The sequence below is a fragment of the Erythrolamprus reginae genome, chromosome Z, assembly GCF_031021105.1.
Source record: "Erythrolamprus reginae isolate rEryReg1 chromosome Z, rEryReg1.hap1, whole genome shotgun sequence".
NCBI classification, from domain to species: domain Eukaryota; kingdom Metazoa; phylum Chordata; class Lepidosauria; order Squamata; family Dipsadidae; genus Erythrolamprus; species Erythrolamprus reginae.
The window spans coordinates 104570008-104686152 of record NC_091963.1 but is presented as its reverse complement, the minus strand read 5'-3'; the positions used below and the strand labels follow the sequence as shown (position 1 = coordinate 104686152).

At 39.5% G+C, this 116145-nt stretch overlaps 2 protein-coding genes across 5 annotated transcripts; both read right to left on the bottom strand.

The window, feature by feature from the left end:
* Positions 1-17692: 17692 nt before the first annotated feature.
* LOC139153753 (retinol dehydrogenase 8-like) lies at positions 17693-35387 on the bottom strand. The gene is made up of 7 exons (XM_070728101.1): positions 35291-35387; positions 29834-29995; positions 27067-27246; positions 21992-22085; positions 21078-21261; positions 19293-19866; positions 17693-19091 (listed from the first exon to the last, which is right to left on the bottom strand). Exons 1-6 carry the CDS (start codon positions 35385-35387, stop codon positions 19627-19629), a joined length of 957 nt encoding a protein of 318 aa, XP_070584202.1. The 3' UTR covers positions 17693-19091; positions 19293-19626.
* Positions 35388-36138: 751 nt separating this feature from the next.
* Positions 36139-114924, bottom strand: GRB7 (growth factor receptor bound protein 7). Of its 4 annotated transcripts, none has more exons than XM_070728098.1 (15): positions 114797-114924; positions 71390-71567; positions 68109-68250; positions 57335-57491; positions 52721-52842; positions 51151-51231; positions 48952-49089; positions 46234-46344; positions 45017-45115; positions 43467-43547; positions 41563-41679; positions 40775-40835; positions 39056-39143; positions 38459-38552; positions 36139-37407 (listed from the first exon to the last, which is right to left on the bottom strand). In XM_070728098.1, exons 2-15 carry the CDS (start codon positions 71557-71559, stop codon positions 37261-37263), a joined length of 1608 nt encoding a protein of 535 aa, XP_070584199.1. In that variant the 5' UTR covers positions 71560-71567; positions 114797-114924; the 3' UTR covers positions 36139-37260. The 4 variants fall into 4 exon arrangements, with proteins under 4 accessions (XP_070584199.1, XP_070584200.1, XP_070584198.1 ...); XM_070728099.1 differs by having other exon boundaries at positions 71463-71567; positions 114797-114843; XM_070728097.1 differs by lacking the exon at positions 114797-114924 and adding an exon at positions 85615-85653.
* Positions 114925-116145: the final 1221 nt, after the last annotated feature.

Sequence of the window (116145 nt, the reverse complement as noted above, 5' to 3'; positions counted from 1 at the left end):
CATGGTGTCTCTTAAGGGTTTGTTATCTGCACTTCATATCTCCAGCTCTGTGTTGTGTGCTATTGTTCAGTGCAAAAAACCCCACTCCCTGAGGCAAAAAAAAAAAAAGCATGTTCCCGGGTATCATGGGCCACCCTGGCATCGCTATGCATCCCCCAGGGAAGCCCGCCCCACTATTTGAGAAGCACGGGGTTAGTCTGAGAAAGAAAGACTGGCCCAAAGCTGCCACCCAAATGCCTTTCATGGTTATGGAAAGGTTAGAATCCACAGCCTCCTGGTTATTAGCACAGCACTTTAGCGTCAGATTAAACTGCGTCAGGTTCCTCCTCCTCCTCTATCACAAATGTTTTTAGGACCATAGCTGTTCCCCATGACTTATTCATAAGTCAGCTGGCTTTAGCAAGCTGGAAGGTAGGAGGGCTCCAGTGAAGGGCTATCAAAAATTTTACTACCACACTGTGGGCGTGGCTTATGCAGGATGCCCTGTGTTTTCTTTCAACATCTTTCAGTGCAAGTTGGGCGCTCTGGGGTGGAGCTCCATTTTCGCTACCCCACTGGATTACCCCCCCCCCCCAATCCGGGCAGTAGCCTACCCTTGGAGGGCTCTGATATAGCAGTTGGCTGCCATCAAAGAACTTGGAATGCAAGGAAGATCTCTAATGGGATGAATGGTGCTACTCGGGCATCTGACACAGTAAAGTAGAAGCAGATCAGATAAAAGAAGGACTGATGCAACGGGTCCCAGAGGTGGGATTACACCTTATCATTAGCTTAAATGTTACAAGTTGCAATTCATTTCTCCTAGCTTCACCTGGTTCCAGTGGCGGGGAGCAGCCAGTGCCCCCAGGTGCACAGCTCTGGTGTAGGTCTTGTGCACCCAAGTGTGCAGCTCCTGTAGGCCTGGAGCCATGTACACATGCAATTGGTGAGATACCGGCGATTTTGGTTGGGTTTTTTGCTTCCGCACATGAACGGAAGCAAACAAATAGAAGAAAATCACCCAAATCTCACGTCCAGAGCAGTAATGCATCCACACACATCCTGACCCTTTTCCTTGACTCACTTCCTTCCCCCCCACCCCGCGGCCCCTACTGGGCAGTGTTGAACCCATTGTACTAAAAAGAATGAGGTTGACCCCCTCTTACCTCTGTGACAGTCCCTCAAATATTGGAAAACTGCTATCATGTCCAAGGGTGAGTTCTAACTTGCCTCACTGCCATTTCGCTTCCTCCTGCGCCACATGGCTGTGCCACATGGGCATGTGCGCATATGTGCAGTGCTGGGGGGGGACCCTAAAAAACCCCCAAAACAAGATGGCAAAGCATGCACAATGATGGAAATTCAGCTTTTGTGCATGGTCAAAAAAAAAAATTTTAAATAGCAAAAGATTCAAAAGAAATTCAAAAAAAGGATGGCAATGCCCAGGGACTGACACCGATTGAACCGGTTCCATGACATCATTGTGACATCACCAGCGGGTCACTATCAGTTTGGGTGAATCAATCCGAACTGGGAGGAACCCACCTCTGATCATGTCCCCCCTGGTCCTTCTCTTTGTTAGACTACACCAGTGTTTCCCAACCTTGGCAACTTGAAGATATCTGGACTTTAACTCCCAGAATTCCTCAGCCAGAGAATGCCTGGACTAGATATGGTAAAGCTACCAGTCCCCTAATCATCCTTATTGTTCTCCTTTGCACTCTTTCTAATGTGTTGGCATATTAATGTATTAATGTATTGGTGTATTGATGTATTGATGTATTGATTTATTGATTTATTGATTTATTGATTTATTGATTTATTGATTTATTGATTTATTGATTTATTGATTTATTGATTTATTGATTTATTGATTTAACAATTTAACAATTTAACAATTTAACAATTTAACAATTTATTTATTTATTTACTTACTTACTTACTTACTTACTTACTTACTTACTTACTTACTTACTTACTTACTTACTTATTTTGTCAAACAATTATAGGGTGGTAATTTGAACAAATAAAACATTAGATAAGTAATGATAAAAATAACAAAAGAAGACAATAGGACAGGGACGGTGGGCACAGTGGTGTGGTTATGCACGCCCCTTACAGACCTCTTAGAAAGGGGGAGAGATCAATTGTAGATAATCTAAGGTTAAAGATTAGAGCCGGGGTGGCACAGCAGGTAGAGTGCTGTACTGCAGGCCACTGACGCTGACTGTAGATCTGAATCTCATCACCGGCTCAAGGTTGACTCAGCCTTCCATCCTTCCGAGGTGGGTAAAATGAGGACCCAGATTGTGTGGGCAATAGCCTGGCTCTGTTAAAAAGTGCTATTGCTAACATGTTGTAAGCCGCCCTGAGTCTAAGGACAAGGACGGCATAAAAATTGAATAAATAAATAAATAAATAAATAAATAAACAAATAAATAAATAAATAAATAAATAAATAAACAAACAAAGAAAGAAAGAAAGAAAGAAAGAAAGAAAGAAAGTTATTTAATCTTATTTCCATAATTTCAAAGTGTATAATTAAATAATTTTGACAAGAACAAATTGGAGAAGCTGATGGTACGATGGAATAAGGTGAAAGATTATATGTTGAGTAGAATCTGTGATGTAAATGTGAAAAATAAACTGCAATCACTCTTTTAGTAATATTCAATGCAAGATAGAGCCAAGGAATTATAGATAAACCAATCAAAACCTTTGAATCCTCTTGTATGGGTGGTGGTGGTGAAGGGGGGTGTCTTGTTTGTTAGGTGATGGGCACATGCACTGTGCACTGTTATATGTTTGTTTTATGTAACTATTTTATAAAAATCAATAAAAAATTTATTAAAAAAAAAAGAAAGAAAGAAAGAAAGGTTTTGGGATTAGGAGTAGAAACCACAGAATCAGGTAGTGCATTCCAGGCGTTGATTACTCTGTTGATGAACTCGTATTTTTTGCAGTCAAATTTGGAGCGGTTGACATTTAGTTTAAATCGATTTCATGCTTGTGTGTTGTTGCGGTTGAAGGTGAAGTAGTCGTTAACAGGTAGGGCATTTTGGTATATGATTTTATGAACTATAATTACCTCGGAACAGAGACGACAGAGATGTAAGTTGTCTAAATCAAAAATTTCAAGTCTGGCAGAGTAAGGTATTTTGTTGTGAGATGAGGAGTAAAGGACTCTTCTTCTGAAATATTTTTTGTATCATGGTGACCAAAACTGGATAAAGTATTCCAAGTGTGATCTTACCAGTGCATATAAATCATTGTTGTCATTTCACATGACTTTGATACTATTCCTCTGTTGATGAACCCTAGGACCGTATTGCCTTTTTTGGCATCTGCAACAGACTGCTGGCTCATGCTCAAGAGATTGTCCACTAGGACTCATAGATCCCTGTCACTTTGACTCACTCTATTCCTGTGCTGTTGTGTTCTTTGCTTCAGTAAACCTTACTTTTCTCACCACTAAGGACCAATATTCAAGTCTGTCAAGATCCTTCTAGATCTTAAGCCTAACTTCTCAAATGTTGGCTATTCTCCGCAGCTTGATGTCATCTGTGCCATTATTATTATTATTATTATTATTATTATTATTATTATTATTATAGAATAGAATAGAATAGAATAGAATAGAATAGAATAGAATAGAATTTTTATTGGCCAAGTGTGATTGGACACACAAGGAGTTTGTCTTGGTGCATATGCTCTCAGCGTACATAAAATAAAATATACATTTGTCAACAATCATGTGGTACAACACTTAATGATTGTCATAGGGGTCAAATAAGCAATGAAGAAGCAATATTAATAAAAATCTTAGGATATATGCAACAAGTTACAGTCATACAGTCAACATGGGAGGAAATGGGTGAAAGGAATGATGAGAAAAACTAGTAGAATAGAAGTGCAGATTTAGTAGAAAGTCTGACATGTTGAGGGAATTATTTGTTTAGTAGAGTGATGGCGTTCAGGGAAAAACTGTTCTTGTGTCTAGTTGTCTTGGTGTGCAGTGCTCTGTAGCGACGTTTTGAGGGTAGGAGTTGAAATAATTTGTGTCCAATTATTATTATTATTAATTAGATTTGTATGCCGCCCCTCTCTGCAGACTCGGGGTGGCTCACAACAGTGATAAAAACAATCTATATTGACAAATCTAATAATTTAATATCTAAAATAACAATTGTACATTTAAAAAATCTAAAAGCAAGGAACACCAATATAAAAAAACATACATACAGTCATATCATGCACTAAAACTACATAGGCAGGGGGAGATGTCTCAGTTCCCCCACGCTTGACGACAGAGGTGGGTTTTAAGGAGTTTATGAAAGGCAAGGAGGGTAGGGGCAGTTCTAAACTCTGGAGGGAGCTGATTCCAGAGGGTCGGAGCCACCACAGAGAAGGCTCTTCCCCTGGGTCCCACCAGATTACATTGTTTAGTCGATGGGACCTGGAGAAGACCAACTCTGTGGGACCTGACTGGTCGCTGGGATTCGTGCGGCAGAAGGTGGTCTCGCAGATATCCTGGTCCAGTACCATGAAGGGCTTTCCCTGTTTATAAGTCTGCTTTACCAAGAGAGGGGGTTGCAAGACATGTGTTGTCCCTGGCAAAGTTACATGCAAAGAAAAGATACAACGGCACTGAAACATGTGACTTGTAACTGGTCCTCTCATTTGCAACATATGCAACATTCTCACGATCACGTGATCAAAATTCATGTGCTTGTTCTCCAGCATGAATTTACAATGATTACATGTGACCGCCATTTGTGACCTTCCCAACTGACTTCTGACTACCAAAGTCAACGAGGAAGCCAAATTCACTTAGTGACTGCATGATTCACTTACCAGCTGTAATGATTTGCCCAGGTTTGCCTGGTGCACCAGTTGCAGCCCTATTTGGACAGGGAGTCATTGCTCACAGTCGCTCATGCCCTCATCACCTCGAGGTTCGATTACTGCAACGCTCTCTACATGGGGCTACCTTTGAAAAGTGTTCGGAAACTCCAGATCGTGCAGAATGCGAGAGCCATCGTGTGGCTTCCTAGATTCGCCCACGTTTCTACAACACTCCGTGGCCTGCACTCAGGGCCGCCGATAGACGGGTATTACTGGGAGGGGCGTACCGGGCCCGGGAAAATTGAATAATGGGGGGGGGGCGGCGCTTCTCCTGCTGAGCCCAGTCCTCTCCCAGTGGCTTTCGGCTCCTCCCGCCGAGGAGCTGCAAGGCTGGCCTCGGAGCCCCGCGCGGCCAGCGTTCCCTCGTGCCCGGCGGGCTCCCCTTTCCTAAACCCCCACCAGCCCCCTCCTTCCCTTCTCGCCCTGCCCTCCTTCCCCGAGGCGTCCCTTGCCCATCATCCCCTGCCGGGCAATGGGGCAGCGGGACTGCTAGATGGGCAGCTCTTCCGGCGAGGGTGGGCAAGGCGCGCCCTTTTCAGCTCTCGGCCTCCGCCCGCGCAGAAAGCATCCTTCCTCACATCCAGCGCCGGCCATGGGGTCTTCCGCCGCCGCCTTCCGCAAGGCCCCCCGAGGAGCTGCGTGGGTCTCCAGCCTTCTCCTGGTGAGTCACCGCGGCAAGGATGCGGGCGAGGGAGAAAGGGAAGAACCCGGCGCCTCGGGCGCTTCCCTCGTGCGGTAGAGGGGTAGGTGGTTTGTGGGGAGCGGGGGAGGGAATGAGCCGCCATAGTCAAAATCACAACTTCTTTCGTTTCTTTTTCTTTCTTTCTCTATTTCTCTCTTGCTCTTTCATTCTTTTTTCTTTATCTTGCTTTCTTTCTTTCTCTTGCTTTCTCTCCTTCCTTCCCTCTTTCCATTTCTTTCATTCCCCCTCTCTTTTTATTTCTCTTTCATTCTCTTTCTTTCCTCTTTCTTTCTTTTGTTTCTTTTTCTTTCTTTCTCTCTTTCTCTCTTGCTCTTTCATTCTTTTTTTCTTTCTCTTGCTTTCTTTCTTCCTCTTTCTTTCTCTCCTTCATTCCCTCCTTCCATTTCTTTCATTCCCCCTCTCTCTTTTTATTTCTCTTTCATTCTCTTTCTTTTTTTCTTTCTTTCTCTTTCTTGCTCTTTTTCTTTCTCTCTTTTACCTTCCCTTCCTCTATTTCTTCTTTTCTTTCTCCTTCCTACCTTCTTCCCTCCCTCCCTTCCTTCAGTCCTTCCTCTCTTACTCTCCCCTTTCATAAGTTTCCTTGCTTCCTTCCTCTGTTCCTGTCCCTTCCCCCTTTCTTTCTTTCCTTCCTTCCCTCCCTCCATTTCTTGCTTTCCTTCTCCTTCCTCCCTTCTTTCCTCCCTCACTCCCTTCTTTCACTCCTTCCTCTCTTACTCTCCCCTTTCACACCTTTCCTTGCTTCCTTTGCACCCTTCCTCTGTTCCTGTCCCTTCCCTCTTTCCTTCCTTCCTTCCCACCCTCCGTCCATTCATTCACCCATTCCTCTCTTGATCGCCCCTTTTACCATTCCTTCCTTCCTTCCTTCCTTCCTTCATAGCTCACCCTCACCTTTCTTCCCTTCCTTCCAGATGGGAGTGCCCCCTCAAGACACCCGCCTGACTGCTGGTACCCTGCTTTTTCTCTCCCCTCGTCCTTTCCAGCTCCTCTCCGGTGGCTGCCGGTTGTGGGATCCCCCTCCCCTCTCCCCTCGCTAGAAAGCACATGGTTTTGTCAACAAGAAGGGAGAAGTGCCAAGGAGCCGTAAATAAGCCTCGCTCCGCCTGACCGATGCCAGGATCTTTCTTTCCCTTGTCACTCCCGCTTCTTTCTTTCTCCTGGACGAGTCCACACAATCGGCTTAACCCAGTTCCTGAAATAGCCTATGGCAGTGCTTCCCAACCTTGACAACTTGAAGATATCTGGACTTCAACTCCCAGAATTCCCCAGCCAGCATTCGCTAGCTGGGGAATTCTGGGAGTTAAAGTCCAGATATCTTCAAGTTGCCAAGGTTGGGAAACACTGGCCTATGGGACCGCCTCGCTTGGCGTGAAGCGGGAAATGATCCCTGGGGGATGGAGTGGCTTGGCGACTTAAAATAGTTTTAAAATGGCGGGGGGGGCAGACACTTAGGCTGTATGGGGCCCCAAAATTCCTGATGGTGGCCCTGCCTGCACTGTTTCCGGTCACAATTCAAAGTGTTGGTTATGACCTTTAAAGCCCTACATGGCTGAAATAGTTGCCAACAGGCAGGATGTTGCAGCATATGATCTTGTGGGCAATACTTAGATCTTGTTTAAGGCGTCTTAGTTCTAGGCTTTCTAGGCCCAGGATTGAAAGTCTAGTCTCATAGGGTATTCTATTTCGAGTGGAGGAGTGAAGGACTCTTCTGGTGAAGTATCTTTGGACATTTTCAAGGGTGTTGATGTCTGAGATGCGATATGGGTTCCAAACGGATGAGCTGTATTCGAGGATGGGTCTGGCAAAAGTTTTGTAAGCTCTGGTAAGTAGTGTGAGATTGCCAGAGCAGAAGCTACATAGGATTAGGATTAGGTAAGATTAGGTTTACAACTCTTGAAGCCTTCTTGGCTTCAAGAGTTTGCACTATTGCAAAACCAATGCAATCTTAAATTGCATTAATAGAGGGGTACAATCTAGGACAAGGGAGGTACTAATACCACTCTATAAAGCCTTGGTCAGGCCACCACCTAAAGTACTGCATCCAGTTTTGGTCACCACACTACAAAAAAGACATTGAAACTCTAGAGCAGTGATGGCGAACCTATGACACGCGTGTCAGCACTGACACGCGTAGCCATTTTTGGTGACACGCGGCTGCTCCCGAATCTCCCCTCCACTCTGCTGCTGAGCATCTGGCGGTGGCAAGGAAGAAAGCCAGGGGGTGGGGAGGAAAGCACCCTATGGCAGAGCAGCAGCAGTTCCTCTCCCTGAAGGCAAGAAATTGGCCAATTGCAGGCCCGCTTTCTTCCCCGCCCCCTGGCTTTCCTCCTCCTCCAGACGCTCAGCTGCAGACCGTCTTGGTCCCTCCAGTGCCGCTTTTTTGCTTCTTCGCGCGGCCGAAACGTGGGGCGGAGTAGGCGGCGGCTGCTTCAGGCCCGCCCCCGAGCTGAGCTTCCTTTGGCTTCCTTCGAGGTAAAACTGCAAAACTCACCTGCTGCCTCAAAGGAAGCCAAAGGAAACTCAGCTCAATGAGGATCGGCTGTTGGTCTCTTCAAGCTGCTGCCGCCCACTGCGGAGATCCCTTCGCCCGAACAGAGGCGGCGGCGGCGGGTTCAAGGGACCAACAGCCGGTCCTTTTTGGGGCTGCGTTGTTGCAGCGTCTGAGGCCGCCGCCTCCGCCTCCAGGCGAAGGGATCTCCGCAGTGGGCGACAGCGGCAGGTTTAAGGGACCAACAGCCGGTCCTTTTCGGGGCTGCGTTGTTGCAGCCTCCGAAGCCGCCCACCGAGGAGATCCCTTCGCCTGGAGGCGGAGGCAGCGGCGGCCTCAGACGCTGCAACAACGCAGCCTCGAAAAGGACCGGCTGTTGGTCCCTTGAACCCCCCCCCCCCCCGCCGCCTCTGTTCGGGCGCCCCCCCCCCCCCCCCGCCCAGGAAAGAGTTGCACATTTGAAAAGCGCGCTGCTTTCCCGTAAAGCCGGCTTTCCTGGCTGGCACAGGGCTTTCCCGGGCAGCTGGCTTGAGCCTTGTGCCGGTTAGCAAAGCCGTCTGCCCGCCGGAGACGTGGAGAGAAAAAAGGGAAAAAGAGGAGAGGAAAGAAGGAGGGAAGGGAGAGAAAAGTGAACGAGAGGGAGAGAGAAAGGGAGGAAGAGGGGAAGGAAGGAAGAGATAAAGGAGAAGAGGAAGAGGAAAAATGAGAGGAGGAGGAAGAGGAGGAAAAGGAGAGGAAGAGGAGGAGGAAAAGGAGAGGAGGAGAAAGCGGAAGAGGAGAAGGAGAAGGAAGAGCAGGAGAAGGAGAACCAGAAGGAAATGGAGGAGATGAAGAGGAGGAGAAAAAGGAGAGGAGGAGGAAGAGGAGGAAAAGGAGAGGAAGAGGAGGAGAAAAAGGAGAGGAGGAAGAGGAGAGGAAGAGGAGGAGAAAAAGGAGAGGAGGAGGAAGAGGAGGAGGAGAAAGAAAAGCAGGAGAGGAAGAGGAGGAGAAAAAGGAGAGGAGGAGGAAAAGGAGAGGAAGAGGAGGAGCAAAAGGAGAGGAGGAGGAAGAGAAGGAGGAGGAGAAAGAAAAGGAGAAGAGGAAGAGGAAAAATGAAAGGAGGAGGAAGAGGAGGAAAAGGAGAGAAGGAGGAGAAAGAAAAGCAGGAGAGGAAGAGTAAGAGAAAAAGGAGAGGAGGAGGAAAAGGAGGAGAAAAGGGAGAGGAGGAGGAAGAGAAGGAGGAGGAGAAAGAAAAGGAGAAGAGGAAGAGGAAAAATGAGAGGAGGAGGAAGAGGAGGAAAAGGAGAGGAGGAGGAAGAGAAGGAGGAGGAGAAAGAAAAGCAGGAGAGGAAGAGTAGGAGAAGAGTAGGAGAGAGGGAGAGGGAGAGGGAGGGGAAGAGGGGAAGGAAGGAAGAGAGAAAGAGAAAAAAGTGGAAGGAAGTGAGAAGGAAAGAAAGGAAGAGAGAGAGGGAGAGAGAGAGAGCAAGAAAGAAAGAGTGAGAGATGAGAGAGTGAGAGAGAGTGAGAGTGTTTTTTTCTCAAGGTGACACACACCTGAGTTATGCTCGGTTTTTTGGCGAATTTTGACACACCAAGCTCAAAAGGTTGCCCATCACTGCTCTAGAGAAACATAGAGGAGAGCAACTAGCATGATTAGGGGACTGGAAACTAAAACATGTAAAGAGCGGTTGCAAAAACTGAGCATGGCCAATCTAGCGAAGAGAAGGGGAGACATGATTATTTTATTGATTGATGGATTGATTTTTTCCAATACACAATGAGGGTTTTAGTGGGTATACACATAGTAAAATGCATGATGAAGGTTATAGAGGAGATACTCATAGTAAAATATATCTAAGAAAGAATAGAAGAGAAGATATAGTAATAGAACATATCAATGAATGAATAGAAGAAGAGATATAGGAATAGAAGAAAGGTATAGGAGATATAGGGGAGCAATAGGACAGGAGACGGAAGGCAATTAGGAATCTGGATAGGTCAACCCTGGATAATCTAAGGGTAAAGAACCTTCTCTGTGGCGGCCCCGGCCCTCTGGAATCAACTCCCCCCAGAGATTAGAACGGCCCCCACCCTCCTTGTCTTTCGCAAGTTACTCAAGACCCACCTATATTGCAAGGCATGGGGGAACTAAGACATCTCCCCCAGGCTTTTTATATTTCGTGTTTGGTGTGTATGTGCTGTATGGTTTTTAATTATTGGGGTTTTTATATATTTTTATTATTAAACTTTTCCCATTGTTATACTGTTTTTATTACTGTTGTGAGCCGCCCCGAGTCTTCGGAGAGGGGTGGCATACAAATCTAATAAATTATTATTATTATTAATTAAAGAGTTGGGGGTTTGGGGATGACACCATGGAGTCCGGTAATGAGTTCCACGCTTTGACAACTCGGTTACTGAAGTCATATTTTTTACAGTCAAGTTTGGAGCGGTTAATATTAAGTTTAAGTCTGTTGTGTGCTCTTGTGTTGTTGTGGTTGAAGCTGAAGTAGTCAGTGTTCCAATATTTGAGGGGCTGCCATAGAGAGGAGGGGGTCAAGCTGTTTTTCAAGGCATTAGAAGGCCAGGCAAGGAATAATGGATGGAAACTGACCAAGGAGAGATTCAACCTGGAAATAAGGAGATACTTTCTGATGGAGAGAGCGGTCCACCGGGGGAACAGCTTGCCTGTGGAAGTTGTGAAAGTTCCAACACTTGACTGCCATTTGTCTGAAATGGTGTAGAGACTCCTGCTTCAACAAGGAGAGGGGGTGGTGACTAGATGACCACAAGGTCCCTTCCAACACTGATAATCTAATCTAAACTATAATTATCTCCAAAAGCATCAGTTTGACTTATGATCCCTCTGCCTGATGAGCCACAAGCCTTGTCCAGGCCCTTGCTTTTGCCAATCCAAGCAGTCCCACAAAGGAGATGCGGTGTTTCGCAGTCATTTTGTTATTGTTGTTGCTTAGCCCTCACCATGACTAAAAATATTGTGTCATGGTCTAATAAATACCTCTCACTGGAGATATTTCTGTCTGGGACTGGGAACTGAAACTCCTATAGCTGGTCATGGGCTACCTATCTTAGGATCATGTGAGCTGTTCAGCCTAGTGCAAGCCTCGTTCCCTACGCACGCTTCAGTTCACACTCAAACGAGATGGCCACAATCACCGCTGCCACCTCCCCCGCAGTGAAACTACTACAGGAAAAGTTGGAACATAATGATTGCAAATAAGACTGAAAGCAGCAAGCAGTGAGGGAAGTAGAGTGAACGAACACAACATATTAGGAGATTATCTTTTCGTGGGTTCAACCTTCAATTAATACAGCGAAGAAAAGGTCAGATAGGCAAAGGTTTTTCACCTGCTTCCATCTTTGCTGAATTCACGCATTATATTAATGGTTTGTTTAACTGTAGTTGTAAAACGTCACAGTTAGTTTCACATAAAATGGAAGTGATTTGGCATTTAAAAATCACGTGCTTGGAATCTAACTTTGCACAAAGCTAAAATGAAGAACTCGTTTCATGGTTTTAGCATATTGTCTTAAGCAGTCCATAAAACCAAGTTATAAATCATAGCTTTCAAACACTAACTGTTGGATTTGGTTATGTAGAATCAAGGAAATCAGATTATTATCATTTTTTGGTGCAAATGGTTAATCCTCTGATTCTAGAACAATTCTTGGATTAATTCTCTAGATTCTTCAAAATGGAGTGTTTGCATCCCAATGGCCATTCAAATTCTCTGTCTGTCTCTGTCTCTCTGTCTCTCTCTCTCTCTCTCTCTCTCTGTCTATTTCTCTCTTTGTGTGTGTCTGTCTGTCTCTCTCCCTCTCCCTCTCTGTGTCTCTCTTTATCTATCTCTGTCTCTCTGTCTCTGTGTGTGTATGTGTGTGTGTGTGTGTGTGAGAGAGAGAGAGAGAGTATTTTTGTTTTACTGCAGGCTACCTGCTATAGCTCAGTTCTGTTCTGATTGTGTACAATTCAGATTCATAGAGCAGATGATGTTAATAATTCCTCATTGGATGTGATTGATTGATTCATAAAATTTTAGGTGTATTATTATTATTATTATTATTATTATTATTATTATTATTATTATTATTATTATTATTTATTGGATTTGTATGCCGCCCCTCTCCGCAGACTCGGGGCGGCTAACAACAATGATAAAAAACAACATGTAACAATCCAATTTAACAAAACAACCAAAAACCCTTATTATAAAAACCAAACATACACACAAACATACCATACATAACTTGTAATGGCCTAGGGGAAGGAATATCCTAACTCCCCCATGCCTGGCGACAAAGGTGGGTCTTGAGTAATTTGCGAAAGACAAGGAGGGTGGGGGCCGTTCTAATCTCTGGGGGGAGTATTCTATGTACTTTCTGTAAATAGAAATGTAAAGATTTGGAGGTGTGGGAGTGCTATCTTCATTCAACAAGAGTCTCCACTAGGACAAAGTAAGAGCCAAGGTGGCTCCGCAGGTAGAGTGCAGCACTGCAGGCCACTGAAGCTGAAGGTCAGTGGTTCAAATCTCATCACGGGCTCATGGTTGACTCAGCCTTCCATCCTTCCGAGGTGGGTAAAATGAGAACCCGGATTGTGGGGGCAATATGCTGGCTCTGTTAAAAAGTGCTATTGCCAACATGTTGTAAGCTGCCCTGAGTCTAAGGAGAAGGGCAGCATAAAAAATGAAAGAAAGAAAGAAAGAAAGAAAGAAAGGAATCTCATGGAAACAAATATTTGCACAGAAAAACCTATTCAAAAATAGGATAAACCAACTCCTTAGTATGTGGAAAAGTTGAACTGTTGCTCCACCTAGATCTGCCTTGAAGTTTAAGAGAAATACAGCTCTAGTTGATGATTTGGCTGGAAAGTGCTGAGTCCCAAATATATTACTCATTGAAGATACTGAAAGGGAGAAAAATCTGATAATCCAATGACTGTAATGAAAAAAACAATCTGCGTATGACTCAGATCTTACGCTTTTTGCTCGAACCATCTATAATCAGCGATAACCGGGACTGAACCTATGACTCTGAACATGCAAATATATTGGCAGTAGCAATCTTTCTCTGGTTGTAGGCCTCTCAGAAGTTTTGCTATGATAACTTGATCTTGGAATTTTAGTAGACGGATAGGAGGGTGCGGAGTGAATTCAGCCAATAGAGTTTCCTGTTGCTTACTCTTCCAATTTCCCCTATTTGCACTATCTTTAATTTGCAATTGACTTCTTATAAGTACTACAGGTAATCCTCAAAATTTCTGTTGTTAGGATATTTGTTAAGTGAGATTTGCCCTATTTTATTACCTTTTTTGCCACATCCGTTAAGAAAATCACTACAGTTGCTAAGTTAGTAACTCAGTTGTTAAATAAGTCCGGCTTCATTGACTTTCTTTGCCAGTCGCAAAAGGTGATCTCATGGCCCCAGGACTCTGCAATTGTCATAAATAGGGCTGATATTCCTGGAGACCTTTGTAATATGGCAAACGATTTAGCTTTAGTAGATAAGTGGTCAAAGCAGTGGAAATTGCAGTTTAATGTTTCCAAATGTAAAATAATGCACTTGGGCAAAAGGAATCCTCAATCTGAGTATTGTATTGGCAGTTCTGGGTTAGCAAAAACTTCAGAAGAGAAGGATTTAGGGGTAGGGATTTCTGACAGTCTCAAAATGGGTGAACAGTGCGGTCAGGCAGTAGGGAAAGCAAGTAGAATGCTTGGTTGCATAGCTAGAGGTATAACAAGCAGGAAGAGGGAGATTGTGATCCCGCTGGATAGAGCGCTGGGGAGACCACATTTGGAATACTGTGTTCATTTCTGGAGATTACACCTACAAAAAGATATTGATAAAATTGAACGGGTCCAAAGACGGCCCACAAAAATGGTGGAAGGTCTTAAGCATAAAACGTATCAGGAAAGACTTAATGAACTCAATCTGTATAGTCTGGAGGACAGAAGGAAAAGGGGGGACATTTAAATATGTTAAAGGGCTAAATAAGGTCCAGGAGGGAAGTGTTTTTAATAGGAAAGTGAACACAAGAAAAGGGGGCACAATCAGAGGTTAGTTTTATTTATTTATTTATTAGATTTGGGGGAAAGATCAGAAGCAACATGAGAAAATATTATTTTATTGAAAGAGTCGTAGATGCTTGGAACAAACTTCCAGCAGATGTGGTTGGTAAATCCACAGTAACTGAATTTAAACATGCCTGGGATAAACATATATCCATCCTAAGATAAAATACAGGAAATAGTATAAGGGCAGACTAGAGATGGACCACGAGATCTTTTTCTGCCATCAATCTTCTATATTTCTATGTTTCTAAACATGAGTCGGTTGCCAAGTATCTGAATTTTGATCATGTAACTATGGGGTTGCTGCAGTGGACATGTGTGGAAAATGATCATAAATCACTTTTGGGGGGGCTGTTGTAGCTTCGAATGGTCACTAAATCAACAGTTGTAAGTCAAGGACTATCTCAGTGGTGGGATTCAGCTGCTTCTCTCCGGTTCGGGCAATTTGGTAGCGGTGCCTGCGCCCACGTACCCGAAGTTAATGCACAAGCACTGTGCATACGTAGAGGTTCATGTTTATGCACACACATGCTCACATTTGCAAACCAGTACAAAGCTAAGTGAATCCCACCTCACTATCTGTACTAGAAATTGTAATATATGCATCTACATCTTAAAATATATATATTGAAAACATTGTTAAAAAAGTTATATAGCAAAAGTGGGATCCAAATAAATAAAATAAATAAAGTATACTGTAGTACCTTACAAAAATATTTTAAATCAATGTGCAAAGAAAATGTAACCAGGAATGAAAAGTTACCAGGATAGACCACTAGATGTCGCCATTTACCCAAACATTCAGTGAGAAATTCATTCCAGATACAGACCTCTTACTCAGAGCTCTCTTTGCTGCTATCTAGTGGCAATTTGGCTTTTTTGCAGTCCAGTAGTCATATCCCTAGTTTTATTAGATGAGTTTTACCTTATATCTCACCAGATTTAATGAAACTTTACATTACTTTCCTTCTACATTCTGGTAGTTGTGATGGAATGTCTTACAGTTAAATTAAGATTCTGCACTTTTTCCTGCGTTAGCAACTTTTATACCCAAGAGATTATTGCCACAGGTTATAAATGAGTATCAAAGAAACTAGACAGCACATCATTTTCTTAATTTCTATGCTTTAGGATAAAAATACACATTTTGCAATGAATTAGCAAGCTATTGTGGGACATAGAATAAGGGAGAATGGAGATCATTATGTAGAACTAATGTCATGAACTAATGTCTTCAATGACTTCAAGAAGGGTCAGCTATTCAGTTATATTGACCTTTAGGTTATTGGACTAGAATTCTTATTAACCCCAAACAGCATAGTTGTCACCCAGGAAGGGCATCCAGTCAGGCATAGTTTTCATCTCTTCTTCATTATTTCTCATTGTTCATTATATCTCTTCACATTCTTTCTATTAATCTCGGAGAAAATGAAACCAGTAGCAACTGCTATAACCTTCTCCAACTTGAATTGCCCAAGTGCTTAGAACAGCAGCTCCATTTTTAGTCATAGTGATTGGGTATATTGAGAGCTATAGTCCTAACATAGAGAATATTAGAATACATTTTGTGGTGACTTGAGGTAGACCAAGAGATTGAACTATATAGTCACTTACTAAAGAACAGTAAGTGACTATACTTTTTCATCTTGGAATCCTTAATCTGAGTATTGTATTGGCAGCTCTACGTTAGCAAAAACTTCAGAAGAGAAGGATTTAGGGGTAGTGATTTCTGACAGTCTCAAAATGGGTGAACAGTGCGGTCAGGCAGTAGGGAAAGCAAGTAGAATGCTTGGTTGCATAGCTAGAGGTATAACGTGGTGTTAGGTGACCCCTTTGAAATGGTCGTTTGACCCCCAAAGGGGTCCCGACCCCCAGGTTCAGAACCACTGGTTTAGCTGGAGCCAGTGATCTGAAAGCAGAGGAACTCTGTTGTCATGGATTTAATTGTTGCTCAGTTTTAGGCTGGCCTCTGCTATCATTCACTATAGCTGTGTTTTTCAACTTCCATAAGTTTAAGGTGAACTTCAATTCCCATAATTCCCTAGCCAGCACGTTGCTTCTGAAATTCTGGCAATTGAAATCCACCCATTTTTATGTATTTATTTATTTATTAGAGTTGAAAGGGACCTTGGAGGTCATCAAGTCCAACCCCCTGCTTAAGTAGGAAATCCTACAGCACCCCAGCCAAATGATAGTCCAATCTCCTCCTGAAAATGTCGAAAGTTAGGGAGTTCACAACCTCCGCTGGCAGGCCGTTCCACTGGCTGATCGAATAGTTTAAGTTACTGAGGTTGAGAAGCACTGTTCTATAAAGTTGGAGGGTAAGTTAAAGTGGTCTGACAGGAACTTTGATAGATCCAGTTAATATCTTCAACATTCTTGGGAATTTCCCACTTTCTCAGACACTCTGTTTGAACTCTGACCAGTCTGTAACATTAGAAGAGGTCCAGGTAACTAGTCACGAAGTCGTTCATGGATTCCCCATCAGCCTGCTTCAATTGAGAGAATTGGTTCTGGCTGATACGGGCAGGAGTCATTGGTTTGAAATGGCTCTCGAGCTTTGCTTGAAGTGTTGACCCCGCTACACTCTCAATCGTTTCTTGATCCACGAATGTGGTTGCCAAGTTGTAGATCGCTGGACCGCAGTAGTGTAAGAATATGGCTCTTTTTCTGTCGTCCGCTGCGTCGTTTAGATTGCTTGCCTGGAGGAAGATGCGGAATTTGGACATGTAAGCCGTCCACGTATCTTCGTCCGGGTTGAAGAAGGGCAATGCATGCAGCATTGCTGAAGCCATCTCTGGAACGCGGAGGCTCAAACCCCTCGTCGCCACTGTTAAATCAGAGGCTGGAGGCTGGAGAAGGTTAACAGCTCTTTATTGGCAAACAGGAACAGTAGAAGTGACCAGCTCGCAGGTAGGAAGTGACTGCGAGCTACCGGCTAAAGCCGCGCCTTATATACCTTGCTGGCGCGGGGAAACAGCCGTGAGTTCCTCTTTTTTAAACTTTCGCGCCAAGGTTTCCCTTGGCCGCGACCTAGCCAATCAGCGGTAGCCTTTATTTAAAAGTACAAACATAACAGTTGCTATAACTAAATCTAGCAGAACTAAATCAGCATCTTGATTTAGAAGGGAGCTGAGACCAACAAATAATTAGTGGAGTTCTCAGAAGGGACCAGATTCAACTTTTAAAAAACTAAGTACTGTACAGTATTCACATTCAGTCATTACTTCATGCCAGAGGTGGGTTCCTACCAGTTCGGACAAGTTTGAACAGGTAGCAACCTGCTGGTTATGTCACAATGACATCATGGGACCAGTTCAGTTGGTGGACACTGCCATCTTTTTTTTTTTTAATGAATTTGTTTCTTCTGAGCATGTGCAGAAGCTAATTTCAGACACTGCATGCATCACCATCTTCTTTTCAGTTTAAAAAAAAATAAATCCGTACTGGGCAATGCATGCATGAGTGAAGGTAAGTTAGAACCCACCCCTGCTTCATAAGATATATGGACTTCACAAGTCATTAACAAAATATGAAGAACAGTGTGTGTTTAATTTGATAGAGAACTTTATCAGAATTTTATAGTAGGCAAAATGGCTTTATATAAAGAATTTTAAAGTCGTGAGATTATTTGAGCAATAAACTTTATGAGCATCATTGGAATTCTTGTTACATTCGTTTTCTTTTAAGCCTTTTTAGTAAGTCATCAAGATATAATTCAAAAAAAGTCAGCAGAGGTATTACACTCCATTAATGTCACATTATATACATGGTAACTGTGCTACATTCAGCTCAGTTGAATCAAGTCATAGACTTACCTAGCATATCAAAATAAAAAAGTACCATAAAATGCAATAAAGCAGGATAGGATACAGATTTAATTGCAAGGGTAAAATTCAATAAAATGAGATAATGTTCTAATACTCTGTACCATATAAACAATACTCAATTTCAAATTAATTTGCCATTAGCAAAGCATGAATTCTTCAGGCTAGAAATATAATAGATTGTGCTACCTGGTGTGTAAATGAATTGGTGCATATTATCAACTTTAGTGGTAATGCCCAATTAATTAGAGATTTGGTCAGGGTTTTTTTAAAAAAACCAAGAAAATTACTTGAAGTCTTTAATAGTGAATTCTGAGATTGTTTTACAATATAAAATGAAGTGACTCAATTTTTATGATTATCCATTCAGTTTAATATTGCAATATACTGTATATTTTATTTTATCAATAGTGTTTTAAAATGTAGATTATATTTCTGTAAAATTCCTACTGTTTTAAAACTGCAAAATTATTCTAAAAGCAGGAAAATTTAATCAATGGCAAATAAAGCCCTTCATGGCATTGGACCAGAATACATCCGGGTCCGCCTTCTGCCACACGAATCCCAGCGACCGGTTAGGTCCCACAAAGTCAGTCTTCTCCAGGTCCGTCAACTAAACAATGTTGTCTGGCGGGGCCTTCTCTGTGATGGCCCCAACCCTCTGGAACCAGCTCACCCCCGGAGATCAGAATTGCCTCCACCATCCTTGCCTTTCGTAAGCTCCTTAAAACCCACCTCTGTCGTCAGGCTCGGGGGAACTGAACTACCCTTTTCCCCCTAGGCCTATACAATTTATGCATGGTATGTTTCTGTGTATGTTTGGTTTTTAAAAGGTTTTTAAAAATTATTTTAAACATTAGATTTGTTATATGCTGTTTACTACTGTTGTTAGCCATCCCGAGTCTACGGAGAGGGGCAGCATACAAATCTAATAATAAAATAAAATGTCTTTTCCATTTGCAAGTTATATTAATAATTGTTCTCCTAATGTATCATTCTTGTCAGAAATATTGAAAATGGATGCCTATATATTTTTCTCCTTAAGATTGTTTATATATATGATATATTTTTTGACAGTCTTGGTATATTCGGATTTCTTCCTGTGTAGGATTTGGAAATTTCTGGCGATGTTTCGACGAGGTCCCACTCGTCATCTTCAGGCTGGTGTTTCTGTCCTTGTTCGAGGGTGAACACACGCCCTAGAACAAGGACAGAAACACCAGCCTAAAGATGACGAGTGGGACCTCATCGAAACATCGCCAGAAATTTCCAAATCCTACACAGGAAGAAACCCGAATATACCAAGACCGTCATACCTGTACCCGTGAAAATCTACAAAAACAGATATATATTTTTTGTATACACTGGTGAATTTATCATTTTGATAAAATTCCCAGTTTCAGCGACACTTCCTGTTGGGGGATTCTTATTGATGCTTCTTCATTTTATCTTTTTGTTCTGTTCTTTTTTGTTTTGCAAATAATTATATACGCATTACAATTAATAATGCTACGGCGTTAAGAGAGTTTAACAGACATAAAGTACAAGTTCAATAAACTAAAGCTAATACATTAAAAAATTGCTTAAGGAGTTACCATGCAATTAACCCTAACCGTCTTGCTGACCATGTGACTTGCGGTACTATCACAAAAGACTTTATCTAAAGCCCAGCAATCGGACACCTTGTTTCACTTTGCGTGCTTGCCAACGGAGGATCTGGATGGCCCTTAGGCTAAAGCGCAAAAGGTTGTCATATCTGAAGACCAATTTATAGAACGAATCAGTCATCAGGGCCCCAGTGGGATCAGCTTGCTTGAGAGCCATCATAGGGGTATACATGGCATTGGTCTGGTGACGGAAGGGCGGCTTGGCCATACAAATGACCTTTAGGACATGCTGCCAAGGGAATCAGAAGACATTTGTGTGAGTATTATTTCAAAAGTCTACTTCAGGAAACAAAAATATGATTTCCCTTAACAAAAGCAAACGAGGTTCTATGATGTAAATCTGTGTTAGCAAAAACTTCAGAAGAAAAGGATTTAGGGGTAGTGATTTCTGACAGTCTCAAAATGGGTGAGCAGTGCAGTCAGGCAGTAGGGAAAGCAAGTAGGATGCTTGGCTGCATAGCCAGAAGTATAACATACAGGAAGAGGGAGATTGTGATCCCGCTATATAGAGCGCTGGTGAGACCACATTTGGAATACTGTGTTCAGTTCTGGAGACCTCACCTACAAAAAGATATTGAAAAAATTGAACGGGTCCAAAGAGGGGCTACAAGAATGGTGGAAGGTCTTAAGCATAAAACGTATCAGGAAAGACTTCATGAACTCAATCTGTATAGTCTGGAGGAGAGAAGGGAAAGGGGGGGACATGATCGAAACATTTAAATATGTTAAAGGGTTAAATAAGGTCCAGGAGGGAAGTGTTTTTAATAGAAAAGTGAACACAAGAACAAGGGGATACAATCTGAAGTTAGTTGGGGGAAAGATCAAAAGCAACATGAGAAAATATTATTTTACTGAAAGAGTAGTAGATCCTTGGAACAAACTTCCAGCAGATGTGGTAGATAAATCCACAGTAACTGAATTTAAACATGCCTGGGATAAACATATATCCATCCTAAGATAAAATACAGAAAATAGTATAAGGGCAGACTAGATGGACCATGAGGTCTTTTTCTGCCGTCAGACTTCTATGTTTCTATTATATAAATAAACAAGAGTCCCAAGGTGTCAGAGAAAAGCATATAACATTTATCAATATTGTATGTGCATTAAAAATTACATGAATACAACCTCCTTTCACACACAAGCAGTGAAGGGCTACCAAAATTTTTACTACTGCACTGTGGGCATGGCTTATGCAGGACGCCCTGCATTTTATTTCAACATCTTTCAATGCAAATTGGGTGCCCTGAGGTAGGGCTCCATTTTCGCTTCCTCACTGCGTCCCCCCCCCCATCCGGGTAGTAGCCCACCCCTGCTTACAGGTACTGTAAATGGACAGGAGGCAGGACACAGGAGTGTAGCTAGTGTGGTGAGATCACAGGGCATCTCCGAACCTTTTGATTCTACAGTATCAAATCCCAAATTAGAAGGTATTGTCACCTCTGCTACATCTTCAGGTGTTTGACTCAGGCTGGAGAAGATAGCTCTGGAATTTTTCAGGTATATCTGAGAAAATATCTCAGCAGTCTCGGGATCTGTCTGGGAATAATCAGCTTTCTCTGCATCTTCATAGATTTTCATCTCAAACTCAGTCACCACTGGACCAGGCTCTATCAAGCTGACACTACAAATAAAGCATGAAAAATCATAACAGAAATAGATTTTTAGAAGGTACTACAATAACCTATTCTGGAAGACATTAGTTACAAAATTTCTGTTTCCTCCAGTTTTTACTGTATTTTTCAGAGTATAAGATGCACCTTTTTCCTCCCTAAAAGAGGCAGAAAATTTGGGTGTGTCTTATACTCTGATTGATTTATATTCTGTCCTTCTTGGAAGACTGGGAGTGGCTCCAAACTTGCTCCAAATAAGTTTCTTTGAAGCCCTAACCAGGTGCTAACGTTGTTCCCAGCTTTTCCCTGCTTGCAATCTCTTTCATTGTTACTCTCTGCAAATAATGTTTTCCAAACCCTGTCTTTGCAGGCTTTTTTTGATTGCTCTACTTGTTCTAAATATTTCTTTCCATCCCTAATCAGGTACTAACAATGTTCTTAGCTCTTACCGGCTTGCAAGCTCTTTCATTTTAACACTTTAAACTGCTAAATTACAATTTCCCATTCCCTTAGCAACCATTTAGATTATTACTCACCATGTTTATTTATTAAAGTTTATTAAAAATATATTTATTAAAGGCGGACGAAAGTTTGGCAATGACATATGACATCATCGGGCGGGAAAAAACGTGGTATAGGGAAAAAAACTGCAAAGTATTTTTTAATTAATATTTTTGAAAAACCGTGGTATAGACTTTCGCGAAGTTCGAACCCGCAAAAATCGAGGGAACGCTCACTCACAAGATATTAAATCTGAGTGCTTGGATAATAAGGCTCTCGCAGAAGCCTTCAATGGCAAATTTGGACGCAGCGTAGATGTCGTTGAAAATGATGCCTAGAAGACAAAACACAATAGATTATGACTATGTTATGACCGTATATCTGTATTTTGTTAATCAGAAGTGGCCAGCAGGAATTTAGCTTGGGGTGGTAGGTCCAGCTGACTGTTTTCCCCCTTTCCAACGCAGTCTACAAGGGCCCAAATAGTTTCAGTTGCGGTATAATTCTTTCAACTGCTGCTTTTCTTTATGCTGCTGGTGTGATCAAACTCAAGACAAGCCTGAATCATGTCGGGCAGGTTTCCTTCACATTTTAAAAAAGGGCTGTGTCCTGCCCCAGACCTATTTCGCTGTATGTTTGGGTGTCGTCGAAAGCGTTTTGCAAGAAAGTCTTCTCTTCTATATCCTCTATAACTTTCATTGTGTACAGTGATCCCTCGAGTTTCGCGATCTCGATTATTGCGAAACGCTATATCGCGATTTTTCAACCCGGAAGTAAACAACACCATCTGCGCATGTGCGCCCTTTTTTTTCCCTATGGCCACGCATGCGTAGATGGTGGAGTTTGCTTCCCCGCCGGGCAGATCAGCTGCTGGGCGGCTTCCCTGGGTCTTCCCCCTCTTGCCGGGGTTTCCCCTTTGCGTGGGCGGCGGGGAAACCCCAGCGCTGCTTCCGCGAGCAACGGCGTGGGCAGGCGAAGGGCGGGCGCGCGGACAAGCGGCGGCCGGACAAACGGGAGCAATGCGGCGGCCTCACAAGCGGCGGCCGCACCAGCAACGGCGCCGCGGCGTCCGGACAAAGGGGAACAACGCGGCGGCCTCACAAGCGGCGGCCGCGCCAGCAACGGCGGCGCAGCGTCCGGACAAATGGGAGCAACGCGGCGGCCTCACAAGCGGCGGCCACGCCAGCAATGGCGGCGCGGCGGCCGCACAAATGGGAGCAACGCGGCGGCCTCACAAGCGGCGGCCGCGCCAGCAACGGCGGCGCGGCGGCCGCACAAACGGGAGCAGCGCGGCGGCCGCACAAACGGGAGCAATGCGGCGGCCTCACAAGCGGCGGCCACGCCAGCAACAGCAGCGCGGCGGCCGCACAAACGGGAGCAACGCGGCGGCCTCACAAGTGGCGGCCACGCCAGCAACGGCGGCGCGGCGGCCGCACAAACAGGAGCAACACGGCGGCCTCACAAGCGGCGGCCGCGCTAGCAACGGCGGCGCGGCGGCCGCACAAACGGGAGCAACGCAGCGGCCTCGCAAGTGGCGCCCGCGCCAGCAACGGCGGCATGAGGAACGCGGCCGCCGCGCCGCTCGTGCCGGGAACCAAACAGCCTGAGTTGCTCCCGGATTCTCCTCCGACCTGCCCTCAACTTACCTTCCAGCTGATGCTTCGATCCTTGGAAGAGGCCAGAGCGCCTTTCTGCAGCACACTCTCCGCTTCGGTTCCTTTCCGGAAGATGGAAGTTTCTCTCCTTCCATCCTTTCTAGCAATACAATACTTGATGGTTAAAACCATCGAGTACAGTATTGTATTGCTAGAAAGGATGGTTAAAACCATCGAGTATTGTATTGCTAGAAAGGATGGAAGGAGAGAAACTTCCATCTTCCGGAAAGGAACCGAAGCGGAGAGTGTGGTGCAGAAAGGCGCTCTGGCCTCTTCCAAGGATCGAAGCATCAGCTGGAAGGTAAGTTGAGGGCAGGTCGGAGGAGAATCCGGGAGCAACTCAGGCTGTTTGGTTCCCGGCACGAGCGGTGCGGCGGCGGGCAGGCGGGTCCTCAGCTGTTGGTCGGGGGTCTTCCCAAGTGCGGAAGTGAAAAACACCATCTGCACATGCGCGAGGGCACGCATGCGCAGATGGTGTTTTTACTTCCGCACCACTATATTGCGAAAAATCGAGTATCGCGAGGGGTCTTGGAACGTAACCCTCGCGATACTCGAGGGATCACTGTATTACTGTTTATTGGACAAAATAAATAAATAAATAAAATGTTTGGCCACTAGAGCTGTTGACTCATCTTGACATACACAATGGGAGCCCGAGAAAAGCTCAAAGCAAGCTGAGTCAACCCCCAAGCGGACTTTACAAAAAGGATGGTGGGATTTCCCCTCCTCCTTTATCTGGAGACTCATTATCAATGCCTTCTTCACAAATTTTGGCTGACTCAGAATCAGATCAGAAGGACTGGGAGCATCAGAAGGACTGAGAGACACAAGAGCACACAACAGAGTCAAGCTTAATATTAACCGCTCCAAACTTGACTGTAAGAAATACAACTTTAGTAATAGAGTTGTTGAAGCGTGGAACTCATTACCGGACTCCGTAGTATCATCCCCAAATCCCCAACGCTTTACCCTTAGATTATCCATGATTGACCTCTCCAGATTCCTAAGAGGTCAGTAAAGGGCGTGCATAAGCGCACTAGAGTGCCTTCCTTCCCCTGTCCTGTTATCTCTCCTGTATCTCATATATCATCTCTTCTATCTCTGTATCTTTCTTCTATTCTCTCCTTGATTTATTTCATCCTATATTCTCTCATCTATTCTTTCTCTAATTCTATTTCCTCGAAGGTGTCCTCTATTACTTTCATTGTGTATTATTGTGTATTGGACAAAACAAACAAATAAATAAAAGAAATAAAATGAATGGCTTTCCACTACTTTTCTTTTCCCATTTTCTTTCCCCAAACTTTAGAAAAATGCATTAAAATAGTAGAAACTATTGGACCAGCTCACAGTTGCCAGAAAAATATCAAGAAATTTGTTGTCTAAACCACAGATACTAAACTCTGAAGCTCCAGTGCCTCCCTCAAATAACTCATTGTAAAATCCTACATTAGCTAAAAACATTGCTTCTATCCTTCTATCCTTCTATCTTCAATGGGAAGATATTTTCCCTAACCCAGGGAAAATAATCAAGTTGCTGGGATAATAGATGATCTTGGCTGTCAAGATAGTGGCTAGGTTCCTAGGTTCAGAAAAGAAGGATTTAGGGGCAGTGATTTCTGACAGTCTCAAAATGGGTGAACAGTGCGCTCAGGTGGTAGGAAAAGCAAATAGAATGCTTGGCTACATAGCTAGAGGTATAACAAGGAGGAAGAGGGAGATTGTGATTCTGCTGTATAGAGTGCTGGTGAGACCACATTTGGAATACTGTGTTCAGTTGTGGAGACCTCACTTACAAAAAGATATTGACAAAATTGAACGGGTCCAAAGACGGGCTACAAGAATGGTGAAAGGTCTTAAGCATAAAACTTATCAGGAAAGACTTAATGAACTCAGTCTGTATAGTCTGGAGGACAGAAGGAAAAGGAGGGACATGATTGAAACATTTAAATATGTTAAAGGGTTAAATAAGGTTCAGGAGGGAAGTGTTTTTAATAGGAAAGTGAACACAAGAACAAGAGGGCACAATCTGAGGTGAGTTGGGAGGAAAGATCAGAAGCAACATGAGAAAATATTATTTTACTGAAAGAGTAGTAGATGCTTGGAACAAACTTCAAGCAGACGTGGTTGGTAAATCCACAATAACTGAATTTAAACATGCTTGGGATAAACATATATCCATCCTAAGATAAAATACAGTATAGGAAATAGTATAAGGGCAGACTAGATGGACCATGAGGTCTTTTCCTGCCATCAATCTTCTATGTTTCTATGTTTTTATAACATGCTAAAACAGATACTACCAAATCCTAATCTGATGTATTGGGACAATTCAACCAGTCCTTGCCATTGGCATTATTTTTATTGTTAATTTTAGAACCACAATCAACTTGCCAATTTTTTTTCATCTGGATGCCTGAAATTGAGTTTTATGCATTTGAGGAACCAAAAGAACTTTTGGAGAGATTAAATATAAAGTTGAAAGCAAAATGTGCCTATTGCTTTTACAACAAAGATTTGGGGTCACTCCAATTTTGGGTATATTTATTACTTTTCAAATAGGTTAAACGTTGCTATTTGCTGTATTATTTGCTGATATACCAATCTAAATATCTGCAAGATTTGTCCCAGACTAGCATTATGGAAATAATACAAATGGATCTATATACAGAGGATTAAACATACAGAGTATTTATTTTGCAAATGTATAAATCTTGGTACATGAATGATCCATGATATATCTACCTCATGCCTGATTTTAAATGTTTATGAAATTTGATAGATAATTTTGAATTTATTTTATTCAACCACATTATTTTCAAATCATCTGCCAAAGAATGTGCCTCATGTGAACGAAGTCACTGAAGACTGTCAAAGAAGGGGTGTCACGTTGTATATTGACAGCCCTTCAGAGACATTCAGTAATGAAACAGTTAACTAGTGTGTGCCTTATTGGATCCTCCTCTCGTGTCACTTCCTTTTCCTCCTTCTTCTTCCTTCTACCTCCATGAATCTCCATGATGTAAGATGCATATGTTCTCCTGTCCCTTAAGACAATCTTTTATTTGTTTTATGTCTGTTTTTGAATAAATATCTTGTTTAAAAAATGATTAAGGCTTCTATCCATCGACCTCTGGAGTTAAGGTCCTAACAGACTTTAATTTCCACCGCGACATAGATATCTTAGAGGAAACTTCCCACAGTTTATTTGCTTTTGCTACCTAGAAATTTGTTGTGGTGTAACAAACCTGAATAGTATCATGTTGGCAAGAAAGATTGTCCTAAAAGATATGCATCTAAATGAAATGCCTTATTTGCTACTCCTGAATTGACTATTCTATGGACAATGTAGATAAATTACCTCAGCTTACCTTGCAATGTAGATAAGTGCACCAGAGTGCCTATCGCCCCCTGTCCTATTGTCTCTCCTATATCTCCTATATCTTCTCTTCTATACCTATATCTTTTTCTGCTATTCTCTCATAGTTATATCTCACTCCTGTATTTTCTCCTCTATTCCCCCTTTAATACATTCTACTTGATTATATCCTTTATAACCCTCATTGTGTATTATTGTGTATCGGACAAAACAAATAAATAAAATAAAAAAATAAAATAAATAATAAATTTAAAAAATGTAGATAAATTACCTCAGCTTACCTTGCAAACCCAGGACACTACTGATAACCACAATGTGCCCATTCCTCCTTTTCTTCATGTCTGGCAACACCTCTTTAATCATCCTTACTACACCAAAGAAATTGGTTTCCATTATAGCCTTCATCTCTTCAATTGATTGACACTCAATAGGACCAATGGAGCCTAGCCCAGCATTGTTGACTATAAGAAGCAGTTAAGAATTTTGACTGTTTTACCCATTCACCACACAATAAGATAAAGCATTCAATGGAAACAGTCAACGGAAAATGACATTATTGAACCTTGAAGATTTGCCACTTGGATATCCAAAGCTTTGAGACATTAACTAATCAGAGGTCTAGAGCAGTGATGTTCAACCTTTTTTGAACCGCGGCACATTTTTACATTTGCAAAATCCTGGGGCACCCTACCAACCAAAATGACACAAAGTGACACCCTAACACAGTACATATTATACATATAGTTAATAATATAGTTTCTAAATGTATTTATACTAACCTAGTGTGAAACCTGGGCCTGTTTCGATGAACACAAAAGGGATATCCTGGCAGGAATTGTAGTTTGGGGACCCATGTTTAATTTCCCCACGGCACACCTGACCATGTCTCACAGCACACTAGTGTGCCGCAGCACACTGGTTGAAAAACACTGATCTAGAGACCTGAGGATTAATAATACAGTGATACCTTGTCTTACGAATGCCCCTTCATACGAACTTTTCGTGATACGAACCCGGGGTTTACTATTTGTTTGCCTTGTCTTAAGAACCATTTTAGTTTTACGAACCTGAGCCTGGGAGCCTGGTCTCTCGTACTGCACATCCACTCTATATCTGCTGCAGGGATTTCCCTGCCTTGTGATGTCACCGCCAGGATTCCCCATTTGATTACAGCCCCCCCCCCCCTGGGATTCTGGGCTTGGAGAAAGTGCTCTTGCAGCCGCTTCACTGGGAGCGCTTTCTCGGAGTGCTTCCAGAATGCCCGCCCCGCACCTCTCGCAGCCCCTTTGCTGGGAGCGCTTTCGTCCAGGGCTGTCAGCGAAGGGGCTGCAGGAGAGGTGGGGCAGGTGTTCCCAAAGTGCTTGGAGAAAGTGCTCTTGCTCTTTTAATGAGCCGAGGTGGTGCAGCGCTGCAGGCCACTAAAGCTGATTGCTAGATTTGCAGGTCAGCGGTTCAAATCTCATCACCGGCTCGAGGACCCCGATTGTGGGGGCAATAGGCTAACTCTGTTAAAAAGTGCTATTGCTGATATGTTGTAAGCCGCCCTGAGTCTAAAGAGAAGGGCGGCATTTTTAAAAAATCAAATAAATAAATAAATAAATAAATAGATAGATAGATAGATAGATAGATAGATAGATAGATAGATAAATAGATAAATAAATAGATAAATAAATAAATAAATAAATAAGATGCTTGCTTCTTGCAGCAAAGATTAACCAAATGTTCACCAATACATTCAAAGTACAGTGCCTGAATACCTGGCAACTTATTTGTTATTCAACAGTGATGAAAAACTAGATTATATGTAAAAACAGACTTTATGTGGATGGTTTATGTGCATGATGAGATAGAAATGAAAAGAAGTATAGAAATTTTTGTATAAATTCAACAAGCAAATAATTAAAATTCCCAATTTAGGGAAAGATCCACCCTCCAAGAAAGTATGTACCCAGCTCAGTAACATCTAATCACTTGCTTTCCATGACCATTTTATTTATTTATTTTATTAATTAATTAACTGGACTTATATGCCGCCCCTCTCCGTGGACTCGGGACGGCTCACAACATTTCGATAAAATGATACAATATAAAACATTTCTAAGCCAATTAATAGAATAATTACTTTAAAAATTGTCTTAAAACTAGTCATTTAAAAACAAACAAATCACATACATACTATCACATTCAAAACATTTACTGGCAAAGGCTAGTGACCCCAAGCCTGCCGACATAGATGCGTTTTCAAGTTCTTACGAAAGGCAAGGAGGGTGGGGGCAGTGCAAATCTCTGGCGGGAGTTGATTCCAGAGGGATGGGGCCCCCAAAGAAAAATTTATTTTTTAATTTGATTTGATTTGATTTGATTGCCACCCCTCTCCGAAGACTCGGGGCAGTTCACAACAATAATAAAAACAATATTCTAGTAAAAACAAATCTAATATTAAAAAGCACATAAAAACCCTATCATATTTAAAAAGCAAACAACACATACATACCCAAACATAAATATAAAAAAGCCTGGGGGAAAGGTGTCTCAACTCCCCCATGCCTGGCGGTATAGATGGATCTTGAATAATTTACGAAAGACAAGGAGGGTGGGGGCAGTTCTAATCTCTTCTTCTAGGACCCGCCAAACAATATTGTTTAGTTGACGGGACCTGGAGAAGGCCAACTCTGTGGAACCAGATTTTGGTTTGGGGCCTCCCTAAGAGAAACTGGATACTTGGCTGTAGTGAAGGGCTACCAAATTTTCTACTACCACACTGTGGGCGTGGCTTATGCAGGACGCCCTGCATTTTCTTTCAACTTCTTTCAGTGCAAATTGGGTGCTCTGGGGTGGAGCTCCATTTACACCACCCCACTGCGTCTCCCCCCTCCCTCCACATCTGGCATTAACCAACCCCTACTTGGCTGCCATGGAAGTATCTGCTTAAATGAGTCAGATCTATGCACTCACACTCACATAAAATCAAACACACACAGGGGTTCGTGGGGTTTGTTGTATGTCCCCGAGAAGTCTGATAAAAGTTGCAACTCTCTGAATACTCACTGAGGATGTCAATATGTCTCTGAGGAATGCTGTTAATGCAGTTGTGGATGGATTTCTCATCACACACATCCAGCTGTCTGATCTCTAGAGTCTGGTTGAGTGCTGGCCCTATGGCTGCTTCCAGCTTTTCCTTTTTGATAATGTTCCTCATTGTGGCAATCACTAGAAGACAGGTGAGGATTGGTCATATACAGTGAAGGGCTACCAAAATTTTTACAACCACACGGTGGGTGTGGCTTATGCTGGGCGCCTGCGTTTTCTTTCAACATCTTTCAGTGCAAATTGGGTGCTCTGGGGTGGAGCTCCATTTTTGCTACCACACCGCGTTCTCTCCCCATTCGGGCAGTAGCCCACCCCTGGTCATATATTCCTTTCAATTTGGCTGCTTTAATTCAGATGGCCAAATGCTTAACATTTTCTCAAAGTACGTATCGTAATAAATAAGATTGTCAATCATATAAGTATATGCATATTAGGTAAACATCAAGTTACATAATACATAAACATCAAGTTACATAATAGACAAGACCCTAACAACTGGTCTTGCAATGTTGCTTTCGACAAGTTCTTCTCATAATTTTTCCCAACCCAGTATCTTCACGTTTGCTTTACAATACATTATTATTATTATTATTATTATTATTATTATTATTATTTAATTAATTAAATTTGTATGCCACCCCTCTCCTTAGACTTGGGGCGGCTCACAGCAGTAATAGAAAAACAATACACAATACAAATCTAATAATTAAAATTAAAAACCCATAATTTAAAAAACATGCACACAACATGCCATACATAAACAATATAGGCCTGGGGAAGTTATCTCAGTCCCCCCATGCCTGACGACAGAGGTGGGTTTTAAGGAGCTTACGAAAGGCAAGAAGGGTGGGGGCAGTTCTGATCTCTGGAGGGAGTTGGTTCCAGAGAGTCAGGGCCACCACAGAGAAGGTTCTTCCCCTGGGTCCCGCCAAACAACAGTTTATTCGGCGGGACCCGGAGAAGGCCAACTCTGTGGGACCTAACTGGTCACTGGGATCCGTGCGGCAGAAGGCGGTCCAGGAGATATTCTGGTCCGATGCCATGAAGGGCTTTATAGGTCATAACCAACACTTTGAATTGTGACCAGAAACTGATCGGCAACCAATGCAAACTGCGGAATGCTGGAGTAACATGGGCATATTTAGGGAAGCCCATGATTGCTCTCGCAGCTGCATTCTGCACGATCTGAAGTTTCTGAACACTTTTCAGAGGTAGCCCAGGTAGAGAGCGTTACAGTAGTCGAGCCTACATATTTACTTCATATTTATGTACTGTAATCAGTGAAAGGCTACCAGAATTTTTACTACCACACTGTGGGTGTGGCTTATGCAGGTCGCCCTGCGTTTTCTTTCAACATCCTTCAGTGCAAATTGGGTGCTCTGGGGTGGAGCTCCATTTTGGCTATCCCACTGCGTTCCCCCTCATCCGGGCAGTAGCCCACCCATGACTGTAATGTATTTTCAGACTATTCAGTAATAATTTCCTGGTACCAGAGCTTTAGGGAGCACAAATGTGTTCTCAAGGCATGTGCTCCCAAAACTGAAGCAGACTCTCATCACACAATGAATCTATTTTCTTTGAAGGAAAGGTCTACAGCAAAGTTTGCATTTGTTAAACAGTGGAAGTTACCGCATAGTCTATTACCATGATGGCGAACCCATACGTGCCATAGGTGACACATAGAGTCCTCTCTGTGGGCACACGTGCCTCCCGCCAGCCAGCTGATTTTCAGATATCAGAGAGGGTGGGGTGCATGTGGGAAATGTGTGCGCATATGTGGGGGTTGGGTTCATGCGTACATGAGCAGGAATTGGGCGAGAGAGTGAGGAACACCCCACAGCTGATTTTGGGTCCCTGGAGGCTGCAGGGAGGCCTGCTAGGCCCAAAATGGGGCATGGGGGTGTGGCGCCCCATCACAGTCTGCTTTTGGTCCCAGGAGGTTGCAGGAAGTCCTGTGAGGGTCAAAACAGGATGAGGGGTCACATGTGCATGCAGAGGGGCAGAGGAGCATGGTTTGTATGGGCACGCATGGGGGGGTTGAAGCACAGAGGGGCGAGATATTAGATTAGATTAGATTAGATTAGATTAGATTAGATTTATTGGATTTATATGCCACCCCTCTCCGTAGCCTCGGGGTGGCTCACAACAATGGTGAAAAACAATACATAGTAACAAATCTAATATTTAAAAATCTAGGTTGCAGTTTTAGATTAAAAAGTCCCAAAAAAAGAAACCCCAATATATAAAAAACAACACACAATCGAATCATACACAAAACTACATGGGCAAGGGGGAGATGTTTCAATTCCCCCATGCCTGATGGCAGAGGTGGGTTTTAAGAAGTTTACGAAAGGCAAGGAGGGTGGGGGCAATCCTGATTTCTGGGGGGAGCTGGTTCCAGAGGGTCAGAGCCACCACAGAGAAGGCTCTTTCCCTGGGTCCCGCCAGACTACATTGTTTAGTCAACAGGACCCGGAGAAGGCCAACTCTGTGGGACCTAACCGGTCGCTGGGATTCGTGAGGCAGAAGGCGGTCTCGCAGATATCCTGGTCCGATTATGAGTGCCAGTGTACACACGCTTTCAGCACACAACAAGAAAAAGGTGAGTCGTCACTGATCTATTATGTCTTTGAAAATGCTGGTACAGGATTCACCCTTTGTAATATGATTGTTAGCCTTGGGTGTAAGTCCACTAACATTGGCATAGGCAAGAAAGGAAGAAAAGTCTCTTCATGATCAGGATCATGTACTGGACTATATGGCCAGCTAGTATATGTAACAGTCTCAAGGTTCTTCAAATGTAACTTTTCTTAATGTAATAATATCCAGATCCAATAGTAGCGTGGTCGAAGCGTGGAACTCATCGGACTCCATAGTGTCATCCCCAAACCCCCAACACTTTACCCTTAGATTATCTACGGTTGACCTATCCAGATTCCTAAGAGGTCAGTAAGGGGCAGGTACAAGTGCACTAGAGTGCCTTCCGTCCCCTGTCCTATTGCTCTCCTATATCTCCTATACCTTTCTTCTATTCCTATATCTCTTCTTCTATTCTTTCATTGATATGTTCTATTCCTATAACTTCTCTTCTATTCTTTCTTAGATATATTTTACTATGAGTATATCCTCTATAACCTTCATCATGTATTTTACTATGTGTATATATATATATATACCCACTAAAACCCTCATTGTGTATTGGACAAAATAAATAAATAATAAATAAATAAATAAAATAAATAAGTATTCCCAGAAGGTGATGACTGATAAATCAGGAGACCGTGAGCTCTAATCCTGCTTTTCGCGTTCACTCTGTCAGTATAACCCACTTCACAGAGTTGTTATTGTGTGGAAAATAGGAGAAAGGAGCATTGTTTATGATCACAACCCTGAATTGCATATATAGTGATAAAAGTGAGATAAAAATCTTATAAATACAAATAAAAGCCTGCCTTGGAGAATACTAATATTCATTCGTAAAAACCAATTTTTGTTTGCTTTATATAAATGTTACTGAAGGCCCAAGGCAGATGTCTTATTTTCACGATGACCCTAAACACAGGCAAATACTCTACTTCCAAAATATCAAATAATTATTTTATGATCCAAGGTATCAACGTTTTGAAGTCTACAAGCTGTAGTTCTTATATATCTCAAAACCATTTGTATGGTACATAAGTTGGCAAGTTATAGAAACAATTAAATGGAACTACAGACTATCTATGCAGAATCATAAGATGAAAAAAAGTATTCCTTATATCAACAGTTGTTAAGAAAGTTAAAACTAGCTGAAGGGAGAATTAAAAGTTTGCAATAAGCAATAAGCAAAGGTTCGATGAGATTGTAACTTCCAAAATTGGTGTTATGTGATATTAGAATGCTCATTATTCTACTTGTCAAATATCAGTAATATAAGCATATTTTAAAATTTTAATCATTTCTGGCAAATGAAATATAAAGGCTAATAAGAAAAGAAAAGAGATCTAATTATGGCCAAATCTGATCCCATTATTAATATTTTCACAATTTTGTACTGTTTTCTCAAATAGTGCTTAAATGCAGTTTATATCCTATTAGTAAATACACATACAGAGTTACTAGGAACTGTGAACGCTTTCAACATTTACCACAAATCAGCATTTCCAATACAACAGAGCATGCCTGTTCTGAACAAATATACAACAACTTATAGAGATGGACCAGGCAACTGAAACCTTTTTTGAAAGTGAGGTTGCTATTCAGTAACGTGCACTTTTTAACATATTCTTATTAAACTTAACTCCCCATTTAGCAGTATATTGTGTAATTCATCAAATCCTATTTGATAGATAAATTGTATTTACTCCCACTGCCACATACGCTTAAATCAATTTTATATGTTCATATTACATGGTATGTTTGTGTGTATGTTTGCTTTTAATAATGGGTTTTTTAGTGTTTTTTAAATTATTAGATTTGGTTTACATTGTTTTATTGTTGCTGTGAGCCGCCCCGAGTCTACGGAGAGGGGCGGCATACAAATCTAAATAATAATAATAATAATAATGACAATAATAATAATAATAATAATAATAATTTTAATCTGATTAAGGAAGTTATTCTTGTATTAATTAGATTTATATCATTCTTTTATTTTGTACAATTCAAGTTTAGGTAGGATTCTCAATTAGTATAATACTCAGAACTCCTAACGACCAAATATATTTATCATAACAAAGCTGGTATCAGTAACTATATGTAAGATTTTGTGCAAATACTTTTGTTATATCTGTAACTGGCCTGCTTTATCATGTTTTGTGAACAGTTACTAACTTATCATCTGTATAATTAATATAATAATATAATATAATACAATGCTGGAAATAGTTTACTTTGACTGATATTTCCTTTGTGTTTATTTCTTTTGTGTTGCTTTATAACAACTTTTTATTTAACTGCAGAATAATTGAAAAATAGACAAGACAGTAAATAATTGAAGAAGTCAATTGATTACAGTATACCATTTTGTTCTTCATTAATGCTTTGGAATAAGTTAAGTAAAATTGGAATATGTATGTATGTATGTATGTATGTATGTATGTATGTATGTATGTAGTGAGTTCGGGTCCCCCCCCCCCGCGTAATATTTTTAATGTCTTTGCAACATTTTGGCGAAATTACATTCGCTATTTTCAGGCTGAAATTATTAGCTTTGGGCTGCACAAAGCCAATAACTTTAGCCTGAAGATGGTGAATGTGATTTCGCTGAAACATTGCAAAGACACTAAAAATATTACACGGGGGGGGGAACCCGAACTCACAACAATCTACACACACACACACACACAATTTATAAACTTAATGAACTTAGTTATCCATGGTTTGCATTTACACTATTTACACAAACACACACACTTCACAATTTTAAAAACTCACCTTTGAACCTTCTCTGCTTATCTTTTGCTAGTTTAGTAGCCAAAGCCAACCCAATGCCAGATGAACAGCCTGTTATCAGTACAATTTTAGGAGACATAGTGTCCTATGTGAAGAAGAGAAATGTAGACTCCCCAAAAAGGGACTTTTAAAAATATTTTGAAAAGACTTGAACTTCCTAAAAACTTTGCACCCTTACATCTTCTCCAAAGGGTTCAAAGGGCTTTAAAGGGGCCAGCTTAAGACCTAATTGGCTAAAATGTAAACTCTTAATCTCTTGAATTTTGTTAAACTCCAAATGGATTTGCATACAAATCCCATCTAATCAGTTCCAGCATAAATCACTCGTGATATATAAACAAAACCATGAGACTTGGCGAAGTATTTTGAAAAAAGAAAATGGCATTTTCCAATAACCTTTGCAGGGCACATTATCCAGCTTGGTTTGTTTGTAGACAAAATATCAAAGAATCGTCATAACTAATCTGGACCTTAGTGATCTTCCCCCCCGATACAATAATTTTTAAAATGATATTTACTGGATAGTTTTGTAAATGTTATTTTGCCTTCCTCTTTCCAAGGCATCTGGAAAGATCCTGGGCAGTCAATTTTTTTTAAAAATAAATGGCAATGATGGAAGTCTAATTATTGACTACTCTATCATTTCTGCTAAAGACACTGTTTAGGATAGGAAATATATTTATATTTAATTATACACTAGAAATCTGGTGGGTTAGATATGGAGATACATTTTTTAAACATTCTATAAGTTATCATTGATTATGCATGTCTAAGGTTGAAATTAGCTCGTTTGTTTCAGAACTTGATTTGAACAGAAAACCAGCAGGATGTATCATAAAAAATAAGATTTATTACCAGCATTTACATATACAAAAACAAAACATCACAGTATATACTGGCCTCAAAAAAGCAAAAATAAGAATGTCACAGTCTTTTTGCATCATCATCATCATCCCTTCTCGCTCCCATAATAGTTTAAGCCCTTAACACAAGGAGGAAAAAACCCCCAATTCTTCAAACCTCAATTTCTCGTCACATTAACTAAACTTAACCAAAAATGTTTCAATCTTTGCTCTGCTATAGGATACAATATTTGAAGAATTCTTGGGTTTTGTGATTCTCAAGAGCCCAAGACAACTGTTTTCAGATCCAAAGTGACAAGAAATTTCAGAGCAGTCTTGGGCTTAATGAGCTTTCCTGCTGCAGATTCTTTCAGGGCAAACCCAAAGACTCTTAATGTATATTGTGGTCCATCCCCTGAACAGGTTGTATTTTCTTTCATAAACTGTAATGCTACTAGGTACCAGAGAGGAGATTGAACCTTAAAAGAATTCCTTTTCTAACAAAGGTGACAGCACCCATGGAATCTTGGGTAGAACCAGATCATAGTTTTTAAGACAGTTAATAAGACAAACATTATTTGCAATACAAATCAGTTCTTACATCTTGCTATTTTTTCTAGTCAGGATTTTGAAACAATGCATAAGTCTGGCATACAAGATCCAGACTTTTGGAAATTGGCAATCACATTAGAAAGATTAAATGATCAATGAAGCAAAATTTCTGTAACATGGTGACAAAGCAAAATCTGTATTAAAACATACATATAGAAGGGCACTCGAGGTTAAAAAAAAAAAGTCATATTTTTTTTAAAAAGACACCAGCCAACAATGTTGTGACTGTTTCTAAAATAAACTACTATACTGTGACCTGAAATCTTTGATTCTGAAAAATAAAAATAAAAATCTGAAGGCTTACTGATGAGTAGCCTCATGGGAAAGTTACAATACTGTTCTTTTCTTGGTATCTTGTATGAATGGCTTGAAGGCAAGGTGACAAAGAGATTGAAAAGTCTGAAGTAGGTCTTGATGTATGCATTTCAAAAGGACCTACATGTAAGCCTTAGCCAATGATAATTCAAGGCCCAGGAATGGCCAATGGGTGACAGTCTATCATAAGGCAACACATGTGCAATAGTGCTTCAGTTTGCAAGGCAGGATGCCCCGGTTGATTTGGTGAAATTCTACTAGCTGAATCAAGTCAGCAAAACGTGTCTGGCCATCGTCCATGGTATAGTAGAGGCGTCCTTCGTCTTCACACTGAAAGGTATAAAGAATTAGAAAACATTGGCACAGAAACAGAGGCAAAAGGAAACAGAAGAAATGGAAGGTGATATCTGACTCTGTTTCAAGAAGTAATCTCAGGCAGAAGTAGGCCACCTCATCCCTGTCTTTTGCTCTCTGGTAACAGTGCTTCTCCAAATTTATCTGAGAACAGTACAACACATTTCTTTTTCTAGAAAGTAAACACCAGAGGAATTGCAAATCTCCCAAGAATTCCTTATGCATGACTGTTTAGCTCTGCTGATGTGACATTTTTCCCCCTGCTTTCTCGCTTTCATATTTTCCAAGAATGAATTGGAATTTAATCTTGTCACATATTTATGTTCCTGTTTGATCAGATTCTGTCTATATTTGGATTCCCTAAACTTAGATAACCTTGAGCTAGCTAGCAGTTGGGAGTAGCATGCTCTATCAATTCTTTCTTCCTTCCTTCCTTCATTCATTCATTAGATTTGTATGCCGCCCCTCTCCGTAGACTCGGGGCAGCTAACAACAATAATAAAACAGCATATGACAAATCTAATGTTTAAAATAACCCTTATTAAAAAACCAAACATACACACAAACATACCATGCATAAATTGTATAGGCCTGGGGGGAAAGGAATATCTCAATACATCTCAATACATCTCCTTATATATCTTCCTTATAAATCTCCTCTATAATCTTCATCATACATTTTACTATGTATGTCTGTGTATATATATATATATACCCACTAAAACTCTCATTGTGTATTGGACAAAATAAATAAATAAATAAAAAATCTTTTAATGCAGATTAAAGTAGATTATATTTTTAACTGTTTTTTCTATCATGCTGTAGACATAGCTAAAAGAGGCTAGGAGCGATGCTATTAAAAGTCATATTTTGTGGAAGTTACGCACGACAGAAGAATACATGCAGAACATTTGAACACAATCCCTAGCATACTGAAACAATAGTAACTAGTAAAAATTCCTGCATCTGGACACCAAACTAGGCTGGATGGATGAAAGCAGTTCAGCCAGTTTCATTGTTCACTTACTGGAAGTATCAGATAGTGCTTCACTTTTTGTGTATGACTAAGGGACAAGACGAAGCCTTTGGGATTCCTCTGGCTTTCACGCACCAGGAATAACCTGCAATTAATAAGACCCCGAACAAGGGTTAGTTTTCACCATCCAGTAACCTTAACCACTCCCCATACAGTATTCCAATTTATGCTATTGCAATGCTTGCAAATTATACATATTTGAATATTTCGTCTTTTCTCATACAGTCTCTTCCAGATCTGTATGCATCTGGCTAAAGGACCATATTATAGAAAGCTGCTGGAATGAATTTATCTGCAGAGTTGGAAGATGCAACCCTGTCTCGGAAAGATGGTGATTCCTTTTCCTCGAAAGTCAAAACCTAACAAAACTTCTGGTGGCTATGAAGATGAAGAAAAGCGACTGCTAATTTTCCTTGCTTGCCTCTCCCACATCAAGAAATACATTTTTCTCCTCTCTTACAATGTTCTTACAGGGTGATTTCAGGTATATCCATATCCCTTTCCATCCTGGCTGATTTCTACATCTCTACATCTGAATATAGTAGTATAATTAATATTACAAACTGTAATGTTACTCAAACAACATACCCATCCACAAGGCCTTGTTGAATTATAAGGCGCTGGGTATATTCTCTAGAAATGTGACCATGGAACCAGGGTTGAGTTTTGTGGATTGCTGGAAGGAAGGAAGGAAGGAAGGAAGGAAGGAAGGAAGGAAGGAAGGAAGGAAGGAAAAAGGAAAAAGAAAGGAATTTTTTTTAGAAGCAAAGCATTAAAATTATTTACAAAGAACTTCAGGTATAAACATTAACTTCTATAATGAAGAATATTAAATATCACGATTAAAGGATCCAATTGGAACTGGTGAACAAGGAAGAATAATTAATAAATAATCTGTCAGGAACTAATATATTTGGTATGAAATCCAATTAAATTAAATTGAAGTTTAATTAATAGGAATTTTTTCCATTTCTATCTTCCTTCATTTCCATTCTTCCTTATAACATATTATCATATCATATTATCAACAATGCTGTCAACCAAAATTTCATAACTTTCATTCTTTATCTGCCAGTAAATGGATTGTAAAAACTATCCAACTTGTGGTTTTCTTATATATGGGACTATTATGGTACTGTATATTTTCCTATAGAAGAAGTTGTACAAAATAATGTTGGATAGTATTTCTAAGGCACCTTTCCATTTAGTCATAAATTGCATATGTATTACTAAAGATATTAGTATCATAAATGTAAATGTTCTATGATAATTTGGAATAATATGCTGTTTTAGCTATTTTGCTACTAGGGACATGTAGGGAAGGACAGTTAATGCACCTTCAGAAACATTTTATTGTTGTCCTGTCTTATAATTTTTTGTAGGCCAGTACAATAATCAAATACTGAAACAGTTTCAGCTGCACTTCAGTTAAACAATTCAAATACAGTGATACCTTGTCTTACAAACTTAATGGGTTCCGGGACGAGGTTCTTAAGGTGAAAAGTTTGTAAGACGAAACAATGTTTCCCATAGGAATCAATGGAAAAGCGATTAATGCGTACAAGCCCAAAATTCACCCCTTTTACCAGCCGAAGCGCCTGTTTTTGTGCTGCTGGGATTTCCCTGAGGCTCCCCTCCATGGGAAACCCCACCTCCGGACTTCTGTGTTTTTGCAATGCTGCGATTTCACTGAGGCTCCCCTCGCTGGGATGCCCCGCCTCCGGACTTCCATTGCCAGCAAAGCACCCATTTTTGTGCTGCTGGGATTCCCCTGCAGCATCACAAAAATATGGAAGTCCGGAGGTGGGGTTTCCCATGAAGGGGAGCCTCAGGGGAATCAGCAGCACAAAAACGGGCGCTTCCCTGTCAACAGAAGTCCGGAGGCGGGGCATCCCAGCAGCGGTGGTGGGTTTGTAAGGTGAAAATAGTTTGTAAAAAGAGGCAAAATAATCTTAAATCCCAGGTTTGTATCTCGAAAAATTTGTATGACGAGGCATTTGTAAGACGAGGCATCACTGTAAATACAACTGTAATTCAATCTCATCCTGCCTACTGTGTTCCAAGGCAGTGGATTGGAGTTCCATTTTTAAAAAGTCATGCTAATTGTATTGTGGATTTACATGAATACCATAGATTATGTCTCCATTACAGCAAATGACCTAAGAAAGAACCTTATTTTCCCCTGATCAACCACTAGGAGGTTTCATTCATCCCTTAATTTGCTTCCAACACCACGAATCAGATATTCGGCTAATGTTGCAGATATGAAACATGGCTACATATCATGCCCTTGGGACAGGCACTCACCAGCACTGAATGGACAGCTCTGGAATCCAGTGGGCAAGCTGTATCGCTGAGATGTCTTCTTCTGCAGCATAGAAAAAAGAACACCAGAGGTTGTTCAAGTGTTTTAACTTTGCCATCATATCAGGCAATGCCATCACTAATTGCCCCAGCTAATTGCCATACACTCATTGACCAATTTCAGTAAGCAACCATTTTACAAAAAACTGCTGTCCTAAAGTTACTATATACTGTAGAGTGGGAGTTTCTTCAGAGAAAATGTTGAGATTGGACTGTAAACATCCCTGGAGAAAGGCTGGTTTCATCATATTCATCTGACAAAGCCTGCTCAGTTTCACAGAAGCCAGAAAGTATGATAAATGGTTTAATTTTTGTGTTGTCTTAAATTATTTCAGATTTACTTGTTTGATAATGTTTTTGTATCACCAAAGGAACAAATGTGTTCAGGAATACCAATATTGACATTAGGTTTCCTAAAGACACTTTAAGTTTATTCACAGCCAGTTATACATATTTTGTCTATACGATGGGTTTGAGCTAAATGTATTGTAAAAACTGTGCTGTTTTCTTAATACGTTGAATAAAGTTTAGTAAGTCTTAATATAATTCAACTACGTGGGCAGGTTATAATATCATAGTAACTGGATTTTGCTATTCCAAGTTTATGATTAAATATGTTATGTGAACCCTGTTAATCTGTTGCCAACACAGATTAACCCAGCTCTCTTTCTGTAACATTCCTGTATTAAAGTTCCTGCTATTTCTAAGTAAAAAATAAATAGTAGACTTACCCTCCATGCCCGAGCTTCCTCCATAGCTACAGTCAGTGCCTCATTGGGGTTTTCAATCACTCGTCCTGTACAACCCGAAAAGTCCATGGCCACAAGGGTATTATCAGACACGCTCCGCTAGTGGATTTTTAAAACACAGTTTAGTGATTACTCTCTTCAATAGTACATAATCAGTTTCTACTAGCAGCATGGTAAGGTGAGAGTAATTTGGTAGCTTTAAAAAAGTATTTACAAAAATCTTTAAAGAAGAGAATGGAGATACTTAACATAGCAATTGGCAAATTTTGGTACCACTTATCAAAATTCTAAGGTTTATTGTCAACTTTTGATATTGCATACCAGTTTCTAAATTCTAAGCTTTATTTAAATATGTATTTATGCTTCTTTTCTTTAAAAAATACACTTTTGAGGAATAAAGTAAATGACTGCGCACACACAAATGAATATGAGAAAATTCATAGTAGATAGAACTTAAAAGTGTAGACAGATTTTGCAATTTTACAATAAAATGTAAAATTGTTTCATTATTTCAATGATTAAATAATTGAATACCTAAAATTACATCATCTTCAGAAATAAAATTTTAAAAGTATTTATACCATCTAAGAAGGACTTAAGTAAATATACTCCTTTTTGCATTTTCAGGTCATCAAAAGGAAATTATTTCTTGAACGTGCCATGGCTCTATTGACATTGACAACATATTTGATGTTTTTCATGCTTAGGAACAAACTAGGGTTGCAATAGTGATGAATATCTGTAGCTCAGAGGTAGGATGAGGGTAAGGGTTCATCCTCCGAGCTTGTGGGTTAGTTTCTGAATGTTTTGTTACCAAGCTAGATAATCTCTTCAGGAGATTTAGAGGTCATCTCCAGTGGTAGGATTCAAATAAATCATTGACCCCCTCAGAGAGGGTCCGCAACTTGGGCGTCCTCCTCGATCCACAGCACACATTAGAGAAACATCTTTCAGTGGTGGCGAGGGGGGCGTTTGCCCAGGTTCGCCTGGTGCACCAGTTGCGGCTCTATTTGGACCGGGAGTCACTGCTCACCGTCACTCATGCCCTCATCACCTCGAGGTTCGACTACTGTAACGCTATCTACATGGGGCTACTTTTGAAAAGTGTTCGGAAACTTCAGATCATGCAGAATGCAGCTGCAAGAGTAATCATGGGCTTCCCTAAATATGCCCATGTTACACCAACACTCCGCAGTCTGCATTGGTTGCCGATCAGTTTCCGGTCACAATTCAAAGTGTTAGTTATGACCTATAAAGCCCTTCATGGCATCGGATCAGAATATCTCCAGGACTGCCTTCTGCCGCATGAATCCCAGCGACCAGTTTGGTCCCACAGAGTGAACCTTCTCCGGGTCCCATCGACTAAATAATGTTGTTTGGCGGGACCCAGGGGAAGAGCCTTCTCTGTGGCGGCCCCGACCCTCTGGAACCAGCTCCCCCCAAAGGTCAGAATTGCCCCCACCCTTCTCGCCTTTCGTAAGCTCCTTAAAACCCACCCGTGTCGGCAGGCATGGGGGAATTGAGATATTCCTTTCCCCCCAGGCCTATACAATTTATGCATGGTATGTTTGTGTGTATGTTTGAATGAGAGGGAAACAGCTAGTAATCTTTGCAGTGTGCTTCCATCTTGGTTTTTTAGATATTGATCATTTTGCTTACCAACCTGTCACTAGAACTCAGTCGCTGAACAGGAAATGGATGTGTTAAATTTATGCATCTGCAGAAAATACTCTCATTTAAAATTAACTCCAGAAACGGTTTCATCTACTCAGGAAATATAAGCTTATATGATGAAGGTATTTCTAAAAAGCCTACATACTGATAAGCTATCAAAATGTTCACCCAAATAATAAAAAAAACAAATGATCTGTTATCAGACTACTTACCAGGGGCACAGTGCCAAACCAAGCTGGTTCCTTTTGGCGTGCCTGACATTGCTGGTAGTTTCTGTAGAGCTGGACGCCATACTGAGGAAAGATTAATAATTGTTAATATATAAAGATACTTCACCAGAAGAGCCCTTCACTCCTCCCCTCGAAACAGAATACCCTACGAGACTAGACTTTCAATCCTGGGCCTAAAATGTTTAGAACTAAGACGCCTTAAACAAGATGTAAGTATTGCCCACAAGATCATATGCTGCAATGTCCTGCCTGTCGGCGACTACTTCAGCTTCAACCACAACAACACAAGAGCACACAACAGATTTAAACTTAATATTAACCGCTCCAAACTTGACTAAAAAAATATGACTTCAGTAACCGAGTTGTCGAAGCGTGGAACTCATTACCGGACTCCATAGTGTCATCCCCAAACCCCCAAACATATACCCTTGGATTATCCACGGTTGACCTATCCAGATTCCTAAGAGTTCAGTAAGGGGCAAGTACAAGTGCACTAGAGTGCCTTCCGTCCCTTGTCCTATTGCTCTCCTATATCTCCTATACCTTTGTTCTATTCCTATATCTCTTCTTCTATTCCTTCATTGATATGTTCTATTCCTATAACTTCTCTTCTATTCTTTCTTAGATATATATTTTACTATGAGTATATCCTCTATAACCTTCATCATGTATTTTACTATGTGTATACCCACTAAAAACTAAGAGCCGGGGTGGCGCAGCAGGTAGAGTGCTGTACTGCAGGCCACTGAAGCTGACTGTAGATCTGAAGGTCAGTGGTTCAAATCTCATCACCAGCTCAAGGTTGACTCAGTCTCCCATCCTTCCGAGGTGGGTAAAATGAGGACCCGGATTGTGGGGGCAATACGCTGGCTCTGTTAAAAAGTGCTATTGCTAACATGTTGTAAGCCGCCCTGAGTCTAAGGAGAAGGGCGGCATAAAAATTGAATGAATGAATGAATGAATGAATGAATGAATGAATGAATGAATAAATAAATAAATAAATAAATAAATAAATAAAGAATGAAAGAAAGAAAGAAACAAAGAAAGAAACAAAGAAATAAAGAAATAAACCCTCATTGTGTATTGGACAAAATCCATCAATAAAAAATAAATAAATAAAGAGCAAGTCCAGCTCACGTAACAGTTTTCTATGGCTGAAAGTGACATGTTTGATAATACTGTACAATACTATCATAGCAAAACATCTTTTCTCTAGGAATCATAGTATCGAGACCATGCAAATTATTTAAAAGTTACCAAATGCAATTGGAGATCAGCAATATAGCAATACAGCAGACAAGATTTGAAGGATAATGTGGTCAGAGCTAAAAATCCCATGTCAAGCTAAACGTTACTGAAATGCAACCTTTTGATAAAGGAAAAAAAATCAACTTCTGAGTCAAGGTTGCAATAAGAAGGAAGAGGGGGTTTCTCTTTTCTTCCCATTTGGAGGAAGATGGTTTCCTGGAAGTTTCAATTTACATTGTAATAAATTTCCTATTATTTCCAGTGCCGAACCAAATGGTTCCCACCTTAAAGAGACGAAAGGCAGCCATCCAGCATGTGCGACTTTGTTCATCTTCACAGCAAAAGAGCCTCAGTCCCTTGAGTCCATTGCGCGCCTTATGTGGCTTTAAGAGAAAGGAAAAACTGATAAGAATGCACACAATATGACAACTCTGGCAAGACCTTCCTCTTCCACATCTGAAAAAATTCTACATGAGTTTGGTCTAGTTTCAATTATCATTAAACTTCCTGTTTAAGGGATACCTTGACTAGGGAACCAACATTTAAGACAATTAAGTAAGGTGTCAAAAGCAGGCTCTTAGATGCCCAAAATACATATCCATAAGGTGTTTTGCTGTTGCTTTACTTTTTGAGTTTATTTATTTTCATCAGCCTTTAAAGAATGCTAATCCTATTCTTTTTATATTGGGCTTGTCAAGAAAATTAAGTTATTCCCAGTTGAAACTTCAAAATAGATGCTTATTGCAACTCTTCCTGAGTTTGACCCAGGATCCCCCCCCCCCTATAATATGGAACCATGTTTACAAGAGGCTTATGGAGAAACATTTTGAGTGACAGCCAACTATTAGGATAGTAAAAAAAAATTTATACATTCAAAAGAGAAATGTGCCTTAAATTTAATTTTTAAAAAGTAACATCAGTTTTCAAATATTAGTCAGCATATTAAATTTTATTTGTAGAGATTCAAGTTCAGTAGTGAATGAGAAATGTTTTGTACAAACATAACATTTTGTTTTGTACAAACATAAAGTACATACATAAAATTATAAAATACAAAGAAATTAAAAAGCAGTTGAAAACATAAAATAGATATGCAAACTGTGTAAGAAGAGTTTAAAAGTAAGCCTTAAGATACTAAAAACAGAATGAAACATTATTGAAAGAAAATTATTATTATTAGATTTTTTTCATGCCCCTCTCAGCTCAATAACATATTAATAATAGCATATTAATAAAATATAGTTACTTCAGTATTGAGAGTTAAATTAAGAATCCTCAAAATATTAAGAAAAATTTTATAAACCAAAACTTACAAAAGAATCAAAGGTTAAAGTTAGGATCATATATTGATTTAACTATTGGAAAACAATACCCATTGTGCCTTTTACCCGAACCTTAATATTTAATTCTATGAATATTTTAAATTAATCTGATCATTTAAAATTAAAGTTAAAGGGATAAAAGGTGGAATGAAGCCAAGATTAATTCTCACTTGTCTTACCTTGATACAAAAGCCATACTCAGTAGGTGTGTTATACTGTTTTTTGCCTTGGGTTATATAATAGATGACTGATTCATTTATATCAACACAATATTGTAAATGCCGGGGGTCCTAGCATAAGGGAGGCAAGAAAATATGTATGTGTGAGTGTATATGTATTTATATATATATATATATATATATATAGATAGATAGATAGATAGATAGATAGATAGATAGAGAGAGAGAGAGAGAGAGAGAGATTAGATAGATAGATAGATAGATAGATAGATAGATATAGATAGATATAGATATAGATATAATATGTATACAAATATGTATAAAGTATACAAAATATATAACATTTTGATTCAACAAAAAAAACCCCTATATAACTCTTCCCTGGTACAATGCTGATGGGATTAGATACTGAAGCCTAGATGTTAATTCTCTGCCTTACAAGGCAAAGGCTGCAAGTTCAAGTCCCATTGAGGGTATGGATAGCTGATGAGGTCAGAACAAGGCTGAAATAGATCTACCCTAGTCTCTGTTAATTTTCAAATTCAGCAAAAACATGTGACCCCCCACACACACACAAACAGACCACACCCATGTGTGTGTGTGTGTGCCACACATGTTTTTAATGAAAAGGAAGGTTACACATATAGAATTTAGTTTGTCAGCTATAAAAAATTAGCTGCCTTGGATATTGACCCCTGGAGGGCTTGAGAGGCAAAAAGGAAGCAGTATGCTCCCTCCTTGGTATATTTGGGTATGCCAGGGTGATTTGACAGAAAACACACACACACACACATAACATATTTTAGCTGATAGTGAAAAGGAAGGGAGACTAGTAGATCTCTTTCGAGTTTATTATGCTCTCCTCAGCTAGCCCTACCCTTACCAGAATTTGAACCTGCAAATGAGATTTTACTTCATACCAATTGAATCTGCGGTTCTAGACATATTCTGTATATTCTATCTATGCATTAGATATGGACAAGAACTGAATTTAACATCAGATGCAAAAGTCAGAATCCTACTAATTTTTTTTAAATTCTTTGTCCAGAAAAAGGTAGCTTTAATAGCTACTAAAAATAAAATGTTTAGTAATAACTACTAAAAATAAAATGTTTATAGTCCAGGAGGACTATGTTTGTTTGTGTAGTTCCCATCCCAGCTCTCCAAACAAAAAGAAGAAAATGTGCACATGTCCATGACACATACATGTTTTTAATTTTTGAACAGACACAGCATAGCAGTCAAGAAACATTCACATATTACCACTTCATTGAATTCACCAAATGTGAGAATAATAATATTGAATATTTCAAATAGGGCTATAAGCAGGGGTGGGCAGCAGGCAGGACGCTGTGTGCCCAGCTCTAGTTGACCAGCGGCAGTCACTTCTGGGATTACTGGTCTCAGGTGGGTTCTCCTTTTTTTCCCCTGCTGCTGCTGCTGCGTCTGTGCTCCTTACTTTTTTCCTCTTTCCTCCTTCCTGGCCTTGGACGAGCTTCGTCTCTCCTGCCCGGCTCCCCTCTAGCCTCATGCAGCCAACTCCTGAGGCCAGGAAGGAGGAAAGAGGAAAAAAGCGAGGAGCACATAGCAGCAGTAAGGGAAAAAAGGAGAGTCGAGCTGAGCCACGCCAAAGTAGTCTTGGTTGTGGTCTTTTTCCCCTTGCAAAGCCCTCACAGCTGAGATGAAAAGGCATTGTGCGGCAATAATAACCATGTAACTCTCCCTCAGCTTTCCAATATTTTTAAATTCCCCCCTCCCGTTCTCCTCCTCCTCCTTGGAAAGCGGCAGGGAGACCAGCAGCGGCAGGAGTTGCAGGGGGCCCTTTTCCGCCCCCATCTTTTCTCAACAGCTGATCAGCACCCGTTCACCAAGCTACCCAGCCTGAGGCAGGGGGCAACCCAGGAAGGAGAGCAGGGGAAATATGAAGGAAATTGTCACCCTAGTGAGTGATACTGGTGAGGTTGTAAGTTCACTTGAACATTGATGATCGTTCAAGCCACTCCTACCTGGTCACATGGCCAGCAAGCCACACCCACAAAATAAGCCACACCCACAGAGTGGCAATAAAAATTTTGGTAGCCCATTACTGGTTATAAGGATTATTGAGAAACTGCAGACAAAATGTATCATTATCAAAGATGAAAGTTTATTTATTTATTTATTTATTTGTTTGTTTGTTTGTTTTTTATGCCGCCCTTCTCCTTAGACTCAGGGTGGCTTACAACCTGTTAGCAATAGCACTTTTTAACAGAGTGAGCATATTGCCCTCATAATCCGGGTCCTCATTTTATCCACCTCGGAAGGATGGAAGGCTGAGTCAACTTTGTTAAGTTACTATGTATCTTATTTTATTTGGGTTTAAACATATTTTATATTCAATGGATTCCAGAAATCCCTAACATTTAAAAATCTACCGTGGAGATACGGTACATTTTACTTCCATTAATCTCTGATTTGTATGACAGTTTCCACTTGGGCATACCACGTCCCAGGTCACCAGCTTCTGCTATGAAGCTTCACACCAAAAACATTGTTCTAAACGTTGTTGATGCCTAATCCCAATTGCTGTTTTCCTTTCTGGGAAAACTGTTACAATACATAGTTCAGAACTGTTATCCATAGCCAACCCCCCCACCCCCAAACAAACCATCCCCAAACACACAAAAAAAGCAACCCACCAAGTGATTCCTCCATTACATCTTGCACTCACAAACTTACTTTCGACATGCCTTTTGTTGAGTAATAGAGCCCAGAACGCCGCAGAGAAAAGTAATATCTTTTCCAGGCTTTGCGCCCAACTTCCTTCAGATGCAGGAACCCTTGGATTTCAGGGCAGCTTCCTGCATTAAGAACATTCTGGGGGGGAAATGGAATTAAAGATTGAGGCTACATTACAAATTTACTGCTAGTTTTCCTTGATAATTTCTACTATTCTATTTCTACTAGTTTTTCTCATCATTCCTATCACTCTTTTCCTCCCACTCAGGACTGCATGACTGTAACTTGTTGCTTGTATCCTAAGATTTTTATTAATATTGATTGTTTCTTCATTGCTTATTTGACCCCTGTGACAATCATTAAGTGTTGTACCACATGATTCTGGACAAATTTATCTTTTTCTTTTATGTACGCTGAGAGCATATGCACCAAGATAAATTCCTTGTATGTCCAATCACACTTGGCAATAAAATTCTATTCTATTCTGTTCTGTTCTATTCTATTCTGTAATGGCTCTGCTTCATTTTAAGTGGTGAGGAATTATGGGAGGAGGGGAAATTATGGCAGAAGTTCTGTGTGGTATGATTTAAATTTGTAGCATGCAGTCCTGGGAATATAAAAGTTTCTGAAGTATCTATTGGCATCCTACTGTTTGCTAAGTTTAGTTTTCTTCTAAATGTTTAATAACCAAACTAGGCAATATAATTGGTACTTTGACACAAGGGAGTCTAGTTTGTTTTATTTTCTCCTTAAAACTCCTTAAAGATGTTTTTGTTGTCAAAAAATCTACAGTGGTAATTTGGTACTCATTGCTAATTCATTCTGGGCAGAGCATCAAATACTAAACATGTGACCTTTTATTTCAACAGGAAGGAATAGTAAGTATGAAGTAGCCAACGGCTTAGTAGAGTAATAATTAGTAGAGTAATATATTCACTTTTCTGGCTTGAATTGGTTGCCAATAAATAGGTTTTGAACAATTTATTCATATTGTGCAAAGTTTTACAGCTACGCTCCCTCTGTTACCTTTCATGATGGGTAAATAACAAAAGTGATATAACTTATATTGCAAATTTCTGGTTGCTTCCTGCCCAATATGTTACTAGTGTCAGTAACTAGTTTTTGCATCAAAGTATCCAAGATCTCTGTTTTCTCCTTGTGAATGAAAGGGCAATTGAAAAACCTCTGAATGAGTAAAGCAGGAATGACCCAAGTTTCCTTTTAGCACATCTCCGATTGCAAATATTTTTTCTTGTAAATGTGTGATAAACTGTCAACACAGACACTTGGTAGCATGATTTTTGAAGAGGGGAAAATGTTGCTGAAATGTCAAATGTCAAAATCTTTGTTTTACATAGCTAAAGCCCTCAGAGCAAAAACAGTCAACCAAAGAAGAGGTTATCTCTCCTGAGTGATATCACCAAATCGCAATCACATTTCCTGTGATCTATATTTTAGTCAGCCTTTGGAATTTGAAGGGCAGTCTTTGTCTCCTTCCCTCTTTGAAAGTGAACATTTGTCTGAATCATTTATCCCCAGTGTTGGGAATTTTGTTGTGATTCTATCAATAGAATTCCTTTTTAATATGGTTTTCATCTTGCCATCAGTAAATCTATATAATCCTATTACTAGATCTACAAGCTATTCAGAGTCATTTACGAATGGGGCAGTATTTAAATATAAAAATGTGCATGCACGTACAAATAGAAGGTTCTGAAGATAGACACACACAAACATATGTATGTGTCTTTATATATGCATAAGTGTCGCAGCATCACAAAAACACGGAAGTCCAGAGGTGGGGTTTCAAGGACTTCCGTGTTTTTGCAATGCTGCAATTTTGCTGAGGCTCCCCTCGCTGGAAACCCCACCTCCGGACTTCCGTTGCCAGCGAAGCACCCGTTTTTGCACTGCTGGGATTTCCCTGCAGCATCACAAAAACACAGAAGTCCGGAGGTGAGGTTTCCCATGGAGGGGAGCCTCGGGGGAATCCCAGCAGCGCAAAAACGGGCGCTTCGGCTGGCAAAAGGGGTGAGTTTTGGGCTTGCACGCATTAATCGCTTTTCCACTGATTCCTATGGGAAACATTGTTTCATCTTACAAACTTTTCACCTTACAAACCTCGTCCCAGAACCAATTAAGTTTGTAAGACGAGGTACCCCTGTACTTGTTTCCTAGGTAAAGGAAAAAGATAATTACCTGTATGAGTTCTACATGGGACATGCCTTTATTGGCCACATCCTGACATCTGGAAACCATAACTTCAGGAAATATTGATTGCTATGATAAGGAAGAAAGGAAAGCAGAAATAATGCCATGCATTTGGACTGTCATATATTGTATCGTAGTTTTCAAGTTTCCACAAATGTTATTTTTTTGAGGGGAGTTGGGTATTGATTCATGTTGACTACTGGACTAGACTCTGCAATTTTTCTGCCATTTTTTTTCAGAAGTGATTTGTTTGTATTTTAATGCATGGAAAGAGGAAGTAAATAAATCTGCTGGAATATAGTACATATGTTGCTTGTGTTATTATCACTTCTTTGCTTCAGTGAAATAGTTTTCAGTTTCTGTACTGATCGATTTTCTCAAACTAATGGTGTTACATGTCAAGCAGTTATGTATTACTGGTGATTAGTGTTGGGCGAACCGAACCTGCAAAGTTCGGGTTTGGGTTCGTGCCGAACTTTGCAATGTTCGGTATGCTGAACCCAAACCTTTTTAAAAGTTCAGGTTCAGGTTCGGCTGAACACCGCGAAACACCGCCGCCCGGGAGGAGAGTGGGGAATCCCATCGTGGGATTTCCCACCTCCTTTTGCTTGCAGCGCTGCAAGCAAAAGGAGATAGGAAATCCCACGAAGGGATTCCGGGGGCGGGGCTTTGATGTCACAGAGACTACTTCCTGGCCAAAACGGGAAGGAGTCTCCGTGACATCAAAGCCCCGCCCCCGGAATCCCTTAGTGGTATTTCCCACCTCCTTTTGCTTGCAGCACCGCTGCGGCATCCTTTTCTGTAAAAATAAAAAGCAAAAGGCGGTGGGGAATTCCCCACCTCCTTGTTTATTTTTACAGAAAAGGACGCGGCAGCGGCTTGCTGCAATCAAAAGTTCGGGTTCGGGTTCAGCGAACTCACCCGAACTTCACGGCAAAGTTCGGGTGAGTTCGCTGAACCTGAACTTTGTTGGATTCACCCAACACTACTGGTGATCTATGGACCACACTGTGGGAATCTCACCACTGGCTCAAGGTTGACCACTATGAAGAGGTATTTAAGTCTAAATGCTAAATCATTATTTTGGGAATTAACATTAAAGATGTGAAATACAGAGGATTTTTTTACTAAACAATAGTATCAAGAAACACTATTTCATTTCTGAAATTTGGAGTTGTTTTAACATGAAAAAAGGAAATAACAGGTTCAGGAGAGAAGTGTTTTTAATAGGAAAGTGAGCAAAAGAACAAGGGGGCACAATCTGAGGTTAGTTGGGGAAAGATCAGAAGAAACATGAGAAAATATTATTTTACTGAAAGAGTAGTAGATGCTTGGAACAAACTTCCAGCAGACGTGGTTGGTAAATCCACAGTAACTAAATTTAAACATGCCTGGGATAAACATATATCAATCCTAAGATAAGACACAGGAAATAGTGTAAGGGCAGACTAGATGGACCATGCGGTCTTTTTCTGCCGTCAATCTTTTATGTTTCTATGTTTCTAAGTACAGGAATAAAATTATGTTTCTTACGACTTTTAAGATTGTTCCAACTTACTGGTGAGCTCTTGAACAGCTCATATTTAGCATAATTCTTCCGGAAGACAAACCGACTGTCACCTCCCACAGGCCATGTGGCTTGAACCTCTACCACAGATTCATGGTCTTCTAAGATCCGCTCTGGAGAAAAACAATGGGAGAAAGAAACACGCCTCATTAACATCAAATCTACATTCAGAGGGTCTTTTAAAATGCTAGACACAGAGAAGCAACTGGAAAAATCTGTTAGCGACCATGTTCAATTATCTGATTCCACTTTGTAACCTAGTTTTCCCCAGTCTTTGAACGTTTTAGATTTCAGGTAGGGGAATCACATAGGAGTTTCGATTTCATTTTGATAGAAAACAGATATTTTTTACTACTTTATATTCCAATTATTTATGTCCTGGGAATTATTTTATATAATGAAACATCCTTTTACATGGGACCAACCTGTGTGAGAACTAGCCCCCCACCCCAAAAGACAAATACAGTGTTCCCTCGATTTTCACGTGTTCGAACTTCGTGAAACGTCTATACCACGGTTTTTCAAAAATATTAATTATAAAATACTTCACGTTTTTTTCCCCTATACCACGGTTTTTCCTGCCCAATGACGTCATATGTCATTGCCAAACTTTCGTCTGCCTTTAAAAAACATTTTTTAGGCCAAGGTTGGGAAACACTGATCGCAGCGGAGTCTCTTGGCAGGGCTCTGCCTCGAGACCCCTCCAACCCTCCCAGAGGTCGCCCCAGCGCGATCGGATCGAGTCCGGATGGCTCGATCCTAGAAAAGGGGATTCCCCTCTGCCCGGGGAGCCATCGCCGAGGCTCCGGGACAGAGGGTTCATCCTGCAGCTCTGGTGTAGGGAGCACCGGTCCTCTTCTAAGAGGACACGGACATTGCGATCCCACCTAACCAGTGGGAAGCAAGAAACATCAAGAGAGTAAAAAGCAGAGAAACTGAACAATCCTAATCGAAAAAGGAATATTGCCAAAGAAGCTACAATTAAGGTAAAAGTTTTTTCTATGTTCCATGCCAAACAAGAAGTTTAAAAAACAAGAAAATTGAATCGGAGTTTAAACGAAGGCGAAAGAGAAAGTTGTTAAAACAACATTGTATCCAGGCGCGAATTAACAGCCGGAACTTATTCTAACCACTTTCACTTGTTTTGAACTGTTAAATTTTCGCTAATAAGGAGATCTAGAAGATTTTAGAATGAGACATTAAAGGATTTATTACTTACAAAATGACATTATTTGGTTGAAAAAATTTTTTTCCTCTTTTGAAACATTTTTGAAACATTTGGTTACTGAAAATTGAAAAATGAAGTCCGGGCTGGGATTTTTCTAGCGGAAGGACCAGACTGCTCACTATTTACCTACAAATTCTGAATAAATATATATAAAGAAAAAAAACTTTTTTCCTACATTTGAGAACCTTAAAATTTGGATTATTTAATCGACGATTTTTTTGGATTATTTCGTTGGACTATTTCCATTGGATTTCGTTTGGATTAATAGCGGTTTGTGGATTAACAGCATTTTCGTTGGATTTACTGCGGAGAGATTTCTTTCTGGGCTGTGAGAGACGGATCGACTTCATTTTAACTGTGTGAAATTAAACTGCATTTGCTTGGAAAAAGTTTTATAAATTTTCTAAAGACTATACCTTGCTTCAAAAAACGGAATACCTTTGCAGTACTCATTAAGGTGTTTTTGACAACAAATTAGATCTTCAATCAATTGTTTTTTTTTGCGTTTTCCCTTTGATAACTTCAATTTTTGAATTTTAATTCTATATTACATTATATTATAATTGGTTCTGTTTATGCATTGCTAAATTTTCTTTTGGTCTTTGGTCCCCTGTTCCTCCTAATTGAATAATAGTCTTTAACCCTGATTGCCCCCCTTCTTCACATGCTTTTACCCTCCTTCTTACTCTGCTGATTTTTTCTCTTTATCTTTGCAGCTGTGTTAAATTAACCCTTTCCCCTTTTTCACCTTTTCTTCTTTACATCTTCTTGATATAAACTTTGACTAGAGTAATAAGAATTAATAAGTTGAGCATTAATTAGATATATTTTAAATTTTAAGTGTATTTAAAATTTAGCCTTTTATTTGAATTAGAACTTTTATTGCCATTAATTAATTGCTATTAATTTAGTATAACTGTTACTGTGGGTTTGGAATTTACAGAATCTCTTTACATACTGCTAACATAAAATAACACTAAATTTAAATTTGAAAATGTCAAGTTCTTCCACCCATACTAAAACAATCAAGAAGCAAACAACTACTATTTCTTCCCCGCAAAGTTCACCACATCCATCTCCCACACAGCAGACTTTATCTGCAACTATGTTCACCAAGGAAAAGGACAGGGAGAAACAACCATCTCTGGCTTCAATCCAAGAGACATTAACAACATTAAATGACTTTATGCTAAAATCTCAACAAGATGCAACACAACAGAGAGACGAAATTAAAGCAGAGATGGCGGATATGAAAGTTGACACAGGTGAAATGAAAGACCAGATGAAGGAAATTAAGCAAGCCTTGCAAGATAATGAAGTACGAATGAAGGCAGTGGAAGAAAAGGCGGAAAAGGTGGAGAAAAGAATTGGTCACTTGGAGGACAAAGCTGCTTCGCGTTACAGAGGGTATGATGAATCAATTACACATCTGGAAATGCAACGTGCGTCATACGGACTTCGATTTCAAAATGTAATAGAAGAAAAAGATGAAGATTTAAAGGCCATTATGGTTGACATTATTGGGAAAATCCTCCAGATGGACCCAGATGACATAAAAAGAGAAATCGATGAAGTTTTCAGAATTTCTAACAGCTACATTCGCCGTTTTAACCTTCCACGCGAGATTCACATCAAATTTGTAAGAAAAAGCATGAGAGATGATATATTGCATTGGTCAAGAGCGGGACAACTACAACACCAAGGCAGAGAAATAAAAATATTAAAACAAATTCCAAGACGAGTTCGAGAGACTAGAAGAGATTATCATTTCTTGACCAAACTTCTGATTAAAGAAAACATAACTTTTCGCTGGCTTATTCCACAAGGTCTATCATTGACATGGAAATCAACGAGATATAAATTGGAGAATCTAGACCAAGCAAGAGACTTTTATGAAAACAGTGGAATAAGCGAAATGGAACAGATAACAAAAGAACTGGAAGCAATGCAGGCCGAAGCCATGGGGGCATCTGCACAAGTGGAGGACCAGGACCAAGGGGCCAGAAGAAAGCAACCTCAACGCGAAACCAAGAAATACAACAAATGACTACATTGAGAGATTTAAAATTTTGTACTTGATTATACATATTTTTACAGCGGCAAGGATTATATACGCGCAAAATTGGAAAGGGGAAGATATCCCCAAAGAAGAGGGAGTTATTGCAAAAATATTAGACTGCGCGGAAATGGACATGATGACAAGACGCTTGAATGAACAGGAAGAAACCAAATTTTACGCAACATGGAACAATGTTTATGAATGGATAGATAAGAATAAAAAAATAAAGAAAGAAGAGTAGCAATAAGTATAGATATTTTAGATGATTTTTTCTTATTAAGATTTATATTAGATATAGTTTACATAGATAGAATAGAAATTTGTTTTTTCTAAAGAATTTTTTGACTTGAAATTAATTAGAAATGTTTATATGACAGTAAATTTTTTTTACTAGATATTTTTTGTATTAGTAGCATTGAATTAACTGTGTATTCCTTTTTCTGTATCTGCAATTATACTTTTGAGAAGAGCAGGGATGATACATCCCTACAATGTATGTTAAATGTTTGTAAGTTTGTTTGTCATTTTAAAGAAAATTAATAAAAATATTAAAAAAAAAACAACATTTTTAAAAATAAACATGGTGAGTAATAATCTAAATGATTGCTAAGAGAATGGGAAATTGTAATTTAGGGGTTTAAAGTGTTAAGGGAAGGCTTAGGATACTGTTCATAGCCAAAAATAGTGTATTTGCTTCCGCATCTCTACTTCGCGGAAATTCGACTTTCGCGGGCAGTCTCGGAACGCATCCCCCGCAAAAATCGAGGGAACACTGTACTTAAGTATACTTGCTCCTCATTGCAAAAAGTTTGTTTTTATTTTATTATTTTCATTTAAAATGTCTCTGGATATATCTGACAGAATCTGTGTTTGTCAGAATGAACGCATGTACATCACCTGCGGTGGGTTCCACTTACCTGCACACGATTGCACTGTGTGCAAATCCTGCTGATCCAGGCACTTCCGTGGATGTGCAGGAAGCAAAAACATACTGAAATCTCATGAGGGGACACCAATGCATGTGTGATTTTGGTGGTTTATTTGCTTCTGCACCTGCACAGAAGCAAAAAAATCACCAAAATCTTCCATGCCAGAGCATCCCCTTGTAAGATTGTGCTCCTGTGCATGGATAGAAAGCAAAAAAGGCCCAAAATTTTAGGGGGGAAAAGAGATGGCGCTGCTCACCGGACCCGCAAAGAGGGCACTGGAGCAGTCGCGTACAAATTGTGCAATCTGGCAGGCACAACCACAACGGAGCTCTGGGGCATGCCAGTAGAAACCTACCACTGAGGCACATGAACTTTCTTTTCTTCCTCACCTAGAGACAAATGATGATAGACCTCTACCAAAGACCAGCAGTCATCATGCAAAGAGTGGGTTTTCTGCACCAGCATCTCACAAACATGACGGGCTGTGGTACCTGCTGTGACTTCCAAAGAGCAGCAAGTACGATCTTCACTGTAAACCTTTACTACCTGTGAGAATAGAAAAGGATCACAGAATAAGCTACTAGGACTGGCCTGTTTAATTGCATAAGCAAAGTTATAAGAACAACCTTTAGGAATTCTTACACAATTACACATGCAATTCATGTACAGTACTCCAATTTCCTATTTTTTCTTCTCCAAGTTTTTCTCTTTTTTTAAATAAAACTTCTAAGCAATAATATTATACAATAGCTTATACTTCATTCTTTGAATGATGCAAACAAGATGGCTACTGGCTGGTATTGGTTGGCTACTGGTGGAAACAAGATGCTTAAGACAATGTCAAATGACCAGCACTGATTTTATGTTTTTATGAATGAGTCAGTCCTGAAATATCTCTGCTACACTTCAGTTATTCCACAAGAGGGAGTAAATCTATTATTTAAGTAACATAATTCAGTTAAATATATTATGCTTAAAGATAATTGAGGATATATAGTTCAGTTTATAATTAGGCAGTTTATTTTATCCATAACAATTTTTCATAATTATTTATTTTATTTTTATTTATTTATTTTGTCCAATACACAATAATACACAATGAAGGTTATAGAGGATATAGTAGAGAAGAAATACGAGATATAGGAGAGACTATAGGACAGGGGACGGAAGGCACTCTAGTGCGCTTATGTACACCCCTTAAAACTATTTATAGTTCTATATTCTAATTCGTGATGTCAAAGGTGAAATGTATTATGAATATACTGAGATTTTTTATAAATTGTTATTTTAAATATAGATTTTCTATACATAGAAACATAGAAACATAGAAGACTGACGGCAGAAAAAGACCCCATGGTCCATCTAGTCTGCCCTTTTACTATTTCCTGTATTTTATCTTACAATGGATATATGTTTATCCCAGGCATGTTTAAATTCGGTTACTGTGGATTTACCAACCACGTCTGCTGGAAGTTTGTTCCAAGGATCTACTACTCTTTCAGTAAAATAATACTTTCTCATGTTGCCTTTGATCTTTCCCCCAACTAACTTCAGATTGTGTCCCCTTGTTCTTGTGTTCACTTTCCTGTTAAAAACACTTCCCTCCTGAACCCTATTTAACCCTTTAACATATTTAAATGTTTCGATCATGTCCCCCCTTTTCCTTCTGTCTTCCAGACTATACAGATTGAGTTCATTAAGTCTTTCCTGATATGTTTTATACTTCAGACCTTCCACCATTCTTGTAGCCCGTCTTTGGACCCGTTCAATTTTGTCAATATCTTTTTGTAGGTGAGGTCTCCAGAACTGAACACAGTACTCCAAATGTGGTCTCACCAGCGCTCTATATAAGGGGATCACAATCTCCCTCTTCCTGCTTGTTATACCTCTAGCTATGCAGCTATGCAGCCAAGCATCCTACTTGCCTTTCCTACCGCCCGACCACACTGCTCACCCCTAAATCCTTCTCTTCTGAAGTTTTTGCTAACACAGAACTGCCAATGCAATACTCAGATTTAGGATTCCTTTTCCCCAAGTGCATTATTTTACATTTGGAAACATTAAACTGCAGTTTCCATTGCTTAGACCATTTATCTAGTAACGCTAAATCATTTACCATATTACAGACGCCTCCAGGAATATCAACCCTATTGCACACTTTAGAGTCATCGGCAAATAGGCAAACCTTCCCTACCAAACCTTCCCCTATGTCACTCACAAACATATTAAAAAGAATAGGACCCAGAACAGACCCTTGTGGCACACCGCTTGTAACCTGTCTCTGCTCAGAATACTCGCCATTAACAATAACTCTCTGATGTCTATGCTTCAGCCAGCTTGAAATCCACTGAACTATCCAGGGATTAAGTCCAATCTTCACTAATTTATCTATCAGCTCTTTATGTGGAACCGTATCAAAGGCTTTACATTGTTAAATCATTCAAATATTCAAAAGAAACTCTTAAGACTTAATTTAAACTCTTTCAAAAAGGGATGGGATGGGATCTGTTTTAAAGGTTTTCTCTCACAGAGAGGCAGAGGAAGGGGAAGATAGAGAGGGACAATGGGGAGAGAGAAGGATAGAGAGATACAGTATAGACAGTGGGGGACAAAGGAAGAGATACAGAGAGGGGGAGAGAGGAAGAGAGAGAAGGGGAGAGGAGGGAGAGAGAGAAAGAGAGAGAGATTATAGCAAAACTATTTAATACCACCGACAATACTGCTACCCTACAAAAAGACCTTGACCACGTAGCAGAATGGTCTAAAACCTGGCAACTTCAAATCTCCACCACTAAATGCTCTGTCTTACACATTGGTAAAAAGAATCATATAAACTTGGAGGAATTGAACTTATTGATAACCCTCAGTCTGTCAAAGACCTTGGAGTACTCATATCCAATGACCTAAGTTCTAGAGCCCACTGCAACAACATTGCCAAAAAGGCTTTAAGAGTTGTTAACCTAATCCTTCACAGCTTCTTCTCTGGTAATTTTGAACTGCTAACAAGAGCTTACAAAACATTTGTCAGACCAAATCTAGAATACAGCTCGCCTGTATGGAACCCACATTGCATATCTGACATCAACACAATTGAGAGAGTCCAGAAATATTTCACAAGAAGAGTCCTTCACTCCTCTTCTCACAACAAAATACCTTACTCCGCCAGACTTGAAATTCTTGGTTTAGACAACTTACAACTCTGTCGTCTCCGTTCCGACTTAATTATAGTTCATAAAATCATATACCAAAATGTCCTACCTGTTAACGACTACTTCACCTTCAACTGCAACAACACACGAGCACGAAATCGATTTAAACTAATCCAAACTTGACTGCAAAAAATACGACTTCAGCAACAGAATAATCAATGTCTGGAATGCAGTACCTGATTCTGTGGTTTCTACTCCTAACCCCAAAACCTTTATTTATTTTATTTATTTATTTATTATTTGGATTTGTATGCCGCCCCTCTCCGAAGACTATCTACAATTGACCTCTCCCCCTTTCTAAGAGGTCTGTAAGGGGCGTGCACAAGCGCACCATTGTGCCTACCCGTCCCTGTCCTATTGTCTTCTTTTGTTACTTTTTATCATTACTTATCTAATGTTTAATTTGTACAAATTATCACCCTATAATTGTTTGACAAATAAATAAAATAAAATAAATAAAATAAAATAAAAACTACCATTAATTGGAGGTTTTAATGAGAAAAATCCTAATGGCAGTGTTTTAATGTATTCCTCACTCCTCCATCCATGGTACAGGTTTGAGAACATCCTTGTTGCCATCATTAAGCATATACAATCAGTGTCCCGCAATCACATATTTGCTGTTTATGACTTCCTGCCAGCTTCTCCAACAACTTTGTTTGTTGGAAATCAATAATGAAGTCGTAACTGGCGATCACACAGGGCTACAAGTTACTGCAATGTCATAATTGTGAGCCAACTGTCCAGTGCCTGAATCATGATAATATGGCCAGAGCAGGAATACTACAATAGCCATACAACTATTGAAAATCAATCATGTCTCCTCATTCATCATCATCATCATCATCATCATCATCATCATCATCATAATTTAAAATGGTAGCTAAATGAGTGGTAATTCAATGAGTCAAGCTGTATACTCTAAATTTTGTAGTTACATGGTAGATAATTTTCACCATGTTTACAGATCCTTTAGTTATCAGCCTGGGGTGCAAGTAATATTTGGCTGACTTAAAGGACTGTAGGGAGGCATGATCGCTCAGCAATTATAGATGCTGAGCTTTTCCTGAGAGGTCAGTAAGGGGTGAGTACAAGTGCACTAGAGTGCCTTCCGTCCCCTGTCCTATTGCTCTCCTACATCTCCTATACCTTTCTTCTATTCCTATATCTCTTCTTCTATTCTTTCATTGATATGTTCTATTACTATATCTTCTTTTCTATTCTTTCTTAGATATATTTTACTATGAGTATCTCCTCTATAACCTTCATCATGTATTTTACTATGTGTATATAGTAAACACATAAAGTATTGTGTATTGGACAAAATCTCTCATTGTGTATTGGACAAAATAAATAAATAAAATAAAATAAATAAATAAAATAAATAAAAACTGACAGCCCAAGTTCGAGACCCAAGTGCCACTCAACGGGATGAGCTCCCATTCCTGCCCACCTCACAGTTTGAAATGCAACTAGATTAACAGGTTCCACTTTGGCAGGAAGGTAACGCCAATCCATGCACCTCTAGTGTATAGCCATGCTCAGAGTGGGTTCCTCCTGGTTCGGAATGGTTCTTTAGAACCAGTAGCGGGAATTTCTCCCCACCTGCCAGTGATGTCCGGCTGGCCACACCCCTGCACTGGCTCTCTCAGCAGCGGCATAAGCGCCGCCATTTTGTTTTTCACTTCTGTACATGCGCAGCTGGTTTTTGCTTTTGCACATACGGAGCGTTTTTAGCACTTGCACAGAAGCTGAGTTTTCAGCAGTATTTGCTTCTGCACATGCGCGAAGCTGCAACGCACTAGGGCCACGTGGTGTGGGAGGAATGGAACCAGCAGTGAGGAAAGTTACGACCCACCGCTAGTCATGCTGGCCACATGACCACAGAAAATGTCTTTGGAAAACGCTGGCTCCCCTGACCAATGGACATAAACCTTGTATCCTAGAGTTGACTGGACATGACTGGACAGGAAAACCTTTATCTTTTATATGACTCTAGCTGTTAAGGATTGCTGTCAGCACATATAAAGCTCTTGAAACAAACATTCTACTATTATATTACAAGATCATTTTTACCTATTAGCAAAAAGCCTGAAAATGTCAATAAATAAATTTATTTATTTATTTAGAAACATAGAAACATAGAAGACTGACGGCAGAAAAAGACCTCATGGTCCATCTAGTCTGCCCTTATACTATTTCCTGTATTTTATCTTAGGATGGATATATGTTTATCCCAGATATGTTTAAATTCAGTTACTGTGGATTTACCAACCCTGTCTGCTGGAAGTTTGTTCCAAGGATCTACTACTCTTTCAGTGAAATAATATTTTCTAACGTTGCTTTTGATCTTTCCCCCAACTAACTTCAGATTGTGTCCCCTTGTTCTTGTGTTCACTTTCCCATTAAAGTAAATTTATCTATCTATCTATCTATCTATCTATCTATCTATCTATCTATCTATCTATCTATCTAGTTATTAGATTTGCACGCCGCCCCTCTCCGTAGACTCGGGCCGGCTCACAGCAACAATAAAACAATGTACAACAAATCTAATAATTTAAAAAACACTAAAAACCCCGTATTGCAAGCTTTTTGAAATTGTGTATCTCTTTATGTCCCTTATTTCTAGAAAGACAAATATCCTGCATCATTATTCCTGTCTTTTCCCCTTCATTTTTTATATTTAAGTATCATATTATTTCACACAAACATAAAATCTACCATACTGTGTTTTTGCAAAGTGTTCTGGGCATCAGCCAGTGGAAATCTCATATTTAATATTTAATGCTGCTTTGTTATTATGATTTCTGTTGATTTACTGTTGATAACACTATGCAATGTGCGAAACAGTATTTACACACTAGTGATTTGATAGTTTCTTTAAAAAATTCCCATTATCATCCAGGTTTTAGGCCAAATTTAGATTTTGCCAAGTTCCAAACCAGTGAGGGTTGTACCAAATGGATAGCCATAGTCCTTTGGCGAGTTGCTTTTGCACAAGTTCCCAAAAGTATGCCACCAAACTTGTAACAACAGCAACACTGCACATTCCTTGCAGATATTTAAGATGAAAGGCATCCTTCTTGCAAAGACTTGGCAGCTACAAAAAGTAATTTAAATTCCACGAGAAATATTAGATTTTAATAGCCATACTACATAAGTAGGGGGTGCTATGTCTTAGTTCATTACATTAGCTAAAGGTATGCCTTTAATTGCACTGAGATCTAGAAAATTGTTTAAATTAGCATTAATGGTTGGAGGTTAATAGGCAACCAATGTCCACTGATCCATGCAAAAGCAGGCTGAGAAACATTTAGAATACAACAAACAAATAAGAAATAATGTGGGTTTTGCCACTAGCACTAAGCACTAATCCTTGGGAAAGAGAGATCATGCACTTACAGAATGTATTTATTTATGAGGGCCATAACATACAAGCTGCAAAAATAAGTAACATTACTGGATGGCAGCAAAGGATTTACAGTTTTCTGTGTGAATTGGCTGCTGTCCAATGGGGATCAGCTTTTTGTAGCACAGGTATAATATACCTAACTTATTTTTTTAGGAATTATTTGTTTATTCGAGTGATGGCATTTCCCCCCGAATGTCATCATTCTTCTAAACAAATAATTCCCTCACCAGTGTTAAATTATTCACTAAGGCTGCATTACTATTACTATTTGTCTTCTCGTGGTTCCTATCACTCATCTCCTCCCACTTATTACTGTATTTATTTATTTATTTGATTGATTGATTGATTGATTGATTGATTGATTGTATTTCTGTGCCTCCCAGCTCCCAAAGAACTCTGTGGGGCTCACAACAGGATATAAAATACTTTAAAAACAACATAAAAGATTAAGAAAAAACAGTTAAAAAACCACATACATACATATCATTCAAGGTTGGACCTTGTAAAATTGCAAAATCAATAGCCCCAAGCCTGCTGGAAAAGCCAGGTCTTTAATGCTTTCTGGAAGGTTAATAGAGTGGGGGCAGTCTGGATCTCAGGGGGTAGTTAGTTCCAGAGAGCCGGGGCAGCCACAGAGAAGGCCCTTCCTTGTGGGCCCGCCAGCTGACACTGCTTAGCTGACGGGATATGGAAGAGACCAGCTCTGCTCGCTATATCTACCTCTCCACTCATCCGCTGCTCCCCGCTGGTTCCTGGCTTGTAAGGAAGTCAGGTTTAGGTAGCGTCAGCAGAGTGTTTCCTGCCAGTTCTAAAACCAGTAATAAATCCAAGTTCTTGTGACTCCGGCGTTGTCTTCCCAGCAAGGGGGTTGGTGGGGGAGACGGCTCTTTCTTTCCAGCTTGTAAAAAAAGCCAAGATGCCGGTTTAGGTGGTAGCGGCAGAGAGCTTTCTCCTAGGCCGGCTCAGATGGGGAAAACAAGCTCCACAACAAGCAAACCATGTTCATACTCATGTTCTTTAACCAGCTTTAACCAGCTCATCATACAGTACTGATACACAGAGAAAAGCAAATGAGAATACACCACGAGAGAGAACATGAGGAGAAGCCTTTATGACTGTAAGTTGTTGCTTGTATCCTTACAATTTATATTAATATTGTTTTCTGTTTGCTTATTAGTACCCTATGACATTCATTAATTGTTGTATCTCATGATTCTTGACAAATGTATCTTTTCTTTTATGTACACTGAGAACATATGCACCAGTGACAAATTCATTGTGTATCCAATCACACTTGGCTAATAAAGAAATCTATTCTATTCTATTCTATTCTATCCTATCGTATTCTATCTTATTCTATTCTATTTTTCAATAATAATTTTCAAATTATTGCCTTAGGATATTGCAACTTTGACATCACCTTGATCAACAGAAGCCAATGAGTGAAGGGCATTTTTGGTTTTGGTTTTAAGGTTTGCAGTTTAAAAAGTCATCATGGATAAAGGCTACTAACCATACTAACCATAGCGCTCCCATGGCTTCTAAAAAATTGGAGTGGCTAAAAGTTATACTTCAGAAATATTTGGAGAATCACTTTTTTCCCATTGCTGCATTGAAGACTGCAAATGCAACATCTCTTAATGCGGAAGTGTAGGGGTCAGATGAGAAAGCAAGAAGTGTTTAGTTTAGTTTAGTTTAGTTTAGTTTAGTTTAGTTTAGTTTAGTTTAGTTTAGTTTAGTTTAGTTTAGTTTAGTTGTTTAGTTTAGTTTAGTTTAGTTTTGATTGTTTGTTTATTTGTTTATTTATTTATTTATTTGTTATTTATTTATTTATTTATTTATTTATTTATTTATTTATTTATTTATTTATTTATTTATTTATTTATTTATTTATTTATTTATTTATTTATTTATTTATTTATTTATTTATTTATTATGCCGCCCTTCTCCTTAGACTCAGGGCAGCTTATAACATGTTAGCAATAGCACTTTTTTAAAGAGAGCTAGGCTATTGCCCCCACAATCCGGGTCCTCATTTTACCCACCTCGGAAGGATGGAAGGCTGTTTATAAAAAATGTATGGTCATTGCCAGTGATGGGCTACCAAAAGTTTTACTACCACACTGTGGGCGTGGCTTATGCATTTTGTTTCAACATCTTTCAGTGCAAATTGGGTGCTCTGGCGTGGAGCTCCAAATTTTGCTACCGGAACTGCGTCCCTGACCGTTCCCGTAGGAGCCCATCACTGGTCATTGCTCACTTTCAGAAATGAATAATAATGCATGGTGGCTTCATCAAATCTTGTCTGTCCCTTAATACTTGAAAATAAAAATGTAGAGAATGAAATTGGTGTGTTTCTGAATTGTAGGGGTAAAAATCTCCGGTGTTGCTTTCTAAATTCAATCTGAAGCTTCTTCTCACAGTCCCTTGGGCCACTTCTTTCCATGCTCTTCTATATTCCATAGTAAGTTGCTGTATTACAATACGTGATATATGGAGCTTCCTGTGAATATTAGTTAATTTATTATGTCCTTTTAAAGGCAGGGGAAATTAAATCAGTTCCCACATACCAAGAGGAGCTAAAGTATCATTTAAAATTTTAAATGGTCAGTTGGATCAATAAAGCAAACTGAAAGCAATAAATCTAATTAGTTACACTATAAATAATTATTCCTTCACACATTTACACTTGAGGGTACAAGTCTGAGAAAGAATGCTTTATGTATCAGAATTACTATGTAAAATTGAAAGAAAGACTATCCTCTCTCCGTGAAATAATCTATATTTAAAATGGAAATGACATTCTTGAATGACTGAGAATCATATAACGGAGATAAAATACATTTTAAATTTTAAGCAATACTTCTTTGGGGTACATCTAGAAACTCCTATAGGTACAGAGATAATAGTGGCATATTCACAATAAATTAATATAGGCTTGCTGCTTTTTCTCAATACAATTCTGATGTCTCTTACAATTCACCGTAGTATTGCTATTTTTGTGATATAAATGTGGATTATTTTATTTAATAAAAAATATATTATTATAGTATCTATTAGCAATCATAACCAGACAGCAAGAATAAGATGCTTTTTAAAATGTCTTTGATATGGGCACAGGCAGACTAGCATACTTGCTGATAGCAGATTATCAGCTGATTTGTTAGTCTGCCTCTGTCTCACATCAAAGTCCTTCTTTAAAAGCATATCTTTAGATAAGAAACCAAAGAGACATCAAGTGGACTCCAATACTTACAAAGCAGCTGGAAGCCTTCCATCCTGTAATTAAAGACTCCCAGCCGATGCTCCCAGGCTAGTTAAACAAAACCTGAGAATCCTGGCAACGATTTCTAAGGGAACCAGCTTTGCCATATCTTGTCCTATGAACTCAAAACCCAAAGCTGTAATTTTACCTTGACTGTTCTTCTGTCCATACGTTATAGAAGGTGAAGAACAATGGATAACATTGAATGTTATGGATTCAGCTGTCAGCTCTTGAAAACAGAGCAGACCCTGCAATCAGATCATTTTGATGGATGTTTTCATGGAGAACAAATAAATGATTGGCTGATTTTTTTATTTTTGCAACATGGCTGGCCAAAATATGGTTAGCTAATTTGCAACTCACTGTGTTAGGTTGGAACTTAACGAAGAATTTCAGAGAGCTTTTAGAATTAATAAGGAAACAGAATTATAGCATTCAAATCTAATAAATAAATAAATAGTATTTATAAGGATATTGAAAATTGAAACAAACACAGAAAAATAAAGAAACATTGCAGGCGGTCTCCAGGTTTGTAACTTAAAATGATATGCAAAAATATTTATTTAATTAAAAAGGATTGATAAAAAAACAGTATCTGGATTCCTATGTTGCATGAAACAAAATAAAAAGAAACACATTCGCACAAAAAGAAATCTAGCCAATTATAATACCTTGTGAATCTAGCCAATTATAATACCTTGTCAGGTTATTTAGTTATAAATCATTCTTACTGTGGGCCAGCAGGCAATTTTCACTTAATTTTTATACATGACTGCCCTTTTTTTTTTTTGTAATCCTGCCAAAAAGACTCAAAAACAACCTCCCTGAAACAGGTTCCTTTCATCAAAGACCATATCACTTGGAACTGTGGAATTGAAATAAATCATTTGTACAGGCTACATTGGGAGAAATTACTCTAAACTTGGCAGTGGCTATTCTAAACTTATGGGTGGCTGTGATGAGAGGGAAAGAGCCTCTAGGGCTAGGGCTATCTTCAGAGGTGTCTTTACTCTGCTTCTGTTTCATTCCAGCTTTGCAAGGAAACAAACAAAAAATTGAACCTGTAAAATTCTCCTAGGTTTCTCCTAAGAATTCAATCCCTAAGGATTTTGTGCCTATCTCCATGAAATTTTCTTGAATACTCATGGTCTTCTTCTGAAATATTTTCTTGGTTTACAGTTTAGTCTTTATCCTGGGAGCTGGACCAGCAAGGAAAAACTGGTATAGCCCTAGGCCACCTTCCTCTCCTCCCAAATCCAAATAGATATACTTACATGAGAGCCACTTTCATGCTGTGATCCTGGCGCCAGTGTGGAACTGGTGAGGATAGGTGAGTTTGAGGGACTACAGAGTTCCGGAAAAGGGTTTGGGATAGAAGGCAAAGATAAGGTATGAGGCTTTTCCTCCCTCATTTTTCTAGAGGAAAAGAATGGAAAGATGTTTAAAAATGGGTTAGCTACTAATAAAGCATCTGGGTTAATTAATAATGTCGTTGTTGTTGTTGTTGTTGTTATTATTATTATTTCATTAAACATGAAACTCAGTCAACTAAACATTCAAAAATGCATCACAAATGCTATTGACTAGTATTAATGGTTGATACAGATTGCTACCAGGATCTAGTTATCAACCAAGTACAAATTCTGAGTACAGAGTTTCCTCAATTTTCGTGGGAGATGCGTTCCGAGACCGCCCGCGAAAGTCGAATTTCCACGAAGTAGAGATGCGGATGTAAATACACTATTTTTGGCTATGAACAGTATCACAAGCCTTCCCTTAACACTTTAAACCCCTAAACTGCAATTTCTCATTCCCTTAGCAACCATTTAGATTATTACTCGCCATGTTTATTTATTAAAGTTTATTTTAAAAAATATTCATTAAAGGCGGACGAAAGTTTGGCGATGACGTCTGACGTCATCAGGCGGTAAAAACCATGGTATAGGGAAAAAACAGCAAAGTATTTTTTAATTAATATTTTTGAAAAACCGTGGTATAGCCATTTCGCGAAGTTCGAACCCGCGAAAATCGAGGGACCACTGTAATGCCGTTTTTTCCTGCTGGTGTTACTGCAGGAAGCTGCAATTTCTTGATAATTTTATAAAATTCTTGGACATGGTACCAAGTGCCCCAATGGCAATGGGTATCACTGTTACATGTTTCATCCATAATCATATAATTTCGACGGCCTGGTCGTGATATTTATAGTAGGCTATTTTTCTAACTAAGCTTGTATCCCGTCAGAGCTACTCTGCTTATCATGTTATTTATATGCATAGCATGACTATTATTGAAACACAAATGTTTGCACATCTACCAAAGTATCTAAGGCATCATGAGAGGCTAGATGTAGATATGCATATTTATTTAAGCAGTTACCAAGAAGTCAAAGTGCCCTGCATAACATGGCAAGTGATTTAGCCCCATAATTCAAAATCAACTGTTCCTTATAGAACATTGTGATACTGCACTGGAGATTCTGAAGAAGAGATTGGACAGTCATTTGACTGAAACAGTCTAGGGTTTGTGTTTGAGCAGAGGGGTGGACTATAAGACCTCTAAGGTCCTTTCAAAGTCTGTGATTCGGTAGCCAGAACCAAAGGTAGATGAGATACTCATTATCTCCTGGAAATCTCTAATTTTTCCCCCTGATACCTTCTATTTTTTATCTCACAAGCAGCAAGCTGCAGAGAAGAGACAGATAATTCCTATCAGAAGTCTGAACTCATCTCTTGCATGTAATTAAGTATTTCAGATCAATATATCACATACAATACTTATTGCCCAGACTTTAGATCATTCTGTACTTCTTCACAAAGAGCTCATTCAACAGTCAGCAGACTGGACAAACTTGCTATATCCATTTTTGTGTGCCACTAGTACTGTAAGCAGACAAGAAAGCAAATATTTAATTCTTTTGGCTTTTTCTCTTCCAATCCTTCTGTGTTACTACAGGTTTGTAATCTGTATGCATGGCCATTATTGAGGATGAAAGTTTGCACATCTACCAAAGCGTCTTAAGGCACCACAAGAGACAAGGTGTGCAGATTTATCTGAGCAGTTACCAAGGAATGCAAAATGTTCTTCCGTGGCATGGCAAATAGTCAAGCACTGCAGTTCAAGATTAACTGATCTTCAGTTCCAGAATTAAAATGGAATCAAGTAACTTAAGATCAAGAATGTACAAGAAAGTATATTTTATTGCACTGATGGCAAACCCATGGCACGGGTGCCCCAGGTGGCACGCAGAGCCATATCTGCTAGCACGTAAGCTGTTGACCTAGCTCAGCTCCAATGGGCATGTGTGTGCTGGCCAGCTGATATTTGTCTCACATAGAGGCTCTGGGAGGGTGTTTTTTGGTTTCCAGAGAGCCTCCATGGGGATGGGGGAGAACATTTTTACCCTCCCCCAGCTCCAGGGAAGCGTTTGGAGCCAGGGGGGGATGAAACATGAGCCTACTGGGCCCACCAGAAGTTTGGAAAGAGGCTATTTCCAGCCTCTGGGAGGCAGGGGAAGCTGTTTTTGCCCTTCCCAGGTATTAAATTATGGGTATGGGCACTCGTGCATGCACAATAGCACACGGTCACATTCTTTCGGCACCTGATGAAAAAAAGGTTCACCATCATTGTCCTATTGAGTTTGCACGACGGCTGATTTCAACAATATTTTTATTTTGACCTAAATGGCCCATTCAATTTAGTTTATTACAGTCACAAACCAGAGACCAGAACAAATAAAAACACTCAGTAAATATACCATTAAAAATCCTAGTATGAAATAATAAATAAAAACTAAAATCTACGATAAAGTCCATTCTGTCAATTAAACATGTCTAACATACTAAAATTACAATCCATAAACTGTGTGGCCCAATGTCAGTTTAATGCTGAAGGAGAAAGGAACAAGCAGTGCAAAGAGTTTGCCACATTTATTATATAACATAACTATGGTAGAGTAGACATGTATTTGCGATGAATCCCCAGTGCTGCTGCATAAATAGTCATTGGATTGCAGACTCAAATGATTATCCCACAGTTAGTGTGATTCTCACAGAAAAAAAGTTATCTATTGTGTCAAACGAAAGATTTGCATGCTAGCTATATATTTTAGCTCTAATATAGTATTACATTTTGATCATAAAGCGATCAGCTTAATAAACAATAGCTAAAACTAATAATCTATTTCACTTATTCAACAACTAAAACAGAAAAAGCAATTAGCATATGAGCCACATCTCATCCCCCCTCCTTATTTCTAGATGAGATACAAACATAAGTTGCAAAATAATTAACACCAAGTATAGAAAGCAGATTTCATAACTTCCCATAATTTTTCCTATTTTTAAATTGCACAAGGCAGAGTCTTTCACTAATAAGCTTGGTGTAACTTATACTCCGCTCATGTTCACAAAGATTTTTTATGAGTAGCTGTTTCTGGCATTGATATTAATTCCAGAAAAAGCTGTAAGGTCAGACTAAATTTTCTCAGCACTGATTTCTATTTCTACAAAAACAAGCCTTTTGTGGTTTTGTGATTTGCTCCACTGTAACATACCTATTTGCTTCGATGAACAGAGGCTGAGACCGCTTGATCACATCAGTGTGGGTCAGAAAGTTGTTTTGCTCACCATTGCAAACAGTTCCGGTATGATCAGATGGCAGGTCATCCTCATGAGAGTTGCCCAACATCCTGTTAAGGGGTTTTTTGGAAGTTCCGAGATCCATGTCATTATCTGTAATGAAAAACAATTTGACTAACTCTCCCAAAATAAGACGGTGCAAATATCCAGATAAAACAAGATTCAGAGAGGTAAATGCAAGCTGTTTTTAAAGCAGTTCTTCAAAACATTAATCACTTTTAATTTTCTTTTATTTTTTACATTAAAAGTTGCTGTTTTGGGGAAACGACAGGGTCATGTAGTTAAATATGTTCACACTAAAGCTCTGTAACACTTCATATTCAAAGAAAAAAAGATGTGCACGGTTAGTGAAATGGTTAGTGGTGATGGTTAATGAAACAAGTAACCACATTCTCCCCCACCCCCCAATATCATTACAATTATCTCATCCCAGCTTCAATTAAACAGTAAAACTCAGCTCAAAAGTTGCTTATTTGTAAAACATGAATCACCTTCAAGTTCTCAAACCGACATATACAATTAAAACATTGTTTGTACTGCTGAAAAATGCATTGTTACCATCTTTGGTAAAGTTCCAAGGGAAATTATCTTCCCTGAGCTAATTTTGGTAGCACTGCAGGAGCATAATAAATGGAGTTATAACCCATCAATCTCTCCAAGACAATTAGTCAGTGATCTGGCTGACAAGGAAAAATAGCATATAGGTAACCAAATGAATCCATCTAATTATCTCCTCTTATTTCACAGAACAATATCAGCTGTAGAATATTTAGCTATGAGTATTGTCAATGGGTTTCCTTAAACTCAAATATTATAATGATCAGGTAAATCATACAGAAGGCAAACAGTTAATTGTACAGTTGATTCAAGATCCAAAGAAGAATAGAAGGTTCAATTCATTCTTGTGAATAATGAACATAAAATGGCAATATGCAAAACAAATTTGCATTAAAACAAACAAGATTTGTTTTAACCATGGTTTCTTGAATAATGAAACATATATTATATTAAGCTATAAACTCAGCACATTGCACCAAAACAAAGCAACCCACATTACAGCTTAGTACAATGTGTGACACATAGCCATTTAATTTCTAAGTTTTATTTAACTTCTTTCAATTTCTGAATATTTTTTTCTGCAGTGTGTGGAATATAGTGTTTTATATGAATTGCAGGACAGTCTATGTGGCTTTCCCACTTGGGCTTTGTTTTTATTTTGTTTTTTTATATGCAACTACCCCAATGTATACTACATTGAAACATACCAATATTTTTATTTATTTTGGTTTGATTTAACCCAACCTTATTTATAAGAAACTTAAAGTGGCCGATGTAAATAATACTTCTCCTCCTCGCTATTTTCCCCGCAAGAACAACCCTGTGAGATGTGTTGGCTTGTGAGTGAGTGATTGAGTTGCCCAAGGTCACCCAGTCAATTTACACGCGTAAGGCAGGGCTAGTAGTCTCAGTTTCCTATGTCTAGGCCACTACACCAAACTGGCATTTTTACACAAATCCCCAAATATGATTTATAAGCAGTTTTTCCAAATATCAACTGCTGCTGCCATCTGGCTCTGACTTTTTTGCTTGTACCTCATTGAAAAATATAATATCCAATAAAAGCATTAATATAAACTTAATAACTATTGTAATATGGGAGAGTGGCATAAGATGATCGCATATGCATTGAAAGAAGATTCAGTAAGAGTATAACAATCTGCCCAGTCCATTCAAGCAAGTTATAATTGCTAGTACTGCAGTATGAATTACTTTAGACATATTTCTGAAAAGAAAACAGATACATTGCAAGAACTAAAATATTGAATTATATAATAGCCTTACCCAGCCTGATTCCTTTCCAGATGTATGATCTTCAATAACCATATTCTCTAGCTACCATGGTTACTGTTGTCAATATTGAGAACTAAAATCTATACTTCTGAAAGATAAACCAGGCTGGGATTGGGGACAAAAATATTACCCCATAATATAGACGATTCTTTTCCAGAATTTAATTTTTAGAAAATGTTTCCAGCCCCTTTGATACACAAGTGCAGAAATACAGTTTTCTACCCAATTTCTCGGGTGATATTTATCATAGTTTTTGTAGGTACTTTATAAAATCTGCTGTGCTTTTCTGACAAAGAAAAAGGCTTTAAAGCCATTAAATGTAATAGTTCAGGCAGCAGGTCTACCAGAAGATGTATGACTGAATTCATTAGGATGTACACGTGGGTAAAACTGTGTAGATAAACATCATTCAGATAAAAATTGTCTGGGAAATGGAGAATATGCAAAATTGAATTGAAAAAATAAAGGAACATACACTAAGGACAAAATCTGTGTCAAAATAAATCAGTGACATACAGCCCCTAGTGTTTGTTTCCTCATTCACCCATGACTTCATTATCAGAATCAGGTAAAGGTGACTCAGGAGTTCTTCTTTGGGTCAAAGAAGCAATGATGACAGAGTTCAAAAAGCAATTCAGGTGGCACGGAAGTTATCAGAAAGTCTAATTTCACACACCCTTTGTTGTATTGTGCCAACCACTTTTGTGCCTCATGGTGAAACTATGTTTAATGCTCCACTGTTCTGGTGAGAATTGACAAAGTGGCTGGGTATATTTTTATAAAGTACTCCACAAAAGTCTTTGTGGTAAATTACCAGAGTTAGGCCTTCAAGATGATGCAAGAAAATTTGGTCAACCATTATGGAATCTTGCTTAACCTGAATCACTCTTGCCATGCACAAAGAGCAGCAAAGAATTGGGGCATTGAAATCTTGTCCATTTACGGGAAACCCTCCTAAGAATTAACATTTTGTCAGTTCTAATCAAAGACTATAAATTTAGTTTAGTTTAATGAGATTTGTATGCCGCCCCTCTCCGCAGACTCGGGGCGGCTCACAGCAATAACAATACAATGTAAAACAAATCTAATATTTAAGTTAATTTAAAAAACACCACAAATTAAAACCAATCATACATACTAGCGTACAATGTATAAATTTTATAAGCCTAGGGGGAGGGAACATGTCAATTTCCCCCATGCCTGACGACAGAGGTGTGTTTTAAGGAGCTTACGAAAGGCTAGGAGGGTGGGGGCAACTCTGATATCTGGGGGGAGTTGGTTCCAAAGGGTCAGGGCCGCCACAGAGAAGGCTCTTCCCCTGGGTCCCGCCAAACAACATTGTTTAGTTGACGGGACCCGGAGAAGGCCAACTCTGTGGGACCTAACTGGTCGCTGGGATTCGTGCAGCAGAAGGCGGTCCCGGAGATATTCTGGTCCAGTGCCATGAAGGGCTTTATAAGGCTTCTCCTCTCAGCAAAAAAAACTACAAACAGCAGTCTATTTGTATTCACCTCCTGCCTTAGTGAGGAAAACCAGCGGGGTGACCTTGGGTCATTATTCTCTCAGTATAACCTACCCTATAAGATTGTTGTTATGGAGAAAATAGGAGGAGGAAAGAGGATTCGATGTACTTGCCGCAAGTCACTTGTAAAAATTAAAAAGGAGATTGAATGAATGAATGAATGAATGAATGAATGAATGAATGAATGAACAAATAATAAATACATTCTTGATCAGTAGGTTTGCACAATCCCAAATTACCATTGGTAAAACCACAAAAACTACCACTTTATAAAACAATTCTGTATAGATACATCTGCCCTCAAAAATCTATGTAAATTATTTTTGATCTTTTTGAAAGGCATTCTTAAAACTATTCCTCTTACAAAAATTTCCCTGGGCACTTTTTTTGTCGCCAGTATAAATGTTGGTTATTTATAAGCCTTTCTGACAAAAAAGAAATGTAAAGGAGACAAAGATAAAATCTGTAGATTTATTCATTCTCCCAAATGGAGGCTAAACAATCAGAGACTTTCTGATTAAGGAAAGGCCCTGGCCTCCTCCAAAACAAAACAATAGCACATCCTGGACTATACCACTTTAGATTCCATGGGTGTGAAAGATCACATGACCAAGCAGCTCTAAATTAAGCAAGCATGTTGATGAAAATCTGGAGGAGGAGCCTACAAAGCATTTGGTAATCATAATTGTATCTTCTCCCAGCCTCCTAGTCTCTACTTTGAAGTGGCACAGGCTATTTAGCAAATTAGGTCAACAATGCAGCCATGAACAAATAAATATGAATAATGATCTGAAGGTAACTCAGTGGTTAAATTGCATAACTTAAACTTAGGCACATTTTAGTTTTGGATAGTACAATTACTGGAATTCAACTCTCAGCTCGAAATAGTTCAGTTTGCACTTAAGTAAATGTCCTGAAAACAGGCTCAGGTTCACAAATTAGGACTTTAGTTTTCCACTCTGTAGGAAAAATATATCGTAAATGGTATGTTCTTAGTTGATTTCTATGCACAAATTCCTAAGAAAAATTGTTGCATATGAATTATTCTCTGAATGTGAAGGATATAAAACCTGCAAGTAGTAACTCGATACAGAATACCCTACGAAACTAGACTTACAATCCTGGGTCTTGAAAGCTTAGAACTACAACGCCTTAAACATGATCTAAGTATTGCCCACAAAATCATATGCTGCAATGTCCTGCCTGTCAAAGACTACTTCAGCTTCAACCATAACAACACAAGAGCACACAACAGATTCAAGCTTAATATTAACCGCTCCAAACTTGACTGTAAAAAATATGACTTTAGTAATCGGGTTGTCGAAGCGTGGAACTTATTACCGGACTCTGTAGTATCATCCCCTAACCCCCAACATTTTACCCTTAGACTATCCACGGTTGACCTCTCCAGATTCCTAAGAGGTCAGTAAGGGGCGTACATAAGCGCACTAGAGTGCCTTCCGTCCCCTGTCCTAATGTTTCTTTTTTACTAGTATGTATATGAATATTATTGTATCTTTGCATACCACCAATATGTACTTGACAAAACAAATAAATAAATCATTTGTCTGAAAAGAAGATGTGGGTGGGAACAGATTACCATATGCCCTAGTTTAACTGGGATTGTCCCAATTAAACATGCATTGGTTTAAGAAACTTTCCAGGAAGTATTTTATTTTATTTATTTATTTTGTCCAATACACAATGAGGGTTTTAGTGGGTATATATCTATATACACATAGTAAAATACATGATGAAGGTTATAGAGGAGATATTCATAGTAAAATACATCTAAGAAAGAATAGAAAAGAAGATATAGTAATAGAACATATCAATGAAAGAATAGAAGAAGAGATATAGGAATAGAAGAAAGGAATAGGAGATATAGGAGAGCAATAGGACAGGGGACGAAGGCACTCTAGTCTAGTGCACTTGTAAGTAGGGCTACAGAACAGCAAAGGGAGAGAATAAAATTTGTCACCCCCTCCCCCTTACCTTTACAAGGAAAGGAAAAGAGTTCAATAATTAAATGTGAGTTTTGGATTAACTGAATAAACTACCAACTTCCTTTGTTTTTTGCAAATTATGCAGGCAAATGAAGAAGCATCGAAAGAACTCTCTGCCCTGATTTTACTGCTTTAAAATAAAGTAAATCTGTGGAGTTGCAAAATTGGGGCAGGCGATCAACATTTAAACCATTTATATGCCCTCTCTTCATATTGTATCATGGCTGGGTTCACACATCATGTTATGATAGGCTAAAATAACATTGGATTATTTGTAATTCATCGTGTTGTGGGAAGCCAGCTTTAGTATGAGGAATAAATGCAATTTGATAAGTCACAATAGGGATTATTTCGTTAGGTATAACATGTTACATGAACACAACAACTGTTTTTGTTAAATTGGAATTAGGTTTCAGTGCTCTCTGTGAGCACAGCTACTGTGTTCATATTTGTATTCTGCCACTTATTAAAGGTTTAGCTGATTAAAAAGTGCAAACTTACAAATCACCAAAAACGTTAGCAAACATAATTATCAGTATATTTGTGTAAATAGTATGTGTGTGTTTTGTAAGAAAATAGCAACGGTTTTGTAAGAAAATAGCAACGGTTGACCTATCCAGATTCCTAAGAGGTCAGTAAGGGGCGAGTACAAGTGCATTAGAGTGCCTTCCGTCCCCTGTCCTATTGCTCTCCTATATCTCCTATTCCTTTCTTCTATTCCTATATCTCTTCTTCTATTCTTTCATTGATATGTTCTATTACTATATCTTCTTTTCTATTCTTTCTTAGATATATTTTACTATGAGTATCTCCTCTATAACCTTCATCATGTATTTTACTATGTGTATATAGATATATACCCACTAAAACCCTTATTGTGTATTGGACAAATAAAATAAATAAAATAATGACTGAAATTAATTGAATAGATTGTGTTCTTCCTAGACTTAACGGCAAAGGCGAATACTGAGTAGGAAATGTTATGCGACTTTTAAAATGGTGTTCGAAGATGCTGTATCTATAGGAGAAATGCACATAACCATAAAAGCACCCAAAGAATTCCTTTTATCATGCTTTTTATTTTATTTTATTTATTTATTATTAGATTTGTATGCTGCCCCTCTCCGTAGACTCGGGGTGGCTAACAACAATAATAAAACATCATATAACAAATCTAATATTTAATAACTAAAAAACCCTTATTAACATACAGTACACACAAACATACACACAAACATACCATGCATAAATTGTATAGGCCTATGGGAAAGTACATTTGTGTAAATAGTATGTGTGCATTCCACCAATATTCCCCCATGCCTGACGACAGAGGTGGGTTTTAAGGAGCTTACGAAAGGCAAGGAGGGTGGGGGCAGTCCTGATCTCTGGGGGGAGCTAGTCCCAGAGGGTCGGGGCCGCCACACAGAAGGCTCTTCCCCTGGGTTCCGCCAAACAACATTGCTTAGTTGACGGGACCCGGAGAAGACTGACTCTGTGGGACCTAACTGGTCGCTGGGAACTCGTGCGGCAGAAGGCGGTCCCGGAGATATTCTGGTCTGATGCCATGAAGGTCTTTATAGGTCATAACCAACACTTTGAATCGTGACCGGAAACTGATCGGCAACCAATGCAGACTGCGGAGTGTTGGTGTAACATGGGCATACCTAGGGAAGCCCATGATTGCTCTTGCAGCTGCATTCTGCACGATTTGAAGTTTCTGAACACTTTTCAAAGGTAGCCCCATGTAGAGAGTGTTACAGTAGTTGAGCCCTGAGGGGATGAGGGCATGAGTGACTGTGAGCAGTGACTCCTGGTCCAAATAGGGCCGCAACTGGTGCACCAGGCGAACCTGGGCAAACGTCCCCCTCGCCACAGCTGAAAGATGTTTCTCTAATGTGAGCTGTGGATCGAGGAGGACGCCCAAGTTGCGGGCCCTCTCTGAGGGGGTCAATGGTCCCCCCCCCCAGGGTGATGGATGGACAGATGGAATTGTCCCTGGGAGGCAAAACCCACAGCCACTCCGTCTTATCAGGGTTGAGTTAGAGTCTGTTGACACCCATCCAGACCCTAACAGCCTCCAGGCACCGGCACATCACTTCCACTTTGTAAAACTGGTACAGGAACTATCCTTACAGATGGTATTTTAAGAACATAATGAGACATAGAAGATTCTAATAGGCTGGAACTAAACTAGTTACAATTTTGCAAATTATATTCTGCACCTTTGCATTGTAACTGTGTGGATATCAGAGGGCTGGAGTCACAATGACGGGAGAAGAGAAATTGTTTTTAGCTTGCAGGCAAGTCTGCCCTAAATTCAAGACATGAGTAGTAAGGAACCAACATTTTTCTCCTAACTCTCCGGCACTTGCGTTGTACTGAAGGGTAGCTATTATTATCATCATCACTATTTTTTCTTCTTCTTATAGGCGCCAATATTGCCTCATATTCAATTCCGGCGGGACCAGACCAGCCACTAGGTACAAATCATCAACTCACGATGCTGGTTTGACCCTGCTTATCAAAATTGCATACCTGCATCTGTAAAAGGGAAGTCATCCACCGTCAGCTGTGATGATGAATACTGCAAAAAATATGCATCTAAAAATCTTGCTTCGTTTAATACTGATCTGACGCTGACCAATTACACTCCCTGTCATTTTTTGGGGGGGGGGGAGGGCTGGCAAGTTAGGGGAGGATATAGAAACCAGGTCTACCTTATTATCCGATCTGTTTCCTTTCCATCAAAAGAAACCAGTGAGTCAGAATGTGAGATGGTGATTCAGATCTCATACCGCACCCTTTGTACCGGCTCAAGCATGTCTCAGCCTTCACATACCTGCACTCTGTCTTCCAGACTCCTTTTTTTTCCCTGGAGACTTGTGGGGGTTTAGGAGAAAACAAGCCACTCCATCTCTAGACTCCACAGTAGATGTCTGATCAGTCACAATGGGCGTTACTTATTCTAATTTACCTGTTACGATTAGAAAAACATCTGCCTCACTTTATAAACTACAAATGTAATTTGTGCATTTGTTTATGTAGATCAGTGTTTCCCAACCTTGGCAACATGAAGATATCTGGACTTCAACTCCCAGAATTCCCCAGCATTTGCTGGCTGGGGAATTCTGGGAGTTGAAGTCCAAATATTTATTTTATTTTATATTTTATTTTATTTTATTTTATATTTTATTTTATTTTATATTTTATTTTATTATTTTATTTATTTTTTATTTATTTTTATTATTTTATTTATATTTATATTTATATTTATATTTATATTTATATTTATATTTATATTTATATTTATATTATTTATATTTATATTTATATTTATATTTATATTTATATTTATATTTATATTTATATTTATATTTATATTTATATTTATATTTATATTTATATTTATATTTATATTTATATTTATATTTATATTTATATTTATATTTATATTTATATTTATATTTATATTTATATTTATATTTATATTTATATTTATATTTATTTGTTTGTTTATTTAATTTGTATGCCGCCCCCTCTCCGTGGACTCGGGGCGGCTAACAACAATGAAAAAACAGCATGTAACAATCCAATACTAAAACAACTAAAAATCCCTTATTATAAAACCAAACATACATACAAACATACAATGCATAAAATTGTAAAGGCCTAGGGGGAAAGAATATCTCAGTTCCCCCATGTCTGGCGGCAGAGGTGGGTTTTAAAGAGCTTACGAAAGGCAAGGAGGGAGGGGGCAATTCTAATCTCTGGGGGGAGTTGGTTCCAGAGGGCCGGGGCCACTACAGAGAAGGCTCTTCCCCTGGGTCCCGCCAAACGACATTGTTTAGTTGATGGGACTCGGAGAAGGCCAACTCTGTGGGACCTAACTGGTCGCTGGGATTCGTGCAGCAGAAGGCGGTCCTGGAGATAATCTGGTCCGGTGCCATGAAGGGCTTTATAGGTCATGACCAACACTTTGAAATATCTCCAAGTTGCCAAGGTTAGGAAACACTGGTATAGATTCTGGCAATTGTCTTCACATGACATTACACATTGCTTCATGTTAGCTCAACTTGTATTAACTACACAGGTACATTTCATGTAGGATGTTTTGTTTTGCTTTTTTGCAAAAATACGGAAGTGGTTTGCCACTCCTTCTTAAGATTGCTTTTTTGTTTTTCTTTTATTTCTTCTAACTTACCATCTAGGATTTCCTGGTGGTTTGTCATCCAACTACTCACTATGTCTGAGCTGATTAGGGTTTTTTTTCAGATCATCCAACTTATGTGCTGTAAGAACCCAGCTATGCTGCTAGTAGTATTAATTGCAATCAGCACTATGAGTTGTACATAGAGTGTTGGATTTGAGTATTGTTACTTTTTTTCCCTACTAATTTGTATGCCCTTATACTATTTCTTGTATTTTATCTTAGGATGGATATATGTTTATCCTAGGCATGTTTAAATTCACTTACTGTGGATTTGCCAACCATGTCTGCTGGAAGTTTGTTCCAAGCATCTATTACTCTTTCAGTAAAATAATATTTTCTCACATTACTTCTAATATTTCCCCCAACTAACCTCAGATTGTGACCCCTTGTTCTTGTGTTCACTTTCCTATTGTAAACACTTCCCTCCTGAACCTTATTTAACCCTTTAACATATTTAAATGTTTCGACCATGTCTCCCCTTTCCCTTCTGTCTTCCAGACTATACAGATTGAGTTCATTAAGTCTTTCCTGATACATTTTATGCTTAAGACCTTCCACCATTTATGCAGCCCGTCTTTGGACCCGTTCAATTTTAACAATATTTTTTTGTAGATGAGGTCTCCAGAACTGAACACAGTATCCCAATTGTGGTCTCACCAGCACTCTATACAGCGAGATCACTGTCTCCCTCTTCCTGCTTGTTATACCTCTAGCTATGCAGCCAAGCATCCTACTTTCTTTCCCTACCGCCTGACTGCACTGTTCATCCATTTTAATATAATATAACCAGAATACCTCCGAGACCGTCTTCTGCCGCACAAATCCCAGCAGCCGATAAGGTCCCACAGAGTTGGCCTTCTCCGGGTCCTGTCGAGAGCCTTCTCTATGGCAGCCCCTGCCCTCTGGAATCAACTCCCCCCAGAGATTAGAACTGCCCCCACCCTCCTTGTCTTTCATAAATTGCTTAAGACCCACCTATACCACCAGGCAAGGGGGAATTTAAACATTTCCCCCGGGCTTATATAGTTTTATGTATGGTATGCTTGTGTTGTATGGTTTTATATAATGGGCTTTTAGATATTTTTTCTTCTTTTAAATATTAGATTTGTTTACTGTATACTGTTTATTATTGTTGTGAGCCGCCCCGAGTCTTTGGAGAGGAGCGGCATACAAATCTAATAAATTATTATTATTATTATTATTATTATTATTATTATTATTATTTTGAGACTGTCAGAAATCACTACCCCTAAATCCTTCTGAAGTTTTTGCTAGCACAGAACTGCCAATACAATACTCAGATTGAGGATTCCTTTTGCTCAAGTGCATTATTTTACATTTGGAAACATTAAACTGCAGTTTCCATTGCTTTGACCACTTATCTAGTAAAGCTAAACCATTTGCCATATTACAGACGCCTCCAGGAATATCAATCCTATTGCACACTTTAGAGTCATCGGCAAATTTTTATTTATTTTTAGCTCTAGACAATCTCCAGTCATTATTTTTAGCATTTAATCTTTTTAATATGATTTTCTTCAACTGAAATTCTCATCCTTCCTCAGAGATGCAGTATTTGAGGAAAGGTATAGGTGTAAAATAGCCAGATAAATGAAAAGGGAATAAAATACAAACAGTACATCTATATCATCCAGTTTTTCATTGCAAAGGCAGTCATGATTTACAAAGGGTTTACCACCATAAACAACAGAAGTGCCAGCTTGGTGTTGGAGGAAAATGAATTACCTCATTGGCTAGCAGTCTGAAACAGGGAACATATTGGAGAAAAATTCATGTGACTTGCAGAGTATTTATAACTTTAGTAGTGGCATTCAGTTCTTGCAATGGAAAAGAACGAAAACATGATTCAATTCTGCTCTGTATTATTCTTGGTTGATTGTGTGGCTGATTATCACTGAAAAAATCTTTTAACTAACAATGGTGGAATTACAAAAATATCCATAAACAAGAATTTATACGTAGCAAATAAAAACAACACTCAAGCAGCAGAGATGAAGAAATAGTACTGCAAAGAAAATGATTGTTCTGAACCAAGCTATGTAAAAAGATTTTTTTTAAAGGATTTAAGATGTTATCTTCACAACCCTAGAACTAGTTTGGTCTAGTGATTCAGACAGCAAGCTAGAAACCAGGTGAGTGAACTCTAGTCCCATATCTTAGGCATGAAAGCTGGCTGGGCGACTTCAAGCCAGTCACTTTCTTTCAGTCCAATTCATCTTATAAGGTTGTTGCTGTTGTTGGGAAAATAGAAGGAGAAAACAATATTACGTATGTCACTGCCTTTGAGTTATCTATAAAAATATGGAATACGCTGTATTTGTCGATGCCCTTCATGGCATTGGACCAGAATATCTCCGGGACCGCCTTCTGCCGCACAAATCCCAGCGACCGATTAGGTCCCACAGAGTTGGTCTTCTCCGGGTCCCGTCAACTAAACAATGTCGTTTGGCGGGACCCAGGGGAAGAGCCTTCTCTGTGGCGGCCCCGACCCTCTGGAATCAGCTCCCCCCAGAGATTAGAACTGCCCCCACCCTCCCTGCTTTTCGTAAACTCCTTAAAACCCATCTTTGCCATCAGGCATGGGGGAATTGAATCCTCTCCCCCAGGCCTATACAATTTAAGTATATTATGTCTGTGTGTATGTATGTTTTAATAACGGGGATTTTAATGTTTTCTTTTTTAATCGTTAAAATGATTAGATTTGTTATTAACTGTTTTCTATTGTTGTTGTGAGCCGTCCCGAGTCTGTGGAGAGGGGCGGCATACAAATCTAATAAATAAGTAAGTAAGTAGTAGGTAGGTAGGTAGGTAGGTAGGTAGATAGATAGATAGATAGATAGATAGATAGATAGATAGATAGATAGATAGATAGATAGATAGATAGATAGATAGATAAGACACACCTTTTTCCCCCCTAAAAGAGGCTGAAAATTTGGGTGGGTCTTAAGCTCCGAATGTAGCTTTTTCGAAGCTTTTTTCCCAACCCTAATGTGGTCCTGCTTGTAGGATTTTTTCATTGCTATTCTAAAGGGCGGGGGGAGGGGGGTCCCAGCCCTAAGTCTTTGCAGGCTTGTTTTCATTGCTACTCCTTCTGAAAAAAGTTTCTCTTCCAGCCCTAACCAAGAAATAAAACGATGTGCTGAAGCTGACCAGACTACGGAAGCTAGCCAGATAAATACCTGGTAGGTAGATTTTCCCCCTATTTTCCTCCCGCAAAACTGAAGTGCGTCTTATATTCTGTAAAACACAGTAAATAAAATAAATCCCAATGCTGCTACCTTCTACCCAACAAACATCTGATCCTTGATTATTAAAAAGAAGATCATAGATACACATACTGAGTCAGATCGGTCTTAACTATTTCAAGGACTATATTCCAGAGGTACCCACATATGGCAACTTTAAGACTTGTGGACTTCAAGTGCCAGAATTCTCCAGCCATCTATGCTATGCTGGCTGGAGAATTCTGGGAGTTGAAGTCCACAAGTCTTAAAGTCACCATATTTGAAGACCTCTGGGCTATGCCAAACCAAACTTCCAAATTTCACAGCTCATAAAGGCATACCCATTTGATTCTTGTCTAAATCTAAAAACAGCCAGAGTTGTGAACTAAAGCTACAATTAATCCCTACTAAAAAGCCAGCCCAGCTTCTGAATCTCCACCGAGATTGCTAATACTGTATTATCTAAGTCTCATTGAGACCACTTTAAGAACTAAACCAGTGTTTCCCAACCTTGGCCATTTGAAGGTATCTGGACTTCAACTCCCAGAATTCCCCAGCCAGTTGAAGTCCAAATATCTTCAAGTCGCCAAGGTTGGGAAACACTGAACTAAACAATTAGTCATAGTAAGTTTGAATAAATTATAGACATATACATTAAAGCACAAATAAAGAAAACAAAATACTGTAAGTTATGTGTGAAACGTAATTGTATGCCTAACACCAAATATATTTTTCTAGCAGTAAGCGGCCGTATCCCATCCTGCAATTCAAGAAGTTGCCGGATGTTGGTTTACCCTCCAGCAGTTTTTTTCTCTCTGTCTGACTCACCCTAAAATATTCATACTAGAGAGGGATGCCCAGGATGAAATTAGAAAGTAAAATAAGTAAACAAATAAAAGAATACGAGAACTAAAAGAGTAGGAGATACCAGAGGGAGGGGGGAAGAGAGACACGGGAATCCCATTTAAAGTTTGAGATTAAAAATGTAAGTCATATTTTGAAAGGACTGATGGTAGCAGCAGCACATAAGATGTTTAGAAAAATCAAGACTTATATTCTCAGACTGAAGTACATAGGTTTCACTCAGGACCTCCATTATGGAGGGAAGATACTGACTGCTGATTGGCTAGACTAGAATCTCCTTTAACAGGGCTGGGTTGTAAATGGTTGCCAAATAAAAAGCTATTGTTTTGAAGCCACTTCTGCCCGCCTCTTCCATTCACTCTATCTAACAAAGATCAAATCATAGAGAATGAACCCCTTCCTTCCCCCTTTCCTCTGCTCACCACACACAAAGTCAACATACCTCAAGGTCATTTCCAGTCAAACCAGTTTAAGCATCATAATCTCCCACGCAAGGATGCTTGAATAACCCTTCCCTGATAACAACTAACTGGGTTGGTATCTGGGACACTTGCAAGGAAGGACAGCTCATTTTGGCTAGCAGGAAGAAAGAGCTGTAAAAATTGGGTAGCAGTGGGGGAAGGGAGAGATAGGATAGCTGTTGGCAAACAGGAGGAAATTGCTATACAGGCTTGAGGTTTACTTGCTATAAAGTGTACACAGGAAAATGAATGAATGAATGAATCACAGTATGACAAAAATATCCCATAATTCCATGTAACAAGTTTCTATTTCTAATTATATTAACTTCTCTTACCATTTTTTTGATAGCTTCTAACATAAACAGTGCATAACAACTTGTTTTTTAAAAAAACCCTGTAACAGGAAAATTCACCTACCCTGGTATTTCTCCCACTCTGGTCAACTGATCTGGCTAAATTCATTTTTTTTAGTCATTTCCTACCATAGCTCAGAGAAAATTGCATAACTGTAGCATTAAAAAAGTTCTCCATATTTCAAAACATTGTCCAAAATGGAAGTCTGTGAGCAAATTGAGAAAAAGTTAAATCATTGTTGTTGTTGTTGTTGTTTTAAAAAGTGTTCTTTGCATTCAGTAATTTCTCACTACTGAAAAACATAAAGACGTTTTTCATGGAGAATAGCTTTCTTACCTTAGTAAAAATTGGTCAAGGGTTATTTCTTGTCTTAATTTTTAATGCTAGTTTAATACTACCTAGAAACCTAGTGATGAACCAAGACTTGGTTTAGCCTTATATTTTGTTTCTCACCTGCCAGGTAGCTCTGAGATCCTTGAAAACCTCTCCCACTTTGTTCTCTTTGAACTTATATTTGGAAGCATATTATCACCAAACAGGAGATTACACAGAATAGCTATTGCCAGATCCCCAACACATTAGTACCATTACCATAACAAGTACGCATTCTAGACTCCCAAAACTTCATGCAGAAGAATCTAGATGCTAAAAGTTGCTTATCAAATCCCAATATCAAACTGCAAATTCATGTAACTGTAGAGGAAATTCATTAAACACTCCGATAGACATTAGCTACGTTTCATGATTTGAATGTGCATCTTACCTTAAGATATACTCAATACATTTTAGTTTTTATCTTTACAACCTGTATATGGCCTTCAATATGCCACTCAAAGGCCAAGGACAGCCTTAGTTCAAGAAAAGTTGAGCACCTGATATAACAGAATGTTTCCACAATTATTTTAATCAATAACCATCACCACTTCCCAAAAAAAAAAGGAATAAAAATACTCTTTGGTCACCTTATGCTAAGGCGAAAGGATACCGGCAATGGGAGATGTAAACATTTTATTTTATTTTTGCTAAATCACAAGGGAAAATATGAAAGGCTTTGGGTTCAGTGGAAAAACACACGCTCTTCATAAAAAGGCCAGGATTCATTTCTAGGGTTTCGAAATAAAAATCTCAGACTCCAAAATGAAAAAAGGTATTTTCCTGAGCTGTGGTCACTGTAATAGGTAAGAGAGATGCACAAAGCATTTCCTTGGAACGTATAAGCTTAGCTGAATGGACATAATTTTGTTTTGCATATCTCTCCTTAGCATCCCAAGGCCAATATCTCTACTTTCTATATGATACTCTCTACTCACTACATGAGAAAACACAACTTCTGTCAGCTTAAGGCAATACTGGGTTTTTCATAAAATGTCAATGGTTTCAGTTGCCAGTTGTGTTTGGCCAATACTATACACTGTTGTGGTTAGCTCTGGCCCAGCTCCTGCCCCAAGGACTGTGGATGTGGGGGAGACATCCACATGCTGCAGGCCTGTTTTGCCCCTGGTGGAATCTGATGATGAAGGCTCCTCTGACCAAGAAGACATGAGTGACAGGGAGGAGGAGAGTGTGGCAGACAGCTCAGAAGGAGATCAATTATCTAGCTCCTCCTTGGATTCAGAACAAGAGTTAATGATACAGCCACGCATGCGGAGAGCGATGCATAGGCGGCAACAACTGAGAGATTATTATCAAAGAAAATGAAGCCACCTGTGGTTGGGTGGGGCTGTGGTAATTAGTGAGGCTGCTATAAATAGCAGCCTGTGGGTTTGGCCATTGTGGAGGATTATCTGATCGTTTTGTTTCGTGACTGCTTTACTGACTTTGACCTTTTGTGTGCTGATTTTTCCCTGCTTTGAAACTAAACCAGAGCAAAGTGTGTTTCACTTTGTGAAAGAAGAAGGACTGTGAATTGCCTCACAGCTGCAAGCTAAGTATCACAGAACTGATAAGGGACTTGTACAAATTACCAATTTGTTTGGAGAGGAGTGCTCTTTGCTATACCAAAAGAGGGCTTAGTTTAAGTGATTTTTCATTATAAAGAACATTGTTTTGAATTTTCAAACATGTGTGTGTCTGAAATTTGTACCTGTGAATTGTTGGGAGAAGTCTACCAGAGAGCCCGACAGAACATACACATTGGAGAAAGTTAGGGGCCTTAAGAGATGAAATGCTGCCTTGACAAGGAACTAGTGCTTGGTACCACTCTAAATTATCCATTCTGCAGGGTGGCCTCTTATTTCCATTTAGTCTGGTCTCACTTTCAATTTCAGCGTTGCATAGCCATTTAGCTTTTTATCCATAGCCTGATATTTACCAACTGATAAATTCCAGATCATCCTTGTTTGACTATCACAATTGGGATCAGCAACTCCGTCAATGAACAACACAGGTGTTAAGCGAGACCTCAAAAGGATTGCCATGGACTAACAACCATACATCCATAGTGATCATTAAATGAGACATCATGTGACCTTGCCTTGCGATTTTACTGCCAAATTCTCTATTATATCAGCTTGTCAGAAGCCAGATGCAAAACAAATAATGATCATGTGGCCGCAAAACATTACAATGATCACAAGGGTAAGGATCAGCCATAAAGTAATTTTTTCAACATCATTGTAATCTCATACTTATTTATTTAGATTTATAAGCCGCCCTTCTCCTGACGGGCTCATATGGCTATTAAACAAGGTTGTCAGTAAGCAAAGACTACTTATACAGTTTTTCAGCTTTTTGCAATAAATACTACATGCTCTAGGACAGTGATGCCGAACCTTTTTCCCCTCAGGTGCCGAAAGACCCATAATTTAATGTCTGGGGAGGGTGAAAACAGCTCCCCCCCCCAGAAGCCCTCTGGAAGCTGGAAACAGACTGTTTCCCAACTTCCGGTGGGGCCATTAGGCTCGTGTCTCACCCTACCCAGGCTCCAAAGGCTTCCCTGGAGCCAGGAGAGGGTAAAAACACCCTCCCCCATCTCCCTGGAGGCTCTCTGGAAGCCAAAAACACCCTCCCAGAGCCTCTGTGCAAACCAAAAATCAGTAGGCTGGCACACACATGCACGTTGGAGCTGAGCTAGGACAATGGCTTGCATGCCAGCAGAGATGGCTGCATGTGCCCCCTGCGGAACCAGTGCCATAGGTTTGCCATCACTGCTCTAGGAAACAGTAAAATATGAAGACAGTACAAGGAGCGTGAAAATCAGAACAAAATCTTACTAAATTCTGTCCTCCTTAAAGCTTCCTTCCGGCCCGAGTCCTCGGAGAGGGGCGGCATACAAATCTAATAAATTATTATTGTTGTTGTTGTTGTTCTAATCACTTCTTTCATGTACTGCAATTTGTGTCTTGTAGCCTGAGAAATGGCACCTACTTGGAACACATGCCCTCCCATTCCATTTGATTTAGATTCTCAGGTAAAGGAGAGAAGAACTCTAGAAACGGAACCACCTAAGCGACAGCCCAAGTTCCGAGAGACCAGGCTTTTAAGCATTCAGTGCCTTTCAGCAGAGGAAGCAAACCAGCCAGAGAAATGGGACAAACACATTTTATTTGACTTTTGTCTTTGGCTCTGTGCCTTTCACGAGGCCTTTTTCACGGCTGATCAAGTTTCCCAACAGTCTCAAGGTCATACCATACTTAACCATGGTATGTGTGTGTGTGTGTGCGCGTTTCCGTGTCGAGACTGGGATGTAGGCACTCCACCTCTACCACCATACTCCACAATTGTTCCAGTTTAACAAGTGGGAAATGTCTTAGTTACTAAATTACTATCTGGTTAAATCACTCACCTGGTGCTTTAATAAAAAGAAAAAGTTTCTGAGGGATGTCTTGTAAACATTTTGTAAGTAGCAACTTATTGGAATGGCCAATCTGTTGTTCCATTCCTTGGTCCAATTGCACATTTCTGTATGTCAGAAATGTCATACAGTGTATGACATGTTCCCCAACAGCGCTTGAGCAATTTTAAAATCTGCTTTGGAAAAGCATGGGAAGGATAGCACTTAATTCTTTCTCCATTCTAAATTATAATATTCTTCCTTCCATTCATGTCCTGCTATTTGAAAGATATCAGTGCAACCACTAGGTTGAAGGCACTTTATTCTTTGATGCATCTAGTAATCCCTTAAGATTCCCACACCTCCAGATATTTACCCAACTTTAAGATAATCCACTTTGGGATTATAACCATTTAGACCATGCTTCTTTGCACGTAGTTGTTTGATTAATTTGGCCCAGGTATGTCACTGTGAGCCACAGAAATGTGTACAGCAGATATTTTTTGATGCAATTTTCCCACACTGACTCCGTGCCTTAGTTTACAAAGAAGAGAAGTTCAAGTGTTAACACATAATCTCTGCTGAGAAGAAACAGAGATAAGACTACGCAGGGAGTTGGCAGGTTGAGATGGGCACATATCCAAGCAAGGCACAATACCCAAACCTTCTTTCAGCCTGTGATAAGTTGCCCCATTAGTATCCCTCTTGGCAGCACGAGCTGGGGCAGCAGCTATTTTTAAAAACAGATCAAAAACTAGACAAAGACTGCAAGTCAGCAAAAGCTGATGCAGCTATAGCAGAAAGCAAGGCAGCGAAAGAGGTTGTTTAACCCTTCAGTCCCAAAGTGCAAAAGCAATAAAAGGCATAATCATTATTCTTTTATGATGTAATTTATTACACATCTTCCGGCTGCCACTGCCCGAATAGCCAGACAGGCTTTTGGAAAGGGAGGTACATGTGCTCAATTATATCACACAAGGACATAAAATAGTCTCAGATTCTCTCACATCATAAATCCGATGGATGGTTTTAGGCAATTCCTATCCTTAGCATTGACCTATACACCATAGAAAGACTAGGAGAATAAATATAAAAATATTCAATATGTACAAAAGCTCATAGTTTTTGGAGGAAAGACAGTATATGTTCTTGCACATAAAATATACACATTTATTACACAGAATCTCCTTAGGATCAAATTTTGTAGAGTGAATCTGTATTGATGTAAAGTGGGTATACATTTGGATTCTAGGCTGGATTCTTGCATTTTCACTTTAACTAAATGCATCTTCTGCTCACTTAGGAACATATACTGTATATATGATTTGACACAAAAATATGTAACCCTTCCCTGGTGCAAAGCTGAAGGGATTGGATACTGTAGCCTAGAGGATAATTATCTGCCTTACAAGGCAAAGGTTGCAAGTTCAAGTCCCAGTGGGTATGGCTAGCTGATGAGGCCAAAATAATGTGACATATATATATATATGTGTGTTCCTAAGTGAGCAGAAGATGCATTTAGTTAAAGTGAAAATACAAGAATCCATATATATATATGTGTGTGTGTGTGTGTGTGTGTGTGTGTGTGTGTTATTACAAAACATGGACAAAGAATAGCAATAGGACTTAGATTTATATATCACTTCATAGTGCTTTAGAGCCCCCTTTTACAGAGTCAGCATATTGCCCAAACAATATGGGTTCTCATTTTACCGAATACCGGAAACATTGATGCCATCTAATTCAGGAATAACTAAATAGTGGCTGTTAGACCCAGTATATCCATCCATGTCCAGAAATAGTGCCCACAACATTATAAAACTAAGTAATGAAAAATGAAGCAATTTCAAAATCTCATATAATGATTATGATGATAACAACAACAACAAAAAAGTTAAAAGGGACCTTGGAGGTCTTCTGGTCCAAACCCCTGCTTAGGCAGGAAACCCTACACTACTTCAGACGAATGGTTATCCAACATCTACTAAAATATTTCCAGTGTTGGAGCATTCAAAACCTCTGGAGGCAAGCTGTTCCACTGATTAATTGTTCTGTCAGAAAATTTCTCCTTAATTCTAAGTTACTTTTTAAATGTCATCTGTCTGCATCTGGCATTTTTTTACTATCTTACACAAAATCTCACAAGACTTCAAATGGTGAGTCAATACATAATTCATTGTAGACTGACATAACGCTAAAAATAGTAAACCATACATGTAAGCCATATGATTGAATCAACAAACACATCATATTATAGTTTAATGAAATGTATGAATTTTACAGAGCAGCTGGATCACAAAGAGAGATACTGTATATAAAAATAAATAGCTGTGAGTGTCTATGCAACCCATGAACTGGACGTAACATAAAACAAAATCATATCCAGGGAACACTTATCAAAACTGAACTAAACCAGCTTGAGTAAACCTGGATCTAAAGTCGTCAGAAACAAAAATTCGCTAAATAATATATAGCAAGCCTTTCTTCTGTTCTCTCTCCACTATTTTCTAATAACTGACACTATACCCTGTTTCCCTGAAAATAAGATGTACCCCGAAAGTAAGGCATGTCATAGGTTTTGCAGAATTTGCTAATATAAGGCACCCCCCCCCGAAAATAAGGCGTAGTCAAGTTTACATACGGTACGGTGGAAAAACATATGGTACCATTCAAAGCTGTTCATAGCGGTACCGTAATAATGTGGCGTCCCCTGCTGGCCCCTTCCATTGTTTTGTACCATCCAGTACAGCAGACACAGTCTGCTGCTGTCTCACCGCCATTACAGTCTGCACTACAATGCGCAGACGGTAGTTCCTCTGGTGGACGGAAGCTGCAATAGCAGGAGTATACTGTTGTACCATATAAGTGCTGTCGTTTGTGTGTGTGGGTGCCATACTGACAGGTACCGTAATCAGTGTACCGTACGGTACACTTTCTTTGGGGGTGTCAGCTTTTCTGCCTGTGAATTTGTCTTATTTGAGAAATATAAGGCACCCCCCAAAAATAAGACGTAGCACAACTTTTGGAGCAAAAATTAATATAAGACAGTGTCTTATTTTCGGGGAAACACGGTACTTTAGAACCGACTTGCATTTTTGCATCAAATCCTTACCACTTACTGATTTCAAGTGCTTTCAGAAAGTGTTGAACACTCAAAATGTTCTATTCTCCAGACTGAAAAGTGAATCTTATGAAAGTAACATTCTAGCAAACCCTGTAAAGTTTTCAACACACTTTTAAATATTGCTTTAAAACCTTTTCTCCTAGATGGATTGAAGAAAATATGTGTCCCAAGAAAGCATTACTAGGGATTCCTGCTGGTTGTCACATTATTATTATTATTATTATTATTATTATTATTATTATTATTATTATTTATTGGATTTGTATGCCGCCCCTCTCCGTAGACCCGGGGCGGCTATATATAACTTATAACTCTAAATGGTTGCTGAATCAAATATTATAAATCAATAGTAGAATACCTATTTTGTGTGAACAGTAATTAACTGTTGCTAATTAAAATTAGTAATTTTGGAGCAGATTTACATTTACATAGGCAATTTTTCTGTTAAAGGGAGAAGCAGACTGTCCAGAATTTGAAATTTTGAACAGGAAATCAAGACGAGTTTAGTTGCACGATCTAAACTCACACTGCTTTGTTATCTTTATTTACTTCCTTGTTTTCTTTCCACAACACAGGGATATTTCTCACACTGAATGCAACGAGGAAGGAACGGGAAAATATGTACTAGCCTTTTGGCATGAGCCCAAAGGCAAGTGAACAAATATTAATGTCATTCTGGAATAAGGCTAGATGATCAACAGGTTGCTGCTTAGATCTTTTATCAGATCAGAAGCAGACAGGTTAGTTTAGAATACTGGGAATTATTGTTTCAATATACTGTATTTGGAACAAGTGGGTGTGTGGTTGGAAAAGAGTTCTTGCTCATGAAATTTATACTATAAAGATGTATGTGTGTGTGTGAGAGAGAGAGAGAGAGGGAGAGAGAGAGAGTGATTTTTTTAATTAAGTCACCCTGGTGTGTATGTGTGTGTATACATTGCCTTCCGAAAAAGTTTAATGAATCATCTATGCCGCTAGGCTTGGGGTCATTAGATCTTCCCTTCTGACTAACAAGTGTTTTAGTGTGTTTTCACGGAGTTAATGGTAATGAATGTTTTTTTAATAATATTAGAACTTTTAGCTTTTTAAATTATATGAATTGGATCTAGATGTATTGTCATGTTTTCTTTGATATGTTGTGAGGCCTCGGAGAGGGGCGGCATACAAATCCAATAAATAAATAAATAAATAAAATGTAATACATACATTTTATTTATTTTATATATATTTATTTTACATACATACATAGATATACATATACGTATACGTATACATGTGGGCAGTGATGGGCAGCAGCCGGAAGGGTCGGGTGTTCCGTCCCTGTAGGAAAAATCGGGATGTGCATGCAATTGCGCACCCCCAAGGTGTGCACGTGCCTGCCCACGCAATATTCGGCTTCTGTACATGTGCCTTAAGCCAAATCTCATGCGAGACCACTCACGCGAGTAAGATTTTGGCGATTTTCATCAATTTTTTGCTTCTGTGCCCACCGCTCTCAGAGATATGCCCAGCTAAGTTCCGCGTGTGGCATCAGTGGCGACTCCAGGGAAGGGGGAGGGAAGGAGTGGCTATTATAGCCCATGGGACCTTAGGCCTACACAGGCTATCTGCACCTGAGTTTGTTGGCTGTGAATCCCTCTTTACAAAGTTGGATCTAGGTGACCCCTGTGAAATGGTCATTCGACCCCCAAAGGGGTCCCGAATCCGAGGTTGAGAATAACTGCTCTAGAGTTTCAATGTCCTTTGTAGTGTGGTGACCAAAACTGGATGCAGTACTCCAGGTGTGGTTTAACTAAGGCTTTATTGTGCGGTATTTGTACCTCCCTAGTCCTAGATTATATCCCTCTGATAGTGTAACTTAGGAGTTAGGCTTAATAAAACAGAGGTGAAAGAAAACAATGGATTGTGTTCTGCCTGAAAGTAAGCACGTAGAGAAATTTGCTGAAAGTCACTTTCCCTCAATTCAGATAAATATCTGAAGGACATTTTTCCTCTTTCATTTTAGATTTGCACTGAACTGAGTGACTGGGCATATTATTACAGTAACTCTAATGCCTTCTTCTTCTTCTTCTTCTTCTTCTTCTTCTTCTTCTTCTTCTTCTTCTTCATCATCATCATCATCATCTTCTTCCTCCTCCTCCTCCTCCTTCCTTCCTTCTTCTTTTTTTTTCTTTCTTCCTCCTCCTCCTCTTCTTTTTCTTTCTTCTTCTTCCTTCCTTCTTCTTAACTCTATTGGATTTGTATTTTATGTATTGTATTGTTGTTGGGAACCGCCCCGAGTCTTCGGAGAGGGGCAGCATACAAATCTAATAAATCTTAATCTTAATCTTCCTCCTCCTCCTCTTCTGTTGTTCAAACCCAGTCATTGTGATTTAATAACCCTTATGGCATAAGGTTACATTATAAGAACCAATGTTACTATTGGGTCACAATAATTAGCTGAAACCACAACACACAAACATGAGAAAACACATACAGAAAATCATATTGTCTGGTTTTTAATGAATTTATTTGCAAATTATGGTGGAAAATAAGTAAGCCAACATTTTAATCAAGATGCAAAAGACATCCTAGTAATCTCAGCACATGGACATACCCTGATGATCTTAGTGATCAGCTAGATTTTTACTGGTGGAGAATCAAAAAGGTATGACTATAAAAGTGAATTACTGAATATCAATGGTACTCATTTATTTATCTTTTCGATTGGCCACGATAAAAACCAGATGCCAGATTCCCCTTATTTAATCAGGCAGAACTATCTCCTGCACCACCAACCAAGAATAGGAAAGTGTGTCCCTTACTTCCTCAATCCAATCCATAACCAATCTCAAGTACAAAACCATTCTCAAATGCAAACTAATTAATGCAAGAAGTGTTATTAACAAGAGGTCTGAATTCCTCCTTCTATTAAACACTGACAACTTCGACATTATCTTTGTCCATAAAACACAGCTAAATGCATCCCTCCCCGACTCCATCATCACAACAAGAAACTCCCTTGTCTTCCGGTCCAACCGTGAATCCCACAGAGGAAGCGGAGTAGCTATATTCTACAAAAAGTCACTAAACCTACAAACATCCAAGTTGCACATGATCTTACCCTCCCCAAAACCATTGTTTGTGATCTATCCCTAAATACCACACTTCGCTTCCCACTTCTGCCCATACCCCCTTATCTTCCTTGTTGACCTTAACCTCACAATTCAAAGTGTTGGTTATGACCTATAAAGCCCTTCATGGCACTGGACCAGATTATCTCAGGGACCACCTTCTGCTGCACGAATTCCAGTGACCAGTGAGGTCCTACAGAGTGGGCCTTCTCCGGGTCCCGTCAACTAAACAATGTCGCTTGGCGGGGCCCAGGGGAAGAACCTTCTCTGTGGTGGCCCCGGCCCTCTGGAACCAACTCCACCCAGAGATTAGAATTGCCCCCACCCTCCTTGCCTTTCGTAAGCTTCTTAAAACCCACCTCTGCCGCCAGGCATGGGGGAACTGAGATACTCTTTCTCCCTAGGCCTTTACAATTTTATGCATGGTATGTCTGTCTGTATGTATGTTGGTTTTATAATAAGGATTTTTTAACTGTTTTAATATCGGATTGTTATATGCTGTTTTTATTGCTGTTGTTAGCCGCCCCGAGTTTACGGAGAGGGGCGGCATACAAATCCAATCAATCAATCAATCAATCAATCAATAAATAAATAAATAAATAAAACCTACCCCACATTAACTGGACTTTAAACGAAGGCACAATGGAACCCATCCATACCACCCCATACAATGCTATTACCAATCTGGGACTCAACCAACTAGTAACAAACAATATAAAACTCAACAGCTGCCTAGACCTCATATTCTGCAACAGCAAGTACAACTTTAAAAAAGTCAACAATGAACTCATAGATGCCGATCTCTCAACTATTGGCTGGCAAACTCTATTCTCTGGATGTAACACTGCCGATGACGTCTACAACATATTCTTGCTTGAAGTCAAAAGAGTTATCAGACTACATGTGCCACTAATAACTTCCATAAGCAAGAAAAACAACCTATCCATCCCAATAAGAAAACTACAATAAAAAAAATATCTCTGGCAGAAAAACCAACCAAAAAGGCCATGAAGCAAATTTCATAACCCACTATATATGCCACCAAATAAAGGCAAACAACTGTGTTCTCTTCACTGACAATGTGAAACTTTTCAACATCACCCATAACACAGTTACTCTCCAAAAAGACATTGACTTTGTGTCTAAATAGTCAAACATCTGGCAACTCCAAATCCCAACCAAAAAATGCTCTGTCCTACACATTGGCAAAAAGAATCAGAATACCAAATACAAGCTGAATAGACAAGACCTTACAGGCAACCCTCACTCCGTAAAAGACCTTGGAATATTCATATCAAATGACCTAAGTGCCAAAGACCACTGCAACATCGCCAAAAAGGCTTCAAGAGTTGTTAACTAGTGTTGGGCGAACAGAACCCGCATAATTCGGGTTCGTACCGAATTTTGTGGTGTTCGGCATGCCGGACGCGAACCCGAATATGACTTTAGTAACAGAGTAGTTAATACATGGAACTCACTACTTGACTCCGTAGAATGATCACCTATCCCCAAAACTTTACCCTTAGACTAGCCACTGTTGACCTCACTCAATTCCTAAAAGGTTAGTAAGTGCACCAGCGTGCCTACCATCGCCTGTCCTAATGTTTCTCTTACTAGTATTATGTATATTAACATTGTTATATATTTGTATACCACCAATATGTACGTGACAAAACAAAGAAACAAACAAATAAAGAGCTTGTTGTGATGCATAAGCCAACCTACTATTCATTCTACATCAAATAGAAAAGCTTAACGACATATGCATTTCTGCAAAACTATGCATTTGCAAGCTAGTATATAGTAGTCTGACAAAAACATTGACAATATGATATATACTAAAATTAATTTAATTGTGGTTCCTGTTTATGGGACAATGGGAAACATTATGAGGATGGTAGAGTTCCTAAAGCTTTTTTCAGCATACTTAACTATAATTCCCACAAAGAATTTTCCTATACTTCATATTTGCCAGCAAAGCACATTGGTTCCTGCCAACACACTGTATAAAAAAGCTGCACGCAAGTCATTAGCCACTGACGTCTGAGAGTAAGTAATTTCATGAGGATCCTGATGATTGGATCTGAACTTGGCAGCAAAGCTGAGCCCAGCACATTAATTGCCCTTTGACCTATCCCAAAAGAAAATTATATCACAAGAGGCTTAAAGCAAGCCCACAGAGGGCAAGAAATAGAGAGAGTAAAGATGATCAAAGTTCTAGTGATTAGATAGAGGGTGCAATCACAGCATAATCATCACGTAGGGTAAAACATACTGGAGAGAAAGAAAGAAAGAAAACTGCTCGCTTCAGCACCCTTTTTTTCTATTTCTTAGATGTGACTTTCTTTTCCTCAGTAGATGCCATCCTACATACATCTAATGTAGCTTCATTCAACATTCATATCTCACTACTCGGCTCTTGTCTATTACAGCTTATTTTATTTAAAACCTTGTTGTTTTGAGCAAGGACTTGTCTTTTGGCTTAGAGTACTATATAGCAAAATTGGGGAATCCCTGTCTATATTTGATTGATATACAGTGTTCCCTCGATCAGTGTTCCCTCTAATTTTTTGGGGGGGTGGGCAGAAAAGTATAGTGTCTGAGCGGCAGTCCCTTCGGGACTGGGCGGCACAGAAAAAATAAATAGATAGATAGATAGATAGATAGATAGATAGATAGATAGATAGATAGATAGACAGACAGACAGACAGACAGACAGACAGACGAACAAACAAATAAAAAACCCACCCTGTTTTGCCTCAGAGAATTTCAAAATAAAATACTGTACTATGTGTCTATAACAGTGAGCTCATAATAGGGCAACTCTATCAATATCAAAATGCCACTTAAATAGTTGAGCTAGTTTCAAACTAGATTTTGATTTTCTTTCTCTCTTCCTTACTCCCATTCTTTTTCTTTCTCTTTTCCTTCCTCTCTTTTTTCTATCTGTTTCTCTCTCTTCCTCTCTTCCTCTCTCTCTCCTTCCCTCTCACTCTTTCCCTCTCGGCTTCTGGGCAGGTTTGGAAAACTCTGAGTCGATGATGATTTTTAAGTGAGCGACTGCTCACTGCTCAGCTTGGAGGGAACTATGCCCTCGATTTTCACGGGTCCGAACTTCGCGAAAAGTCTATACCACGGTTTTTCAAAAATATTAATTAAAAAATAATTCATGGTTTTTTTCCCTATACCACGGTTTTTCCCACCCTATGACATCATATGTCATCACCAAACTTTCATCTGCCTTTAATCAATATTTTTTTTAATAAACTTTAATAAATAAACATGGTGAGTAATAATCTGAATGGTTGCTAAGGAAATGGAAAATTGCAATTTAGGGGTTTAAAGTGTTAAGGGAAGGCTTGGGATACTGTCCATAGCCAAAAATAGTGTATTTACTTCTGCATCTCTACTTCGCGGAAATTCGACTTTCGCAGGCGGTCTCAGAACGCATCCCCCGTGAAAAGCGAGGGAACACTGTAATCATGCAATAAATCATGCAATAAATCTTGGGCAGCAAACTACAGTATAACTTCTCAGTAATTTTTTCTTATTTTAAAAAAAGCCAGCATTACTGTAAATGTACTAAACAGTAGCAGAATTAATACGTCAATTTTTACTGAAAACAAATTATCCCTCTAAAAAGGAAGAGACTCAGTTCCCATAACTGACATTACCATGCTCCGTAGCCAATAAACCTCTTAACATGATGGTTCCCCTCCCCTGTTCTATATCGTGAAATTTGTTTAAGTTCCCTAAACTACCAGGCAGCCTCCAGATATATTGGTCAGTAATAGTTCCCACCAGGCATAGTTGGTATGACCAGGCATATATTGTACTTGAACTATTTAGAGTAGCCATTCCCTATGAATCTAAGAAAGGGAGTAAGATTCTTTCTTTCTTCCCGTTCTGGCTCCCTTTTTGGTAAGTTAGCAACTTAGAAGATTGACTTTAGATAGGTTTACTATTTTTGGAGATAGTTTCACTATTTTTTGCTTTACATGAGTGTTGGCTGCTACTTTATCTCATATGCTATCAGGAAATCTATAGGAGAGATATCGGAACTTTGTTTTGTAATGTGTTCATATCTGTGTGGACATCAACTACTGATATAAAAAATTCCACTTCCTTTACTTCCACGCTGTAAGTCAACACAGTACTTAACCTCAATAGGGATAATTTATACATTGCTAAGCATTCAGTATTACAGTGATCCCCCACCAAAATCAAGTGATCTCTAAGTGATTTCCCAAAAATTCTGTTTTGTCAAACTTCTGAGAGATAATTATTTCCATAAAGTTTTTTTTTCTTGGGGGGGGGCTAGAAAATTTTTACATACAGTTTAATTTCATTTTTGATCATTATATTTTTCAAAGAGGTATTCTAGGGGGGGGGGGTTTCAGCTAATTTAATTTCCAAAGGGACTTCCATAAATTAATCCTATCAACACAAAGCTACCTGTAATCTAAATAACATTACATTTTTTTAAAAAAACTTTTTGCGTGGTATATAGCACTATCCTTCCTAAGCAAACCTGTGAATATGTTGAACTGAAAGACAGTACTGGTTGAAGGTTTCCCACATTTTACAAGAAAAATAGGCCCTGTTTACATTCTTTTGTCTAAATATGAAGAACAAATGTATAGTCAGAACACAGTAAAAAGACACTAACATACAAGAATATATATCTGATGCTATGGATTAACATGTTATGTCCATATCCACAGAAACATTCTAGATGTGGAATGTGTTAAAAAGCCTGCAGGAGGTAGCTATTCAAAATTTTAGCTTGAAAAATTAAGTTGATAATTGATTTAATGATTAATCATTCATTTATTATGTTATACTTTCAGGTCACCTGCCTGAAGGTCTAAAGACATTTGTCCACATATTTTATAATACTCAAGCATAAATAAAGCTAAAAATTATTTTGAACAATCATACGCAGTGCCAGTATGTTTTGAAATTAAATGAAAAGGGATTGCAAACTATGATAGAGGGAGACACTACAGTCAGTACAGCAATACTACATCAATATCATAGATAGCCAATTTGTTTCTGATACAGTTCAATGTGTTTGTAATTATCCATAATAAAGGAACTCAATATGACTTGGACTACCCATGAGAATAATCTTGTTCAATCCATGATGTCTCCCATCTTGAGAGATCAAAGAGAGATGCTCCCAAACCAGATCTTCTCAATAGCAGCTACAGTACTTCCCTGTGCAATAAGCTGCCCTTGAAATCTGTATCACTCTAGTAAACACAAGAACAAGGGGACACAATCTGAAGTTAGTTGGGGGGGAAATCAAAAGCAACATGAGAAAATATTATTTTACTGAAAGAGTAGTAGATCCTTGGAACAAACTTCCAGCAGATGTGGTTGGTAAATCCACAGTAACTGAATTTAAACATGCCTGGGATAAACATAGATCCATCCTAAGATAAAATACAAAAAATAGTATAAGGGCAGACAAGATGGACCATGAGGTCTTTTTTGCCGTCAGTCTTCTATGTTTCTATGTTTCTATCCTTCAATCTTTTTTCAGGCCAAAATGATCTGACATTTAATGTAGTACTTAGACATTAAAACACACAGCATGGACTGTTTTTAACCCTAATTTCTACTATTAGGTCTTTTTATACTGTTGCTATATTGCTATAAAACGATTGCTATTTTATTTTAATTAGGCCTGGAGATGTAGCCCCTATGTATCTGATATGGCAGAGAAATTAATGGCTTGGGTGGGGCATGGAAAGTAGAGAAAACAAGCTTTACAATTTTTTCATGGATTGTGTAACTAGATTATAAACTAACTAAGAGGACAAGGATATGGTTTGCTGATAAGGTTGCTTATGTTACTTCCCTAATATAAGCATAACAAGCAGACCCATCTCCAAATTGTTAATTTTGAACAACAAAATTTAGAGGACTAATCTGAGATTTCAAAATTACGAAGGTTTTTGACAATATAGAATAGTGATGGCAAACTTATGGCACCAGTGCCACAGGTGGCACACAGAGCCATTTCTCCTGGTACGTGAGCCATTGCCCTAGCTCCGCTCCAATGTGCATGTGTGTGCCAGCCGGCTGATGTTTGGCTCATACAGAGCCTCTGGGAGGGCTTTTGGCTTCCAGAGAGCCTCCGGGGGAGGGGGCATTCTTACCTCCCCCCCTGGCTCCAGGGAAGCCTGGGGAAGACGAAACACAAGCCTACTGGGCTTATCACAAGTTGTAAAACAGGCCGTTTCGGGCTTCCAGTGGGCCTTTGGGGAGTGGAGAAAGTTGTTTTCACCCTTCCCAGGCATTGGATTATGGGTGTGGGCCAGTGAAGGGCTACCAAATTTTTTACTACCACACTGTGGGCGTGCCTTATGCAGGAAGCCCTGCATTTTCTTTCAACTTCTTTCAGTGTAAATTGGGTGCCCTGGGGTAAGGTTCCATTTTTCCTACCCCACTGCATTCTCCATCCCATCGTGGCAGTAGCCCACCCCTGATGTGGGCACGTGCGCATGCGCAATAGCATGCGCGTACACTCTTTCAGCACCCGAGGGGGAAAAGGTTCACCATCAATGGTATAGAAAGAAACAAAATTGCATTTGTTTATTAGATAATATAAATGTAGAAAACAGTTCAGAGCCTTGGTAAAAAGCTTACAGTGCAAACAGAAAGCCAAGTAGCTGATGCTTCCTCATTCTTGCCTTTAAAAATGGGCATATACACTTTGAAATCTGAAAGGGCAACATTGTCTTTCCACAGTCTTTAATATCCACTTGTATATTTTAAAATCATATTATATATGTTAACAAACTCATAAGACTAATAAGTCTTCCTTGTACTTAGTTACCATTTTCGCAATAGCCATATTTATGTGTAACTCTGTTTCTGAACTTTCTTTTTGCCATTTGTCATTTTCCTTTTCTCCTTCCATGGCACTCCAGGCATGTGATGCTTTATGGATATTTTTTTTTTTTAAAAAAATTATTGTTGCCAAAAATGATATCTCTAAGAATATATTTAGTAGACTATCCCAGTGTTTCTCAACCTTGGCAACTTGAAGATATTTGGACTTCAACTCTGGGAGTCTACGGAGAGGGGCAGCATACAAATCTAATAAATAATAAAGTTGCCAAAGTTGGGAAACACTGGACTATCCTACTAGTATGCTATCCTACATTCTCACTCCATCTATGCAAGTTGTCCTTCCTTGCTAATTGCCTTATTTAGTGACCAAACTTGAATGTATTTTTTTAAAGTTTGCTGTTAAGCCTTGCATTTATTTATTTGTTTGTTTGTTTGGATTTATATGCCGCCCCTCTCCCTCTCCGAGGACTCGGGGCGGCTCACAGCATGTACAGAAAAACAGGAAACAATAATAACAATCTAATTATACCTTAAAAAACAATCTTAAAATTCTAATTAAAAACTATCAATATCATTCATTCAGCAGTCAAACTAAGCATTCATCGGTCAGGGGGTAAGGTCTAAGGAACCCCAGGCCTGGCGGCAAAGATGAGTTTTTGAACTTTTTCGGAAGGCAAGGAGGGTGGGGGCAGTATGAATCTCTGGGGGGAGCTGATTCCAGAGGGCCGGGCCCGCCACAGAGAAGGCTCTTCCCCTAGGTCCCGCCAGCCAACATTGTTTGGTCGATGGGACCCTAAGGAGACCAACTCCGTGGGACCTCACCGGTTGCTGGGATTCGTGCGGCAGAAGGCGGTCTCGGAGATAATCTGGTCCTATGCCATGTAGGGCTTTATAGGTCATAACCAACACTTTGAATTGTGTCTGGAAACAAATTGGTAGCCAATGCAGTCCGCGGAGTGATGGTGAGATATGGGCATTTCTTGGAAGGCCCAAGACTGCTCAAGCCGCTGCCTTTTGGAAGAGCTGAAGTTTCGGAACACTCTTCAAGTGTTTATGACTATTGGAGGGTCCCATAATCACCATTCAAAAGATTTGCAATTGTCCTGCATTTACACCATCTCAGGCTTCTCAGTGACAGTCATGTGATAGTCATTTGTATGCTTACCAGCAAGCAAAGTTAATGGAGAACATGGATGTAAAATCAAAGCCATGCACAACAAACTCAATTACCTGAATTTTTTTAAAAACAAGGCCTCTACTTAGTGAGAGGATACAAAAAGTTCTAGCCTTTTTACAGATATTTTAAACAGGCTGGCAGAGAGAGAAATTGAGACAAAGAAACAGAGACAGAATGAGTGACTGTAGAGGAAAAACTGAATTTTAAAATCTGTTTCAAAATTCATAGAAAGACTAAAGCAAAATAATTAATTTCCAATGTGACAATGACAGAAAACCCCTCAGTACTGATTTAAAGCACTAAAACAGTGTTGCATAAAAGTAAGCTAAAAGACATCAAGATTCAGAATTCTACAGCAGAATCCATTTTGTGATTTAAATATTGTTGACCTAAAGGAATAGTGTGTCTGTAAATGCATTTATAAATATTTTTAAAGCAGTATTACTCACTACCTACAGTATAGATATGGAAAGCCAGACTGTTATTGCTTTAAACCAGTATTGTCTGCAAAGTAGATTTACATTCCAGAGTAGGCCAGTAATTCTCAACCCCAGCCATTTTAAGATGGGTGGAGTTGAACTCCCAGAATTCCCTTCCAGCTGCTTGGATTAAGAAGCACAAGTGAAAATAATAAAGTAAAGAATTCATTATGTTGAATAAGGTAAGTTAGAACTTTAAATGGAATTGTGAACAACTGATAAACACGTAATAGTTAAAATGTATAAACCTTTAGTGAGATTTGAAACAAGAAGAACAGGTTAAATAATATATTATAAAATAGGCTAAAAGCTTTAATTTTAATATACAAATAGAACAATAGGAAAATGTGATTGAAAAGACTGAAATTTACATTATGTACAGATATAATCTTAAAGATAATTTTTATAAAATAATGTACTGTTAGTATGTGACACCAAAATAATATATTTAGAATATATAAAGGTACTTCAGGCTTATGTTAGAGATATGAATAAGAAATGCTTTGTAGATTCGTCAAAAAGCTAGAAAATTTTGAATGCTAACACATATAGTAATTCAGAGAATTTTAAAGATTAACATCAATTGAGACTAAAACATTTCCTCCTGGTACTAAGGGATAAACATTTATAAAAGAATCATGGAACACTGTTTCTATATAAAACTTTCACATGATTATTTTATGCACAAAAATAAATTGACAATACAGTATCTGCAATGAAGAAATAGTTGGTAAAACATGCTGAAATGGCTAAATTGAGTTATTTGATTAGAGAAAAGGCAATATCTACATTCATTAATGACTGGTAACTCCTTATGGAATTTTTGCATAAGTAAAAATGAATTTATGATTTATACTTTGATGACTAACAGGATAGATTATAGAAAGAAGAGTTATGTTGCACTTATAACTGCTGTAAAGAAGGTCAGAAGCTATTTCATTACATTTTCTTTTTGCACTTTTAATTTTATTTCTCCCTTTTTCTTTTCTTCTATTTTAGTTTATATTAATTCTTATTATTAGAATTTAAAATAAATTTAATGTGTGTCTATGAATGTGTGTGAGAGAAAAGGGAGTGTGGGTGACAATATGTGTGAGAGTCAGAGAGAGGGTGTGTGTCTGTGTGTGTCAGTGAGTGTTTGAAACACTGGAATAGAGCTTTTACCAGTGTATGTGATTTTTCCCAACCGAATGAATACAATGCTGGGGGCTTCACTCCTAAAAGCCACTGTGAGACATAACAAAAGCTATATTTGATTCAATTTAGAATTAATTAAATGTACTTGTATTTAACATGATCCATTCTGTTCATTTAACACGATCTCCATTCTATTTTTCCTTTCTACCACATTAGCAATTAAAGTTTGATCCTGCTATTTTTAAAAAGTATCTGTGTGGGGGGGAATTAGAAAATATTATACACTAGGTCTAATTCTAATAATATTTTTACAGGGAGGCATATGCTGTTCTTTTTAACTCCTGTGAAGAATCCAGATATTCTTCCAAGTTAAGCACCCAGTTAATATGTTTAAAGTTTAACCCTGCTCTATCATGGCTTCAGAAATGACAGACAGCTTACAAGGCCATGGCAGAGGTCGTCTACTCAGGAAGGTTTCACAAAGAAGGGATCCCTTTGTCAGGCAGGCCTCAAATACTACAAGTCACCCTGCTCTGTTCTCTGTCTTCACTAATTAAACTTGATGGCAAGAGTTGGGTTCCACCTGGATTTTTATTAACAGAACATTCTGTTCCTCTCCAAGGCCAACAAGTCATGTCCTTCTAACATTGGCTAATGGCCAACTGGCAGCCCCTAGATTGGAGCTGGCAGCACCACCTTTGAGTCAAAGATTATACCAGAGGTCCCTTGAGCCACTTAATTCTCTTCCCACTGGGAAAAGAAACACAGGACTCAGTTAAAGTCAAGAAAGCAAATGGTTGCAGGAGGACATCGTTTTCAATGGTTTTCATTTACATAGTTGGATGGACATTTGGGAGAAAATGTGGGTAACAAGTATTGAACTTACATTGTGCCCTAATTTAAGAGAACTTTTAAATAAAACGGTGTGTTGTTGGTATATGACAACAGAGAACATACAAAAGTTGTGCAAAGGTATTTCAAACCAGTTTTGGAAATGTGAAAAGCACAAGGGAATTTTCTTTTTATCATGCATAGTGGATTTGTGAGAAAGCTGAGAAATTTTGCATACAAGTTCACACAATGATGTAAAGGATTTAAAGATTAATTTTGGAAATAAATTGAAATTGGTTATTGCTAAGTTCTGGTACTGAAGAGGCTGGAGACAGACTTATAACAATACCTCTTTATTGTAGTGCAATGAGATCCAGCAAAAGAGCCAGGCTGACAGCTCTCCCTTTTATACAGAGCTGTCAGATGGCTCAACCAATCAACAGGCCCCTTTTTTCCACGTTTGCAAAGTGGACCTTGGAGTAAACAGTATGTGTCTAATAAAGGGATAGGCAAACATGGCTATTCTATGACATATGGACTTCAACTCCCATGATTCCTGAGCTAGCATGATTGGCTCAGGAATTCTGGGAGTTGAAGTCCATAAGTCATAGAAGAGCCAACTTTGCCTTCCCCTGGTCTAATACATAACACCTCTCTCCCCTCTTGGTTTAGTCCATCATCAGCATACGTAGTCCTGTAGATAGGTAGGACACTGTGCAGATCTGTAAGGGAGTTGGCTCTGGACAGGGAGGATGGATTGGCTGTTTATGGCTCCAACTGTGGAACCTCCTGAAATGGCCTGGGTAGGGCAGAGGATTCTACTGGGACAGGTTCAATGATATCGTGCAGTAATGAGCTGTAGGGAAATCATTATTAAGGTTTTGTTTGTAATCTGTGTTTAAAGGTTGGTGGCTGCGCAGTTGGTTGATGTAGCATCGCCATTTTCTTTCATTGTTTAGTACTACCACATAGGATTTTGGACCCGTGATTTCGCATATCTCCCTAGGTAGCCATAGAAGCCCTTCTAAACAGTTCCTAGTGAACACTGGGTCTTTTACTTAGAATAGTCTGGGTTTTGTGAAACTACTACTGGGTTTTTTCAGGTTGGGATAGCTTGGGTGCAGCCTATCTAGTACGGACCGGAGTCGTTGGCCCATGAGAAGCTCTGCTGGGCTTCTCCCAGTAACTGTGCTGGGAGTAATATTTTTATCTATCTATCTATCTATCTATCTATCTATCTATCTATCTATCTATCTATCTATCTATCCATCCATCCATCCATCCATCCATCCATCCATCCATCCATCCATCCATCTATCAGATTTGCATGCCGTCCCTCTCCATAGACTCGGGGCGGCTAACAACAATAATAAGACAATGTAAACAAATCTAATATTTAAGTTAATTTAAAAACCCCAATTTAAGAAACCAATCATACATACAGACATACCATGCATAAATTTTATAAGCCTAGGGGGAAGGGAAAGTCTCAATTCCCCCATGCCTGATGACAGAGGTGGGTTTTAAAGAGCTTATGAAAGGCAAGGAGGGTGGGGGCAACTCTAATATCTGGGGGGAGTTGGTTCCAAAGGGTCGGGGCCGCCACAGAGAAGGCCCTTCCCCTGGGTCCCGCCAAACGACATTGTTTTGTTGACGGGACACGGAGAAGGCCAACTGTGAGACCTAACTGGTCACTGGGATTCATGCGGCAGAAGGCGGTCCTGGAGATATTTTGTGCTAAAAGGAATTTATCTACGCGGGGCTGCCAGTCACCTGCCCCAACCACCTCAAGGCCTTTTTAGATGACTGGATCATGTATTCAGCTTGTCTATTACTGGCCAGATGGAAAAGGGCAGCCAGTGTATGCTTTATTCCTTTTCAGCAAGAAACCCTTCAAATTGGGTTGCTGAGGGCCATTGTTGAATACCAATGTGTCAGGCATCCCATGGGCAGCAAACAGGCTCCGGAGTGTCCAGATTACAGAGTCGGTGGTGGTGTAACTTATTACCACTATCTCTTTTAGAGTACGCATCTACCAGCACCATAATCTTTTGCCTGTGAAACGGACCTGTGAAGTCGGTATGTATACGTTACCACGGTGCCCTGGGGTTGTTCCACTCTTGCACTAGGGTCCTGGGGGATGCGGACCTAGACTCTTGGCAAGGTGTGCAACCAGCTACCCATCCCTTGACTTGCTTATCCATATTGAGCCACCACATGTAGCTTTGTGCTAATGATTTCATCCTGACCACCCTTGGGTGCCCCTCATGCAAAGGCCTTAGAATCTCCTCTCAAAGCAACAGAGGAACAATTATGTGATCACCCCACAAGAGGAAACCCCCTTGCACTGAAATTTTATGCTGTCTGGTTACAAAAGGTTTGAATTCGGGTTTAACTGGTGCTTGCGGCCATCCCCTCCCCACCCAGTTTAAAATAGTCCTGGAGGTTGAGTCTTGTGCAGAGTGGGCAGCAATGTTGGCTAATGTTACTAGTCCCGAGTTGGCACAGTCAATGAGCAATACAGGAATGCCCAGAGTGGGGTCATCCCATGAGGTTGGGAAGAGGGCACTGGCTCAGGGCATCAGCATTCCCCAAGGCCTTGCCTGGCCGATGCAGTAGTTTGTATGAATAGGCAGCCAGGAATATAATCCACCTTGTCAGCCAGTCCAGCAACCTCTTCCTCAATGGTGTCACCATGGTCATCCATTCACCGGTTCTCATGTACTTCTGTCATTTGTTTACGCTGAGTTGGTGTGCTCCAGCGCTGGAGGGACTCTGCGGCTTTGTTGGAGGACTCTGTGGCTCTAGCTTCATCCAATGTGGTCTGTAGGATCACATTGGGTTTTATTAAGAGTCTTCTTTGTAATTGAATTTGCACTCCGCAAATTAGTTGGTCTAATTATCTAATAGTATATTGTCAAGGTTTTGGAATCATAGTGCGTGGATGCTTTTCTTAATGCTATGAGGTACTGGTTAATGGACTCTCTGTCATGTTGTAGGCGCTGCCTGAATTTGTGGCACCTGATGAATTTTGATGGCACTGGTGTGTAGTGTGTCTGTAACATATTTTGAAGAGTTTTCCAGGGAACCATCTTGATTGGTGTTGGCTGGGGACTCCGCTGTGTTGAAAACCTTGTGTCCATAGTGGCTAAGGAATAATGCTCGCTTCCGATTGTCAGCTAGGCCTTGTAGGTCATTTGCTTCCAGGAAGCAGCGAAATTTATCTATCTATCTATCTATCTATCTATCTATCTATCTATCTATCTATCTATCTATCTATCTATCTATCTATCTATCTATTGAATTTGTATGCCGCCCCTCCCCGCAGACTCGGGGCGGCTAACAACAGCAATAAAACAATATATAACAAAATCCAATACTAAAAACAGTTAAAAGCCCATTATATAAAAAACAATCAGACATACAGACATACCATGCATAAAATTGTAAAGGCCTAGGGGGAAAGTATATCTCAGTTTCCCCATGCCTGGAGGCAGAGGTGGGTTTTAAGCAACTTTTGAAAGGCAAGGAGGGTGGGGGCAATTCTAATCTCTGGGGGGAATTGGTTCCAGAGGGCCGGGGCTGCCACAGAGAAGGCTCTTCCTCTGGGTCCCGCCAAGCGACATTGTTTGGTTGACGGGTCCCGGAGAAGACCCACTCTGTGGGACCTGACTGGTCGCTGGGATTTGTGCAGCAGAAGGCGGTCCCTGAGGTAATCTGGTCCGGTGCCATGAAGGGCTTTATAGGTCATAACCAACACTTTGAATTGTGACCGGAAACTGATCGGCAACCAATGCAGACTGCGGAATGTTGGTGTAACATGGGCATATTTGGGAAAGCCCATGATTGCTCTTGCAGCTGCATTCTGCACGATCTGAAGTTTCTGAACACTTTCAAAGGTAGCCCCATGTAGAGAGCGTTACAGTAGTCGAACCTCAAGGTGATGAGGGCATGAGTGACTGTGAGCAGTGACTCCCGGTCCAGGTAGGGCCACAACTGGTGCACCAGGCGAACCTGGGCGAACGCCCCCCTCGCCACAGCTGAAAGGTGTTTCTCTAATGTGAGCTGTGGATCGAGGAGGATGCTCAAGTTGCGAACCCTCTCTGAGGGGGTCAATGATAACTGTTCTGGTCATGTAAGAGCCCAAATTTTCTTTGGTCGGATCAAAGGGAGTCGGCAGATGGAATGCTGACATCTCGTTTCTCTGTGGTTTCAAATTTTGCCGTGCAAAATGGCTGCCACTCACGTTTCTCGCCAGGCTGGATCTATTGGCTTTCCTTCAGCTTTTTTGGTAGGAACCCGTTCATGTGGTGAACATCATTGTCACCAATGTTACGTTCTGGTACTGAAGAGGCTGAGGACCGACTTGTAACAACAGCTCTTTATTGTAGTGCAGTAAGATCCAACAAAAGAGCCAGGCTGACAGCTTTCCCTTTTATACAGAGCTGTCAGATGGCTCAAGCAATCAACAGTCTCCTTTTTCCAGCTTAGAGTAAACAGTATGTGTCTAATACATAACAGTTATACTTGGGCTTATGGACAATGAATTAGAAAAGACTCATGTTACATTGATTTTGTTTATGGTAACCATAACATTATTGTATTCGCAATGACGTAAAAATAATGAAATTCCCATAGAAAGTGAATGGATTGGCCGATAAGGTTCCACAGAGTTGGCCTTCTCCGGGTCCCGTCGACCAAATGTCGTTTGGCGGGCCCCAGGGGAAGAGCCTTCTCTGTGGCAGCCCCGGCTCTCTGGAATCAACTCCCCCCAGAGATTAGAACAGCCCCCACCCTCCTTGTCTTTCGCAAATTACTCAAGACCCACCTTTGTTGCCAGGCATGGGGGAGTTAGGATATTCCTTCTCCTAGGCCATTACAAGTTATGTATGGTATGTTTGTGTGTATGTTTAGTTTTTAGTTTTTAGTTGTTTTATTAAATTGGATTGTTACATGTTGTTTTTTATCATTGTGGTTAGCTGCCCCGAGTCTACGGAGAGGGGCGGCATACAAATCCAATAAATAATAATAATAAAAAATAATAATAATTGAGAAAATGTCACAAATGGCAAAACTGACCTTCTGTTAAGAGAAAACAAAACCAAAAACATTTCTGAAAGACTATAAACTTTATTGGTGAAAAAATAAATGGATCGTTTATGGATTTGAAGATTAGAAAATGGTGGATACCTACCTATCTACCTATCTAGAGGGCTAGCCTAAACCATTGAATCCGTACTTGATGACTTTTCTCTACTTATGCTATAGTCTTAGGTACAAAGGTCTAGTAGGATAGGGCCCGAATTTGATTTCAATATTGCTAACAGGACAGCGTTTTCCTTCTGAAGTTGCTGGATATCTTAGGGAAACTTGGCACACAGTCAGTAGGGACTAATCTATGCCAGGACCAAGACAGTGACGCAAAACCATGTCCACCTTCAGAGACTGACTGATTTTAGGCAACTATTTTTCATTTTCTCTAAGCCTAACTTGCTGCATAAGAATACAGTCGCACACAAAAAATAATGGAGATGAGAATGCTAGTTACCCCACCCTGAATTCCTGGAGGAAAGGCAGGATGTAAATATAATACTCAAAATAAAAAGGTTCCAGTCTATTTAATGGTGAACCAGATAATTCCAGTGGAGGTTCTTCTACTAGTGAGTCTCACATCAACTGTGCTTGGCCTTTTAGTTCTGGGCTTTAGTATCTTATTTCTTCAGTGCCATCTCGCAGTATAATTAGTTCTGTAACTTATGTAGCATATTCAGAGCATGCAACCATAAACTTTGAATAATGTGTCTAAATGGTTATTTACTTTTATGTGAGGCATACATAGAAACATAGAAACATAGAAGATTGACGGCAGAAAAAGACCTCATGGTCCATCTAGTCTGCCCTTATGCTATTTCCTGTATTTTATCTTACAATGGATATATGTTTATCCCAGGCATGTTTAAATTCAGTTACTGTGGATTTACCAACCACGTCTGCTGGAAGTTTGTTCCAAGGATCTACTACTCTTTCAATAAAATAATATTTTCTTATGTTGCTTTTGATCTTTCCCCCAACTAACTTCAGATTGTGTCCCCTTGTTCTTGTGTTCACTTTCCTATTAAAAACACTTTCCTCCTGAACCTTGTTTAACCCTTTAACATATTTAAATGTTTCGATCATGTCCCCCCTTTTCCTTCTGTCCTCCAGACTATACAGATTGAGTTCATTAAGTCTTTCCTGATACATTTTATGCATTTTAAGTGGAGTTTGTCAGATATTATAAACTTGCTGAAGAAATTGTGAAGCATTATCCCAATGGACAAAGCATTATATAAAAACAAAATAGCAAAAACCATTTTTTTAAAAGGAGTCTTCTTACCCCTTTTCCCATTGAGCTAGCATATGTATCTCCATCTAGGCAATAGAGTGCTAAAAACATCAATTAGGTAGCAAACTACCCCCATTCTCTCCCCCCCCCCTCTCCTGTTTGCTATTCGAAAAAGGACTAAAAAAAGGAGGGGGGATAGAGGGAGAGAGACAGAGAGACCCCAGACCCACTGTATGGAAATCTTCTAATAAACACTGGGAAACAGGAGCATTTGCTGCCAAAGAATGACTACATCCACCATTCTGTAATTTTGGAAGAAATGTTATACCATAGCTCTATTTCAATGGGGTTTTTCCAGGACCTACAGCAGAAACAGTTAATTTCTGAAGTTAATCACAGCATGTGAAGTTCAGAAGTTTAGACTAGGGACTAGCAGTCCCACGGTGGCATTAGGGGAAAAACAAAAGGTAGCCTCAGTCCAGGAGCAGTGTTATTCCTGTTTGTAGAAGGGTTCTAATCAACCAGTGGAAAATTAGCAAGAGAGCCACATGTTTTTGAGCTTAACACCTGCCTCTTTTCATTTTCTATTGAATAGTTAGATAACTAACTATCTTGAGTAATCTTAGCAATTTAGAGTGAATGAGCATGTTGAAAAAGTACCAAGAAAGAATCTGTTTCCTTACAATTTTTCCTTAGGCCCTAAAATGGTGATTCTAATCTCCAGGGGGAGTTGGTTCCAGAGGGTCAGGGCCGTCACAGAATGGGCCTTCTCCGGGTCCCGTCAACAAAACAATGTCGTTTGTTGGGGCCCAGGGTAAGAGCCTTCTCTGTGGCGGCCCTGACCCTCTGGAACCAACTCCCCTCGGAGATTAGAATAGCCCCCACCCTCCTCGCCTTTCGCAAGCTCCTAAAAACCCACTTCTGTTGTCAGGCATGGGGGAACTGAGATATTCTTTCCCCCTAAGCCTTTACAATTTATGCATGGTATGTTTGTTTGTTTGTATGTATGTTTGGTTTTAGAATTAAAGGTTTTTTAGCTGTTTTGTATTGGATTTACATGCTGTTTTTATTCTGTTGTTAGCCGCCCTGAGTCTGCGGAGAGGGGCGGCATACAAATCCAATAAATGAAATGAAATGAAATGATGGCCCATGATTCTTATATGAGTAGATACAGAATAGAGGCACACAATGTTGTGGTCCCACCAGAACCCACTTTTTTAAAAAAAAATAAAAATAAAAATAAGAGGGGATAAAGGTATAACTTGAGGTTTAATTTGTAGCACTAGAAGGCTGTAGCATCCCAGATTACCAAGATTATTGTCAAGAACCTGGCAACAACCTGAAGTCAGAAACACCTTATTATGTCAACATAGAAACCCGAAGTCACACTGAAAGTGCCGTGGTTTGCATTTGAATGGCAAGGAATGACTCCACTGTTTAACAATACTTTTTTTCTTTCTTTTGTAAAACCCCCAACCCGCAGTAATAGAAACATTGATTTGGAATTGCAGTTACAGGGCATTCCATATTATGACTCACAAAAACGCGATGCAAACAGGTGGCAAAAGGTAAGTAGAACCCACCCCTGTTTAAAACTCTAACCAGGTTTATGTATATATTTATAAAAACAACTTTTTAAAAACAAAATCCAGGGAAAAAGAAGAAGAAGAAAAAACAAATTTGAAAGGAATGTGAGAAAACATGAGAAAACAATTAAAACAAACTCAGATACAAAAGCCTTCAAAACCTCTCATTCCAGATGTTAAGTTTGAACTACAATGCTATCCGCATATACTCAAAACTAGGGTAAGTTTGTGGAGTTTATCCTCAGTAAATAATACGATCAGAGGCAGCATGTCTTTCAGTACGCCGGCAACCCCCCTTCCCCACCCTTATCCTCAATCTGACCTTTCCCAACTCCAGACCTAAGAAGGAAAAACAGAAGCAAAAGGAGTTAGAAAAGAGAGGGAGAGATAAACAAGCTTACCTGACTCTGGTGACTTGTGGTTCCGCTGTTGCTCCACTCTCAGAACTGGGGAATCCTGTTTAGTTTGAATCCTTTATCTACCTGCCTCCAGAGTTGCCACGCCTCTTTCTCTTGACATCACAGCCGCCAAAACACACATACAAGCAGACTACAAATAACCACAGGTAATAGAGCAGGTGCACCATAATGTCAAGCTCCTTTCTTCTTGGCAACATTTTAGAGTTTTATGGTTAACTTGCTTAACTTTCCCTCCTCTGGGACATTCCTTTTCCTCTTCGGCATTCTACTTTTGTTTGTTTTTCAGTCAGTCCTTGGGGTTATTCATACCATTTTCAGACTTTCTTAACGCGCAGGGGAAAAGTAATCGAGTGTTATTGTGATAAGTCTGATAAAGGCAGGCTTGACAGCTTCGGAAAAGAAAACCGTGGGATGGGGAGAGTTGGGAGGGGCGAGTGGTAGAAAACGGAGAATGAAAGATCATATTTCTGGCTAATGTACACACTAGCACCTGGCATTTATAATTTTGCCCAGAGATAAATTTTAATAATAACCCCCAAAATATAGGATTATTAGATAGTCAGAAAAGGATCCTAGGCGAAGGATTTGTTTTTCAAACAAAGTTAAAACACAGCATTGCTGCTTAATTAAGTTTTACAAAAGAAGCATTCAATTTAACCTCGTGACACTAAACTGAAATAACTCAAACATCTTTAATAGAAAGTTGGGCAATCTTTTTTTTATCAATATTTGTCTTTCAGTAGCTTTCGAGCAGCTTTTTCTGCAATCTGCTATGGATGGCATGTATTTATTTTATTTAGTTTAGTTTAGTTTAGTTTAATCAGATTTGTATGCCGCCCCTCTCCGCAGACTCGGGGCGGCTCACAGCAATAACAATACAATGTAAAACAAATCTAATATTTAAGTTAATTTAAAAAACACCACAAATTAAAACCAATCATACATACTAGCGTACCATGCATAAATTTCATAAGCCTAGGGATGAGGGAACATGTCAATTCCCCCATGCCTGACGACAGAGGTGGGTTTTAAGGAGCTTACGAAAGGTTAGGAGGGTGGGGGCAACTGTGATATCTGGGGGGAGTTGGTTCCAAAGGGTCGGGGCTGCCACAGAGAAGGCTCTTCCCCGGGGTCCCGCCAAACGACATTGTTTAGTTGATGGGACCCGGAGAAGGCCAACTCTGTGGGACCTAACTGGTCACTGGGATTCGTGCGGCAGAAGGCGGTCCCGGAGATATTCTGGTCCGATGCCATGAAGGGCTTTATAGGTCATAACCAACTCTTTGAATTGTGACCGGAAACTGATCGGCAACCAATGCAGACTGCGGAGT

Excerpts from the sequence above, each read along its gene's own strand:
- LOC139153753 (XM_070728101.1), bottom strand. The coding sequence starts at position 35,387 with ATGTCTCCTAAAATTGTACTGATAACAGGCTGTTCATCTGGCATTGGG. Across the intron at positions 27,247-29,833 it reads GAGACATATTGACATCCTCA|TCAACAATGCTGGGCTAGGC; the intron begins GTGAGTATTCAG and ends TGCTTCTTATAG. Across the intron at positions 22,086-27,066 it reads TAGTGTCCTGGGTTTGCAAG|GCATCATTTTCAACGACATC; the intron begins GTAAGCTGAGGT and ends TTTGTCTTCTAG.
- GRB7 (XM_070728098.1), bottom strand. The coding sequence starts at position 71,559 with ATGGATCTCGGAACTTCCAAAAAACCCCTTAACAGGATGTTGGGCAAC. Across the intron at positions 57,492-68,108 it reads AGCATGAAAGTGGCTCTCAT|GTAGTAAAGGTTTACAGTGA; the intron begins GTAAGTATATCT and ends CTATTCTCACAG. Across the intron at positions 45,116-46,233 it reads AGTATGGCTTTTGTATCAAG|CCACATAAGGCGCGCAATGG; the intron begins GTAAGACAAGTG and ends TTTCTCTTAAAG.